The following is a 144,179-nucleotide window of genomic DNA, read 5'->3' as shown; positions in this document are numbered from 1 at the left end:
CAGAGAGATGAGGAAACACTTGCTGTTAAATGTAGGACATTCATTTGGACACAAAATGCTGTTCTGCCAGACAATAAAAGAGGACTGATTGAAGACAGGAAAGAGGAAAATAATGTTTTTTTGTGCATTTTTTTATTTCAAGTACACACACCGTAAAACCGCGCTGACCCTGGTGCTTTCATCCCGGCCTTGTTGCAGTACAAGTTATTAACTAATTGTCTTGTCTTGGTTTGCAATGCAGGATGTGTCAAGCTTATCGTCTGGCCAATGTTGTCTTGAAATTCAATAATGAGCTCATGCATACAAAAACACAGGCGTGTGTTACCGGATATATTATAATGGGCAGTTGCTTGCATTAACTGAAAAAAATCAACCATTTCACCACAGACACAATGAAAAGAGAGAATATCATTGGTTCTGCTGGTCACATTCCATGTATGTTATAATAAAAGAACGTAAACCGGAATACAAACAAATATGAACACGATGAAAAAAGTTAATTTTTTTCTGAAAATTAGTTTTCACAACCAAGAAGTTGATGAATGCAACAGCTGTCTTTAATATCTACAGGTACGAACAAAAAGTTAAATATATTCTCATTTTGAAGCTGATTCCAGTAAACTGTTCCCAAGATGTTGGAGCACTGCAGTGATGTTGCCTTGAAAGTGGGACGTGTAGGAAGGGGCAGGGCGGGGCAGGAATGCGTGTTCTTGTTGTGCATACATATCAATATCTGATGAATGTTTCAATGACATAATGCATTGGAAGTGACAAAAAAAGTATATTCATACTTTTATTTATCATAAGGTTATTCTTATGAACTCAATGTATGATGACTCTTTCAGCACCTGAACATAAACTACAGCCACAAAAATACCACTGTCTGAACTTAAGACCCACAAAACGGTCCTCAGCCGGTAAATATCCTCCACTTAAGTAATTATGCATCCCCTTGTCCTTTCTCTTTCGGGCCATGATCCAGTGGAGGGCATCGCTGAGGACTCTTGACGTGTGTCTCAGAGGAGAGAGGGTGTTTTTACTCAGAGCGAGAAATTAAGGTATTGGTGGAGGGGTTTTTTTTTTTGTTTTTTTTTTAGCAACTGGCATAGCTTCCAGCCTCATAACACTTAGTGAGCTGATAAATCAAAAGAAGGTGCCGGTTGATTTTATAACAACAATGTTGTTACATGTTACAATCATTGCATGTGAAGAATTCTTGAGTTCAGGCTATTTACATGTTGAGAAAGAAAAACAGCATGAAATCAACCAAAAAAGAAAAAAAAATACTTTCTGCTCGTTCTTCTTTAATAGCGCACTGATCCTATAGTCTGCTTCAAGGGAATGTCCTACACAGCTGCAAGGTCGGGGTTTTCTTAGTCCTACAGTATCTGCTCAGGTAGGAGGCGTGATCAAAAAGTTCAAAGACTTTATCTATTTGAAAAAAAAGAAAAAAACAGTGTCATATAAATTTTGCCACTGTTCCTTTCAAACATGTCACCTTGACTTTCAGGGAGCATCTAGGAACACTGGGAGCAGAGAATGGTGACTACTTCAAAAGCTCAAATTTAAATCAGGTGATGGTTATCTTTTTTTTTTTGCAGGCACATTCTGAACTTCTTGATCCTGTACCTTGTATCAGTGTTAACTATCAGGTAAATCCAGTTCCAGCCTCTCAGCAGAAAGTAGACATGAGGTAGAGATGTGAAGCACGATCCTTCACCTCTCCAGTTTTGCTGCTCAGCCCTGCCTGCCCTCTCTTTGCCTGGACTTTGCACACAGCTTCATCTGCTGCATCCTCTGATGGCCAAGGAAAGTTTTGAGAAGAGACTGCCAAACGTTGGATCAAATGCCAGGTCAGGTATCCACCTTTTGCTAATGAGCTCTGGCATGGTTCTATGTTTTAAACAACTTTTCATGTGTGTGCTAACCTTGAACGCCATTCCTATGTGAGGTCCCATATGTCCCATTATGACAATGGGCTTTTGGGGAAAAATAAAAAAGTCCTTAAAGCTTCTTATGTGCAATCAAACTAGTCAAAACCACTGTTCTTATTAAGTAGCTATTTATCTTCATTTCATAATCATTTTCATGCTTCCGGGAAGCATCTGTAACAACACAAAAGTGCCACTATCTCATCCTCCTGTTGTCCAGTCAAGAACTTCACCACTGTGTTTAGCAAACAGATATGACTGAATGGAAAGGTCCCCGAGCATAAAACCGTAGTGCAATCATCGACTGTCAGCTTGAGGAAAAAATAGCACAGCTTATACAACTTTATTCTCCTTTCTGGTGCCTTATCCCGAAATCTGACAGAGACCATGTCCCCCAAATGCTCTCCAAACCACACTGGTCAACAAAACACACACAATAGGTGAGATGTACCACAAGCAAAACATTATTATTTGGAAATGGTTGTAGATGCTTTTTTAAATCTTCATCATCATGATATCAAAGAAAACTGGAGCTCATTGATGAGACTCCAAGCACAAAGAAACCCCTGCATCTGGACCACTAGTTCCTATGAAATTATAACTCAGCCAAACTTCCAGAGGGAGACTACGTACAGTACGCCAACGCCCTTCTTGATTGTATGCATTAATGTTCTGAAGGGCGGGTAAGGGACAACCTGCTACAGCTACAGGATAAGCATTCACTGCTCTGTCAAGGTAATCTTGTACTCAAATGTTCTTTCCTTGTTCAGTATTATTCCATATCACTACATGTGCGTCTCTTAAAGCAGTTAGGAAGCATTGTCTTGCTCATACTATCTCCTGTCCTTACTATTGGCAAAAAAACACAAACAAATAAACAATTTAAAAACCACCAAAGTACCTTAGAATTCCCATCTCAGTCATTTTTGCAACCACTGAGTATCACTTCCCAGCACTATGTCAGTTAAGTGGATATTATGGCAGAGGCAAGTAAGAGACTCAGGAAAGTAATGATGAAAGAGAAAATTAAAGCTTAAAATGTTCAGGCTGCAGTGGAAGCGCTTGTATGACTTTCATGTAAATGTCTTCAGGCCTGGACATTTAGCGGATGACACCACCGACGACTCTCTATACCAAACTATTCAAAAGTTATGGCAGAAAGTAGGAACTATCAAATCTCGACCAATCATATGAAGGAGTGGGGCTAATTTGCACCAATTATGTTCAAGGACTCAAAACTGAGTCCGATGACACCAGCCACAAGTCTTTATGTCAAACCATTCAAAAGTTATGGCAGAAAGTAGGGACTATCAAATATGGACCAATCAGATGAAGGGGGGGGGGGGGCATGCTTTTAGGCGTCTATCGTCGCCACGGTAACGCTTTTGACTGAGAAAAGTAATGCGCATTTATGAGAAATGTCAGAAATGGCATAAATTGCGCCAAAATTACACTATTAATTCAAAATGGCCGACTTCCTGTTCGGTTGCGGCCATGGCGCCAAGAGACTTTTCTTTAAGTTGCGACATGATACAGGTGTGTACCGTATTTTCGCGACCATATGGCGCACTGTGTGGAAAGGCGCACCCTCAGTTTTGTGTGTCATTTTTGGTTTTAAAACACACATACGGCGCACCGACCCAAAAGGCGCCGTCTACGGAGACGGAGCTGCACACACACGCGTTGCAATGACACACGCGCTAAAAATACAGCAGAAGCAAAACTTAGTTTGATATTTTATTTAACTTTTCACATCAATCAAACCCTTCAAAGGTTCATATTCTGTTTCTGCATTAAAGAATTTAAAAAAACCACCGGGTTGCTGCACAAACCTGTCTCAGCCACTGATCATCTCCTCATCCATCCAGCCCTTTTCATTTCACTCTGGCTGGAAAAGTCTCTTTAGGGAACGCTTTTCTTTTAAAAATCCCGACCGCGGCGGTCCCGGGTCCCGCTCCCCGTTTGCCCGTCCGCCAACCCCCCCCCCCGCGCTGGTCCCGCGGCGGACCGGGTCCCGGTCCGCCCCCCCCCGCGCTGGTCCCGCGGCGGTCCCGCGTCCCGCGTCCCGGGACCCTCGCGCTGGACCCGCTCACACACACGCGCTGTCGGGGAGCCGGTACCGGGTTGTATCCGACAGGAGCTCCGTTAATTCAGCTGCGCCAGTCCGAATTTCCAGACCTGTCTCAGCTTCTTGATCATCATCATCCCTTCATCCAGCCACCCCTTTTCATTCACCCTTATAATGACTCCGGCTGGAAACGTCTTATGCAAAGTTTTTCTTTTAAAAATCACCATAAGTTTCTGTCCATCAGCTGCGCCAGTCCAGCACCACATACATGAGAATCTCTGTGTCGCGCCGCGAATACACACACGCGCATGTCGGGATCCGGTACCGGGTTTGTAACCGACAGATTTGGCTGCAAATCTCGGAGAGTGAAGCTGATCTGACCTGAGACAGACCCCAGAAATCTCTGCTCTTAAAGCGGCCGGGAACCAGGTCATCGGACCCGCTTGGGGAACCAGGAAGTCGGCTGCAGCAGCGCGCATCACCGCGCTGCTGCAGCCGCTGCTTTAACCGGGGAATGTGGACGGTTCCGACCGGCCGGGACCGGAGCAGCCCACATGGACTGGTAGCAGGGGCTCCCGGGGAAAGAGCACCGGCATTTCAGCCGGATCTGCCCCAGGGAAAGCGGCGATCGGACCCGCAAACCCACGGCAGGTGCGATCGGTTCCCGACATGCAAAACACACGCGTGCTGCAGAACACTCACACACAAGTGTGCTTATTTAAATAGAGCGGAGCAAAACTTAGTTTGATTGTATTTTATTTCACTTTACACATCAAGCAAATCCTTAAAAGTCTTCATCATCTGTTTCGCATTAAACAGCTCAGTGGATGGTCTCATTCAGCTTCACCCATCCCTTCTCTTTTTACCTTCTCATGGTGGCCGACCTGACATTACCGTAATTCAGGTAATAGACACGGCGCACCGTTTCTTAAGGCGCCCGGCACATTTAAAAAAAAAAAAAAGTTGCGCCTTATGGTCGCGAAAATACGGTACCAATTTTCGTGCATGTACGTCAAACTGTATAGTGGGGCTTGAGGCACGAAGTTTTCTAGGGGGCGCTGTTGAGCCATTGGGCCACGCCCATTAATGCAAACCATTAAATATCAAATCTTTCGCCAGGCCTGGCTTGCGTACAAAATTTGGTGACTTTTGGGGCACTTTTAGGGGGGCAAAAAAGCCCTCATTTCATTTCGGAAGAAGGAGGAAAAAAAAAATTCCTACAGATACAATGGGGCCTTCGCACTGTAAGTGCTCGGGCCCTAATAAGAGGGACAGAGAAAGAGACTAAACCTAACCTACATGCCTACAGGGGGCCTGCTGTGCTAAACAGTGCAAAAGTTGCTTGACTATGTTAATATATTCCAAATTAAACAAAGCAGTTAGTGAATCAAAAGATAAAATAAATGTCGCTCACATTATTAACAGGCAAGTAATCCATAACCCATTACTTACATTGAATAAACACCCTGTAACAAATGGCACTGCGGCTATCGCGAGTCTGAACGCCATCACTTTCCAGATCGGAAGTGACTGGCAGAGTTGGGATGTTGTGGGCAGGGGCTGGAAACTGAGAAATTCAAACTGAGTGTTCAAAGAAAAACAGTAAAAAAGAAAATTAAAGGCAGCATTGCAATCTAAAAAAAAACATGTTTTGTTTTGTTTTATGACTTGCGATCTTTGTCAAACTTGTTAATTGCAGTACTCTTTCAAGATGAATGGCCTTCAAAATAACATAAGATGAGACTTTTAAGGAGCACCTTGAGGTAAGGTGTTTTGTGGAATTGGTCCTGGCAGATTAAAGTTATTACACACCAAACATAGCGTTTGCTTTCATCTCCTAGCTGTCTCGCCGTTCACTGAAGACGTCAGAACTAAAGAATTGAGAAAAGTCAAGTCTCTGAAAAGAAAATAACTGTTTACAAATTCAGTTAGTCATGCTCTGCCTTTGTCTTATTATAGAAGGTATTCCTGTATCAACATTTGTGTTTATATTTTACACTTTATTTAAATTGGCTATATGTAACACACTGGTGAAACTTATTTCTGCAGCGACTGCTTCAATTCGTTTCACTTTAGCTGATTTACGCAGCACTAATTTACAACGAATGTCATCTTTTGTGTCATCAATTCAGAAAAACGAAACAACTTCGACTTTGGGCCTAATTTGCTTCAGTTTATGGTTCATTTGTTTTGAAACTTCTCACCTGCATACATTTGTCAAATTTAGACACTTATCTCACATTTTCTCCACGCTTGATCATCGGAGTCTTATCTTGTCATTGTAAACATTTGAGCAGAACGTTTTGCAGCTGCTTTCTAAACCCAGGTTTCTGTCCTTGAATATAACAGTCCTCAGCAGTCCAACTGAATTTTTCTATGAAGTAACTGCTTAGAAACACTGCTTCTTTCCTCTTCTATACGCCTCTGTTCTTCCCGCATTCCCTTCTCCTTCGTCTGCCAGACTTTTCATGCATAACAATGAGAGGGACCACTTCTCTGTTCCCACCACTAACCCCTTTTTAGAATGTATTCAGACTATTTTTTTCTTCTTCACTGCTTCTCAATCACCAAATCCCCACACTGTAAGGGCATTAAAATATATGTTGCAAGTGGGAGAAGAGAGATAGGGAGGGAGAGCAAGCGACTGAAAGACAGACAGAAGAAGAGGATGACACAAGAGTGCATGCTTATGAGTGTGTGCAAAAAGACAGCGAGGATGTTAGAGCGTGAAAAAGAGGGAGGAAGGAGAGACGGCGAACAGCGTGCTGGAAAGACAGGACGTTGGAGTCGAGGAGGCAGAAGGGGGGAGCAGTAGACTCAACCCGAGCTCAGTCCTCCCTTGCTAGCTTGTTAATCTCTCTGGACTTGACATTTGAAAACCTCCACCCCTCTCTCCTCCTCAACACCCCTCATTCCCTCACACCCCCTATACTCCCAGCGCACTGATGTGTGTAAATCCAGTGCTACCACTGGATAAACTACAATTCTCCTTGGCTCAAAATCCCTCCCGAAACATAGTAGGACAATGATCTCTCAGTGGTAAAATTCACCTTGAACAACTCGGGTTTCACAGAGAGACTATAAATCTTTTACAGTGAAATTATAGACGTTGGGTAATTTTATGTGTCATGTAAACCCTTCTGCCTTCCACCCCCGAGTCCCTAGGAAAGGCTGTCAGTCGAATGACAGTTTCTGCAGGAAGTTGTGTGTTATCTGTGTTGAGGAGGCGCGTGTGCGCGTGGAGGATGGGAATGTACTAGATTCACCTGCCACGCTGAAGATGAAAGGTCTCATCCTCCACAGATCAAAAATCTTTCTTTTCCTTCACTCAGATGTTCGCATACATTTCGAACACCTGAAAGAGTCTTTTTAATGAGTTGAAAACTCCTTTCCGCTGAGCTCCATTCGGCAGCGTGTTCCTTCTCTGTTTGTTTGTTTACACACTCACATGCCACACTTAAGCAACCTACATGTTACGCCACGGGTGAGATTCGGGTATGAAAAACCAAGAGAGTTGAGCAGTGGTGTTTCTGTTGTCTCGTAGGCGTTTTGTGTCAGCGGGAGAACAATGAAGTCCGAGGTCAGTGACCCGCAATGTGTCAGCTAAAAGAGTCAAAGCTTTCGTAAAAACCAACAAAAGGGCTGTTTTATGTGCCGAATACACATGCAGCATCAATGCATGCAAAACGGAAAGTTATCTATAACATTAAGGATAAAGGCGGCAACAAAGAGATGCTGGAAAAAAGCATCTGAACAGCCTCCTTCATACACTTTTGATATGGACTATGCATAATCCATACTAAGTGCACTTAAAAACTGAAAATGGATAGTGTCAAATATAATTCAACATCTAAAACCCGCTCACACAAGGCCACCTTGAGGCGTGAATAACTCCACCCCGCACAGTGGCCCCTTTCACACAACCAGTTTACGCCCCTGTTGCATCTTTATCCATCCTCCGCTCTGTGAAATGTGCCGAGTCGGAATACTGTAACACTTCGTCCCGCCGCTGTATCACACTGTTTTCTGCCTCATGAAGTAGTAACAGTAGCATGACGAGACGAATCGAATGCTGTGCGAAATGGTGATCCAGAAAGGCGTATTAGGGGTACAAGGAAAGCTGCAAACTCTGTGAAAAGAATCAAATCAATCATCATGGGAATGGTGACAGATGACCCATCGTCAGAAAAGCTAGCCAAAAACACTTCAAGAGTATGGCTACGTTCCAAATCACACACTTGTGCTCTTGTACTTACAACTATGAGGGTATCAGTGTGCTGGAACTGTTTTGTTACAGAGTACACAAAGTACCCAGATGACAGACTCAACATTCAGATGAATTGAATGTGGAACGCTGGACTCTTCACACGCTCAATGGTTGCCATCATTAGTGACTTGTTGTTGACTGTAGACCACAAAGATAAGGAAAGGGATTGTCCTTAGGTTGTGGAAGGCCATAATACTTTGTGGAAGACATCCTGGGAAAATAATTTAGACCTTTGTGAGATCATTGTGAATGCACAACTGGAGTGAGAAGGCAGAATAAAGAGGGCCTCATTACGTCTTTAAACCGTGACTTATAAAAGTAGCGAGTGCTATGGCAACAGAGCATTCAATTACTCAGATTTATTTAAGTTCCCTGAAAAATAGCTCTTTTTTTTGTTGTCAAAGTTTACTTATGGCAGTGCTGCATCATCAGACCGCACTCACTTCATCTTCAGCTACATTTGATTTTAACAATAACCGTCTTTCAGTAACAGATGTGTTTTTTTCATGATATGTCATGGAAAATACTGGATGTACCTTTTGATCTTGAAGAACTTGTTTGCTTGTTAGCGACAGCTCTCTAACATGTTTGTGGTGTAACTGGGACATAAAAGCTGTCATGCATCGTCGGGGGGGGAGGGGCTAACAGTCTAACAACAACAACAACTGTTGCTGTTAGACTTAGTTAGTCTGCAGTTTGACTTATCATTTTCCAACCTGTAATGGTGACTTGCACTAAATGAGTGCATGAGAGTTTCTTTAAATTTTGCATCATGCTATTTCTAGATATTTGCTGGATTATTTGCTGGATTATTTTTCTCATTAACCTCTTAATGGCAACATGTTATGAAATATTCCCCTTAGTTTGTACTTGAGATGATTTATTTGGAAAAGTCTGATGTAACACAACCTGTCGCTCTGTTTCAGATGGCCTGGGTCTGAAAAATGTTTTATTGAGTGAGCCATTCATATCTGCGGGGCACTGCAGCATCACAAATTCTGATTGGAGTAGTATTACCCAGCCTCCCCAACAACATATAAACACATCACATCAACATCAACTTGGAATTTGCTGTGTGTTGAACACTGGAAACATAAAGCTTTTAACTCTGCAAAAGAGGGGGGTGAGGTGGACTGAGTGCTTGACTCCACCCCTTAAAAGAAACCACATACAACAGCAAGGCTGAAAAAACATGGTTAAAATAGCTTTTGTACAGAATCTCTCTGGGTTCTTGACCCACAGCTTGCCACAGTTGGTTATTTATGACATCATAAAATAGTATTCACCCTTTATTGATCATAACATGTCTCATTAACATCCATCTCTTTTGGGATTTCAGTTCTTAAGGTTTCATTTAGACTTACCCTTACTTAAAAACATGTCCTAACCCCTTAACCCCAAGGTGCTGTGACGTGTGCTAAGCACACTGGTTTTAAAGGTTTAATGCATGCAGTTTCAAAACTCGTTATACATTCTTTATAGGCTTGGAGGAGGATGTACTTTCTTTTTCATAAGCCTGTGTGCACTGTAGAAACAGAAAATATGAAAGCTCCTTCTCATTTTATTATGAGTATCATTTCGTAAGATTTTAAACTTTCAAACTTTTTTCTAAGGGAATTTCAAACTCACTCGATCAGAATCAGCTGTACTGGCCAGGTTAACAAACCCAAACGAGGGATTTGGAGTCAGTTAACATGCTCTGGTCAAATGTCAGAATTTAAATGAAACAACATGTACACATCTTAATGTAACAAAACTACAAGCTGCTTGATTGAAGAACCAAAATGAACAGTAGGGTAAAAAACAGCAGCGCAAAACTGCAAAAACACAGAAAAGAAAAATCACAATATTTTTTTCAGAATTTTGCACATGTGTGTGTTTGTTTGTGTACAGTGACGGATGTATGTGAGTGGTGTTGTGGTGGCAGAAAATAACTGTAACAGTAGCTACTGCATGGTAACTGTTCCCAATAAAACAAATTGAATTATAGTGCAGAGTTGCATGTAAGTGTGTATGTGTGTGTGTACATGTGTGTGTACAAGAGTGGTTAAAACAGAAGAATGACTCTCACTGTGTCTCTGTGACTGCCAGAGTTCATCAGACCGACAGGCTCAAGGAATAAACTGTTCCAGTATCTGGTTGCATGGCAGCATTTTTCCTTAGATTTAGTTTCCATCATGTCCCAGGCTTTTCTGATTTGGGTTTACATTTATTTGTGGCATCTAAAATCAAATATCTGCAGCTCAGGATGTTGAACAGTAGTTTAATATATCAGGGACTCTAAGAAAAGTAATTTAAGTACAATTATCACACCAGGGGAACTGTTTCTAGTCTATTCTAAGGAAATAGATAAGTAAAGGCTCTGAATTACTAGTATGATGAAGAGACATGATTACTGTAGACATGTAAGTGCACGCTTCAAAGAGAGCCTTTAAAAAAATACAAACATATCCTTCAAGATTGCATAATTCAATATTTGTCGGTTTGGCTATAGTCTTGAGATGATAAAACATTTTTTTAGTCTATGTGGTAAAAAAAATGGCTTTTCTGTGCCAATACAAATGCAATATTGGTATACAAAATTGAGAATGTGAACTTTGTACAGAAGTCTTCTCACACAAAATGCATTTTCAAGATACACTATAAGTCATCTGTGGAGGAGAAGCATGAAGGGCTCGTGTGTGAGTGGAATGTGAAGTATTGCTGATCAGAACCCCGCTGTAGATTCAATCAGCTCAAAGCTGTGATGTGTTATAAGAAGTGGCAAGTCACACTGAATTGATTTCAAAGGTTGTATTTTTATATGCGAGTGCCTGTGAGTGTGCCTCAACTTCAGCTCGCAAAGACCTGGTTACGTAAGCCGGATAATGATGACCATGGATATAGCCGGGACTGATTGAATGTACAATACAAGATGATTGCAATCACGTAACCCCACATTGTGACAGCAGATGCTCCTGTCAGGCTCAAGGCCAGATGGAACAGGTGAAGGATTCTAGGTAGGCCTATTTGGGAGTCAATTATATCTTTTTGGAGTACACAGAAAAAAGGCGAAGAGTAATAATAATATTCCTGATATTGTTTGTGTAAAGGTTTTGGTTATTTATTCATTTATTAGGTTCCCCCCTTTCGCCTGAAGAGAGCTGGGATGGGCTCCAGCAGACCCATGTGACCCCGAACAGGAATGATGGGGTATAGATGATGGACGGATGAACTTCCTCCAGGCCGTAAACTGAAAATATAAGCTAAATAACTTGGACAATATGACAATAGTCTTCCAGTCTTTGTAGTAAAATGACCAACTTTCAATTACGCTTTTGTTTCATCGTCCGAAGAGGGAGAGAGGTCTGGACTTTGGCTGAATATTTCCGATTATTGACTTGCTTGAAGGCAATGCTGGTTAAAACTATTTTTTTTCCACCGAGTCCATCTTCTGTCAATGACCGACAAGGCCATCGTGATGAATCTGAACAATTCTGGTATTGACATTTCAAGGCAAATGAGGCACCAATCAAGACAGACCCTCTTCTTCAGGAAGACAAACGAAACCTTGCTTGGAAAAGGAACAAAGATCTTTGGCGGTCAGATGAGACAAGAATGGAGCTCTCCGAGCGTATTGGTAAAAGGAAAGAGGGATATTCAATTTCATATTCAATTTCAGACAACGGCAGGCTTGTCAAATGAACACCATCACGTAAGAACAGGACTTCATTCTGCAAAGAGAATGAAGAAAAAAAGTGCAATATGAGGGGAGAATAAGAGATGTCACGGAAACCCAACTAACTCAAACTCCATCCCTGTGGCTGAAGCTCTGTGTAGAGCAGTATCCGAACGAGACGGTGAAAGAGTCAACCCATGGATGGTATACTGGAATATTTCAGGTGTACCCATGTATTCTTGGAACACATTAACCTGATCCTGTATAACTGTTTCTGATAACTAACCACATCCAGTTGATAGTGAAAGCCGAGCAGAGAAGTGACCAGAAGGGACAAGGTCACTGCACAATTATGAAGAATGTATTATGAATCTGAGAGCATTTCCACTACACAGTTTTTAACAAGATCTTCTGGAAAAGCGCCACACTCGTGACAACCTGCTCCTGTACCTTTGGTTTTGCTGCGTCTTTTATTGCTTTGTCTAAACATTTTCTACTAAACTTCTTTTTCCATTAGAATGCTGATCTTTTAAACATTTTTCTGCATCGACAGGGATGCTGCTGCTTAATTTTGGCACTTTTCAACACGTTATGATGAGAAATGACCACAGCAGGGAAGTTGTTTACATATGGGAGTAGCTAACTGAGGTTTCCAAAGCCCAACTAATGCGTAGTATATAAGCTCTAATACCCCAAACCCAGAGGCACTGAGGAGAAGGCCCCGGGGAGGTACAGTAGGAGTAAAAAGGAACGGCGGGAGACATATTGTTAGTTGTCACTAATGATGTGCCACATAAAATGCAGGAGCTTGGAGCACTGATGTAGACACATTTTGGAATGTTGGGAAAAGTTCTGTGTGTTTCATGTGGCTACAGGGACATGTATTGGACTTCAGCGCCTCTCTAATCAGCATTTGGACTAAAATTGGAGACAGAGACTGCAGAAAAAGCAGTGAACCTAAAAGGAGGAGCGATTTCCGGGCTTTTGAACAACAAATAGCATAATACTGTAGATGTTTTTGAGTGGGTCCCTGGTATCAAACTGCCAGCTGTGAGTTTCCATCTGTGTTGTCTGCGGAGAGAGTTTGCAGGTGTTTCCATCCAGGGCTGGGATGTCATGAATGTGGTTGTTGCCAGGCTGCAAGCATAACACCCGACATCTCCAACTTTCAAACTGTTTGTCAAGTAATTACAAGGATTTATTTATCTGCCTATTTATTGTCCTTTCACCCGAATACAGTTTGGATACGGTCCAGCAGACCCCCGCGACCCTGAACAGGGCTGGTATAGATGACGCATGAATGGTTTCTCAATTTTACTGCAACAATGTAATTTCCCTTTTTGGGGATGAATACTTTTTTTTCAATTTGAGGTTAATTCAGTGAGATCTGGTGAGACTTTTCCTAACATTTTGAATAAATGAGAGGAAACACAACCACATTTAACACGGCATCTTGCCATTTTTTGTAAATTGCATAAGTTAAAGTCAAATTTTCAATTGTACATATTTTAAATGCACTTCCGTTGGACTTTTAAACCTTTCCACATTCTCAGGATTTCACATATTCCTGAGAAAACCATCTCTGAGATATAGAAGTGTTTACACTGATTGGCAGTCTGTGTGTGTCTGTCTCAGGCTGTGTATGGTTTTTATCTGCAGCAGCTGGATGCCAGCTGTCAGTCATTCAGATAACTGGCCAGGCCACAAGCACACACAGGACCACCCAGGGCCAATCTGTCCGTGTGTGTTGCTCCGTGCATGTGTGTGTACGAGATGGTGAGAGGGAGACAAGCCAGTTGTTTTCCATCCAGCAGAAGTCACTGGCCCTCACCCACAACCATCCATCACTAGAGAGATAAAGATAGAGATCTGGCCAAACATGTAAGGAGGCAGCGAGAGTCAAAGGCTACTAAACGGCTGGACAGAAGGAGACAGTAAAAAGAGTTGGGAGAATATGAGAAAGAAACACAAAGCTTCACAATGATGGAAGTTATTCATTGGTTTAGCAGAAGAAAACAGTAAGAGGAGACTGAGACAGAGAGAACTGTTTGTTTACTCTCTCCTCCTTCAATTTAAGGACGTACATTCCTTTCCACAGAGCGCTGCTAATAAGCGAGCATTAGTTGTTTTACTATGCGGAAGTCAAATGACAAGTCATTTTCAATCCAAGCTGTAAATTGTCTTTAATCTGAAGGCTTCCGTGTTTTGCCTGGTGTCCTCGAAAAAGAAAGTTTAAAAAAAAGAAGAAAAAGAAGTGCTGTGTATGGTCAAAAGCAACTATCAAGGACATCTGTGCGAATGCGAAAGTCTGTAGACCACAAACTCGTATTATTGCTGCTTAATTGTCACGCCTGTAGCCTGAGAAACTGATTATTTGCAAGATTGGTTTCAGCAAAATCCAAACTTACTAAACTGTTGGTGTGGTTTTCAGAATGATGACAAAGATTTCGGTGCTCATTATATTTGCAAAGACTCTCCTGCTGATGGGCTGGCAGATCATTTAGCCAGAGAAAAATAATAAATAGGACAGAAAGAAGTAGATGTCTGAATAACCCTCTTTCTTCTCTCTTCTCTCAGCAGCAATCATTTCATGTAGCGCCCCCAAATGTCACCAAAACAGCAAACGTTATTTTAGGCAGGTCGATGTTCTCCAGCTTCTTTCCTCAGCCTTTGTTTGCCATTTTAACCAGGATAAAAAACAACAAAAAACATGAATATAGTGTTAGTGAAAAATGAACCTCAAACCAAATCAAGTTGTTTCTTTATCTGTAATAACATAACCACATATTTGGCCCTTATTCTCCAAGTATATGATATAAAATATAAGAATCACCTTTTTTTTCCTGATTTGGGGCTTCAGCAACATTCTTCTGATACATGTTCATGTGTGTGCTATTATATACTTTATCAATATTTTTTGTCTGTGTCCTATAATTAAAGAAAGTAAAGTAAACTGTGCAATTTCTTCACTCATCTGTTGACCATGTGTTTGTGAAAATAAGAAAAACCAGTGAAAACTGATTATAAAAGACCCGGTCGAAGCTTAAATCATGCTAGCACAACCTCTATTCTGCCTCATGAAGCTTGAAAAGAATCTCAACTTCCGATTCGATTTTCCGATTGACACCCATGCAGTTCTGGCATTTTTCCTCCGGCAGTATGTCTGACATTTTCTCACAGTCATTGGCTGCAGTGAGAAAGATGAATGCTAATCATGCACGCTGCTGATAGTCAATGTCAAAAGATATAAACACAAAGAGGAATTTTAGTGCTGGAAAAAAGACACAAATGGATGATTCTTCCCCACAAGTGACAGACTGTTGTGTATTTGCAGGTATAGGTTTCTTGAGGCTCTTGAACACACTCTAATGATTTTACATTGTCCTGTCATCTGATCAGTGGCTTGCAGCAAGCTCATGCACCCAACATTGCCATATTTATTTTCAAATATCTGCGCCTGTGTGAGAGTCAGAGAGCAATAAAGTGTTTGACTCCTACGAGCTTCATACCTCAGCCAATTCCACAGTGGGTGGTTGTGTTATGGCATTGTATTACAAACATGATGAATCTCCAACTCACCGCACGCTAATTGTCCCTCGAGCCTGGTGTACACGTCGTTGTTGTGAGCTAATTGTCACCCAAAGGGAACGGGCAAATCCACCAAGGCAGACTGCAATAATGTGCTCACGTGTGCCCTGCACTTGGATATGAATTCATAATAGATTACTGATCACCTGAAACTTTTGAATCCACGAGGGATCTCACAGGTTGTTAAAATCTCTTAACATAAAGTATGTGGTTTGGACGTACTCAACCTCAAAAATGTTTGAAGCTGAGGTCAAACTGAACACTTTTGTCTAATTTGCTCTCTCATTCCAGTCATCTAAAGTGGCAATTAAGTCGTACCTACTGGGATCATCCTCTTGGGAGGCAAGAGCAGTTGACTGAAATACTTAGTCCAAACAAAAGCGTCTTGTCCTCAACATAACCCTCCGCGTGCTGAATGCTTGCATAAATCTCACTGTCCAATTAAGGTTTACTTTGCAAGTACGAACTGCTAATTAAAGCAACACTGTAGAGGAAACTGGTTTTTATTGCTCTTGAGCACCAGTTACAGCTCCAGCCTGGTCCCTGGTCGTAAATGCAAGCCGATACCACTATTGGGGCTTTTCCACTAGTACTCGGCTCGACTCTACTCTGCTTTAAGGGTTTTCCACTAGGTCATCATATTGGTTAGTACCTCATTTTTTGCACTTACTTGGACGAGCTAAAAATGTCACATAGCCATAGCCAGGCTGCAGGCCACTGATTGGCCAAAGAGTAACGTCTCGTCACTCCTTCACACCCTCCATATTCAAAACCCGGCAACACGGGCTGCGATATTTACTTTTCAACTAAACTTTGGTACGACTAATGGCAAGCAAACCTACTCTGTGGTGCCACGAGGAGATCCACAAGTGTTGTGGCAGATGACCACATTCAGGCAACGTGGAATGAGAATGATGCCCCACCCACATTGCGGTGGTTTTGATCCGTGATGGAAAACCACTGAGACCGAGGCGAGTAGAGTTGAGCAGAGTTGAAATGGGTCACTGAGTAAAAAGCATACTACCCATGTGTTCTCACATGGACAAAAGAAAAGTCAAACTGTTACTTGTCTTCATATTCCCGTTCTTGTCATCAGAGATTGTGCACAGATGCATTTTCCTCCCTGTTTTTAATGCATTTATGTGGTAGTATTTAAGCTCTGAATAAAAAATCCCATAAACTCATAAACACATGAAGTCCTTTCTGGCTCTTTGTATGTAGACATTGTCAAAAGGATGTTGGGAAAATTCTGTTTTCATGTAGATATAAACCAGTTCAGCATCCCCAGATGCTACCATAACTGTATCCCATTAAAAACTCTACTCATCTCAATTGGATACATTAAACAAAGTTCAATTTTCATGACATGTTTTCATTCAAGTAAATATATTTCAGTCCTTGTCTTTATTCCTGTGGTTTTATTTCAAAATGTTCTTCATAAATTGTTGCCACAGTCTTATTTTTCTGTAAGTTTAAATGTTTCCATCCTGTTTGCTGTTTGTCGTTGTGGTTAACTTGTGTATCTGCATGCTGCGTGTAAAATGTGACAGTGTCTTGCTGTTAGCAGCTCTAGATGTGAACTGCAGGGTGTCTGTCTGATTCATTACATCATCAAATATTCTTTCGCATCCCACAAAGAAACTTCTTTTGACTCAAGAGCAACTTTTTTGTTCAAGAATAAACAAAACTCAGTCCAAGAGAATCCCAACACTAATAATCAGGTCAAAAACAACTGTACTGTATGTATTTCTTTTTGAAATACAAAAAGTATTTAAAGACAAAAACAAGAAATTGGGTAAATTAAATGTGTTGTTATTTACTGAACTGCAGAATCAGTGTGCCTGATCTTCAGCAGGCGTGACCAGCTCTATAAAAGCAAGATGTTTTGGCAGTTTGTTGGTCTGGAGAACTCAGATAAGTGTTACCACAATACCAAAGCAGGAAGACATCAGCAATTACCTTAGAGGGCTTAGGTTTCAAACTTACAAGATGTGGGGGAAATAACACTTGGAAAAAAGTTACAATAAAAAACAATGTCCTTTGGATAGGTGACATTACATGGATATATATAATACAAGATATCATAATAAAACCAAACATATCAGCACAAACAGCTCAAACCAACTGCCAAGCATGGTGGTGGGGTATTGATGATTTTGCAGTCTAAAGACCCGGGCACTTTGCAGTCAGTGAGTTAACCCTGAACCCCTCTGCTGCAAAACAAAATGTTCTACAGTCAAGCATGAGGTAATCTATCAGAAGGCTAAGTTTGACTGAAATTGACTCATGCAACAAGACAATGATCCCGAACAAAGTTGAAAATCAGAAAAGGAAAAAAAAGAGTCAAGACGCCGTAATGCCTCAAGCAAAGTCCAGCCGTTCCTCTGAAGGAAACGGTCTTGCACAACTTTGAAAGAACTCTGCAAAACATTTATAAGATAAATATTTAAAAAAAGACTAAAATCCATCATCAAACTCGTGACGGACCTATGAAATCATACAAAAAAATATTTTTTTGTAACTGCAGCTACGGATGGTTCTGCAGGCTGTTGTATCACCTGGCGTGTTTAGTTTTTCTCAGTCTACTTCTGGCTCAGTTTTGACAAGAAAAAGTGCACTTAGTTTATGAGGTTTAAAGTCCTGATGCTCGTATGTGAAATGTCCTGATAAATAAACATACAAGGGATTAATTCCTAGCCTTTTTCACACAAACACCAGCTATAGTTTTAGACAATGTACATCCAAAGGTGTTCCAAACGTTCCCCAAAGTGTCTGCTCAAACTGATTCTCACTTCTAATTTGTTACATACATACTGATCCCTGGCCAGAAGCCTGTGCAATTGTTTCTCAACCCCAACTCTAGCGGTCATTAATCACCAACAACCTTATATGTGTTCTACAAACGTGCATTTTTTTTCCATAAAACCCTAAAAGTCTTAAAATAGCAGGGGGGGGATACACCTTTTTATTAATGAATGAATCAATTATTTTTTATCTCATTCAGTGAATGTGGATCTGTGAATATGCTGATTTTACTCCACCACACTTCCAGCAGCCAGCACCCACTCAATCAACTGTGTCTAATCCTAGCAGCTCCCGGCTAACTTCTCCTCATAGCGTCTCATTTAACTCGTTCTTCTAAAATAGTTGTATGTCCCATCTCTCCAAATAGTCACGTTTTGGTTCCTCGACCTCAGGCCGTCTGACTTTCTGAGGCCGTAGGTGATGGTTTGCAGATTAGAAGCAGAAATCCCCACTCACGGCATTAAAGACTTAGACTGCTCATTTATCTTGTGGCAGCTAGAAAAAAACACCTTCATGGAGATGGTAACAAGGTTAAAAATGTGACTTTTAGCAGAGTTTTCCTTTGATAAATGAGTAATGTATAATAACATTTGCTGTCTTGGCTGACACTAAAGGGGTTCCCAGAGCATTAAAACCAGGCAGAGAGGTCTCCTGGCCAGGCTTGCATATGTGACGAGCTGGCAGCGGGAACATATTGGCTGTCCACACATGCACTTCACAGTGGGAAATCCTCCGCTGAGGATGTGCCTTCGCAGCTGGAAATACTACAAAGTGTCGACTGGCGGGAGTACAGAGGATGCAGGACTCAATACAAAAAGTGCAGCGTGGAAATCGCTGCGTTTTGTTTACAAGAAGCTTGCTGGAAGTGTGATTGTTGCAGATGTTTGAGTTCTCACATTCAGCCTCTCTGCAGCACGGCGGGGAAACGTTCAGGAGGATGAGCATGTGTGAAATAAAAAAAATACAAGTGCGTTCTTAACCTTTGGCATAAGCAATCAGTGTTCTGTGGCCTAAAAAATTGGTTATTTTGCCTAAAATTATTTCTCTCTCTTTGACCAATACTAAACAGATTAAAGAACTCTTCTTGTCCATAGATACATGAATCCCTTTTTTTTTGGCAAGAGAAATGTGAGAAGTGAGTGTGAGGAATTAACATTTAAGTACGTTTGAGCAAAGCGGCACGCAGCCGTGATGGCCTGGTGGGCAGTTTGAATAAGCGAGAGCTGCACTGGACAGCTCAAAGGTCAATGATTTACAGCTTTACTCAGCCAGTAAAAGAAAGTGTCTTGTAGAGAACAAAGAAGATAAAAGCGCCATGCAATAAAGTCAGGGCTCACAAGGAAACTGTGTAAGTAGAGCCAGATTACGAGAAAAGCAGACATGGGAAAGAAGAAAGGTGTTGCAGCCCTGATGGCCTTTAATAGGAAGAGTGACCAGAGTGGCTGTGTTTACTTATTATTTGGCTTTATCAGCCTCACACACAAACGCAGCCATCAGTGAGGGATAAGATAATGACAGGAGATGGAGGAAAAGAGGGGTCTTGCTGTGAGGAGGAGACGCAAGAAAAACGCAGGAGTGTCTGCTCCAGTGTGTTGGTGTGTGTGCTATTTGGCTTGCGCTCGGCAGGGGGTTATGGCTGAATAAAAGAGAAGTGTTTTTCACACATTAGCCATCAATTTAAAAAACACACACAAGAAAAATGCAGGAGCTTTCACACGTGAAGAAACCGAGCAGAAAAACCTCTTTTTTTTTAGATATTTGTTAAAAATCAGAGGAAGGTGCAGAGTGTCAAGGAAAAGAAGCAGCACAGTCTTTGCTGTTGTTGAAAAAAATCCAAGTAGTTATAGAAAGATTTAATTCAAATTAATCTCACCCAAAAAGCAAAACTCAAATTAAGTTTAATGATTATAGTTGAACTGCCAAATGAGTATGCAGTTGTGTGTGTGTGTGTGTGTGTGTGTGTGTGTGTGTGTGTGTGTGTGTGTGTGTGTGTGTGTGTGTGTGTGTGTGTGTGTGTGTGTGTGTGTGTGTGTGTGTGTGTGTGTGTGTGTGTGTTTAAGCAAGTGGAAACTGAATACATTTCTAATTACCTTTGCTGTTTTTGTAAAGGATTTGAAATCTCAAGATAAACACAAGGATTCACCGCCCACTGAAAACAAAAACAGACATTTCACACCCTTAAACTAACTGACGAAAGTATGAGCTATGGATAGAAGATCTTGAGGTTTGATGTGACAGCTAAAAGAGAGGTGTGCTGGGATTCAAGCCAGTGCTGGCAATGCCTGTAAAGTTTGAATTTAGAAGCTTTTTATCTATTCATGAAGGATGGAAAAAGGGAAAAAAAACACATCCCGTAAAGGGATGGGTATCTAAAGACAACCCATTTGTCTCCAGGCTATTTGTAATGGTGGGAATCGTAAATACTGGGTCGCATTGTGAGTCTTAGACAATGTCAACTGAAGGCCTAAAAAAGGAAAACCTGCTTACCATCAGATGAAGTGAAGCAAATCTGAAGCAAGCAGAGCATTGGCTCAGTTTGAACAGTATCTGACCTTAACTCATGCACAGTATGAATGCGCTACAGCTAACTTCGATAGTTCACTGCATTATTGCTTCAAACCAAAGATGGGATTTCTGGGGGGGTGTTTTCATTAGTGGAGCTGCAGGGAAGCTTTACAGAGCCTCAACGACTGGCATGTCTCCATTATCAGGAACGACCCTGCAATGAGAGTTTTCCAGAACTCTCCCAGGTCAGCAAAAAGTCCCTGCCTTTGGACTAGCTGCTGCGGCATGACCCTGAACGACTACTGGTTACGTTTTGGGGTTAACGCAGAGCTGATTGGGTATGCTGTAGGGAGGAGATCATGTTGTTCAGCCTTCTCAATTCCTTCTTCCAGTTCGTGTTTTGGAGTTTGCATCCATTGACACTATTGTTGTGTACATAAGCACACAAAACAGAAACTTAGCAACCGTCTCAGCTGAATCTGTGTTGATTTGTCATTTTAGTTTGGTTACTTCTTGTTTAAACTTTCTTTTTTTTCTTTCAATTCGTTGATGACTGGAAAACAGTGAAAGGTGTCAATTTCCAACACCAAGTGGTTAGCAGTGTTAGCTTGCTAAATGTGGTAATCCTACCAGGTCCAACAATCTAAAGCTGGGCATACACTGTGCGATATTTTAAATCGTTTGAGACTGCCCCATCTCACACTGCACGACTAGATCGCGGAGTTCAAAAGTTCAGAGCCCACGATTTATGATCTCACACTGTACGACCCGATGCTTTGATGCGACCCGTCTGCTCACACTATACGATCATAATCCTCCCGTCGGACCTCTGTGTACTGGAACTCGAGACCGGTTTTGGGGCAAGGGTGTCCACCCAAACGTGCGTCCTGCCCACCCGATCAAAGGTTATGGGGATCCTACATTTGTTTCTAATTTTATTTTTTTATATATATAAAAAAAATCTCAAAATATCTGTACCGTTTCTGATTGGGTGGGCACTGCGCATCATTTTAAGACACAACAATGAACGCATACCGCAAAAGTTGTGTCTCGGCGGAGGGACCCGGCGTCCCAGCAAAATGAGAAACAGAGAAGAGAAGTGTTCAGAACAGCGCACACTAAAGGCTGATTTATGGTCCCGCATTACACCAACGCAGAGCCTACGGTATAGGGTACGCCGTAAGGCTGATTTATGGTCCCGCATCGTTACCCCACGTATACTGCACGAGGCACGAGCAATGATTGGGTCAAAATCCGTCCCGATCCAAAAAATAGTCGCACGACTGGAAAATCGGCTCAAAACGAGCCGATAATCACACAGTGTCTGCCCGGCTTAAGGGAGCCAGAACAGCCGGAAGAACCAAAGCCATGTTACAGTTCCAGCCTCTGAGGTTTTTACTCTGGACTTTTACCAACATTGCAACAATCTCTTTCTACCCTGATCGAAAAGGAAAAAGACAAAGTCATACACTAAAGGAAAATATGCAGAGGAAGGTACAAAGCTAAATTTGGCGTAGTCTGTGTTAATCCAATGCCTAACTTTATTTCCGAAGAGATGCATGTCTGGTGCCAGCAGAGGCTACAACATAAAGTTCCCCACTACTGGGGACATAAGCGGTCAGTTCAATATAGACAGAAAAAACATGATTTAAGGAGTGAAATGGTTTGAGTCAATCTCTCAATTGCAGCAGCAGGATGATATCTAAGCGATGATCGTAAATTGTTTTGTTTTGTTTTTTTCCCCCGACACGTCTGAAAATGTCTGCTAACCGCTTCTCCGCTGCGTAGCTGGAGTGTGAAGCATTAGCAAGCTAATGGCATTATTTTGTGATTGGGATAAATTAAGGTAGAAGATGGGAAGGGATGTTTGAGTGTGTGTAGGGCCATGGGAATGGTTGGGAAAAAAGAAGGAAACTACAGTATAGGCATTCAGAAGATAGAGTGCTGTTATGCAGCGAGTGATTCTTAAACTGTGAAATCCAATAGTCAATATTTTGTCAGAAGCTTAATCTCCCACATCTGGTGAAAGTGTGAGAAAACCATTTTCTGTGATGTGTTGTGCTCCTCTTGTTTGTGTGTGAATGTTTAAAAACGGGGTCATTTATTCAACTGTACTCCTCTCTGCCTCAGATGTCAGCTTTTTGTTGCAAGGCAGTCCGTTCTGTTCAGGAACTACATAAAATAAATAAATAAATAATTACATAGAGAATGCCATCAATTTGAATAATCGTCCTTAAAAAAGGGCTCTATAGGATAAATGTTCCCATTGTAAATGATTTTAATCTGTGTTGGAATAGCCCTGTAAATCAAAAGGCTGCTTCCTGCTGTGTGAGTCGGTGAGCAGTGGCTTCGTTCCCATCATTGTGTAACCAGCCATGATGGACTGCTGAGGATGAGAAGACGAGAAGAAGGAGAGAAGCTTGTCAGAGACTGAAATAGGAAGGGTGGAGCAACACCAAGGGAAAGAGAAAACTGGATTTATTGTTGGAGCTTTTTAGTTTCTATCTCAACTCTTGAGTAAATGTGTTTTTTATCTGAATTTTCTCTTTTTTTAATTTATTTTTTTTTCTGTTAGAAATTCTGAAAACTTAGAAAGCCAGAGCAGGCTTTAAGCAAAATAAAGGTCTTTTTTTTCTACCCCCTTTATTACTTTCTAGTTAAATGTTCTTCCCGGTTCTTTTATGGGACTGGTTCTGACAGCAAGGTAAATCTAAATGAACTGCTCGTGAAAGTTATACCAACTCTTTAATGAGGCAGTATAATTCGCAAAAACTGACAAATGTTAGTCACTTTGCACATTTTGTATTTTGATGACGTGAGTTAACTATGTCTGTATTCATCACGAGTCTTACAAATGTGGATTGTATTTATACTGAATATTTCTTTAGCGTTCACGTGGATGGTTAACTCTACAATCATGGTTAAAGTTTACACATTTCACAACAAATTCCTGTCATATCAACAGGAAAACAATTTACAGCTCTGGGGCCTCATCTATAAAGCTTGCTTGCGCAGAAAAAGCGCCTGAAAGTTGCGGAAGCCACCTTCTACGCAAAGTCTCGGATCTAAAAAGAAAAAACTAACCGAAAAATCTGCGTATCTTTACGGCAACTAGGACCCTCCCGTAAGAATTTACTTAAGACACGGGGAACTGGCGACGCAGGCTGTGAGGTGGTGAAATGAAGCCAGATTCATGTCATACTCTTAATAATGTCATCACATATCACAACATATATCACTTATCACTTATAATAAAATAGTGCTGATAACGGAGCAGGCGGCGGAGCAGGCGGCCGAACCCACTACTCCACGCCGAAGAGGAAAAAAGAAAGTGTTCTGATTAAAATAAGGAAAGTTGGACTATATAACAATTGCGTTCATAAGGATAAAGTTTTATAAAAAATAAAAATTAAAGAAATAGTCCCTTCTCCCCGTGTGTGTCTGCCTGTCATGCACGGGTACGTGCGCTCATGTTGTTACAGCCGGAATTATGGTTCTGCGTCACACCAACGCAGAGCCTACGGCGTAGGGTGCGCGTCGCCGCGTACCCTACGCCGTAGGCTCTGCGTTGGTGTGACGCGGAACCATAAATCAGCCCTGAGCAGTTCTGAGGGGAGACGGGAGGGAGGAGGGGGAGCGGGGGCCGCCGGGCCGTCCCGAGTGTCTTGATGATTTGCTGAGCCTACCGTTAGTTTTTAAACTGTAAAAAGTGGGGGGGACAAATACATCATTTTGAAAAGACGGGGGGACATGTCCCCCCTGTTGCGCCGGGGAACTCACGGCGTTTAGCGCAGCAACGGCGTGCTGCCACTCACTCGCTTTATTTTATTGTATAGCCTACTATTTATATACTTATTCTAACTTTTACTGTGACCACCAAATAATTTGGTTTTCCTGTCCTCCACATCATATCTAGGTCTCCGTGAAAGTCAGTGTCACGGTGGCTGCTACTTCTCATTCATTCTGACGCCAAACCATGGATCTGCGCCAAACAGGCTGCAGAAAGCCACTGCGCATGCTCAGCAGGCTCATCCATATGCATTTCTGGGCGTGATAGGAGGCGGATTCAGCTACGCAACCTTCCAGCTGGACTGCGTGGAAGTCTGCGTGCACATGGTTTTATTGATCCGGATTTTTTTTTGCGCACGGCATTTTCGGCTTTTGAGAGTACGTGCACTTTTAGTATGACTCCTACGCACTCCATTTTAAATGAGGCCCCCGGACTGTGACACTACTTTGTTTTGAACAACTGGATAACTGAGCATCTTCTATGTTTTCTTCTGAGACAGACCAATGCCTCATTCACAAAAAGAGGGCGTTACAGTTTAACTGGATAGAAGAATTCAGCTTGAGGGGATTGGAAAGGAAAGCCAGGATTATGAGTAAAGAGACCTGAAATCATCTCCTGTTCAACCTTTCAGTTTACTTATTTATTGCATTTTATTTAATCTGAAACTTTCTTTGTTTTCCCTCCCTGGTGTCATTTGTCTGGGCAATAAAGGTTGGGCAGGAAATCTTTTTCTGCACTATTTTTGCTTTATTACCTGAAATTCTTTTTACACACCGATGGCAGAGAGTTAATTAAATGCTCTCACATCAAAACAGAAAGTATAAATCATCTGTGGACAGGGCTCTAAAAACACCATCCCGTCGTTGTGAGTGAGGCATTGCCCGTTTGTGTGCTTTGGTGTTGTGGCTCCGGAGGCAGGTCTGAAGAAAAGGGGCTGTGCTTTTTAACTGTCTGTTTTCAAAATCTCACTCAGTACGTTTACATGCAGTAACAGAAAATCGAATTGTTGCTTTAATCCAACCAATGTCGAAGTTTTGTATACACCTTAGCCGGGCTGTAGTCAGTACTGGAGTTGAGGGGGGATGAGGGGGGATGGCACCCCCCCCTGAAATAAAAATGGTCCAAATCATCCCCCTGTAAAACTGTCATCCCTCCTTTCAATCCCTTATGTCATTTCATCAATGAATGTGGTTTTACTGCTATTTCAACATTTAGAGTCATCACCAGAAAAATAACTTATTTGACAATTTTCACCTGTTTCAAGTAAATTTTCACTTGAAATAAGTAGAAAAATCTGCCAGATTTATCTTCTGATTACAAGCAAAAAATCTTGTTCCACTGGCAGATTTTTCTACTTATTTTAAGTGAAAATACTTGAAACAGGTGAAAATTGTTGTTTTTTCCAGTGATGAGTCTTGAGATTTTTTTACTAAAATAAGACATTTTAACTAGAAAAAAGACAAATATTGTTGTTAAAATTTTGAGTTTTTGCAGTGATCCATTTTATCCTGTGAAGGACAGAGTCATATTGATAAGTTCAGAAAACTGTTTTTTATTGTTGTGTTTTGATGTTTTTGATGTAAGCCCAGTGGATATTTAAAGCTTACAGAAGGCTGCATTTAACTGCTGCTATGTCATTCCTGCAGTATTTCTGCAGCTGTTTTGGTCACTGCTATTATTTGTAATATATTATATTATTTGTAATCAGCACAAATTATCTGTCCCCATATGAAAAAATCCACCACCCCCCCTGATTTTCTTTTACAACTCTAGTACGGGCTGTAGTTGAACTGAACTGACACTTTTGAGATCGAGCTTTTAGTGCCAGATAATGCTCCTAATCCGAGTTATTCCAGCATGTATACCAACCCACGCTTAGCCGAGCTAGCGACTGCCCCGGAACTTCCCCTTCTGGAAGTGACGACACAGCGAAAGCCAGAATGTCAACACAGTAGGAGAAGAAAAAGAACAACACAGAAGGATTCGGAAGAACGCCAAGTGCGTGTGGCACCACCTAGCATCGAGGAATCGAACGCACCTCACTCAATAATCGATTGTCTTCTCGCGCATGTATACTTGGATTTCTCTGAACCTCCAGTTTATTCCTTAGCTAGATTGTTGCCAATAGCTTGATTTAGATGTGCATGTAACTGCACTGACTGACGCTTACTGGTTTTTCCGAGATCTCTTACCCAAACTTTAGAAAACTGTTTGGTTGGGATTATGAAAAACACTTTGCTTTCCTTAAAATAGACCTTCCAACAATATCTGCTATGTTAGAAACCCCTTTTTTTCTGGCCTAAAAGCTCACAGCCACAGGCTCCTGTCAGGTTCTGCCTGCTCGGTGTCCTAATGATGTTTTGACCAGCAGCAAGCAGCTGTTCTTGGGAAATTAGAAAACTCAAAAAGTCTAACCCTCAAGAATCAATAAGGACCAAAAACAGAGCTAGAGAAAGCGTGAATAATGGACTAAGTGCATTTATCAGGTGCCCAGAAGAGGTTATGAGAGGTTATTTTATGCTTAAATGATTCAAATGTTAATACTAACTGGATGCCAGCCTGAGCCTATTGAGACATTTACTCACTATTTGGAAACCTTTATCATAATTGGCTGGCTTTTTGCTCTACGTCTTCCAAAGAAAATATCTTACTTTTTCAGTTTCACATTTACAATTGCATGTCGTCTGTTTCTGGTGCAGTTTGATTTTATTTAGCATTTTGAATTAAATCTATTTAGTCATTGTCATAATCAATGTTTAATTAGCATTAATATAATTAAGTCAGAACATTATTGTGACATCCCCTCGGTTTATGTAAATGTTTTTCTTTCTCCACTCGGCTCCAGTGTCACGGCCCCCCACCCTTCCCTGCCATGTTTACTGCATCTCCGCTGCAAAAACAAGTTCCCTGTCCTCTCTGTTAACTTCTACCACAATCCTCCACTTTTTTTTTTCTTTTTCTTTTGCTGGTGAACATCTAATAAAGAAAGACAAAAGTCAACAGCCTCTTTGCCTCTGTCACTTTCCTTCTGTGTCACATGTGTCCTTTGAAAGTGTTCTTCCTCCCCGTCCTTCTGCTGTAGACACTAGATATATTTATAAAGAGGAGAGTAATGCAAAGAGTTGGCGCTCTGATTAAATGAGTCTAGAGTGTGGGAGGCGAGCTAATGTTTAGCGTTGTCTGGCTGATTAAAGCATAGCAAACAAGTGATTGCTATGCAGCTCTGCTCCTCACTGCCAACTCATACACAAGGCCGCCCTCTGTTCTTTCCCTCCGCATCCTTCCATCTCTAGATCTCTCAATTTCTCTCTCTTTGCCCATTTCGCCTCAATAATTCTGTCCCCCTGATTGCCGCCGCCTAAGAGTAAAACTTCATTTCCATACCCCAGTCTTAGTTTGTATTCGGTCGGTCTCCCTTTTTTTTCTGATGGGGGTACAGCATTGCAATGACCCCAAGTAGGAACAACAAAAATCAACATATTGATGGAGGCATATTTTGTTTTTTTTATTTTAGTTAGTTTTGTCTCTCTGCAGCTTCTCTCCATCCAACTGTCTGGGATTTCCATGTTTTTCCATCTCTTTTTCATTCTCCAAATTGAACTCCATCCCTCTCCCACCCTCTGCGCCTTTAAGACAGTCCCAGCTCCCTTGATTTCCCCTGCTCAGTTACCGTGCCGACAAGCCAAATTCAATTATTGCCGACTGTGTGAAAATCTCAGGCCACTGATTGGTCACTGCAGGCCACTATTAAGTGAACTCAAGAGGGGGGGAAGAGAACAGAAGTATAATACACAAAAAAAAAGAGTGACTGGTAAAATGTGACACAGTGTGACAGGAGCAGTATGGCACAGAGAAAAAGAACGGGGGGGGTGGGGGGGAAGAAGAGGGGAGGAAACTTGAGACATAGGTTAAGTGAATAAAATGAAACATGTGCCCCACTCTTTTTATCCCCTGAAAGCCCCTGGTATCCTTCAAGCTCAAGTTAAAACAAACAGCTTTGCCCTAAAAAGCCCTGTCCATAATCCCTGTGTAATCATTCCAGCAGCCGCGGCACACATGACCAAAACACGCGAATATTGACGGAGATATGCTCATGTTTTTGTTTAAGATGAATTGGCTGAAATCCACATCAAAGACCGGGGCGCTTGAAGGCGTATATTATCCTGAACATTAGCTCAAAATATTATTTGAAAGCTGAAGTTAATTTCAGTCTGCAGTGCTAACAGGAAAAAAAACAAATCAAAGGGGAACAGATTTGAAAATGATTGCTTAAACTATGAGCTAACAACTTCCATTTACAAGAAAATTTGTGAGTCACGAGGGAGATAATGTGAGCTTGTGTGCTAAGCTGGGAATGCACCGTGAGTCTGTTTCAGGATTGGTCAACTTTATCAAGAAAAAAAAACACTCATGGGCTATTATTATCAATGCAAACTGTGAAAATGACACCTTTGTCTTCTCACTCTGTGGGCTTCGTGTGGAGGTGAGGAGGCGGCGACCCAGGCTGAGAAGAATGATGTTACTATGTTGAAATGGAGGTCTCCCATTGAGCTCCCCATTTGGACAAATGAGGACTAATACACAGTTTCAGTACGGTTGAAGGTAGACGCTTTTTCATTTTTTTCCAATTTGATCCATCACATTATTCTGTGTTGTAGCCCAGAGGTCTTTAAAGTGAGAGGCGGGCCTCTCCAGGGGGGCTCTGAACCGTTTAGGGGCGGCATCAGTGAATGGGTGTAAGGAAATGTAACATTAGTTATCAAAAGATTAACTGAAACGTTCATGCTGTGGTTGAAAAGCTCAGATACATTACTTCTGGGAGAATTAAGCTGTTTCTTTTATGAAATAAGATCAGACTTGTTATGTGTCTAATGTGGATAACATGGATATTTTACAAAGTATTGTGGCATTCAGTAATTTGAAGATGACCCCTTTACTCAGCTCCGGCAGAGGAGGCCTCCTCTCAGAACAAACCCAAACATGAACTTGATTCTGTTTGATTGGAGTGGGACACAGCCATCAGTGCTGGCCTCAGTTCCAGCGTTACTGCAAGTGTTTGCAGTGTTTCTGCTGCTAAGGGGGGGAACTCTGGTCGGCCTCAGCAGATGGAAACTCCTCCGGGTTGCTGAGCAAGACGACTCCATTTGCCGAGTGGCTAGTGCCTCGATTTGAGTGACAAAATATGTAATACACCAGTGGTGGCAGCTCTCTGCCACGGAGAGGTGCAGGGGCCAGCTGGACTTGTAAACACGGTGGTGTTTCTTTTTGTTTTTTTTTCTACCCCACAGCATCATTGATTTACTTGTCATGTGGGTTTTGTCCTTTGGTCAACACGCTTGAATGTTTGTTTTTTTTCTGCCAGGAGTCCTGACATCAGGCTGTGTCATACCATCCTTGTGATGTGCTTGGAGTTTGCAGCCATCCTTTTGCCACTATTAAGCCTTTTCAGATCATCATCTCACACAGATCATCTCATCACACATCTCACACTCCTTGCCCCGTTATGCCTTTGTTACCGCCTGACAAGTCGGAAAAGACGCATAACAGCGCTGCACCTCCCTGTTTTCAAGGAAGCGCAGCGAAGAGGATTATAGATACTACAGTGCCGTAGAAAACATACTTTGCAAACTTATATAAAACATCTCTGCTAAGCCTAATTTATACGTAACATCCGTTTTTGCACGAAGGATTGGTCTCACATTAAAGGTTCAGAAATTTTGAGGTAATATTTTAATTTGCCTGTTCTTATGTCAGTTCCATGCAATAAAATGCAAAGCTGCAGCAATGTATTTATTGATATTTAAGCTTAATCAAGTTTTTATTGCCTAACCATGTATTTTCCTGCCTAGCCTTAACCACCACAAAGACTGTTTCGGTGTACGTACAGTAGTATCGATGTTTCAGGCTTTGATGATAAGCTGTGTTATGGTGCCACCTTCCATCTCATCTTCTTCTTTTTTTTTTTCTCAATATTTTTATGCAGATTTTTTTCCCCATTTTATCACCCAGTGCTCTTATCTAAGTCAGTCCTGGGCATCGCTCCCTCTACCAACCCCGGGAGGCCCTACACTGAGCTCAAGTCAAGGGTGGGGCTTCTCCGGCCGGACGTAGCGGGGGTTTGCAAGCAGCTATGGTTGCAACAACACATCATCAGTAGGGAAAAAACTAACCTGTCTCACCATGGTCTCACGTGCCCCAAAACTTATAAAGATTTTTTATTTTTTTATTTTTTTGTTAAAAATCTAATAAAGATTTTTAACATTTTCTAGTGTGCTAGATCACAAATAGTCATAATATGTAGAAATGTTACCCATGCTCACAGTTTCATGTTACGTAAAAAGCAGATATGCTGTGATTACAACAAGCAGTCCAGAAAACTTAAAGGAGACCTATTATGGCATCTAATACCTATTTTAAACAGGCCCTGAATGTCTGAAAAACAAGCTTTTGATTGTTTTTCCTAAATAAATTAGAAATTCAGCATCTGAGCCATGTCTTTATCACCACTTTCTCTAACCTCATTATCTATGCTGGATTCTGAGTGGGCGGGGCTATGATAATGAGGCTCTGTGCTGATTGGCTGCCTGAATGACGCGATACACCACTACGAAAAAATGGCGGAAGCTCCGGCCGGCGGAGTTAGTTGTGGGCGTGGTTTCACGCATCGGAGGCCAACCGATGTAAATCGCTCCCATCGTTACGTCACGACAGGAGCAGAATCTGAACGGCTCGTAGATCCACATCACACTGGACGGCTAATCCGGGCGGCTGTACAGACACTGCAGAATTTGGTTCCTTTCCTCCTTCTCTGAGTTGGCAGGCTGAGGGGAGACCACTATGTTAAATCAAGAGAAAACATGTTTTTTTATAATAGGTCCCCTTTAATATTCTGCAATTTAATTTGTTGATCAAAAGAAAGCAGGTTCCCATTATTGGGGATTCTGGGTAGTTTTACAGGCTTGCAGCCATTGGTGGGTCTATTTTGGGAATTTCCACCAAACCAAGGATGTCCCTGTGTTGGGATGGGTGCTTCATGGGTATGGTCCTAAAAACCTGCTGGGTGGGGGCATGGTGTGGACCCATCTGTGATTTCTGGTTCCATGTCGACCCAGTGATGAGCTGTACGCCTCCCATTGTGACCTCTGCCACATCCAGGCTTATTTCCCCAGAAATGTAACTTTGTGGATCAGAACACAATCTGATTGGCCCACTTGATAGCTCTATATTTTTATTCAGTGTGTTTTCCACTACCAGTATTTCTCTGCCATTCTTAGGATTGGAAAGAAAGATAGATTGCTGCAATGTCAGTAAAGGATACTACTCAACATTTATCAGCTCTTACTCACATAAGGAATTCCTCATGCGCTCCGGTGCCTGTCTAATCAACATAAAAGAAGTAAACAAAAGGAATGTGAGCAGTGAAAGCTACAGAGCTACAGAGGACCGAGTCTCTCACCTCGCGTTTGGAGGTGTAATTACAGAACAAAACAACAAGGAACAAGTATGAATGCCAACTACAACGCAGCTCCAATCTGTGTGTAGTTGCTACATAGAACCGTAAATCACCCGTCAGTGATGATTAGCTACACTTCAGTGTTGATTAGTTGTGCTGTAGGCAGGAAATGATGTTCAACCCTATTGGGCTCCCATTCACATTCCTCGCTACCGTTGCTGTGTATGCAACCATCTCAGATCCTGCATTACTGCTTTGGTCATTCTAGTTTGCTGTTTTCTTATTCTTTTTATTCAGCCATTGGCAAAAATGGTGCATTACTGCAGCCGTGTGTTATGGAGCGACAGTTTGCTTGGTCAGGGGACACTCACAAGGTCGTACACTGTCGTGAAAACCCAACAGCTGAAAGGATCATGGATGTTGGGCATGTTGCAGTTCCCGCCTCCTACGTTTCACCCCGGACCACAGCTAATCGAAATCCCACCAGGCGTTATTGAACACTGGGCTGGGACTGCACTGATGTGGTTTTCAAATCCCTCACATGCCTTTTGTAAAAACTGTTTGTAATATTGGATTTCAATTAGTGTCTCACGTTTATTTTCCTTCAGATTGATTACGGCATATTAACAACCGTGAACCTGCTCAGTCGTGAGAATGTTTGCCAGTTCAGCTTAAAATTGCAAACATAAACCTTTTTTTGTAAAATAACTGTCCATCCATGTATTGTCTATAACCACCACTTCCTGCGAAATAACTACTCCAGACAAAACATATACATGCCTTTGTGTTTATAAGTCAGATGTGTTTGTTTCACTCTCGTTTAAGAATAAGTTAGATGATGAACCGAGGTGTCAATAACCTTAAAAAGCACTGAAATAGCTTCATGCACACATGCAAAATATGCTTCTCTTTAATCCGTGGTTGTCAAAGGTTCATGAAAATGCACAATAAAATAAAAAAGAGAAAAGAACACACGGACCAAAAACACCAGCCGGCTCTAACAATCTGTCTTCTCTTTTTCTGACACACAAGCGAACACTTAAATGTGTACAATGGTGCAGAGTCTGTGAGCCTGCAGTTACAGGCGTTGATAACACTGAGCAGTGACATCATCGCAGTGAAGAGTGGAAAATAGCCGAGTGTCACGCGTTCACTTCCTCTGCACTCTTTTGTTTTGCTCTCTCACAACATATCGCCATGTTCTATTGATTTTCTAGCTCGTGTGTCCATTACTTTTAGTGAACCATGGCTTGTGCGTATTTGAGTCCACTTCTGTGTGTGTGTGTGCGTGTGTGTGTGTGTGTGTGTGTGTGTGTGTGTGTGTGTGTGTGTGTGTGTGTGTGTGTGTGTGCGTGTGCGTGTGCGTGTGCGTGCACGTGTGCGTGTGTGTGTGTGTGTGTGTGTGCATCATATGGGTGACCCAGCCCAGGGTGAATATTCTCTCCCGGCCTGGGGTTTGTGGGTCAGCATGTACAACAGCAGACTGGTCTTTTGACCCCAGACCTCTTTGAACTGCTGCCTCAGCTCAACGCTTACAACATGGGACTTCAGGCTGTCATTGCGGCCGCCACATGCAGTTTTATCTTTCTCATATGTGCAGGGTTTTATTTATTTAGTTAGTTTTTGCAAATGATCTATATTCCATAGATTTCATATAAAAATTGTGCATGCCTAGTCAGGCAGTGATATTTCATCTTTAAAGTTTGATATAATCTTTGTTTTCTTAAATTGTTGAGTATAATGAATTAAATGGAATTATTGGTGATCATTTCACGGAAGAATAACTAGAGCTTTTGACAAGAGTACAAAACCTCCCCTCAAAACAAATCCGGTATCTATTGTTTAAATTTCAGTTCCTCCCACCTAACTGCCCTGACTTGATACAAAATTTTTGCTCGTTTAAAGGAGCATGAGGCTCCTTTTAAGAAATGAGACTCTCTAGCGCCACCCTTCACCACGACAGTCGTCGGGGGTACTGCAGCCAACAGCGAAGCCGGCACGGGAGAACGGGGAGAACGTGCATGCAGCGTCATGTGACGTCACATCCGCAGGACAGCGCAGGAAACTCGGCCCCAGCACTGCAGCACATTTTGCAGCACACAGCCTGTTCAAGGCAAAGGAGAGATACACTAGAGGGCTCATTCTTTTTGGTTTGGAACGCTTCATCTGACCTTATTACTAGAAAACTTAAAACGTTTACAATTTTTTTTCATAAATCCTGCCTCAATCCTGCATCAAGCTCCTTTAAAGATGGGGTTAATTTTGACAAAGATTAAATAGGTGTATGCTAGGTGTGTGGCGGTGGTTTTGGTCATGTAATATTGCACCCACATTACAAAAACATCCGACATACAGGAATGGTGTTCTTCATTTTCCTGGCAACTAGAAGTATTTGCAGGGGTCCACTCACATGGACATTTACATAATACGGCCTGGGCATGAGATATGATCACAAGCTGGAACCTGAGACAGGTTGGGATTCTTTGTTACACCGCCAGGACACCAACCGGGCTGTCTTTAGTTGCTCCAATTCATTAGTATTTCTTTCTCCAGTAAAGAGTCCAAGCCCAAACTGCTGCTGAAGCCGTTCAGCAGGGAGTAGAACTAAATTATATCACATAAAAGTCCTATGGAATATAGCTTTGCATCCAATCTTTACTTTTGAAGAGAAAAATAAGCTATAAACCTACACTTAGAGACCAAGGTTGAAACTGTTAAGCCCATTTGATTGTCATTAAACCTGAGAGAAGGAGGTGAGCGTGCATATAAGCTTCACCAAACCATCAAACTGTTGTTTCTTTCAAGAGAAGAAATCATCCTTTAGTTCATTGCATTAGAACACTGTCTCTTGTACGTGCACATTCCTTCCATGGAGGAAAGATACAGACTGCAAGTTAGTCTGTATTCAGTGTCTAAATGAAAGGACTGGCTTATCTGTTCAAACTAATTTAGATTTGTCTGCGTACCAGGCAACTTGCGTGGAAGATACCGTGAGCAAAAAGGCTACAGACATCTATGTTTATTCATTATGACCAAAACTACCCTATAATTACTTCTGACAACCCAGTCTTTAGTTTAATCCAATTGTGTCATTTTGTATCCAATGTAATAAAGGCCTGCTGAATGCTACAATGAAAATATGCATTATCGCCTGCTGTTGCCAGCTGAATGAAAGCCTCTGGTGTCCCGCTTACAAATGAACCTCCGAGCTTTTCAGACCTCTGCCATCAATATCCCAAATTGCAGCCACTCACAATTCAATTCAGACTTTGCCTTTTAGGAAACATGTTTCCTTGAATATCTTAATGAGCTGCAGTTTTTTTCACAGCAAGGGCTTTTTCTGTAAACCAACAATACTGCTCAGGATTTGTTCACAAGTCACAAACTGTGCAAAGCCGCTCACTTCAATATACAGGCAGGAACTGTGCCAGTTCTGAGAAAAATCCACTAGTTCCTGCTGCCTATAGGTGCTTTTGAACTTTTTTCATATAGCTACTGGAGGCAGTTCTCCGTTTTTGTCGCCACTCCACAGGAACTATGGCTAATTTAATTCCTTCTGTTGGCTTTCTTTTTTTTTTTTTACTTCAGAAAAGACTCTCTTACCATTTGGGGAACTATTTGTTGTGAAATGTAAATATAATATGAATGTGCAGTGTTCACCTGAGTGCCACACTGGAACCCACAAATGCATAAACCAAAAATGTAAACATTGGTAGAGAATTCAGTCGTGTCAACAAGGACAGGAATGATGGAGCCACAGTATAGCCCAGAACGTGTTGGACCAATATATTTTCACTGATTGGTGACTGGCTGTTGCATTAATTCTACATCTGTGATGCGAATGCAACCCAATAAGATCCCATAAAGAGGGGCTCTCTTTCAGGAAGGTCATTTTTCCTTTGTTAATGACCATAAATACAAGTTTTGAGTAATGAACGGTGATTTAAAAGTGAAGACCAGCTGTTACCCAAGACCAGTAAAATGTAAAACATACAATATATATATATATATATATATATATATATATATATATATATATATATATATATATATATATATATATATATATATATATATATGGTTTGCTGTTTGCTGTTACTGGTATTGGGTCAAGTTGCTTTTGGCTCTGTATTTAGCTGAGGACCAAACTCTGACGTCACACTTAATAAAGAGCCACCCTGAAACTGGAAGTTGTATGCTTCTTCAGCGGGGCTCGAGCCATGTGTAGATGCTCTTTTCATTAAATTTAAAATCATTGTGTTTGCAAGTGCCAGGCCCCGGGTGCCTGGCTCGCCTCAGACTGTTTGGTCCAAACATTCCTTTAATATTTACAGGAGGACACTTTTTGACTCTTCTTCTCCAAACTTATTGTGAACCTATGAACTAATAAATACATGTCAATATTATCAGGTGGCAGATCTGTGTTGAGGTTCGACTGTCATTAGCTAAAAATACCCCAGAAAAACTGGTGATAGTTAAACAAAAAAGTTAAATATGTGGTGAAATGTCTTTAAGGAGACATTTAATGCTACCTTTTTACCATAAAAGGTTGACACAACTTCCCAGGGTATTGATGAAATATCCGTGCCATGTTTTAGTCAAAACACCTCAAAGATACGAATACTTCCTCTTACACCGTGTTATAGCTTTGTTCTACCCATTTGTGACTGACATCCATCAAATGTAGGTGTGAAAACTGACAATTTAATTATCTGTAACTGTATCAACTGTTGCTTCACATCAGATGTGGATGTTCATCCAGACTCACGTTCTTCATCTTTCAGTTAAACTAAGTATGCTATCGATTTCTAAGAGGATGGAGAGAGAGAAAAGATAGAGAGAAAGAGAGAGGGAGCGAGAGAGAGAGAGAGATAGAGAGAGAGAGAGAGAGAGAGAGAGAGAGAGAGAGAGAGAGAGAGAGAGAGAGAGAGAGATTACCATGACTCAACTCTTTACATTATGGCAACATTGCACAATAATACGGCTCGGTGAACTTCTGCGTGTCCACGCTCCTCGGGCAGAGCCTTAATTAATATTATTACCAGTAATAATCCCAGTTCAGTAGCTGTTTACTTTTAATCGTTATGCCTTTTATCTTGTTATCTTGTTATCATATCAGTCACAAGCTGCATGTGGACGTGTCTCTATCTCTCCTTTTGCGCGTTTCCCGGTGCGCGCCCCCGTTGTGCAGCCAGGACGTGCGCACTAAAGCGCCCTATAGGGGGTATTTTCGCCCGTAGCCCCCAAAATGTGTTGCAAGACAACAAAAATGAAAAATTGATAAGAATAAATCAATGCATCAATTAATTATGTGAGGCATCACCACAGTTCTGTAAGTCAATGATGCAGAGAAGGACGAATCATCTGTGAAACCTGACCGAAATTATGACGTCGGATTATTTTTTTTCTTCCCCCGTCACTGCCAGAGAGATACCTCAGATGGGATTTGAAGCCAATGGCTTTTTGGGAATGAGAGTTTTTTGATGATCGACCTCCCTCGCTCTCCCTCCCTGTCCTCCCATTGGCTGCGGGGGGATGCTGCACGGCGGCCGTTGGAAGCTGCTCCCAGCCAATCAGGGAGGAGCAACTGTTGCATGCGTTTGCCTTCCTGCGGGGGCTTCGTGTGCTGCAGCATCTCCGCGTGAATTTGAATCTGAAAACGCAGTCACACATAAAAAAAACTAAACAATAATAATGATGCATGAAGTAGCCTTTTCATCCTGCATTGGGGAATCATTGTCAGCTCTTGTGCCCTTTGGGCACTTCTTATTGTCTTTAAATCTATGAATGGCTTAGCTCCCGCATGGTTGACATGCTCACTGAATACATACCGGACAGATCCCTTAGATCATCAAATAAGAGTCTTCTCATCATACCTAGAATTTACACTAGATCAGCTCATGGTGTTTTCAGTCACTACTACACTCTCTGGAATTCCTCTCTGCAGGAACTAAGGTCTGCTCCAACAGTGCCCTCTTTCAAAAGCAGACTAAAAACTTACCTTTCTGCACAGGCATTTGAGTAAACTCTAAATGGTTGGCTGAGTGATTGCACCTTTGTTAAAATGGAATTATTGTTGTTATTGTTGCTTTTCTCTTGACATACATTTGTCTGTTTATGTATTTGAGCACATTGAGTCCATGCTCGTTGTGTGAAATGTGCTTTATAAATAAATGTGCCTTGCCTTGCCTTTTGTAAGCAAGAAGCAACGTTGTGTCCAACGTGTATCTGATCTACAGGGCAGAGAGTGGTTGTTTCTAAACATTTTTTGCACTTTTGTTATACCGTCCTATTAGAATAAATGTTCAACTACAGAGAGAAAGTGCGAGGAGAGGGTGGGTTATTCTAGTTTCCAACGCCCTCCATCGGCAGCAGCGTCGTTCCTCTCCTCTCCCCCCCTCCCTCCATCCCTCCCTCCCTCCCTCCCTCGCTGCTGCCGCTCCGCACCCGCTCACTTTTCCTCAGAACGCATCTGAGGCTCTTGGTGGGAGGACAGATAGACGGTACCGGATTTCACACCCGAACAGAGGGATGCTACGGTGATCTCCCATCTTTTCTCCCCCTGCACCCGCCTCACCACATCTAACCCCTTCCACGTCAGTTTTGGGACCGTATCAAGTCGCACGGCTGCTGAATCATTTCTTTTCTTTTTTTTTTTTTTTAATCTATTCGTATTTTTTTTCAACTCACCAGAATCCGCTTGGCTGATTGAGTGCGTTTGCTTCTGCGCTCCAACTGGAAAGCAACTTGGTTCCTGCTTTGATTATCATCCATTTATCCCACCCCAACAGAAAGAAAAAGAACACTGGGGGTTTCATTTAGTGGATGTGTTGGACATCTGGCAAAAGAAACAATACAACTTAAGAGAAGTGAGCGTTCTGGACTGGCTTGTATGTATTGGGGAGGATTTCACTGGAGAGACGAGCTGCGCACGGAATCCGCCACTTTCGAGGTAAGAACTACTTAAACTGAAGGATTTAAAATAACAGCCAGGTGATTATCGAAGCTTTTCTCCCCTGGTGATGTGATTTCTGTCTCCTCACTGCCCGCGCATGCAGCTGTGGAAGATTGGAGAGCAAAAAGAGGAAAGACACCAAAGTCAAATGTTTTGGGTTCCCAGGATACTGTGGAGAGATTCTGGAGATTAAACCACATTGTCTCAATAGCACCGCACATACATCTCGTAAAGGTCACAGTGAGAGGATTTCAGACTTCGCTATACGTCTGAGTTAAATGAGGGATCTGGCACCAAAACCCCGCTGCTCGTTTTGCGCAGTAACGGCGGTGACAGTGCGCTGCCGGCTGAACAGAGCAGACTTTCTTCTGTCCTGCTGGCCACGGGGTGACCGTTGGCTCTCTGTGGTTTTAACTGAACACATTTCTTTTTACGGTGTTTTTCTGGCGCAGAGTGCGTGTTTGTGTGTTTGTGTGTTTGCACTTCCCCTACTACCCCCGTATGAATCTGTGCGCCTCGGCCAGCGCATCTGATGCCTGCGTGCATGTGGATGTGTGCGTGTTTGGCCACATACAGAGAACCCTCGCATTCTTGTTGCCTCCCGGCGGCTCCATAACAGGAATATACAACTTTTCCTCAGCTCAGGCCTGGCGTGTTTGAATGCGTCTTGCAGACATAAAAGTCCTACAGCGACTTCGGAGACTGTCACTTTTTTTTCTCATCAACTCATTTCAATAGGTAAAAAAAAACAACGTTATTCCTCCAAGAATAAAACGTTTTTACCCAATTTGTCATCATCCGACCAGTCTATATTATCATCCACTTCTTTAATTCATTAGTTGCTATTCTTTCCCCCTTTTCTCTCTTAGTCTTCACATATCTTTAAAAATTCCATTCTCTTCATGGATTTAAACTGAATAAGCGCCAATCCCTACAGTATTCCGGAAGGATTTTATCTCAATCCATCTGCGTGTTTTCTGTCTCCGCGTGTGCGCATTTCACCTGCCCGGAGCCGCGTCCACTCACTCATTCCGCACTCAATTAGGTGCGCAGGTCTGGACCGCGGTCCCTGCAGGGCCACATTAGCGCTTCCCTTTTTAAACTGCTCTACAGACGTCCGCCGAAACAGACTGGACGTGGATTGTGTACACATTTATTTGGTCTGATGTGAATATCTGAGAGGAAATGTGCGTCTAAAACCCGTGCCTCTGTAATTCCGCTGCGTCTTCAGCGGGGGCGTTGGGGATAAGGCTGCACGGTCTTTGGTATTCATCGCACAGCTGAAGATTTCTGCTCTCCAGCAGGCTATAATCTCAACTCTCTCCCTCTCAAAGCGCTCAGACCTTCTGCTTTCCACACTGTTGCTTTATGAAATGTCTCCCCTATATCCTGCTTACTTTTGCTCCCCCCTTTGAATTTCAGCCACCCCCATCCCCCTCCTCTGGTCCCCCCCTCCACCACCATGGTCTGCTGGGAACCATTGAGAAAATCATTTGCTGCTGTTGTATTTTATTCGACATAGGGGACTTCTCGCCATCCAGGCCCGGCTGGTTAGCAGTTCTTGCAGTGCCTTTGCAAAAAAAAAAAAAAAAAAAGACAAGTCTGCAGCCAGCAGAGCATACACAGATAGGTGGATTTCAGTAGGACTTGCTCCAGTTTGTTTGATTAAAGAAAGGAAAATCTAAATTCTGGAGTTGTATCTTCTATGTGTAGATGAAAGGTTTTTTTGGACCATTGCAGTTGTGACTTTTTCCCCCCACAACATGTCCTTTTTATGTGGTTGCTTCTCAAACAGAGCTCGGTGTATATTTTGCAACTGGCCCACAGATCAGTTAACCTTGCAAAGAAAAGCGGAATTCCCCCGTTTGCTTTTTTTGGTGCTGGTTGACATTGTGGTTCAGTAGCCACTTCACACACATGACAAAAAGAACATCCATTTATTTATTTATTTTTGCATCTGCTTCTGATATTTAAGCTACAGCAAAGCTTTTTTTTCACCCTTGTTTCAACATTTTCAAGCCACAATGTAAACAAGTGCATCAAGAGTAAAACAGAATTCCTCTCTTTTTTCTTGTTCTGGCTGAATTTGTGGTTCACTGGTCATTTTTTACACATTACGAGAAGAGAATATCCCTTTCCAGGCCAAGCGAGTGTATATATCGTACAAGAGGACAGAGAAGGGGAAAGGGAATCAGGGGAGAGGTTGCGGTCTGCAGAGGATAAGAGGTAAAACAACAGGCTAGACAAGCGGAGGAGCGGGCTGAGACGAAAAGAGCGTGACTCCCATCAGGATGTGAGGAGAAGGTAGGGGAGGAGAGGAGGGCAGCGTGACTTCTATCAGGAGTCTACTTTGTCTCATTCTCTTATGAGAGCCGCTGCTGTCTGAGCTAAAAGGAATCCTGCAATGAGAGGCTGCCTGCCTTCACTTAGCTGTCTGAGGAAGGAACAGTTCCAGCAAAAGTGTGGGTTTCACGCCTGTGGAAGTGATTGTGTACTTTAAAGGCAAGGCAGGCGCGCTGGTACCCTTGCACCGGTACATCTCTGTGCTATTTAGGGGTGAGCCGTGCTCTGGAACGTGGCTTGGATAGCAGACGAGAGCGGGGCGGTGGAGGTATCAGATCGTGCACTGATGTTCATCCAAGAAATCACACAGAAACTGACACAGAAATGTCATCAGATTTGTTGGATTTCAAGAGAGCTGCTTCAGGATCTGGCAACGGGAATACTGTGACTCATGCTTGTGTTCCTAACAGGAGACACAGATGCTGTTAAACATGCGAACGTGCACAGTCCTTCAGGAGAAAACAAGGCTGTCCCAGTCAAGTTAGATGCTCTGACGTTTTATAAAGATACAACATGTCTGAATGTCCTCTGATCTGTTTGCCTGGCTTGCATGACTCGCATTAAGACCAGGTTGATGGTTTAAAACCCACATTGCTCTTATAGAGGTCCCCTTTGTTCAATTTTCTTCTTTTTCTTCATGCTTCCATGTTTTCTTTTGATTTTGTCCTCAGATTCTGTAGCATTTCAGCTCTTGGATAGCAAGTTTTAAAGAGCCAAAGCCAAGATTAAATTCATTTTTCAACATTATTGAAATGAGTAATTTTACATTTGGAAAAAAGATGACATGATGTCGAGTTTCAAGGCTGCAAACCCAACTGTTATAACTCAGTAAGATGCATTGTTTTATTGTTCTGTAATCATTACATTTATATTCAGTTATGTAGCAGCTCCTCATTCTTGAAAGTTGGATCTTTGTAGAAAACAGAAAGGGAGGGTAAATGAGATGTTGGAAACAGTTGAAAGGGAAAGGGGGAACAAAAGGAAAGAGTTGAATTAGAAGAGAAGTGTGAGACTAAGAGGCAGCTCGGAGAAGGAAAGCTGGCGTAAAGAGGGGAGTGAATGAAAGCTTTTCCCGGTGACGACAGAGGGAGCTGTTGGGCTGTGCTGCTGCACAGACGGCTCCGCTCTGGTTGTTTTCCTGCTTTCTGACTTTTTTTTTTTCAAAATTCTTTACCAACCTCTCCCTCTCAGAGGGCCAGCGAGAGAGATGGAGAGGTAGTTAGGCTCCCCAGGGACAAGATTCAATCTGCACACCTCAAACTGTCTCTCTCTACCACACACAGACACCATTCTAGCCTGTCCGGATGGGCATGTCCACAGTGACTGCTTTTGTTACCTTCACATTACCTCCCAGTGAGACTGATGGGGTGGCTGTGCCTTAGCAGCTCTTCCTTTCTGTGTTCCTGCTGCCTCTGGGTCTGCAGGTTCGATAGAGAGCAGCGTCACAGCTATAACCATCCGTTTTACTCTCCTCCCCCCCGCATCTTCGCCCCCATCTACTTAAGTTGGCAGCTCTTGAAGCCGTGGAGATGTTCCACTGATTTAAAATTTCCCATGGCACTGCAATTGGATTATAACTCTAATCTTTGGTTTCAACCAGAAGGAATGACAGAGTCGGTAATTAATGTTTTTGACCTCTAATCCTCTAACTTTCATTCCTAGAAGCCAAAATAGAAGGTAGTAGCTTATTTGTCTTCGTTCAGTGAGAGGGAGGAAACACTTTTACCGGATATTCGTTTATTTTTTCACATGCAAGGGAGACCAACAACACAGGTGGTTCAGTGTTGTTGACATAGTCATAGTTCTTTCCCAGTAATAGAGTTAGTTTCCTTGGCCTCAAGCATGGAGTTTGTATGTTTTTTTTTTCTTGCGCTCATGTGGTTTGAATTATTCCTTCAGCGTTCTACACGCCAGCGATTTTAAATTACAGTCCACGAGATGCAGTTCATGCACTCTGGTGCGTCTTTTCTTCTACTTTGTGGCAGGGAATGACTCCAGTTGCTGAACCCACAAAAAGGACAAGCAATAAAAGAAACACTAGGTTTTAGTTAGCTCACTGGAAAATGTCTGTAATTTTGTAGAACATACACAAAAGTAGTCACAGTGTGATTCGTGAACGTGTCTCGCATTTGATAAGTGTTGCTGAAGTTGCACGAGGGCCGGGGAGAGGAGGCAGAACGGTGGCAGAAAACAACGAGGACGTGACTCAGAGCGCTCGAACGAAAGACGCCGAGCACAAAACACAAGTGCGCTGGTCCTCGATGCTAAAGCGTTGTGTGCTGTTTTCCAGAGGGAGCCGACTAGAGCTGGGTATCATCACTGACCTCCCGATACGATACGATTCCGATACACTAGGTCCCAAGACGATACGATTTCCGATACGATACGATTCGATATCGATATTCTGGTTACAATAAGGGAATAACATGATCCTTCCACGCGCCACGTCCGGCCAGAGAAACCCCACCCTGCCTGGTGAAAAGAAGCAGCCTGCTCACTCCTCAAGTAAGGAGGAGACTTGAGCTCAGTGCAGGGCCTCCCGGGGTTGGTAGATGGAGCAATGCCCAGGACTGACTTAGGTAGGAGCACTGGGTGATAAAATTGGGGAAAAAATTGGGATTAAAAAAAAAAAAAAAAAAAAAAAATCTTTTTTTTTTTTTTTTTTTTTTTTAAATCGATACTTGGATTTATGTATCAATAATCGTTCCTACACATGCATATCGATAAAATATCGATATTTTTAACCCACCCCTAGAGCCGACTATTGACCCTCACTTTGGGCGACCCTTTCTCTCCCGCGTGCGGGTTGTGGACAGGACAGGCCGCCCGGATTTACCGCCAGGTGACGAGGCGGGAAAGTTATCGCGATAACAGTGGAGTCTGGATCGATGTTAATTCAGAATTCATGAGTGATCTCATCGATTTTAATATTGATGATCAGAACACAGTGTGGACGGGGACATTGATCCAAGTACAATGAAAACTGATTACCCCAGATAGAGTGATATTGATTTAGATAACGTGTGTGTGTGAGAGAGAGCACCAGAGGTCTTTCATCTAGAAAATGCTGGCCTGTACGTGAAAGCCCATGTATTGCTGAATGTGACTTTGCAAGTGTAATATGCGCTGTGAGTATTCTGCAGATGTGTGTGTTTGTGTGCATGCACGTGTGTGTGTTAGAAAGAGAGAGAGTGGTCAGATCTGTGTGATCCTGTGTAATTTGTTGGCTGTGACAGTCGTTTCATGCCATCAGGTGGTTTCCCATCTCCTGCCATCAGTCACCTGATATAAAGAAAAGAGAGTCTGTTTTATTTCCCTCAGTCATTTGTGTTTCTGCTTTGAATTCATTTATTCATTCGTCATCTTTGTCATGTACTCCACATTTGTGCCAGGAAGAATTCGGGGGTCTCCTTAAATAATAAGTAATAATTCACAGCTGAAAAGGCTTCTGGTTTGTTAAATTGTCTGAAGAACAGAAGACTTAGTGATGAAGAAAGACAGACAGAGGAAGAGAGACAAATTTCTCTGTGTGGGTCAAGGAGAGATTTAATGAGTCGTTTGCGTCTCATTATTCAGTATAATAATTAACTGTGTGTGCGCGTGTGTGTGTGTGTGTGTGTGTTCACGTTCCTTTCACAGACACCAATGAAGCGGTCAGTCATAGTCTCATTTTTCATCCATGAACTTAAAATCCCATCAATGTTCAAAAAGTCATGCAAATCACTAAATTCACAAAATTCATGAATGTAGAAGAAATGGTCCACAATGATCCACAATTTGTGCCCCAGAGAAACTCTCTCATACATTCTCCCAAGCCCTCCCCCAAGCATGGACCTTCACTCTTCCTGTGATTGGCTGGAGAAATGTTTGTTTCGAAATTACGGAGCCAGAGCTGTGTATGAAAAAAAACATTTTCTTTAAATGTGTACTTAGGAGATAAACAGCTAGCTGCTGGTAAGGAGACATTCACTAAATGTGCTGAAAAGTATTATGGGTTAGAAAATGCTTAGAATTGCTTATCTTATCTTTAAAGTGGAAATGAGAAACCATTTCCAGCTGTTTTTTGTTTTATTTATGTTACTTCTACATTGTCTATGCATCATGCCTCTGAACAGTTTGTAATGCGACGAAGTTATCTGAAGTGTTCGCTGACCGGTTGAATGTCTAGAGGTTCTGATTGGTCAAATTTCTGTAAGTTCTCACGAAGGGCAGGGCTGGCTCGTAAATGTGCACAACTCCAGTCAGAGATCAAGCTACGATAAACAAAACTTTGAGACTACTTATCTATGTCTACGATCAAAACTGGATTCAGATATAAAAGTCCCCAACCAGACGAACTGCAACAAATAAGATTACACGCCAACTGCTCCATGTGTGACGACTTTACAAGCAATTCAGCTACACTGGAAAATGTTTGTTGCATCCTAGCAACCAAGTACACGTCTTCCAAGACATTATGGACACAAAAACAAAACCATTTGTATGAAGCAGAAGCCGATCACTGGTTCTTTGGTGGCTGTTGGAGACGTTTGCTTTTAAAATGAACTAAGTGTTCAATGTATTTTAACTCTTTATCATCTATTTTCCATTGGCTGGGCCAATAACGTCATGGTGCTTAGCCAGCTGTCCTTTTCACGAACATGCACGGCACCTTCTATGGTAAAATCTGACCAATCAAGGCATTCCTCACCTCATGATGCAGTTAGTTGAGCTCCTAAAATAAAGTCTTGCACCACAGAACTTGGATACACCGTATTTATTTTGAATAGAAATACAGCACCTCATGCATCTCCTTTATGAGCTTACACTCGACGTCTTGCAAAACCTAAAAAAATATCCACGATGTGGAAAAGCATGTCAGGTCCACTTTAAACAAGCAAATGATTAGCAAAATTTCAACCAGTTTCAAAGGTGAAACAACTTTCTTTCATATTTTACCTTGAACACTCTTTCTCTCTGTTTTATCAGTATTGGGCTTTCCACTAGAGATAAATAGAGCGGCACACACAAACACACATGTGTACACACACAGACACACACACACACACAGATGCTTCAGAATGTATTTGCGGTGTGTTGGATGGATGATTACCATAATTAACATGGTTATGTTAATTGTATCAAGCTGACTTTGCTGATGGAAGACATTTGTAAAGGTGAACTTAACAGACAGCCTGCCAACGCCTCCAACATCGTGTCTGTGGGTGTAAATGCATGTATTCATAATGTGTGAAGACATGAATGCTGCTCGTTGCATTTGACTGGCCGGCAGAATCTGTTCCAAACAGGTGTGTGTCGCTTGTAAACAGAATTCATTTAGCATTGCATGTGCCGAAATGGACACACTGGGCGAAAACCGGACACCGGCCGTCCACACACACAGCCTCGGTGGCCATCTGAAAAAGCAAATGCCGTGTGGTGCTGATTTGATTATGAGCAGGGGTTGAGGTAAAGGACTCTGCATGAGAGGCGTGGGATGACCAGAGGAAAATAAACAGTCGGATAGTATGACTAAAAGGTGGCATCATGTGGCCCGACGGTGTAAAAACCTTGTAACTGTGACCTCTAACTGGCCGAGAACATTTGTTATTTGATCTTCCTCTTATACACTGCTGTTGTTTTGCTGCTGTTTAGACTAACAAGAAAGTGAGAAATGAAATTGGATGACATAGTGTACAGTGGACTGAAATAGCCACATAATGAACACTCTGAACATAAAGCTTCAAGGCAGAATGCACAACAAATTGTTATAAAGTGTGCTGTCTGATGTCATGGTGGGGGTGGGGGCTCTGGAGCATGTTTCTGAAAATAAGAAGCCTAATTATCAGATTATATGCCTCCTTTTGTTCTCTACCTACATTGTTAAAGCTGTATTATCTGCAGCATCATTAGCCTTCCGTTGGGAGACAAGCATTGCGTAACAGTTCAGAGACCAGCGTTTTAAGGCTTAAGAGCGGTTGTTTGTCCTCTCTGCGGGCAAATGAAGCCGGGTTCAGTGGCACTGTTTCGCTTAGTGCTGGGATGGAAGTGAGAGTTGAGTGTTGGTGCTTTCACCTACGATAACCTGTGTTTAAAATAAATGAATGGAGTGAAACTAAACAGGCTCTGCACCTTACTGTGTAGATTAGTATCGCTGGACCCAATGAAATGAAGCTTCTGAGCTTTACATATTCTAACAATTCAAAGTGTGCATGCACATTTCTAGCATTAACCAGGCAGCATGCCGGCAAGACACTCGCTTGATGTCAAAGTAACGCTTTGATCACACTGGGACTTTTCTAGTAGTTTTCAACCACTCCTGTCTCTTCTCTTCTTCTCTCATTTCCTGCATTCCCCTATCCCTCCTTCTTCTCAGCCCTACTGTCCTCTTCTGTTAGTCTCAGTCATATTTTGCTTCTGTCCTCTTCCTCTAATCTGTATTTGTCCCCTGTGGTTTTACAATGAGCGCAAAAATGTTCCAAAAATAAATTTAAGACTAAGAAAGATATATTCAAGAGAGTTTTAGTTTGTATATCCAATGTGATGTAAGCATAGATTGCAGTTTTCTTGAAAGATATTGATATCCACTTCTTTTTTTTGGGGATTTTTGGATTGAGATTTTCTTCCTAAGAACTATAATCAACAGCATGCACAAAAAAACAAACATTTGCAATCTTTATTCAGAGGGTCCCACTATACAGTAAACTTGGAAGGTTCCTCTTGTTCACTCACCTGTTTCCTCTTCTGTCGCTTTTCTTGAGTCTCCATTGGGTGCTTTCACACTACACAACTTTTAGACCCGATTTGTCAGTCGCAGAGCTCGCTGATAGATCTGTTGCAAATTGGCAGGCGGTGGGGAGTCAGCACTTGATCGTTATGTGTGAACAATGCAAAGACTCACCAAAGACCCTTGCCCATGTGTTAGCCACCCATTGCCAATGGCTGACAGATATTAAACAACCCAAATATCTGGATCTTTGGGGGGGATCCCTGTTGGAGCTTTAGCCAGTGAAAAAGCAAAGCATTAAATGAGGTCATTAGGATGAAGGGAATCCCGAAGGGGAAATCCATGAACCAAGGAGAGCTACAGAAGGCTTCGGCCACAATTCTTTATCTTCTTTGTTTTTTTTTTTCTTGTTTGTCTCCTGGTCAAATCACTACTGAGTCTGCACCATTTTTTTCCCCTTTGTTTCAGTTTTTGTTCTTTCCTAACTTAGTTTTGCCTTACAGATTGTACAAATTGCTATCATTCAGTATTCTGCAATCACAGTGAAAAATTTACACATTCAAGATGTGCTTCCCGGTGACTGCATCATGATGCACTTAGTGACTGGAAAGAAATTTACATTTCTCAGTAATCTACTCTGCTACATTTATCGACTCACCTCCTTCCACAAAAAATGTAATTTCTTAGTGCTGACCTAAACAAAAACTGGATTTATCATCTGCAATATTGGCCCATCCCTAGTCAGAACCAGTCAGCCGAAGATTGGCCGACTCTAATCGCCAGGCGATCCATAAGTACATCTCTAACAATAACTGAGTTCACTAATAAGCCACTCTTATAAAACTCTGCATTTATCACAACACACTCCCTTATTTCCCTACATATCAAGGTGTGATCTAAGAGATAACAGTGCTGCAGTCTCATGTGTAACTCCAGACACTCACAGTCTTGGTGTGAAACTACACACCCTCACATATTCTGATGAAAGCACTGCACTGCAAATCATGGCTCAGTTGCATGCACATATGCAGAAAGGCAGGATACAGTGCACACACCACACTGACGCACTGCTCGATATAATTCATGCACATCAAATTATTTTAATTTCTTTCTCCAAGACAGAGCATTACTGCGAGGTTGGCCTCTTTACTGTTATAACCTCTTCATTTGGCTCCGTTTGTCTCATTCTATTTGTTAACACTCACTGAACTCCACTTGCCCTCCGTTTTTCTTCTTGTTTTTTTTTCCTTTTCTCATACTTTTTCTCCCATTTCCTTTCCCTCTCACTGACCAGGCATCGATCATGATACTTACAGTGGTTTAATATAATTGAATATGATTGTTGCTTCTTCATTGGAGAGTATTATTTAACTTTTTTCCCCACACAAACATCTTGAGTACAGTGTATTTCTTTGCCTGCCCTGTGGCTTGAGGCATGAGTCAGAGACTTGTGGAGCTTTATTTGTACAAAACAGTATCCCTTTCTTTTCCATGTCATCTCTCCTCTTAGTTTTGGTTGATATGTATGCTCAGAGTGCCCATTTCCTCTCCTCTTATTATTCACTCCTCTTTAAAGTCGGTTCCATTTCTCATTCTCTCACTCCCTACATCTCTCTTGTCGGCTGCCGCTTTAGGTTTCACTTGCAGCTGCGACTGAAACGACCTTTTTTTTTCAGTTAAAATCCAGATATAGCCTCCCCAGGGGCCGCTTAATTGTTATTTTGTTAGAGTTACATACGGAGAGAGTTGTGCAAGGCCTGATACAAGGCACATTTACTGGCACTAATTCATGCGTGTAATAGAAATTGAAATGCAGGAATCTTGAAAGGAAAGTTGATTCTGTCCATTAAAGCATGGGCCCGTGTTAGTGAGCATTCGGTTTCTCTTAACTTCAACATTACCAAAATATGGTGTGGATATCTGAAGAATGCTTGTTGCAGTTTGAGTCATTTTCGCACCCTTTTTTCACCGTTTCATGGCGGGTATTGAATATCCACCGTTCTGCACATGAATAGTTTTAATGGCCAATTAAAATGCCACTGGCTGTCACTGCAGGTTATGTGAAACGCATACAGATAATCCGGTTGAGTTTATTTTTTTTTACATCGAGCTCCTTGGAGCCATTTTCATACGTTTTGTGCGTTTTCAGTGTTCATGTGGAGTGACATCGAATTTGTCACAGCAGTGTTTATTTTTATTGTGATGTTACGGAGGCAAACTCTACAAGCGTAGTTTATACCCCCGCGGCAAGGTTGAACAAACGAGGTCACTGTGACTGTGCGCACGTGTGTGTGCCTTTCTCTCATATGTTCATGCATGTATTTTCACGTGGGTAACGCTGACCACGCAAGGTCAGCATCACAACAAGGAAAGGTCCTCTGATGCAGTCTGTCTGTCTGCATGTGCGCGTGTAACCCAAAGGTGAGACGTTCAAGGTCACCCCGGGCTCTGTGTGGGTGTGGATGTGTGGACATTTTTCTGACTTTTCCTTGGCTTATCTTTATAAAAACCAAAAGTCTCCATAACCATAGAAGCACCTGGACAATCCAAACAAAGTCGGTTTAAACCCGTGTTAGATGAAGCTTAACGGTGAGTTTACGCTTGCTGCTGAAGGATACACTATGGATTAGTGTTTGGAGTTTGTGAGGTGGATGCATTCTCTGGAAAATCCTCCCAGGTGTGCTGTGTGAAAAGTACAGTGAGATTTTGTGTCTGTAAAGGCAGGCGTGCGGCGGTAAACAGATCGTTGCCAGTCTAGACAGCCTTTTTGACCTTTTAATATTAGAAAACAGCGGTGTTCTTTATTCAACAAGCCAATGCACCAAAACTCTCCGGCTGTTCGGAGCCGGGAGTGCTGAATACCATCGAGTTCAAAGATCGAAAGAAACATTTCAAAGAAAATATATGGCTTTGACATTTTGAGTTGAAAAAGTCTTTTCCTTTGTGAGGATTACCATCTTCCACTTATATATAAGATAAGATATCTCGCCAATGTTTTTATGAAGCGCGACTTGCTTCGAGTGTGAAGAAGCAGGTTCATTTGCTAAAGGAAACCTTCCTGGTGAGGTTTTACGTTTAGAAGTTTAGAAGTCGTAGCAGAGCTCTGCAGGTTTTCACAGAAAGCAGCATCTCCTCTCTGCAAGAAGGGTCGAGTCTCGGCCTGAAGCATTCTTTGTGGCGTCTGAGAGTTGTCTGTTTTCTGTTGCCTGTGTGTGTTGATGCCAGGTACTCTGCAGGAGTGAGAGTGAGGTTGCATTTTAGTTTTAACTCTGACTAGTGACCTGTTCGGGGTTGTATCCCTACATTCGCCCGCTGACAGCTGGGATAGTCCCTGGGATAGACTTGAATAAGATGAAGCAGTTCTGTATATCCTTAAATTAAATATCTGTTTAATCCTTAAGTCTCTGCACTAATGCAAACAAATGGCCATGGGTCAAATCTGGAACCATTCGGGGGGGGTTGGGAGTACTTTATCCACATGGTTGAAAAGGGCAGATTGCAACCTAAATCCAATATTTTGAAGAAATAGAAGTGAAAAAGCAAGTGATGAGATTCAATGTATGTATTTTAGTTGACTCTCCCTAATCCACATATACATATATATGCTATGGTGTAGGTGGTAACTCATGCATAGAGCTATAACAATAATAAAATGGATTTGGGTGAGCTGGCTTTGCTACTGTCACAAATGGTTACGTGGTGCAAATGTTCAAGAAGAAAGAGTGAGAGACGGGCAGGGCTGCTGTGTGCTGCTTTATTTCAGCAGCCACCCATGGACTAGCGTCGTCGTCATCTCCACTGTCCACCATGTCAAAAATATGGGTCAGAACAGAATAAACTGACTCATTTTCACCCTCTGAAAGCATCTCTTCAATCACTCTGGCAGACGTAGAACTGTGTCACATTGCAAATAACATGAACAACTATCCAAACCATTCTTGGGTGACCAGCGCCTGCAGATTGAGACACAACTGTGACAATTCAATTAGAATCACTTTGAAATCACCTTCGTACATGGATTGAAACAGTATTGTCTTTCATGTGTTATTTAAGATGTTCAAAACTGTCAACAAATTTATCTAGATGGGATCTGCATGCTAGAACTGAGATTAAATTTGAGCTGGGACTCTGAGTGAAGCCTAATATACATCAATTGAGCAGACCTTTGACTCGAGGGACATTTGAGTGCAGGTTTACTGAAGTATGAGATTGCAGAACAACAATGGACTCTATGTCAACCTGGAGAATGAAGGGAGTGGACCTGCATGGCTCCACCGTGGGGGTTATGGAGGATGGAGGATGGGGGTTTCATCAAGTATCCTCCACATCCAAGCACTGGCTTGGAAAACAGATAATGGGGAGGGAGCAAGCAGAAGGGATCACTTTCGAGGGGAGGATGCTTGGACATAATGCCTTTTGTGTCTTCCCTTGTCTCCCTAACTCCAGTGTTTGTCACTGGTTTGAAGGTAAAGGACATAATATGAGAATTCTGTGGGTAATTAGGGGTCATTACACTGCATGGTTAAGTGTAATGGGCTGCAACATTGCTGATCAATGTCCTTTACCCCAATGCTATCAACTCACCGGAAATCATTTATCATTAAAATGTGGTTCCTACCCAAGTCATCAATCAAAAATGCTTGTAAAAGCAGTAATTAAAGTGCACTGTTTTTCAAAGCCTATCAATACATTGGAAAAAAAAAGCTTGTATGCATTTCCAAGCCAAACTCTACAAATGCTAATGTCATCATACAAATCAATAGTACATTGAAAAGCTTTTTGGTGGGCTGTAATTGGTCAATTTAAAAAAATGAAAGGAAATATCAATGTAGAATTTGATAACAGCAAACAAATGCTGGCCCCTTGTTTTGAATTATTTTGACTCGAGGCTTAGTTTAAAATTACCTTCAAGAGCCTGCTGGTCTTCTAGAAAAACCCTTTTATTTACCAGGAAATACATAAAACACACTTTAAAGGGTTAAACACTTTACTTTTATCATGAATTACTTATTTCACCTTTGGAAAATGTTGGAATATGTGTGTCGGTCCTGGACTGACATCTAAAAAGACGCATTAAATGCTTAAACCCTTTATGACATCAGGCCCTAATTGGTCAAAGCAAAAAAAAAAAAGCCTTTTTAAAAGTGGATTCTGCCTTCTCACTAGTTTATTCAAGGATACCCAGAGTTAAACTGCACATGTGAGAGGAAAGTGTACTGTAAGTTGTAGCCATCTGGGGGCCTTAATGCTTTTAAGGATATTCATGCAGCTTGAGAAGCGAGCATTATGAATGAAAACTGCTTCAAAGCTTTAAAACTACTAATGGCCTCCAGACGAGCGGATCATGACCTGCCTTTAAGCACAAATGTTCAGCCTGTAAGGTCTCCATGGGCTAATTTGAATGTAAACAGTGAGCATCAGACACTGAATAAATGGGTGGGGGGTGGGCGGGGGGCTATCCCAGGCTGATGGCTGCTCTTTAAAGGCTTAGTGGCATCCACTAAGACCCTGTGTTCTGCCCCTTGCCTCTTCAATAGAGCACAGCTAATCTGGGTCTGCACAGGGCAGCTTTTTCGCCTGTTGGTCGGGTATCCACCTCCCCATTTCACTCATTTCCATCTCAGCGATTTAGCGTCTTGCTCAAGGACACTCTGACAGGACACACAGTTGTTGATGTTCATGCAGCTAAAAAAAAAAAAACACCCACACAAACAAAAAACTGCTGACCTTTAAGCCAGTGTCATCTGTCAGAACACTTGGCAAAAGCCTTCTGTTGGAGGAGAGAGGTCATCGTCCTATTCTGGCATAAATCCGTCTCTTTGTGACCTCCAGGTACTGATGTATACAGGACTGTCTCAGAAAATTATAATATTGTGATAAAGTCCTTTATTTTCTGTAATGCAATTAAAAAAAACTAAAATGTCATACATTCTGGATTCATTACAAATCGACTGAAATATTGCAAGCCTTTTATTATTTTAATATTGCTGATTATGGTTTACAGTTTAAGATTAAGATTCCCAGAATATTCTAATTTTTTGAGATAGGATATTTGAGTTTTCTTAAGCTGTAAGCCATGATCAGCAATATTAAAATAATAAAAGGCTTGCAATATTTCAGTTGATTTGTAATGAATCCAGAATGTATGACATTTTTGCATTACAGAAAATAAAGGACTTTATCACAATATTCTAATTTTCTGAAACAGTCGTGTATATATGAGGTGTGGGGCTGCTATTCTTTTTTTTTGGCTCCAAAGTATGGCACAAAAACAAGTTATTTAATTGAAAAAACATCTTCTTGTAAATGCATCAATCTTTCTCTATCTTACTACATCTTTTCTTTTTACCCCTCGGTGGTTCCCGGGGGTCAAGGTGTCAGCTGTTGCACAATGGGACAGCTGTATCTAGATCAGGCGAAGCACTACAGGCCCCTGGGGGTGGGTTTAAGCCAATTAGGCGCTGTCAATCACCATGACATATCACGGACACCCAGATCAATATTTGAATGAATGGACAGAGGGTTTGGGAGGAGGGCGGGACAGCAGACGGAAGGAGGACGGCACAGCGGGGCTCCGGGTGACTGGAGAGATTGAACATTAAGTGCACTGTAGCAGGATGGAGAGGTGAAGGGGATTAGAAAGCAGAGACAATGGATGATGGAAGTTAAGGATGGTGAGACAGAAAAAAGCATGCAAAGAGAGATGAAAGGTTGATAATAGTTAAGAAACATGAATAGAAGAAGAGACCTAAAAAGGGTAGTCGGAGGTAAAACAGGAAAGGCATCTTGGAGCAAAGAAAGAAAATTAGCATACGGCGAGATAATAAAAAAAGAGAATGTCTTAATGAGGCTTTTGCCTCAACCAGAGATCTCAAGAGATGGTGGAGATGAAAAGGTGCTCAAATCCGCATCCCATTTCTCCATCTATCTTTCTTTACTGATCAACTCCCCCCAATTTCCATCCCCTTTGATTCTGTGTGTCTGTGTGTATGTTTTTATGTATTCCAAAGAAGTGTGCAAGAGGTGCAGCATTTGTTTATCGTGGTTGGGGGACATCAGGAGATCTTATCTCCTCCTGACAGCTGGAAGAAGCGAGAAAGAGAAAAAAGAGGCCCCAGCAGAGAATCAATAGGCTTCAGAGAGGAAGACAAAGCGGGAAGAGGAGGAGGATGTAAGTGGCTGTTGCACGTCCCTTGAAATAAGAGACCACTGGAAGAATAAGAGATGTGGGGCAGAAGGAATGCCGATGCAGATGGTTAATAAAGGAGCATTTAAGAAAGTACGAAATAGTTTTGGGAAAGATGTTGATGCATGAATACAGAAAAGACTTAAAGAATCTAAATGAACGACAGTTTATGGAAGCGGAGTCACAGAGTAGATGAGACAGGAAGGATAACGATGTCAAAACTTTTTTCCTCTTGCACATCTGTCACATCCACAATATCAGGATATAATTCTGGAGCCTCTTTGCAGCTAAAAGCCCCTGTTCCTTTTACATTTTCAGCTGATGGAGCTAAAAGTGAATGGACTGTGGAGCTACACTACAGAGCTGCATTGACAGAAAAGGAGGGATGTGCCTGAACGGAAAAGAGGAGAGGAACTGATGAGAAAATGGATCGGGAAGGGGCATGGGTGGAAAAAGAACTATAGAAAGAGAGGAGAAGATGGTGTGCACACATCCAAACAAATTCAGGATGGAGGAGAAAAAGGGGGAAGAAAAGCAGAGGATGCAAGTGGCACAAAGAGAACAAAAAACAGAAATGCAACAGAAACATGAGCTGCTTTTGGAAACAATGATGATGAATGTAGGGACGTGAGAGGGAAATTACAAGATGAAGAGAGGCTCTGTAAAAGAACACAGACGTGAATAAAAGGCCAGATGAGAGAGAGAAGAATGGGACAGAAGCGCAGATAAAGGAAAGTGAGATGGAAAATGAGAAGGAGAGGATGTTGTTGTATGAATATGAATCTGGGAACATCTGGCACGACTGAAAAAGTTCTTTGGCCTTTTAAATCTCAATGTACGTGTGGGGAGCGGGGGATATTGGGAGGGGTTTTGTTAGTTTAAAGCAGCGATGCACGGCAACGAGACACCAGCCAGGCCTGCCACACTCACTTATGTACGCCTGATTGGATACAGAACGGGAAATCAAAGGTTTGAGAAAGGAGACGGCTGTGGGATACAGAGGAAAACAAAAAGAGGAAAACGTTGGAAGTGGGGGAGATGGCTGGAAAGAGAGGGGGGCAGATGGGAGTGATGGGTGGTAAGGGACTGAGAGTGATACAGGGAGGGAAGCATGCAGAGGACAGATCTGATTTTGATTGATTTACTTTGCTGTCCAAGGCCACCCAATCAAGTCATCGTCAGGGGATTTCTGATCTCTCTCTTTATGGAGGGGATGTGTAATTTCCTCGGGTCGTTCATGTGTCTGCTGGAGATGACACACAGTATATTTTCTGTCAGTGACACGGAAAGACAGTGCTCATCATGACCCACAGCTATATATATATATATATATATATATATATATATATATACACCGTATTTTCTGGACTATAAGCCGCACCTGCATATAAGCCGCATCCTCTCTATTTAAAAAAAAAAAGATATGCAAGCCGCAGATATTTATGTTGTTAGATTAGATATTTAAACATGTACAGAACCATTTTGAACTGTAAATGATGTACATGTTTGTACCTAAATAGATCCTTTCCTAACAGTGTCTTTTAACACGGCAGCAACTTTGCTGATTAAAACGGGACAGAACCAAGAGAAAATAACCCATATTTATTTATCTAAGTATCTGTTTAAAATCTGCTTCTACCTACTTCTATCTGCTAAAGAAGAAGTAGCGTATTCTTCTTTGCATTTATTTTGTCTTAGTTTTTATTCTAATTCCGGTTAAAGCGCCCCGACTGGTGGAAGAAAAATCCACAGAATAGCCACACCTTTGTATAAGCCGCACGGTTCAAAACCTATGAAAAAAGTAGCGGCTTATAGTCCAGAAAATACGATATATATCTATATATACATATATATATATATATATATATATATATATATATATATATATATATATATATATATATATATATATATATATATACATACTATATACAGTATATAAGTATATACAGTGTATGCATGAAAATAGTCTGTCAAACAGTTTTACACCACTCATTTAAAGAGACTGTTAGATGTTTTATCCTTTATGTGTTGTGTTTTTATTATCCTTAAGATTACATATAGGCTAAAAAAAAAATCCAATTTGTCCCGTTTCTCTGTGTTTTGCTGCCATTTTCTTCTGCTTTTCACTTCAAAACCAGAAGTACAATACTCCGTGTTGTGAGAGAAAAACACTCAATTTTCTTTCACTTTCACTTTAAGTATCCGCTGCAATGTTTTACAGATAACATTTTTATTGAATAAAATAGCATGCGCTCCGTCTCGCCCCCCTGCTTCATCATTCTCCTCATCATCTTATGTCTCTAAATGTGTATTCTGTCTGCTCTTTCAGACTATAACAAGGACATTTTCCGCCTCTTTTAACCCTTAAGGAGGCTCTGAATTATTCATAGCGCCAGGCTCCCACGTCTTTCACCGATGGGTCAGTCGCCAAGCCATACATTTGTAAATGAGAGTATTCCACCTTTATGAGTCCCTGCGCATGTGTCCAGGGGTGTGAAATCAGTATCAGTGATGTGGTGCGGACCAACATCTGTGTCCATATGCATCATGGCAATACGTCCTCATAATGGGGACAAAAAAGGCCACATCATGTGAGTGATGAAACTTTATGTTGAAGTAAACAGCAGTTATGTTTAAGAATGGAATAATGTCTAAGAAATGAATCTGTGAGGTGTATGTAATGTCCTCTCCAGGCGTGGATATGCAGCTGTGTGTGTGTGTGTACGTGTGTGTGTTTTTGGATGGGTCAGGCTCTCAGGTTTTTAAGACAAGACGTGTTTTGTCCAGCAGGAATTCTGTGTGCGCATGAGCGTGCGCATGTGTGTGTTTTAGCTGTCGAGTGCTGAGTGCTGCCAGGATTTGTGGCTGTGCTACCACAATGACCCTTTCATCCAGAGAACCATCTGATTGTGTGTGTGTGTGTGTGTGTGTGTGTGTGTGTGTGTGTGTGTGTGTGTGTGTGTGTGTGTGTGTGTGTGTGTGTGTGTGTGTGTGTGTGTGTGTGTGTGTGTGTGTGTGTGTGTGTGTGTGTGTGTGTGTGTCTCTCTGCAGGGCCATGAATGTGTCCATGTGTGTGTGAGTGATTTTGCAGGCTTCTTTTTCTGTGAGCCCCGATCTCTTTATCTGTCCAGAACAATAAAAGATGGAGGCCTGAAGGCACACACACACACACACACACACACACACACACACACACACACACACGGATGACAGACAACAGGCAGATAAGCAGACAGACAGAAACATTACTAAGACAAACAGAGGTGTATAATTCAGGTCATTGGTGCCCCCTAAACGTACACCATCTTTAATCCCAATATGTCAATACCGGCAGGAACTCCTTGTCTTGTCATCAGCGGGGGTCTGTTCCTTCCCCCGGAGGACGGATCTGCTCCTGCAGCTTCTCCATCCACGAGATGAGTCACAAATCTTGTTGAAAAACTGTCACTTTTGCGTACTTGCATTTCTTTTAAATCAAATGAACTGACAAGTGTACATGGACACCAGAATACAGTAATGCAAACATCAGCAGCATCCTCGAGAGAGAGAAAGAGCTGCAGGAGTCAGAGCTGCAGGATAGAAGCAGGGGGCAAAGCAGCGGAGCAGAAAAGCTTTTCAGATAAGAGTATATTAGTGGAAATACAGGTGGGAAAAGATGATGGGGGCGCAACGCTTTATTAGTTAGTGATGAGACACATTTTCGGCAGTGAAGAACAAAACGAGGGACTGGAGTCGTGGGTGGAAAGGTTATTTCCACTACTGGGAGGCTCAAAGGCAGATTAGTCTTAAATTATATCGACTTAAAAAAAAAATAAAACAAAAAAAGCAGGACTATTTCAGCTTAAGCCAGTGGTTCATCTCTAAGGCTGCAGTAGTCAGCATTTTCCAGACATTTCTGGTGCTGCATAGGGAAGGGAAAAAAATGAATATATAAATAAAAAAGAGAAGAGAGAGAGAGAGGGAGCAGAGAAAACCAAAACTGGAGATGAAATGAGGAAGGACATGGTAAAGTTCTGAAAAATAGAGATGGCAACAAATAGAAAGAAGAAATGAGACATAGGATGGAAGTGAGGGTTCAGTTTGCGAGACTATACACTGTCGTCAGGACAACCTTGTGTGTGTGTGTGTGTGTTTCCAAGCTACAAATAGTTCTGTTGATACAAACCAACTCTGACAGCAATCGTACACTCAGACTAGCTACTTTGATGAGGTTCGTTATCCCTCTTGTCCTCTCGTTCTCCCTCTCTTCCTGCTTGGCCTCCTCAGACTCCTGATTTGATGAGTTTTCCATGGCTCAGGCCCCCGGCCCCTCAGCGTGCACGAGCTCGTGTGTGGTTTTGGTGAAGGACCAAGCTATTGTTGGCACACTCGATCAGCTGGGCATGCTAAGCAAAGTCTGGCTTTAGTCCCCCCACCACTGTTTCTTGTCTTTCATTTATTAATTTATTATCTTTTTTTGCTACTTTTCTTACTTTGTCCTATAACTCACTTCAGCACGTCCCTTTTTTCCACATCGTTTCTTCTCTCAGGGTGCTGTTTGTGAGTGGTCTGGGGAAGTAAGTCATCTTTTGTTAAATGACTGTACAAAATCAAATTACATTCTATCTGAGGGGGATTTTTTGTGTCAATTTTTCAAAACAAGGACCTTGAGAACATAGTTTATTTTGTTTTGTTTTCTTTTTTTCTCTGAAACAAGAAAGGCAGAACTGACAGTTGTTTGACAGTGATTAAAGAATATTTATTTCCCTTCTTTGCCACCGTAGGGACTCACTTGCTCACTGTGTGCTATGTGTACAAAGAAATCAGAGGTGTTCTAGTATCAATACCAGTGCTCACAGAGATACACCATCTGATACAGAGTAATTGTCAGAATACAAATTCTTCCTTGTTCTGTAAAAATCAGTCCAACGAGTTGCACAGTTCTGCCTTGAAACTTCCTGTTTGGAGTCGGCGGTGGGAGAAGCAGTGGAACGTGAGTTGTTGGATAGATGGACGGTCTGTCGTTCGCATTATGTTATGCAACGTGGCATCACTTTAGGATGGAAAATCCCACCTGGGAAACTGTGATAACTGTGACCACTGGGACGGGAGTTACTTTGTGAGGGATTTGCCAACAGTAGTGATCGTAGGGAGCAAGCTGGATGACAAGTAATCAAGGATTCCTTCAAATGAAGCAGAAACTGTAATTTATCATGAAAAAGGACAAACTTCCAACTTCCATCTTCACTTCATTATTAGTAACCAGAGGTGTCTTCAGTATTCACATTCATTACTCAGGTAGAAGTATAGATACTAGAGTTTAAAAATACTCCTGCAGAAGTTGAAGTATCAACTCAAGTTTTTTACCACTATATAATATATATATATACAGTATAAAAGTAAAAGTAATGTAAGGGGGAAAAAAGCCATTAAGGACAAAAGCCATTGAAAATGAATGTATCTTAGTATAATGCAAATATGTTAAAGAACCATATATGTGTACTATTGAGCATTAACATGTGTTTCAGAGAGCAGCAGATATGATGACTAGTTGCCTATAAGTATTGTAATGGTGCAAAAAGTCAAACTTCAGAGGCATGTTATCATTTATCCTAACCTTTATTGGAATGTACATCCAAGTTTAGTTGCAGGAATCTGAGGGAACGGATGTAAGAACAAAACTGGACAAGAACATCTGAAACAACCACAACCAAATTCACTCTATCCGGATGGAGCAATTTAACTGGATAGTTTTTTTTAAAGGCTGAAATGAAATAGAGTAACAAGGCTGTTTTTAAAATGTAAGGAGTAAAAAGTACAGATAATTGTGTGAAAATGTAAGGAGTAAAAGTAAAAAGTTGTCTGAAAAATAATTACTCCAGTGAAGTATAGATCACCAAAATTTCTACTTAAGTAAGGTAACAAAGTATTTGTATTTTGTTACTTGACACCTCTGTTAGTAACAACACTGCTGTTCAGAAAGATAACGAATATCAACATTCAGCATCAGGACGATTAAAAAATTAACTTAAAAATGTCACTTTTTGAGATCTTTCTTCACATTTCCATCTCTTAAAAGACATTTGGCTCAACTAATTCTCTTCCAGAGTCTCAAATGCTTTATGGTTGACTCGGTTCATCTGTTAAATTGTGTTAGCGAGCATGCCTGCACATATGGCAAGAACAGGTGCATCATTTTTGATTCTCTCTCCATATTCATGTCAAAACTTTGAATGGAACCTAATTGAAAGGGGCAGTTCCTTCTGACACTAAAAATATATTTAATCAGAGGCTGGGTGGTCCGGTAGGAGGTGGGCCTGTCGTTATGGAAACAGCGGCTATTACAATTGTTGCATACGTTACATATTGGTGGAAGGTGGATGTTAGAGCCGGTGCTGTAAAGCAGGCGAGAGTTCCGCGTGGGAGACAGACAGAGGAAAGGGGGAGGCCCTGAAACAATAACTCATTTGCATAACACTACAATCAACTGCAGTTAAAGGGGGACTCGTTTTAATGATGCATGTGCCGGACCCGCAGGGATCACCGGTAGGAGGTAAGGGAATATAAACCACACACACACTCAGACATCCCAGTAAACGGTTAACAAACGAATCGACTGTGATGCAAATGCTTTTTCTTTTCATGGTCTTTTTATGTCCCATGTTTGTTCCTGCTGAACACTCAGCAGCAGCTTGCAGTGTTCCCTCTGCCTTTCAACCCTTTCACATGCGAACTTTAGCACAACAGAGAGGAGCCCAGGCTCTTTATTCCTTAATAGAATACACTGGAATGTCGAAATAAGAAAAAAGAAAAATCGTCTTCTCTATTTAGATTCTAGCTTTGGCTGCTTGTGTGTCTGTGACAGCAGGAATCAGCTTCTTCCTGCAGCACAGAGATGCCCATTTCAGTGGACAAAGACTTAAGTTTTACCAAATAAATGGAGAAAAAGGGCAACACCTGCTGTCCTGCCCTTTCCCAGACACGCAATTCAGTACGAGTTACTATAATACCTGTTTGAAAAGAATTAGAAAAACCCTCCCCCCTCATCATATTGATTGTAGGTGACACAGCAAGAGAAGTGGAGCTCTGTAACAAAACAAAAAAATCAGATGTGTGTTATGACTCTGTCCTTGGAGGAGCTGTTCAATGGGGGTGTGGCTGCACACAGAGCAGCAGGTTTACCACGACATCCAGATTCTGATCACCGCTGAGCTAGCGGGCTGTAGCGTGAGCTTTAGCAAAATCCTTGCAGGGTTTTTTTGCAGGGTTGTGAAATGATTCTCACAATAACTCTTAAGTTGGTGGTGTAGAAAAAAGAAAGACCAAGTCGGGGTGGGTAAAAAAGTTGGCAAACAGTGTTTTGTAGTAGATAAAACGTCTCTAAGTGTTTATTACTTTGTCTGTTTCTCCACAAATACACTGAAGCCTGAATACCGGGCATGACCTGCAGTTGTTGGTTATTTTAGAGCCTACAAACCGCTCACTCGCTGGATGGATTGAAGTGGAAGAGGGCAGCCCTGAGAACAGCTTTTCAGACCTCGGTGTAAGAGAAGGAGCAACTTGAATGATGACTAACACAGTTCAGAACACACTTACAAGGTTTTCCAGGAAACTGCATAAGATTGGGGAAGATGGAGTGATTTTTCATGGCTTTACAGCCTGATGTCCTCATCGTCAGATGTCCCTCTTCCAGCCGTGAAACAGGTTACAAGGACTTAAAACCACCGGCAGCAATCCTTTCATTCTTCAGTATTAGTATTTCTCAAGGGATGAAGGTTGTTTCATCCATTTTTAGGTATTTCATTAAAAAAGCTCTACAAAACTGATCCTCGATTTTGCATTCATGATCCTATGAAAGGCAAATGATTGTTTATATGGTGTGAACTACTTTTGCCATCACCTCTTTCATGAAGCATAATATGTTCTCGTTAATGTGGAATAAGTGTGATGGATGATCAAAGCATCTCGGCACCTCCTGAGTAGGTTTCGGTGTCCCATTATAGCAGCGTTAATTAACTAGATGAACACAAATAAATCAAGGCCTAATTTCACCCTTTATCTTGAAAATGTCTCAACATTTAGTAATGTGAAAATGTTTTCAGCCTCATTCAAATTGGTTTGACCTCGTGTCGTGCCTGTAATCAACCTCCGACACGGGACCTGAGTGGCTTCGTGGAGCGGCTTCGTTTGAAAAGGTCGCGGCCCCGCGCGGCCGTCGCTGACGTTCAACACCACCGCTAGTTGGCTCATGAATAAAAAACAGCCTTCTCAAGCTAAAATCAAATGGCTTTGAATGTTATTCAGATGTAGCCAGTTAGTGTCACAGCTGGCTGGCAAAAGCACAAACACGCCTTTGAGATTTGTTTTAATAGAAGGCTAAAAATAGATGCGAGTAAGAGAACAGGTTGATCCCCTCCCAGAGAGTTTTGTCCTGGTTTTTTATTTCCATAGCACTAGCTCCGTGCGCTTTTCCACAGCCCAGGACACACCCCCAGCGCCTGTGCCCTCCTCCCGCCTTATTCGTTATCTTTGACTCTGTTTGAGGATCCCCCGAGGCTGTTTAGAGGCGATCGGTGACAGATTCTGCTGTGCACGCGGGGAGCCGCCGGAGCGCTGCGGTAATGACAGGCAGATGGGGTTGTTCATCAGCAGACAAGTTTCTGCAAACAATGCAACTCCCTCTCCCGTTCTGTTTATCTCTCCATCTGAATGATGCGTATAAATGATGATAGAGAAAGGAAAATCCTCCTCTTCAGCCCTCCATCTCGTCATATCTTATAACGTCCTCAGCTGCCAAGGACCTGTTTTCTGTTCTTTCCTTTTTTTTCCCCTCCTTGTTGTTTTTATTTATTTATTTTTCCACTTCTGGGTTTAATAACTCATTAATAAAAAGTATCCCCGTTGTTGTCTCGTGATGAATTCTTAATGGGAATTATTATTTTTTTAATTGGTTGCAAAACTAAGTTAATCACTCCATATGAAATATTCCTGCGAGACACCATTAAAACTAATTACCGCCTCGTTAGCGGGATCACATTTTGCATATGTGGACATCTAAATCACCCGTGCACAGAAACAGGCTGGTCTAGGTAGATGCGGCTTCAGATGAAACAAACATGATATTATATGATGTCATTTATCTTTAAGTACTCTAAACTGAGCTTCACACCCTTAAGCTCACTGTTATTGGTGCCATTGGGATTAAAGAGATGAGTGGCAGCTAGGCACTTCTGTTTAAATGAACTTAATTGGTCATTAGGTGCAAGAAGCTCTACGAAACCTGACATTTTGGCAGTTTCTCAGTCTGGAGAGCTCAGATAGACTTCAGAGGGGGAGAGACGTAGGCAAGTATTATTCTCATCGGTATGGGAGGGGTTACAAAGCTGCTGGGTAATACAATATGTGAGACTCTTCATAGACAGAGAGCATTTAAGAGCGTTGCCACTCTTCTCTGAAGTGGAAATTGCAGCAGGTTCACCTCAAGGTTGGAACATGTAAAGCTCAAATAAACCTCAAGAAAAACAGAACAATTGGGAAAAGAGAACAAAGACCTCCTCAGAGGGTTTGCCGTTTGACCATATTCCACAGCGTCATCTTTCGAGGACACAAAACACATGCACCTCAAATCAATTGTTCAGCACGGAGGGGGAAGAGTGATGATTTTGGCTTGTTTAGTGGCCACAGGACGGAGACACTTGCAGTCATTGAGAAGGTTGTGGCTCAATACCCGCATGACTCCGTGAGGGACAGTCTCTGTCCGCTGTCACACGTGAGGCCGTCTGTCCAACAGCCAACGCTTGGCATGCAAAATTGTGTCATGAAACAGTTCAGTGATCTGAAAGACGGCAACAAATCCAGCCCACACCTGATGGAAAAGCTGGGGGCAATTTATTTATGTAGAAAACAATTAATTAAGTTTACTGCCGATAAAGCTCATTCAACATACAAAACAATCACAAAGTAATTATGTCATGTGTCATCCGAAGTTTCATTTACCACATTTTCAGGGCCAGATAAAAAAAAAAAAACTACGTCTTGATCCATAAAACAATACAATCAGAAAAGGGTAAACATCATTTTCTTTTTCATGTGACCGTACAGGTGCCTCAACAAATGGCTTTTTCTTCCCAAATAGGTCAAATCACCTGGACTGCAGCCATTCAGCAGTCCATAGTCCATTTATGTATTCTGCTCCAAAGACTAGCAGTGCACACTTTCTCTCTCTCTCACACACACACACACACACACACACACACACACACACACACACACACACACACACACCTGTGGGGGAAAAGCTCCTAGAAACACACACAGCAACGTGCACATATATGCTGCAGGGATGCCATGGATCCATTATTTTTCTGAAGTGGCTTTTCAATTCCACGGCTGATGCTCGACGGGGCGCATGTGTTTGCGTGCACGAGATGGTGTGATGTGTATGTGAGTGTGCGTGTGCGTGTGTGTGTTCTGAGGGTGGAGCTTGATCAAGATTGTGACATAAACCATTTATAGTCCTGCTGTAGTGTTTGATTGCAACCGTGCATGTGTGTGTGTGTGTGTGTGTGTTTGTGTGTGATTGCTGTTGACATGTTCAGGTGCAGGGTACATAGGATGATGAGATTTATTTATTTATTTATTCATACATTTATTTTTCAGTTCTATTTTTACTTTTTATTTTATTCTAAAGAGGCGTGTCAAGGAAAAGAGGAGTGGAATCTGTGATTGGAGTCAAAGGGGGAGATTTAGGGCGGCAACTAATTTCCTTCATTTTGCTGTGATTGAGAGAAAAACATTGTGAAGGCTCCATAAAACCATAAACATAAAAGAAATATCAGTGACTCAAAATGACTTCTCACTTTCTCCTGACGGGAAGCAGCTGAACAAAACATTCTTTGTGTACCAAAAAAATGTGAACAAAGTTTTGTGTGAAGAGATGGACCAGGAGGTTTTTGATTTAAAACCTGTTGTGACAAGGTGGCTTCATACCTGCTGTGTCGCCACAGGGAGCACAGCTTCAGGTATCTATTAATACTGCGGTTAGTTAACAGGCAAATAAACATCCAAGCGGCACATGAACAGAAAAAAAGGAACATTGGGAATAAAAAACATTTGACACTTGCAGGGTGTTTGGAGCCTCTTGAGCGCACAAGTCAGAGGGAATGATTAGATGCAGGGCAGGATGAAAACAAAGGATATAAACAGCGGATTCAACTTCGCACACAAAGCCTAAGTCTGAGCTGCACGAGGTAGTGAAAACTTTCAGCTCCGAATTGCCTCGCAGCTGACTTGAGTTTACAGCACGAAACACATCAGTTGGTTATACAAAAGAAAAAGTGGCAAGCAAAAAGAGGCGGAGGCAGTGACTAAAATTCTCCACCAGCTGACGTTTTATCATTCTAGCAGCGGTTCAGAGTCTAATTGATTACGACGACCCCTATTTTCAAACTGCAGTATCTCCATTGATCCAGTTACTGCCGCGGCTCAGCTCTCTCCAAGTGATTCTCCTAGTCATTACTGCCAAGATGAGGACTGCTTCTGAGGGGGCCCTTAAAATGACTTTGATGCAAAACCTCACTCAGCTCCTTTGAGATTCTCAGAAGGAGAAAAACAGGTCGATGGAAACACCTAAACCTGTTGGTGAAGGCCTTTGAATTTAGATAGTTCAGCCAAGCGTTGATTTAACAAAAAAAAAAAAAAAAGAATTGTGAAACACATGCTTGCACATCACTCATCTATAAAAGTTGGCCACTCAAAACTGATTTAGTGATTGCACTCTGGCAGGTTCTTTTCTTGAGAGATTTTGACAACCAGTAAGCCAAGAAGGGGAGATGGTTTGCAGAGAGATACAACACAGCAGATACCAGGTCTTTTAATAATGGGATCTAGGGCTGTTCGATTAATCGATTTTAATATTATATGATTGATGGAAATACCTCTCAATACCTGCGACATGTGCCCCATGGGAGAGGCTCTTTAGTGTAGGAGGGGGCGTTGTAACATGCCACCGGGCATCCCTCAAGCCGGATGCGGTAGACCGGCTCGTGGTCCTTGCAAAAAACTTGCAAATGTGAACAGTAAATGTAATGAGTGACATTACACACCTCTACCTCCTTCATGGGTTGCATTATTATTTAGCATGCAAAGACCCAGTTTAGTTTAATTAAGTAAGTAAGTAAGTAAACTTTATTTGTACAGCGCCCTTCACAGACCATGGTCACAGAGCGCTTCACAGTAAAAATAAAAACACAGTTAAGGGATACATACAAATTTAAGATTAAAAGGCCAAGACAACACATTTACAATCATAACAGCCCCAAGACAATTAGGCAAAAGCCTGCACAAACAAAAAGGTCTTTAGTTGCCCTTTGAAGGAATCAACAGACTCCATGGAACGCAGAGAGAGTGGAAGATCGTTCCAAAGCCTGGGAGCAACGGCCTGGAAGGATCGGTCTCCTCTGGTCCGGAAGCGAGTACGAGGAACCATCAGCAGATTCTGATCCACAGACCTCAGAGCCCGAGCTGGGGTGTAGGGCTGGATCAGATCGCTGATGTAAGGTGGAGCCTGACCATGCAAAGCTCTGAAAGTTAAAACCAGAATTTTAAAATTGACCCTAGAGGAGACTGGCAGCCAATGAAGATCTTTGAGAATAGGGGTTATGTGTGACCTCCTATTAGCGCGGGCCAGAATTCTTGCTGCGGAATTCTGCACTAGCTGCAGGCGAGACAGTTCCTTCTTGTTTAGACAAGAGAACAAACTGTTACAATAGTCCAAACGCGAGGACACAAATGCGTGAATGACCAGCTCCAAATCCTTTTGCGACAACATTTTCCTGAGTTTCGAAATATTCCTCAGATGAAAGAAGCAGTTCCTTGTCAGCTGTTTGCAGTGTTGCACTAATGACATGTCTTTGTCAAACACAACACCCAGGTTTCTTAGGCTCGGTTTAACAGACTGGCCCAAGTCACCCAAATACTGGTTAATCCCAGGAATGGAGGCATCAGGGGCAATAACCAGGGTTTCAGTTTTGTCTACGTTTAGCTGCAAGGTGTTCACACCTAGCCATTGTTTTATCTCCACCAAGCAATGAACTAGGGAATTTAGCCTGTGGAGCTCAGTAGGCTTAAAAGAGCAGTACAGCTGAATATCATCCGCAAACATGTGGTAGGAGACATCAGGGAATTTCTGGATGATTTTTCCCAAGGGGATCAAATACAACAAAAATAATAAAGGACCCAAAACAGAACCTTGGGGGACTCCACACAACAGATCTGCTGACCCAGACCTTATTTGGTTAGCTGTAACACTAAAGCTACGCCCAGAAAGGTATGACGAGAACCACTGTAGAACTGAACCTGACAGTCCTACTTCATCCCTCAGCCTTCTCAACAGGATTAGAAAATGTCTTGTTTTATTTAATTGGAAATATAACTTACTGTATGTTTGCAAGTGCTGATTTGCTGATTTATTTTTCAGAGATAAAACTTTATATTTTATTATATTTTTTAAAACTTTTTTTCAACTTATTTTACAGTTTTGCACTTTATTCATTCATTTTTGGTTTAATAAGAGCAAAGTTTGCACTTAAAGCCCCATGGGGCAAATGTTCAATAAAAAAACTGCATATTTGAAATCATTTCTTTACCTTTTGTCAATTCACAAAATAATCGTAATCGAAAATCGGATTTTGAGAGAAAAAAATCGAGATTTTATTTTTGGGCAAAATCGAACAGCCCTAATGGGATTATCGGGACCACAAAACATTAAAAAATCCCTCCCAAAAAAACAACCCACGCACACACCATAGCAGCCACTCAGTCCACCGCCAGCAGCCTCACATGTTCAGCTATTTTACCATGAAATCAATTTTATGTTAGGTTACAATATGTCTGTGTCCTCTTGTAGGGGTCATAACCTGTGAGTGCTGACTATGTCTCCTTTCCTAAATGAAAAGACTGCATCACATTACATACAGTGCCCTCTCTCCCTTTCTCTTTCTCTCTAACACACACACATTTACACAAACTGCAAACAAAGTGCCGATACCCGCACACATGCAGCACATCGTATTACCTGAATAAGGGCAAAGCTATTGCAGGCAATGCAAGGAAACTCAATAGGCTTTTAAGATTCATTTAGCCTGGACAGCAGGGCTTACTATTGCTATACCAACTTCATCTGATAGCACAACAGAGATGGATCAAGACAGACTCGGCATTACAGTCTTTTGATTGCACTGTGGGAGAGCAATTGCTGGAGAGAAAGGGTGGCAGAGGTTTGCTGAGAGACAAACAGAGGGCACAAGAGGAGGCTGTCTGGGGAAAGAGAAACGGCCAAATATGTGATAACCTGGTTCAGAAAAGAGATCACTTAGAACTGGGGTTGTGTCGGGGTAGGAGATTAATTCAATATCCACTTAAACCACAACCAATAAACGTAAGAACAAACAGGTGGACGTGTTTCCAGCTCTTGCAGATAGTACAACAGTAAATTACCTTGTGTTGCCAGGTTGGCTGACTTTCCCTCAGTCTCCTCTACCACAAACTCATTCATGCTCGTCCACAACAGGGCAAGATTATTTTCTTAGTAATGTGCTTTGGCTGCGCGTCATTTAATCACTTTGAATCTAATATGCTTATTTCTGTCTGGGAAGAGCTGGCACGTCTCGTTAGCTTCCAAGCTGCCTCCCATGGCACAGGCTCCGCCGTATGAAAAGAAGCGGAGAAAGCTCCAGTGAAAGATACAGGCGTTCGCTCGCAGCGCTGTATTCGACGGCAGTTTGAGAACATGCCAAATTCAATTTAGATCGGAGTTTACTGCCCGCCTCAGGTTAGGAGGAAGAGAGGGAAGCGTTGGGGGGGTAGAGGGGGTATGACAGGGTTGAGAGAGGGAGACAGGTAAAGGTAGAGAAGAGATTTAGAGTTATCCTGAGAAATAAATGGTCTATGAAGGACTATAAACATCACTAAACTCAGGAGGGTCTCAGTGATACAAAACAAATCACTATATTTAACAGACCTTTTTCATTTCAGCCCTTCACCTGATTAGACCTGAACATAATGCAAAAATAGAGATGCCTGTGAGTGTACATGACTACTATAGTTGTGTTTGAGTACAGCCTCAGATATCAGCTTGTCTTCTTGTGTAACCTGGTGTATTAGAGGTTAGGAGATAAAAAAAACAAAAACACAACGAGATGAAATGTAAAATGTATTTTTAGGAAACATCCACAGAGGTGACATCAGGAAAAACAGCATTTTTGTGTGACATAAAGTGACAAAACAAAATGTGAAAACTTTCAGCAATAACACATCTGACATTTCTCATCCTCTTATGATCCAACCAACACTATACTTTGTCCTAATACTCATAATTCAAATAGGAATAGCAACTAAACAAGAGCTGCACATCCACATCTGTAGTCATGGCTCCTGTGAATATCACACAATATTGTTATTTATAGCTCAAAGAATGAAAACAGACCCATCCTGCTTGGCATTCGATTGATGATCAGCTCACATTCAACTCATTCCCACTCTCAACTTTACACGTAAGTGAACAGTTCAGTTCAGCCATTGTTACAGCTCAGCAAGGCCATTTAATCGGACTCCTTTCTTCGTCCTAATTTATGGACCAAAGTGTGTCAGACTCTGTCACGATGGGCGACGCTGCGTCTGCTTTCAGCTCTTTAAGCTTTTCAGGTTGACCTATAACGGCACACACCAAAACAACAGATACTGTAAATCTTCATTTTAGCTGGTGGCGGGAAATTGAGACAATTGTGCCTGGTGAAATGGACAGACATCCGCTTGGCACACTTTGTGCTTCTGTGGACTTTTTTTCACCCTCTTCTTATTCAAGTTCCTGGTGGATGATCCCTCATGGCGCCTCTGAGCTCCGTATGCGGACCAAGTTACTTGTTTGGCCTCCGCTGCAAATCTGAAATGAGAGAAACACAGGAAAACACACATCAGGCACACAAGCCTTTGGAATCTGCAAGAGATAAAAACAGACAAACAGAAACGAGAACAGGCAGAGACACAAACAGCAACCATTTCATGTCTCTGAAACTGAATCAAGACTAGGCTACTGCGATTATCTGTCCCCAAAACTGTGGAGTGAGTATGTATGTGAGTGAACAGGTGTGTATGTCTGTGTAACTGTGTGTGTGCAAAGTGAAACAAGGCTCTACGTGAACTGTAACTATAGGAGAAGAGGGAGGGCACAACCACGCTACCCGAGAGACCAGAAGCCGATAAGGAAGAAACCTGAACCCAGGCCACAAGCCGCCCCACGGAGGACCAGAAGAGTGTGGGAGGAAACCCCCTGCCAGCAAGCCCCGCCCCCTCCCAGCAGGCGACAGAGGGAAGCCCCGGGTACCCATGACCACGGGAGGAGGCAGCCACGGTGATGGACCAGGACCCAGCCGAGCACCAACCACCCGACATAGGCCGACCATGCGGCCAGGAGGTCCACACCCTCCAGGCCCACGACCCCCACCCGGCGAAAGGCCAGCTCCCGCCCCGATGAAAGCGGGAACCCCACAGCCAAAGGCGTGCCCAACTGCAAAGGCAGCGGGGGGAAGCAGAGACGGGCACGGAGCGCAAGAACCTCCCAACGAGGAGCCACCCAGACAAGCCCAACAGCAAAGAGTCCCAACCCCAGACACCCATTCACACAGATACACTAACATGCTTGCTTCTTTTCTGACGGTGGAGCCCGTGCGTCTCTCAAAGCTGCAGGATAACTGTCATGATGCAGTAGTTCTCATCTGAAAGCGACGGTACAGGGCTACTCAGATGTGTTAAACAACAACACCTTTCCTCAGGAGCTGTAAAGGGAATTATCAGTGGGGTCCAGCTTTCAGACCAGTAATCTTTGATGGTGTATTTGAATGTTCCTATTACAAGACTGTGTGGCCAAAATTACCCAACCAACACATTAAAATGAGGAAGGGCCGTCTCTCTTGCACAGAAATGACAAAGGGTACAAAAGGCACAAATGCCTTCTTACAGTGGTGAGCATTAAAACTGCTCACAGTTGCTCAGCTTAGCTTTCCATTACTCAGGCATCTGGTGGTTCTTTCTTGCTGATTTATCAATGCCACGGGCTTTCAGAGGCTCTTAAAATAAACAGCTAAGTCGTTGTTAGCCTAAAAAAGCACCAGATGTACAGTAACTTTGATAGCAAGCTACTTATGAAGTCTGCATGCCTTCCACGGACCCAGCTTAGAACGGAAATCCATACAGTTTTTTTCAGCATCCCTCCTCTCTTCCTCTCCATTGCTCTTCTTTTCTCTCCTCTCCCCGGTTGCCTTTTAGAGTTGTCATTGGAGAGTGACCTGCATTATCTATCTCTCACTCGCTCTCCCCAGCTCTGTCTCTTTCTCTGTCTGAATGGAGATTTAGATAAGAGAGTCTGAGCTGAAAGGGAGCGCCCGCTGAATACCAAGAGACGGCCCGAAAGCACGAGAGAAAAGCCGATGCAGGCCAGGGAGCGGGGGCCAGATTTACCAAGCCATTTGCACCTTGTTTCAGACTCATCCTGCAGCTACGCGGGTTATTTATCAGGAGGGTGCGGTGGGCTTGGAGTGCAGGGGGGCTGTCATCTGCCGATCATCGCACTCATCTTCACCTCTCTGCCAAACATTTGCATGCATGGGAGAATTATGCAAAGAACAGGAGGATATAAAATAAATGTGACTGTGCATTCAGTCGGATTTGCTAAAGTCGATGCTCTTTGTTGTGTGTGGAGTTTTATCTGGATCCTTACAGCAGATTTAAACAGTTAAGCTTTCGGATTTAGTACATTTGTAGTCTTATAACATGCAGTTTGCGTGTGCTTGTGTGTCACAGGCGGAAATGTTTAAGTTTTTGCTTGTTCATGTGTTTGCTGTGTGCGTGTAAAGGGGTGTGTTTTCATCTGTCTGATTCTGGATGGGACACACGCAGACACACACACACACACACACACACACACACACACACACACACACACACACACACACACACACACACACACACACACACACACACACACACACACACACAGGCCGCCATTAAAGATGTCCCCAAAGTGATCGATGGGGTGCTGACGGAAATGTCATCCTGTGCTAATACATTTATCATCGCTCATCCAGCTTCATGAATTTCTCCTTTTGGTTTTCAATCATTTTTTTTTTTTGCAGTTTTTGCCATGAGATCATTCCAATAGTGATTCACAGGACGCGCTGTGCTTTCCTCTGAGGTGGCAAACCGAGCGTTCAGGCATCCAGCAATCTGACTAGACTCACTAATTAGTGGGAAAGACAATGATAGCCTGTTTTTACATGAGCCCATGTGATGGGTTATAAGCAAAGGCCTGGGAAAGTCCAGTGCCTCCGAACAGCAATCATCATTTGGTAAACAAATATCCGCAAAAACCACAAATCAATTATATGTTCTGCTCTACAGACACATTTTAGGAGAAATAAAGCGATTGCATCAATGCTTCAAGCTTCATGTGTAAAATAAGGCCGAGCTTCCGTCGTTACGAAAGTATGAACTAGCTTTTTTCATTCTTAAACTGCAACTTTTTTCTTTGTTGCTGCAACAAAGAAATATTATCACTGGATCTGCAAGCAAACATATTTTGTAAGGTAAAGCTGCAAGCTCAAGGTGATTTATTACTTATATTTGAATCATAAAGGAATCTTCAAATATACTATGGAGTACATCAATGCACAGTGGATTACTGCCATCTCCAGCCTTTTTAATGTTCAACATATGCTCCAACTTTCCTGTTACCGACCGGGCACTCGTAAAAATGAAAATCAAGTATTTCCAGATGGCAAGATAACATTTAAACTGAACGACATGATTGATGTTTTGGTGGTTATCTACGTGGGTTTGTGTGTAGGTGTCAGTAGCAGCAACATTCTGCTCGTGTGTTTTTGTTTTTGTTGGATTCAAGGCTGATTGTTGGTGTTAGATGCTAAAACAGACTTTAGAGTAGAATCACACAGCCAAGCCCGTGTGACTGTATAGTTGTGAGGCATCATTTATTTATATTTGTGTGTGTGAGCTGTTGGCTGGCTCAGTTGCTATGCGAGTAGGAGAGCGTGTCATGAAATAACAAGCCAACTAAATGAAAATAATTGACAAGTGAGGGGAGTCGTAACTGAGTGCATGCATTCACACGGAAATGGGGGAGCCATGCAGAACTAAATATGTAAAAAGCATACTTATTGTCTCTTTTGCCTTCTTCTCTTCCCGTAGTGTTGACTTCATCCATCATCTGTCTTCCCTCGCTCTTTATCTCGCCACCCCACCCTGTCATTCCAATGATTGCTGCTCGTTTCTCTCCGTCTCTCTAAGTCAACATGTCAACTGCGATATATGTCTCCCCTCAGTAACACACATCACCATTATCTGTGTGTGTGTGTGTGTGTGTGTGTAAGGAGCTGCTGTTTTTGCATTTGAATGTAGCCTACTGTACAGTCAAGTGAGCGTGTGAATTTTATCTGCGTCGTCACTGCAGCGTTTTTATGTTCGTTTCTGATGAGCCTCGCCGGCTTCTGCTTGATCCACAGCATCACGGCAGACCTTTATCTCATTTCATTTAAGTAGAAAAAATAAGCCGGCACTCTGTACATAGACTGTGCTAACGGTGCGTGTTAGCGGTGCGTGTGTCTGTCTGTGCCCAGATTGTGCCTGGACGCCACATGCGCTAATGTGCTAGCGTTTAGCAGGCGGTGTGGCAAAGTGGCGGTCTGTTATTCTGCCCCTATCCTTCCACTTTAAGATAAGGAAATCTCTCCTGCTGTTTTTTGTAGAGAGTGTGAGTAGCATAAAAGATGGAAACAGGAAGTTCAGTTTTCCACCAATTTGGTGTCCTCCCTTCTTTTATACATCCTCGACTTCCGTTTAGGTGACAGCCTCTCCTCTCTCTCTCTCTGTCTCTCTCTTAGGCAGCTGTCGCACTCTTTTTTAAAGTAAAATGAGAATGAGAAATTGAATTTTGTTGCTTTTCTTTATTTCATTTGAAGAGTAGTTGTGTAGTTGTGCAGCAAAGAAAGTGTGATGCAGTGGTGTGGTGGTTAGCACTCTCGCACTTAAAGCAAAAAGGTTCCTGTTTAAAGTCTCAGCTGTGGCTTTTTCCTGCGTGGAGGTGGGATGTTGTTACCTGGTGAGTGGGAACATGCAAGGTTGTCTTTTTCCGTGTGGGCCCTGTGATTGCCTAATGACTTGCTCACGTAACCTGGCACTTGAACTTATGAGAGCAAAAGGAAATAGATGCCAGAGTAGTAAACAAACAGAGAAATGATCAAAATAGATATGCACAAATCAACGTGTGAAGTATGGGTGGACAGTGGTACAATTTATGTAGCACAAATTAATCTTTGCAGTTTTTTGCTCTGGATCCCTGAAACATGGAAGTTAACTTGCTTTTCTAGGATCTGCTGTTTGGTCGTTAACTGCTGGCATCTTTGCCATTAATGTCCACTGTAGCTCTGTGAGACAGTTTCATCGTTGTCAAGAAAAAAAGCTTGGAAATAGCGTGGAAATGAAAACATCAAGAACAAAAAAATCTACAATACAGAGCCTTCACCATCCTGCTATAGATGTTCAGATCAAACCGCCCTGTAAAAGGCACGCAGCATCATCACGCTTGCCATGACCTCACGGCTGCACCTGCTGTTCTCGCTCCCTGCACATCTTGCAAGAGTACTAAACTGAGCTTTACATTCACCGCGGCTCCTCTGGCGGGTTTAAAAATGTATGTGCACATGCATGTAATTTCTGGAGAAGTGACATGCTGCATATGGCACATCCGATATGCCGCATGCCGCTCCAGTACTTCAAAGTCATTATATTTGCATTTCATAAAAATGAAAATAAAATATGAAGACAATGAAAGCCGTTTATATTGCTCAAGGGAGAGCTGGGACTTACTTCTTGCCAGTGGTGATGGAAGAAGTGTATATTTTTCTCTCCTTGAGCCTTATCTAACAACATAGAGATATTTCAGATCATGTGAGAACGAAACGGGCTACAGCGCTTGCTGTCTAGAACAAGCGGTGTAGGAGTAGCTTTATTGTGGGTGCAGGACGTCTGAGCTTAAGGATAAAAAAAAAGAAAAAAAAAAAGATCAGCCAATCTTGTGGGGTAAAAAAAAAAAAAAGTACAGCTACTTGTACCTGCACCGCTTAGGCAGCATTTTATTTTAGATTCAGCAATGAGTCAGTGAGGGGGCGAGAGGAAGCAGAGGAGGAGGAGGGGGAGGCGAGTCAGAGGAGGATGCTCGCCTGAAGATAAAATATATGAAAGGAACCATCCGCTAAAAATAAGTTAAAAGCCAATATATTAAAAGGGTCACTAGTTAAAGACAGTGGCTGTTTATTTTAAAGACTCGTGCCAAATTTAGACAGGACTCAAAATTCAGGCATAGCTCGGGCTTGAGCCAAAATAACCAGAATGTAAAGAAGAAGAAAAGCAAGCTATGACGTTGAGATAAACACTGATGGACCTGAGGTGGTTGCAGGTTTTGTGTTTGCATTGATGGTCATGGTGGACAGCTGAGGTAGCTAACTCAAAGCAGAGACTTGTGTTGGCCCCATTTTAAATACCTAAACCAGGGGTCTTCAACCCTGGTCCTCGAGGGCCGGTGTCCTGCATGTTTTAGATGTTTCCCTGCTTTAACACACCTGATTCTAATTAATCATCGTCATCAGCTTGTCATCCAGGGCTGCACAATTCTGTTAATGACACAGTCACTTGTGTCATGGTGCAATGAAGCAGGGAAACATCTAAAACCTGCAGGGACACCGGCCCTCGTGGACCAGGATTGGTGACCCCTGACCTAAACTGTCAAGTTGCAGGATTGTTCTTATTTTATGTATTTAAAGGTTTAGTTATCAGGGACAATGCACATTAATAATACATTTAAACAAATGTAAAATATGCCAGAATTAGCCAAAAAAGCTATTTTGCATCTGCTGTCCCTGGGCTGGTGTAAAATAGTCAACCTAAAAGAAAAATGATTAAGACATAATCAATAAAACATTTCCAAATAAGAAGGCTACATCAGAATAAAGATTAAAAGGTAAGAGACTAAGCTAAAATGCATACACACACAGGTTAGCATAAGCTCAACAACAAACAATTGCTACAAACGAAAACAGAAACAACATGAAGCAGCAACAGTAACATCAACATTAATAACTTGGTTATACAGACCATGAAACTAGCCTGTACCCTGATACGGAGGTTACTAGGGTTTGGTAGTGGTGGTTCAAAACGCTTCCCATCACCATTTTGACGTCATTTTACTTTGAAATGTCACTTTTTTTCCTCATCCTGACAAACAACCACATATTATGGAGAATTGCTAATGATAATCCGTCCATAGCGTTCATTGCTCTGCTGGTTATGTTGTGGCTATAGACATTTTGGATGCTATTACAACACCACATCATAATAAAATATTCCATCTATATCGAGGTGGTTCTACCTGTACTGCAAAACACAGCTGTGATGTACCATTATGTGCAGCGATATGGTCCTCTGCAACTAACAATTCATACTGATGCTTGGATGACACAGACACAGCTGGAATCTACCGGTCCCTGCCAGCCAGTGCGTATCTGTGTGTGTGTGTGTGTGTGTGTGTGTACGTGTGTGTCTACCAGCTGCAACCACTATGCTAAGCCTCAAAGCTGCTATCACGTTCTGCTCAATCTGACACCATCAAACTCTCGTTCGGTGAGATGAGACATAATTATTACATATCATGGGTGCTTTAAGCTGTTAGCCAAGAGAGAGAGTTGTCAGCGTCAGTGAGGAAAAACATTAATGTTTTCAGACAACCCTGAAATGACAAGTCCTTCAAAATAATCATTGATTACTCCTCAAGAAAGGCCAACATGCCTTTTAAACCAGCACGGGTTATGTCTTCAGGTTGTTCACACGTAACTATCTCCACGTAAAGGTCATCCGATACGCAGGAGTCAAACTCTGACAATGTAATTGTAACCTGTACTTCTGTCTTTATACGACTATATAAACCTCCTCTGCACAGTTTGAGGTTCCAGTTGGATGCCAACGTAGAATAAATCCTCACATCTTTATTTAGAAACCACATGAAACACCAGATTTTAATCTGAGAGAGTGTAATGTGTTTGGATAGAGCTCAGCTTTAAAGGACTGTAATCGCAATAATTATTCTGGTCTCTCTCCAGCTCCAGTCCTTTTAGCTAATGACAGGCACAACACTAATGGCTACATTTCAAGCTTATTTACATCTGTGCATGACACGTCTGCGCGGACGTTACACGTCAGCACGATTTCATTCCTGCTTTTGATTGTTGAAGGGAGAGAAACTCGTCCTGCAACATATCAGTGCACGAAGTATTAAACGTCTTGCATTGCAAAATGAAAGCTGATTAAAACCGGTGGTGTTCTGCCTCTGGGTAAAGTTTGTGTAATAAAAGGAAGTAGGATAGAGGCATATTATGTGTTGTTTTGAAGGTGTAGATCTATACAATAACAGTCGGATTCACTGACAGTCATATTAGGAAACACGAAGCAGAACATATGTATTCATTACACCCTGAACACACAGTATTAGATTGTAGACATTCATCATACTGTTACAAGTGTATTTTATCTTTCTTTTCATAGTTCTTTATTACTGGAGTGAATTATTACACTAGCAGGTTCTCCTTGTGTTTACTGTCGCAAAAATCCCTCTTCAGAAATGAATTCAATTCATCAAAATAAATCAATAGAAAATATCATCCCTCTTGAAGCGTGTGTGGATGTGGCGGACCGTGCACGCAACAGATTGTTGTGAGGCGGCTTCCCCATCAATTGGAGCTTTTTGTTGTTTTTTTTGTCCATGCATTTCGCATAAGAACCAAATTTAAACTGTAATGATATTGGCAGTATTGTCTCTGACTGCCTGGCAATATGACAAGATGGTAAAATCCATTTTCCTTCGCCTAACGAGCTGTCATTTTCTGGGTGGAGTGAGCTCAATCGTCTGCACATACAAAGCAGGCAGATTCAGCTGCAGAATGATACCAATAACCCAGCTGTGATTGCTGTAACTCGATTGTGCAGAAACAAAAGCCCTTTCTTTTTAAAAACCCTCTCCATCGTAGTGATGAACATCACAACCCCCGGTTGCTATTAATGACAAATGCTGCGTCAGCGTGTGACGTTCAAGATGCTCCGATAAAAAATACAAAAAAATCTATGTTTCAGTGTTTAACGAGATGAAAGGAGCCAGTGTTGTTTGCATATAAAGCAGCTTCATCTGCCACACGATGATGACAATATTAAAGACTGTTTGTCTGTTTGACTTATGTCGGGGGGTCATTGCTTTGACTGAATAATCATTATTTGTTATGACCTGTCAATGAAAATGATGATGTTTCTCATTCTATGGTGTTGCTGCATAAGATGTATAATAGCAGCATTTGTCCAGTTCAAAAAGTTAAAGTTTCATTTAAAAAGCTCAGAAACTGTAGTCGACTGTTGCCATTATTGATTTGGAAGCTCATATGGAGGCGGAGGGGTCAAAGATGTTGCTGTTCAGTGACATCCGTGCCAGGGAACGTGGGATTGACACTTCTCAGTTGTTTTCCGTTTGGTTCTCAATCATTAATGTTTATGTTAACAGTTAACTATACAAACTTACATTTACAGATGCAATCTGGCTCCACTGTGGGGTCTCTTCTGGTGTATGCTTCACTATCAGCTCGCCTTTATTGTAAGACCAAGGGGGAAAAAAAGCACACAAAATACAAAATAAAACCTTGTCAGAAATAATAGATGAAATAATGTGTAGACTCAACATTGTAACATAAAAACCACCATTCTTTTTGTTACAAATTAAAAACCCATTGCTGTTTGGTGTCACAGAACGGACTATACATTAATTACCGATTCCAAATGTGTCAGACTCGGAAATAACATGCAAAATACAGAATAAAACCATGCAGTCATAAGCTCAACATTGTTATTAGTTTATTGTCAGGGCTAATTTGACTCTTATCGTCACTTCATTCAGTACTGATAATTAACTCCGAGTCCACTCTGTGCCTCTGTGAAACAATGCAATGTACTTTTCTAATTAAAAGACATATTGTTTTAAACATCTAATGCGGAGCGCACATCTACAGTACATGCTTTATTGGTGTATTTTGCTTGTTATTTCTAACAGTGAATTTCCGCCCTATTTCCAGCCTCAGGGGGAGATGGTGCTGCAGAAGAGACCCCACAGTGGAGGTCTGCAGCTGTCTCGCAATTAGGCTTTAATTTACTGTAGTAAAATTATACATTAATTACATGGACAAACAAGAGCAGTTCCAAAGGTCTTGTCTCAATATGTCGTGGTATTAAATATCTGGAAAAGTCAACCAGCAGGAATCTTTGTGTCATTCCTGTTGTTGATCTGCAGAAAAGAAAATATAAAAACAGGCACATTTTCTAGAACACTTCTACACTTCTTTCTATAACACACTGCCATCTCTGCTATTCTTAACTAATAGTGCAAAAAAAAAAAAGAACAAGGCAAGAAAAGATTAAATAAAATAAAGAAATAGAGACAGAAAGCTCTTAGAGGAATGGGCAGTCAATGATTGCAGAGTCTTGGTCCTGGGAGTACGGGTGTGTGGATAAAAGAAATGTGGAACTGAAGATAAATGAGATAAAGGCAGCTTTAAGCCTTTTGATATTTAGCCATTACATCATTTTAAAACTCTCACAGTGCTTTAATTTATCTCCCCAGTCAGAAGCCATCACACTCACATAATTACTAGATGGAAACCCGTCTACATTCTACTATTTGTACAAACCGCTATTTTTTTTTTTTATTATTGACATTTTTATCCCCTATTTTCAGTAAACTCCTGCTTCACATGCAGGCCGGTGAGCTCTTGTGAACAAGCACTCAGCATCACCACTGGCCCCGAGCCTCCCCGCTGGGACCGGTATGGGTTAAGTAGCTCGCCCAGGAGCATCTCAGCGGTAGTTACTGATGGGGGCAAGAGCATATCCTGTTCAGTTCCCCGCCCTGATAACACCACAGGCGATCTGGGAATGTAATGGATACAAAAGGGCAGTGGCTTCTATTACAAATGTCCTCAAAAACCAATTTATGACCAGTTCCAACGCTGAATCTTTTTTGGGCCACATCCAAGTTTTAAAGAAACAACTGCAGTTGGCTCTGTTGCTTTCAATGAGGATGAAAACTTTGCCCTTAAAAAAACTTGGACTTGTTGGTGCTGTATTTCAGCGACAGTACCATTTGTGTAACAGTAGCTGGATATTTGAGGAGCAATTTATCTACTTATGATCTGTCGACTGTGTACTTGTCCTTTGTACTTTATGGAAAGCGTTAACAGGCATGAATCAGCTACAGGCTGGCGCATTGTGCACCGAGGTGAAACTAGAACAGCAGTCTGAATAAATGGATCATAAATGCTTTATTGTGTACTGCAGTCATTACAGCCACAGTAAAGTTGTTGTGACTGAAGCAAGTGGAATGCAATGCATTTTTTAAAAACAGCAAGGGTAATTACCTGTGTTTGAAATTCATGATTCTCTACTGTAACTTTGCTGGAATGTTGTCAGATTACTGCTTTGACCATGCACTGATTGTAGGTTTGGAAATATCTGACAGCTTTACTGCATGTGTATTTAGAGGCTACAAAGGCTTTGTTTGTGAAGTTGCAACCATCTAAATTAGCTTAAAAGACTCTTAGGTTATATGCCTTTTGATGAAAGATTGTTCACTTTGCATTCGCTTATCATTAAAGTAAATTACATGCAAGACCACAGTAAAGCTAATTGATATATATTACAGATACATAATGCAATATGTTCCTGATCCCCTTCTAGTCAATTAATAGTGTTATTAAGTGTAATTAATCTGTTTCCACTCTCTCTCTCTCCTGCTTCTTTCAGGCTCCTCTGTGTCACCGTGCAGGAAAGGAAACTTTCATCCTATCAAGCACAGTAATGAGCTGAAAGGTACATTTTGCCATTTTTTTTTATGCTACATGTGTGTGCTTGTGGACTGAGAAGGCTTCCAAGTGGGATTATGGCAATGGACTCGCTAAGCTGTTCACTTTTAACAGGCCTCTGCCACTTTCATTCATTCACCGCCTTTCCAACTTCCTCTCTTTCTTCCTGTCTTTCAAAGAGAGATTTTCCACTTCTTGCCTCAGTCTCTTATTAATGAAGTCTGTCCTTCATGGCTAACAGAAAATTATTTACAATTGTTTTGTTTGTATCTGCCTACAGCAGCTTGTTAAGTGGCACTAAAGATGAATATTTAATATGATACCATCCCTGCAAATGAAGCTTACAATGCATTTGCCTTCTGGCCACATGTTTCCACAGTCATAAAGTGATGCACCTCACGTCCCCCGCATTTAAGCATTTGTCTGTTTTACTGGGAAAAAGTTGAAGAGATTAAAAGGCAGATCTAATCGAGCCTCTGATTGTGCTTATCTGTGCTCACAAGCCGGTTTTCAAAGTTAGGATAGGTCTTATTCTTCAAATGTGTACAGAATCACAAACAGTAAGTCAGACACAGGCCACAAAAAACCCCTCAGCGTGTAAGTTCAAAATGCTTTATGGGTCACACCTACTTGTAGTTTTGTTGATAAAGGGAGTGTTATACTGTAATGTGATTTAGCCTGGCAATACATGTGAATTATGGGCTTGTAAATCATGTTACCTGAGGCAAATGAAGAGCTTTGCCATCTGATAAGACAGTTAATCATCTTTTTATAAACAATAGGTATCCAAGACTGAATAAAACAACTTTGTGTCTGGAACAACATTTATTTGCCTCGACGTTAGACCAAGCCCTCTCTGGATAGCCGTCCTAAGAATTGGTTTGGTTCCCCTGGATTAAACTGGGTTTCCAGGGTAAAGTATTAAAGGATGGAAAAGAAACCACTGGAAAGACATACAAGCAAGTGGGGAGAGGAAAGGTGGCGTGGACAGGGAAGTTCCTGGACCAGTATCAACACAGGACATCCAAAACGGTGTGCAGTAGAGTAGAAATGCCTGTAGTTCAGTAAAAACGTTTGTTTCTGCTAAGTGAATTGGTCTGGCTGGCCAAAGAAATACAATACAAACCTTGTGTATTCTCCTAAAGCAAAGCAAACCAGTCTCTTAATTCTACACAGGTGACTCAAACTAAATTAAAATCCATTCTGAGGGATCCAATTAGAAGTAAACTGAAAGTACAGGTGAAAACAAACCCTGTCCGTTCACTGGGGACCATGTGACTTCTACTTCCACTACTGTGCCAAACTCCACAGGTGGTCTCTTTGGAAGAACTCATGCGAAAAAAGCTTGAAAAAACACCTGCACTACAGAATCAGCACGTGATGAGACATCAATGAAACAAGACAATAAAAAAGGATACAATGACCTACTGATTTGAGAAACTAAGTTTAAAGTTATTACATATACATGGTAATGTTGGTGACAATGGTCAATATTTTGAATACCGCATTTTCTGGACTACAAGCCGCACCTGCATACAAGCTGCATCCACTCTATTTAAAAAAAAAAAAAGATATGCAAGCCGCAGATATTTATGTTGTTAGATTAGATATTTACTACATGTACAGAAGGATTTTGAACTGTAAATGATGTGCATGTTTGTACCTAAATAGATCCTTTCCTAACAGTGTTTTTTAACACAGCAGCAACTTTGCTGATTAAAACGGGACAGAACCAAGAGAAAATAACCGGTATTTATTTATCTATTTATCTGTTTGAAATCTGCTTCTACCTACTTTTATCTGCTAAAGAAGAAGTAGCATATTCTTCTTTGCATTTATTTTGTCTTAGTTTTGATTCTAATTCGGTTAGAGCGCCCTGAACGGTGGAAGAAAAATCCACAGAATAGCTGCACCTTTGTATAAGCCGCATGGTTCAAAACCTATGAAAAAAGTAGCGGTTTATAGTCCAGAAAATACGGTATATATATACAAAACTATGCGTTTGAGAATCTGGTTTAACATTCGTGTCTGGTCATTATGTCTTCACCATCATCTATCTGCACATCTTTTACTGTATTAAGGAGATTAGTCAGTCTCAGGCTTTGCCCCAGCACATGCTTTTTCTTCACTGGGCATGTAACTTCACGCATTTTTATCAATATATACTGCCCCGTCTCCCCAGCTCTACCTGTTCAAGCATGGTGTTTAAAGCTCACAGTACAAGCAGAATAGAAATAGAAATTCGGCCCAATTTTCTTAGTGATTCATAGCGGTTACTGGCAAAAGCACAATATCACACTTTTCCACATCTTTTTCTGTTCGTGGCTTCACTTTGTAGATTTGTTCATCGTTCAGTCAGGCATGAGAAAAGACAGCCGAATAGCTGAGTGACAGGTGGACGAAGAGCTTGGAAATACTGGAAATACTTATTTAAAACATACATTGGATATGCTTAAAAGCCTTGGGTATCAGTTTTGCAAACTGCCAAGTAGATATCAGAGATCTATCTTGTTTTCTGTACAGTTTCTGAAATTCTGCAGTTCAGCTGGTAGTGTAATGTAATTCCTTAACCATGTGGTGTCCTGATTGAATTTTCAGTCCTTTGGCCTCCATAAAGGAATAGAAGATCAAACCTGAGGTGAAACTAGAACAAGAGGCGTTCATCCATTTACCCATCAGTCACTTTGAGAACCAGTAGCAGCCAAACTGACAAGCAATGCTCTGTTTAAGTTTGTCTGTCTTAGCACCAGAAAGAGAAATAAAAAGGGATAAAAAAAGAGCTGATCTGAGTAATTCTCAGGTCACACCATGCCACTCTCTCTTAGATTGATTGTGTATTTACAGTATGCCTCGCTCTCCTTTAGATCAGTCCCTTCCTCTGTAGACCTATTGATAATGAGAACCCAACATATTTATTGTCCCAAGTGTATTTATTTGGTAGTCCCAGGCTAGGCTTCAGTTATTTCATACTGTATTGATCAAATAAATTAAAGGGATATATCAGAGTACTGTATAGCATCAAGTCAATTAAACGTTTGGGATATAACTGCTTAAGTGTTAAGGAAATTAACAACAGGTACACTAGAGGGGCAACAATGAGACGACCCTCCAAAACAGGACTGGTTTTACACTTGGAGGCCACTGACATTTCTTCACCCCTCATCTGTTCTGACTGTTTTTCTTTAGTTTTGCATTTGGCAAGGGTCAATATCACTACCGGTAGCATGAGCTGATACTTGGATCCGACAGAAGTCGCACAGGCAGTCCAACTCCTACAGACTTGCAGGAAGTGCCTTTACCAGATGGTTTGCTGTGTCTCTCAACACAGTCTCCAGTGTAAGGAGAAGATTCCAGGAGAAAAGCACGTACTCTATGAGAGATGAACAGGGCTATAGAAAGTCCTTAACCCATCAGTATTGGAATCTTGTCTGTGCAAGGAACCTGAAATGCGACCTCCACCAGGCCACTGGTTTGAATATCTCTGACCAAACAGTCAGAAGCAGACTTCATGAGGGTGACCTGGTGGACTCTGTGCTCATTCCCCGCACCATGGAGCTCGATTATCATTTCATACTTGAAAGCAGGTTGAGCCTGAGCACACGTGACCGACGTTAAAAGGTCTGGAGAAACCGTGGAGAACGCTATGCTGCCTGTAACATCGTTCAGCAGGACGGGTTTGATGATGGGTCAGGGATGGTCTGGGGAGCCATATCCATGGACAGATGCACAGACCTATAAAGGGTAGACAACGACGCCCTGACTGCCATCAGGTTTCAGGATTAAGTCTTTGGACTCACTGTCAGACTCTACGCTGGTGCAGCCGGTCCTGGGTTCCTCCTGGTGAACGACAAAGCCCGACATCAGGTGGATGTGGAGTATGCAAGCACTAAAGCTGAAGGAACCAAGGACATGGACTAGCTCCCACACTCCCCAGACCTAAATACAACAGAACCCCTTTGAGACATTAGGTTTAGGTCCATCCGATGCAGTCGGACTTTCACCTCATCCTTAGGACGAGCATCCTTCCCCTTCTTTCCACTGTGTTTTCTTTTTTTTTTTTTAGGTTTTGTTTTCTGGGAGGCTTGCTTGTAAGCTGAAATAGATCCTAATTACAAAGTTTTGAGACTCTGTAGAAGTAAATCTGTCAGGGAGTAAAACTGAAAACTTTAGCTACATAAATAACCAAACTCCAGCGTCAGAGTCAAAGAGTTGCAGCAGTGAGTTCATTTTGCATAAGACGTTTCTATATCGCAGTTTTGTTTATGCAGAGCACATAATCTGTAATTTACAGCCTCACATTCATTAACTACATTGAAATACAATGCTAACGACGGCATCGTATCACATGAAATGTATAGCTATAGTTTAATTATAGCAAAGCAGATGTCGAAGTGAGAAATTCGCCTGAGGCTGTTACGCTGTCGCCAAAGGTTTTATAGCAAAAACAGAAGTAAAAGAAGAAAAAAAAAACAGACAAAAACAACTGTTTTCTGATCAAATAGTCTGACCTACTGTGTATAATACACGTGAGTCCAAAGAAGTGAATTAATTGAGTGATGATTGCTCTTTTCAGCATTTGTGGCTCATTACTTGTGCATTTATTACAAGTGCTTTAAACTGCTGTGAGCGTTGAAGGAATGTGATTATTTTTGATTGTGCCACTTAAGACTGACAAAAAGAACCCCAAAAAACAGTATTTCATCATTCACAGAGACAGATGCCTGGAGCCCTTGCTGGTAAAGAGCAATAAGCTAGATATTATACATTTCTGTAACACTTATCATTTAAAAGAAGTTCAATAGCGTGCTAAAATCGAAGCTTTCATCATTGACTTTTTCTGACAAGTTCAACCTTTGTTGTATTGGGTTTTTCAAGCATAACCATCTGACATTTGCAAATCATCCCAAACACAGGTGCAGTAAATACAACAGAGAGAAGCTGCAAAGTGAAGCAGTTTCCTCTATAAACAACCATAACACATAAAAGCGCTGGATTGCGCAACACTCGGCTGATAAACCTTCCTCCCGAGTGTAAGGTGGAGTGGTAAAATACTGGTAAAACTCATTAACTATCAAGCTCATACATCTTTACAAATGTGACACTGATGGGTGTCTGGGAGGGTAGATAAGGAGTAGGAATTAGGAAGGAGATTGCTTTTTTTTTTCCTCCCCCCCAAAGAATTTACGCAAACACACACGGTGAGTTTTAACACCCTCTGTCAGTATTGATTATCAAGCTGTCCGGCTGATTGAGAGCTAGACACATAAAAGCAGACATCAATAAAATACTCCTGAAAACCAGTAGAGGGTTTAAAGACACCATCTCATTTCACCCGCACCACCGATAAACCGCTTGCATATCAACTGAATACTTTTATATTACAACATGGCCACTAAAGCAGCGGCAATGAGGAAAAAAAGTAGCTTGTAGCTTTAAGTGGACATCAGATGGCCATTTTCAGCCATTTTTGTCACATCAAGAGTACTTCTACATTAACTTTGCTCCTGCCACACATGGCCAAATGTCTGAAGGTCCTTGAATAAATCCGTCAGTAAACTCCTAACTTTCCTCCACTAGATTTGTGTTTAATTCGTCTTTCCTCTCCCATCAATTCATATTCGCAACCACGTTTTGACTTGTTTGGTTCTTTTTTTTGCCGTGTTTGTTCTATCAGTGCATTTCATTCCATACTCAGATCAAATGTAAATATCCGGTAGGTACCATCACACAGCTCAGAAACCCGCTGAGCCAGAAGAGGAAAAGAAAGGGGAGGAATCAGCTAATAAATGTGTTTGCAGTGAGATTACTATGCAACATAAACTCATAATTCCTGCAAAAGAATCGGGGAGATGGAGGCAAGAAGCAAGGGATACAGAGCAAAGGAAAAACCCCGGGATTCTGGGACAGAAGGAATTCACCATGAAGAAGATATGGAGGGCATAGAGAACAGATGCAAATCCTGATAATGGCAGGCGGTGGGAAAAACTATAAGTTGAGAATGAGCAAATGCTAAGAGCACTGGAAGCAAAGAAGGCACAGAAATGCTTAAAACTGAGAGATAGTGAGAAAAAAAACCAAACAAACAAATGTAAGCTCCTGAGGATTAAGTCTCTCATTTTTCTTTGGGGATGAATTGAAAAAGAGGATTTCCTCCTCCTATCCTCTGAGCTTCCCTTTGATATCTCTCTCTCTCTTTCTGTCTCATATTTTAATATCTTTAGTCTCCATTCATCATGCTGGAACAGACCCGCTGAGCTCGCTAAAGCATGAACACACATGGCTAACCATAGCTGGACACAAATCCCTCTCCGTTGCTCCTTCTCCCTCTTTTTTCCCCACTGCTTGGCAATTTCAGTTGATCTCTTCATTTCTCTGCTTCCATCATCCATTATCTGCTCCCTCATAATGTCACATGTTTGTCATGGACTTGAAAGCAACATCAATTCTCTTTAGCCTGCCTCTTTGTTCTCCATCTGCGGCAGTTTGGCTGTCTAACTACTGCGCCGGGCCAATAACAGGCAACGGCACTCATGATTGCTGTGGTTGCTTTAACGAGCATTGCTAATAAGATGAATGAGCCTCCCGCTGATCAGTTAATGGCATATTCAATGGTCTTCTGCAGTTTACTGATTTACAGTTCTCACAGTCAGCTCTGAAAACACTGAGCTCAAGGTTTATGTGAACATAAAAGTAATGCCATTGGAAATATATCCGTTCTAAGATGTGCTGCGTTCTGCACTGATGCAACTGACAAAACAGTGAAGAGTTTTCGGGCTACACAAAATTAAAGTATATGGTCTTCAACCGACTTTTTCCGGCATCAGCAGAATAATAAAGTTGGCTGAAAACGCTGTATTAGAAGCAGAGTGAGAAGCAACAGCAAGAGAAACTGGGTTATGTAACGCCGCTAATGCTGTTATGATATGATCAATGAGGGCAAAACTCTGCAGCAAGTGGGAAACAAATCACAAAACAAAACAAAACTGCAGTCAGTGGAAAGTGGGCATTTGAGCACACATCAGGTTTGATCAACTTACATAACCTAGCGGTGGGTGAAACTTGCTACAAGAAGCTGAATAATCTTCTGTAACAAGAGCTGCTAAATTTTTGAAAACATAAAAATGTTTCCACTTGCAGTTTAAAGAATTTAAGGATTTAAGACATAATGCATCATAGATGTTTTCAATTCAATGTAATAAAACTGTATAGAAAAGGTCCCAACTCTAGTTTAAAAATCATATGAGTATGGTTAACTGAGACATAACTGATGAAGGGGATTTCTGCACAAACACGCCGTATGAAACCACATATATGTCACAGACAAGCTGGAGCTCCGAGCTCGGTGGAGACTGTCCGTCTCCACAAGGTTTAGACCAAGTTCAGATGAAACTATCAGCTGTTCCAAAGATTAGCCGACTACCAAATTGATGGTTGGTTGCAGTTCTGTCGTAAACATATAAAATTGCATTTCAATCCTCTGAGCTTTTAAGTTTCCCTTTTCCTAAAAAAATAAAGATTTCATAAAATTATTACCTGTCATGGTTTTAAACAAATATTTTTGGGCACTATTTCAAGTTTTTGATATTAAAAAGTTATTTCTCAGATTCAATTCTGGGAAAGACCTTTCAGTGTGACCATATAGTACAGACATGTTTCTTATTTGTATTTTTTACTAACATCTAACAGTGTTGGTTAGGGGTGTGCAAACAAGGGTACCTCACGATTCGATTCGATTTCGATTATTGGAGCTTCGATTATTGTGATTTTTAATGCTTTTTTCCATACAAGATTGATTTTGTCTTCATCTGTGGCTACATTTGTAAATAAATAGCCAATCAATTAACTCAGTTCCTCTAACAACACTCATTAAGTAAATAACAAGGTTTTTTTGAACATTTGACATGTATTTTTCAAAGACACAAAATAATTTATTTTATGACTATGTAAACATTTGCTCTTTGACTTAATTAACTTTGACCAGGGAAAGCTGCACTTGCATGAGAGCGCCCTCTATTGGCGGAAAACACTGAAAACGGTCAAGCCCTGGATTTAATGAGTTCATTAATTAAAGTAAACAAGATATGTACTTCCATCAAATGTATTTAGTGTAAACATATCTGCCATATTTCAAGTGAATAATAATAAAATGTGCATTCTTGAAAATGAAGTGATTCCGCAGCTTATTCAGTCTGGAATCTGGATAGGATAACTTTAAAAAAAAAAAAAAAAAAATTTTTTTTACTGGACCATAATCGATTACAAATCGTCACGTGACGCATCGCGATGCATCAACACATCGATGAATTGCACCCACCTCTAGTGTTGGTTGATTGTTGTGACCTGTAGGTGCAGCACAGCAGTGGCTGTTCGAAAAGTAGGATACTTACAGTACGCACCGCTGCTGAAATGGGATAGAAAATAAACAGTTTCACAGCTGTAGGGTGAAACAGATTTACAGGGGAATCTCAAGCCACTGCAGAAGTGTCTCATGTTACTCCTGCTCCCTTTTCCCCCTCATCTTCCCTTTACTCCCGTCCTCCACAGCTTTTCTGTGTCCCTTCGTACGTCGTCATTTTCCTCTCATTTAATTCTGCATTTTAGCAAATCTGAAGATTCAAGAATTTGTTCTGTATTCAAAGCAAAGCTCATAGCCTTTTGTGTAGACGCATAAACCCTTCTGAGCCACTCTATTTTGCTGTTTCCCCCCCTGTGATTATGTGACCACTTCCTTTCTCTCTCCTACCTTTCTTCATTTCATTGTGGTCATCGGTCTCTGCGCCTCAAGCCTTTAAGAATCCAAAGTATTCTATTTTTCCTTCTGCCTCTAATCAATTCCAGACGCCACCGTTTCCTGCCTCGTCTCTCTTCTCCACCCCTCCTAAAGGTCCGCAGACCAAAACCGCACATACACACAAAGTCTCAGATTTTGCTTGGTTTTTTTTTTTTTTCCATAGCATAAAGACCTCGGTTTCATTCCCTTCTCAACTCTATTCTGAGAAGTGTAATTTTTTTTTTCTGTGCAATCTTTAAACACAGCTGAATGGTCTTTCTGTGTTTGCCTTGACTGGCCTGCTGTTGTGCTCATCTGCTTTCTTTTCATCTTTTAGATTAAGGAGGATAGTGCTAGTGTCCCGAATCTACTGTGATATATCGAATGTGTGACTGTGAATTGTGAAACTCTTTCCGATATCTTCAATTACTTCCCTTTGACGTGCCTCGTTCATTAGTCTCTTCCACACAAAGAGGGATTCTGGGTGAAGCAGCTGACTGTATTTAAGGACCAATTCTCTTCAAGTGTGAGAAAAATGGTAAAAGAGGATAAAGATGAAGGAAAATGAAGCAAAACCTGTGATGTTCTACTGCACCACATAATTGTCATTTTTCTATTGAAAATATATTTCAAAAGTCCTCTACTGTAATTACAGTGTCAGTCTAAGTCTGTGACACAAAAATAGACTTTTAAAAGATGGATCTGTGACGGAGAAGGAAAGAAAAAAAAGAATTAAACTGAGCACTAATTAAGGACACTGGTTAGAGCTTCATTCATAAGGTTTCTTTTTAATTCCATTTGAACAGTTTTCAGAGCAGGGCCTTCACACGACACTGCCCCTTTTCTACATTTTCACGCTTTTTAATTCTAATGTCGGCTATGTCAGAGATTAGTCTCTATAATTAACTGTGGACATCTCTAATGTGGAGTTCATCATTCCAATTGCGCGGAGTAAATAGTCAAAAAGTTAAAGTCCATGAAGAGGGCAAAGTGACTGCCAATAAACAGCGGTCAGCGGGCTAATTGGAACTGCATTGTCTCGCCTCGAGCTCAACCGTGTCTCCTCTGCTCATCCTTTGTTTCTCTGTCTATTCTGGTTGTTCATTTGGGGGAACACATAGATCTGATTGGTTTGGTCATTAACTTGCAGTCAGTGTGGAGGATTTCCTAATGAATTTTAAGTCCAAAATGGGAACAGCACGGCGATGCACAGTGCAGAAGCCCATCTTTCTTTTTTTATTATTAGGGCCCGAGCACTTACAGTGCGAAGGCCCTATTGTATCTGTAGGAATTTTGCAGAAAATTTGTTTGATTGATACTATGATGAATTAGGACAATATTTAAGTAACGGAGCAAAACCTATACTTTGTCAAAACAAGGGAGGTACTGGTTTTGGGTTGCAACGGATCTGTCTTTGGATGAATTCACGATGCATGAAGTAATGCAGCTGTCACAAGAGATACGAACTCTGGTCACAGCAATTCAAAAGAGAAAATGATACAGTCAGAATCAACACAACACGTTCCCAAATGAGGCTTGAAAGCAACCTCTGTCTCATCAGAAGGAAAAGTGCTCTGAATGAGCATATTTTCTACAAATTGCTTATTTCCATACAAGTTAGCGTTTCCCCATAATTGGGGATTGCAATGAAAATTGTGCAAACCAAAAATATCCTCAAAACGCATGTGCAAATCTAGTTTATGTTTGTGTAATAAAGTTCTCTCGGCTGAATGATGCACCAAATCCGTGAATTGGATTTCTGGGCCCAACAATGGTTAATTAGGTGCCGGCTAGATTAATGTAACAGTCAGAGCTGTGGGTGCTGTCAGCACATTGTTCGCCATCTTTATTATCTGCTTTGTTCATTGAGCAGTGTATAAATTAGCATAAAATGCCACAACTAATTTGTTGTGTCTGTAGCAACGCATGAAAAATTAGTAACATTTTTTTGTTTTTGTCCTCTAAATGAGTCATACATAAATTTTGTGTACCCGCTTCTTTTTTTATGAGTTTACCTAATATACACTTAGGTCCATAAGTATTTTGACATTGACAGAGTTTTGATGGTTTGTCTTTTTACGCCACCACATAGATTGGAAATAAAATAACCAAGATGTGATTGAAGTGCAGCTAACCATCAACTGGATGGATGGATGGATGGATGGATGGATGGATGGATGGATGGATGGATGGATGGATGGATGGATGGATGGATGGATGGATGGATGGATGGATGGATGGATGGATGGATGGATGGATGGATGGATGAAATTTACATTTAGGAATTAGCCATTTTATGGACTCAAAAGTATTTGGGCGACTGACTGAAAAGAAATTACCTGGCCAGGTGTAATCCGTTCTGTCATTATTTCAACACAAATGAAATATAAAAACGGTCTGGAGTTGATCTTAGATACCAAGGTCAGACAAAACAACAGTTTGCTTCATTATTTAAAAGACAAAAACAAAACCAGAAAGCCTGGAAGACCATGGGGTGACAACTTGTGAAGGATTGTACATTCATTTGCTGGGTGAAGGGAAAAAAAACCTTCCAAACACCAACAGCAGTCAAGAATAATTCATAGTTATCAACATTTATAATCAGAGGGTTTTCATCAGGGTGTAAACTGCTGATAAACTTGGAACGTTGGAAAGTCTGGAAAATGACAGGAACAGCTCACGATCCAAAACAGACCACACCAGGTGATGTGACTGCTGGCAGGTGAAGCAAGAGGAATTCTGAGGCATACAAAATGGAAAATGACCCTAGACATACTGAAATAAACTTAAAAGTTCCTGAAGGGAGATAAATGTAACCCTACAGTACGTAGCAGCCTGTTCTCAGGCTCTGCTCTCACATGACATCTTCCCCCTGTACAGGCGGCTCTGGGAGAATTGATATTCTTCAATGGCCAAGTCTGTTGACTTATCTCAACCCAACAGAGAAGTCTACGCTTTTTCACATCTCGATTGATTGTTTTACTTCAGATTGTGTTGGTGTGTAAAGACTACATCATAAAAACAACAGTCTCATCCTTCTTGCATGCTACTGTTCTCTATAGGCACCACATTTACCTCTTCCTAGGTAAAAAAGCAGCCATATATTCATTCACACCTATTCAACGCCGTCCACACAATGCCATACATTTCCTTGTGGGAGATGCTTTTATCTCCCAAGAGGGAAAAGGACCTGTTTCTGACTGTTCCCTCCATCAAACAACCATCAAAGCTCCATGACACTAAGCGCATTACCTTTGTATTGATGGAAAACAGGTGACAGGATTTGGTTGTGACTAATGCACAGCCTCAACAAATCTATTTGCACGGCATTCCTACTTGGCTTGTACCGTGGCACACACCTCTAACCAGAGAATTATCAGAGACGGTGATTTTAGTCTGTGCAGGCACGCCACATGCCTTTGTGCTGGCATGCACTGCTGATACACTTGTCATTCTTGTCAGAGTCTAATGTCTGAAAGATTAGAAAATGCTGAGAAACAAACATTAACTACACGCCAGTTGGTTTGCATGTTAATTCCTTTTTTTTTAAATGCTTATTATGTAGATTCTCACGGTCTGGACATTAAACAGAACTGAAACATTCAGTCCTTGGTTCTTTTTTATGTAAATGGACCCAATGACAGTAAAATGAGGCTGATTAGCCCTAATAGTTCAAGAAGAAACTCCATGTGCGTTAAGAAACATTAGACACGGGGTATTGCAGGTGGTAATTAGTACTTTAATTTTACTAATGCTTTTATAAAAATGAGCAGCTACTACACTCATGCACACATCATGTATTTACACACACACACACACACACACACACACACACACACACAGAGTAACAGAGCAAATAGCCACTTTGCTGCGACTGTGAGCTTATTTCTGAGTGTCAGAGTTGCTAGCCTCTCATTAATACCTATTTTCCTGAATGCTGAGAAAGCACTGCAGTTCTTTTATGGTAACTACTTCACCACACGCGCTCTCAAACACACATCCTTCTATTAGTCCCTCTAATTGAAAGGCAATTAAGCCTCATGTTTCTCGGTGTGAGCTAAATGCTGGGTGTCTATTTTCAGCACCGCTCTGTTTTAAAGCTTTTAACAGACCACAAAGGGTTGACCGCCGAAACAGGACCTCCAAAGAGAACTTTATACACTGGCTCTCTGTCTTTTTGCCTTTCAGATTTCTGTCTTCCCCGCTCTCCTCTGTCCCTCACACTTTCTACAAAGTGCCTTATGAAAAGTTTAATCAGTGATAAACCAAACCTCTTTACCATATTTTCTAGTGGAGTCTTTCCAATGCAGCCTTCCTAACTTACACATTTCCGTGTTAGGAGAGAAAAGAAATCCTTGACACATTTCAGAAGTTAATGTAAAATTCACCTGACATTCGGACTGAAACATGAACCGCTGGTATTACTGTCTCTCATAGTTTCCCTCTGCCTTCCTTCTGTTTCTCGTTCGTTGTTTCATCCCACTCATACCTCAACTTATAAAAACACAAGGGATGGTAACCGTCCAGAGCTTTGCATCTAGTGCAGAGTAGCTCAGGGATTTGTTTCAGAGGAAAGGGATGGATTTTTACAGTTACTGGAAATCTCATTTTAAACCTCCCATGACCCCCTTTTACATCCCTGCATAAACAAAGGGGGGGGAAATATACTACATCTGGTTCAGATAGTTTCGGTAACACACGGGTCCAGTGGTTACATTTTGGTTCTGCAATAGTCAACATCTTGTCATGTCCACTGTAAATCAATCCATCTAAGTACAGTTGCAGATGTGTCATGTCCTGCGTAGGTTAGTCTATTACACAGATATTGCAGCTGCAGGATAGCACAAATCTAAAACCAGTAAATGCTAAAATCAGCTAAACTGAAGAAATCTACTTGAGGTCATATGTGAGCTTCAGATTAAAATAAATACTAGATAAAATAAGCTATAATTCTTGAATGCAGAATCATCCTGGTTCATGAGCCAAAAGAAAGATACAGTGTTCTAGTGGAACGTCACCCTCAACCTTTGTGTGTTTAAAAAATATGTTCGTTTTATGTTTTATGTGTTTCGTCCTTGTTTAGACATGCCATGCCAAATTAAAGTTGTAAAAATGATTAATAATCATATAAAGTTGCTGTTGCCATAATTTGATTTCCCCTGATGTTTGTCATGGCCAAAATCCAGTCTAATGTAAATGAAAATAAAAATCATTTGACATGAAATAATTTAAGCCCTATGCTAGGTGCTCATTTAAAATCTGCCAGCAATTCATTTTGAATTTACAAGTAGTTGATATGAGAACTGGCCTCACAACAAGGTTCGTAGTTCAAGTCTCGGCCCCTGGACACCCTGGACAGGTCGCCAGTCCATCGCAGGGCCACAAACAACCAGACACACTCACACTCACACCTACAGGCAATTTATAATCATCAATGAACCTACTACGCATGTTTTTGGACTGTGGGAGGAAACCGGAGTAACCGGAGGGAACCCACGCAAGCACGGGGAGAACATGCAAACTCCACACAGAAAGACCCTGCTGGACCAGGGAATCGAACCGGGAACCTTCTTGCTGTGAGCCAACAGTGCTAACCACCAAGCCACCTTGCTGCCCGGATTCAATTTCATTCAAATGAATTCAATTTTATTCAAGTTAATTCAGTTGAATTCAACTTTAAATCGCTGAAGGATAATTATATGATGTTGTCATGAAGATATTATTAAGGCAAAAGCTCAAGGACCAATGTAATGTTCCACATTTTTACACTCATAAAACCTTTCTCTAAATACAGTGTTCTCACATGCACTGTGTGCAAACTAGTCCTGCTCCAATAAAAACAACAAAAAACCGCAGTGCTTTTCCCAGAAATCACAAGTGTGAAGTTTCCCTCCTTGGCCACTCCCCCTGAGTTCCCGGATACAACTGATAAAATGGGTTTTAGTACTTCCACATAAAATAAACCCACATTTCCTTGTCATGTCTATGATATTTCCCTGTTTTTCTCCAAAGATAAAGTCACTTACTATACCAAAGACATGACAGATGAGAGTCCCACCGCTCCTGCTGTGTCAACAAGAAAGCAACCGTTGAGGGCGTGAAGTGTCCAGACTCAATTTTCGGACTGTTTTGAATGCGCCATCTGGGATCTTACAATGTAAAGCTCAAAAACAGAACTGTCCGCGTGAAAGCATTATGCACCTCAAAATAGTATGTTCAGGAAACCCAGTACGCAATTTGAAACGTAGCCCAATTCAGCTATTTTCAGTACAGAAAAAACAGACTGAGAGGTGGACGGACAGACAGGACTGACATATCGGGTGGGGCAGGATATCTGGAAACAGAAGACAAGGTGACGAATGGCAGTTTTCCACTAGCACCTACTCAGCCCGGCTCAGCTCGCCTCGCCTCAGTTTGGTGCTTTCCCACTAGGGGTCTAACGTGTCGAGTAGATACTTTTCTGTAACTATTCTGCCGAGGTTCTAAGCGGCTGAGTCAGCTGCATCTGACGTCATCACACTACAGGCCACCGATTGGTCGGGGGGTTGGAGTCAGACGTCTGAGTCAGGAGGCGGAAATCAGCGAAAGAGAGACTCTGACGGCTTCTGGTTCATTTTATTTGACAGGCAATGGAAGCGCAAAAGTGTGTTTGGTGATCCGACTCTGAGGTGCAGATGTTCATAAACTTGGTGGCTGAGGAGAGAATTAAAAAGGGATGTAGACGGGCGATAAGGAACGACCAGATCTACCAGGAGCACTGTCACTTCATAGCTGCTCACGGCTCCAGCTGACTTCAGCAGCGCTGAGACAAACTAAAAAAAATTAAAAAGCGTAGCCGCTTGAAGCTTCTCTCTCTCTCATTTTTTAACTTGATATCGAACACAAGCCACAGACCCAGCAGCACATCTATCATCTCCTCCAGGTTCTACATCTTTAGTGTTGTTTTCTTCTTCCTTTAGATCACACAATCAAATACGTCACAGCAGCTTTGCTCCAACCTCCTACTTCTGCTCCAGGTGCTGAATTGTTATGGAAAAGAAACCAGGCCGAGTTGAGTCGAGCCGAGCTGAGATGAGTAAAGCCAAGTAGATACTAGTGGAAAAGTGCCATAAGACTAATAAAAACTCCAGGAACCCCACCTGGTCACGCGGGGTTGGTTGTTACTGGACTGATGAGCAGAGTTTTTCAGCAGCGTGGAGGAAGATATACGGAATATTTGATCAGAAGATGGAAAGCTGTATGATGGGCTATTGCCAGCCAGTCGGAGACAATCCCCACAGCTCACATCCACACACACGGGGGTAGACAGACAAGCACAAAAGAGGAGGGGGGAAGGAATGGGAAACTAATAAGAGAATAAAAGCTCAGCGAAAGCGTGGGAACATACATTAGCTGGGATGAAATAGCGCTGAGTTCAGAAAAAGACGCTGCACAAGGGAAAATGTTAACAAATGTTAACCTTTCTCTGTCTCTCTCCTTTGTTCCTTATGTATTATTCCTTTTGTAGATATTGTTAACACAAAGTACAGCAGGACCATCATCTTGTTACACCTCCCTGACACGGGCAAAATATGGAGACAGGGAAAGTATACAGCCGTGTACTCGAGTAGACATACATCACATTCACTCATGAATGAACCACCCTCATTACTACTGAACCACAGCAGAGAAGGACAGAGGGGACATTTGGAAAGACAGAGAGAAAAGGAGGGCAGCGCCTGTTTTCTTTCCATATAGTTCTCAAGCATTTCCCAAAGTTATTTTAATGGCTGCTGTTAGAGGATGGGCTCATTCAAGAGCAAGTAATGAAAGTCCAATCCGGAGGGACATCAGCAAGAGTCTCCTGTTGTTGGTAAATGAGAGCAAGCAAAAAACAATCTCCCACTGGTCTAATTCAATATGGGATAATATAACCGCCAGAGGGGAAATGGTTCCTTCTTTTGGTGTATTTTTTTTCCCTTTGCATAAAATGCATGCTGTTTTTTTAACCAACAAAGTATTCACTCTTCAAAAAGTCACTTAAGTAAGGCACTTTTTGTTCAAGTTAACTTTAACACAGGTTTAATCGACTGTCATACGATAGTCAACCCACTACTGACATTTTAACAGATTTGGGTAAAACTCTCGAGAGCTTAAGTCAAGGTCACTGGATTTCTTTTTCTCGGTTCTTGTGGCAGAAGGGTTTGTGAGCTCAAACTGATGAGAAGTGGTCAGTTTATAATATACTTATAATAAATTAATCTGAATCTAAACTCAACAAAACCTTCTGAATAGAAGGGGAAACGTCTTCAAGAACCTAGAAAAGAGCGTTGAGTTGCCTTGACTCAAGTGAAATAGAGAAAGATGTACGGCCTGAAAACATAATGATGCAAACTTATATATATAACATATATTTAGAAACTGTCATATTGGTAGGTCGTTCTTTCTTAACACCATGCCTGACCTTTGGCGAGGTGTGTGTAAAAACCCCACTTCTTTGACCTCCATATGACACTTTTTCACGACATCCAGCAGCCTCCATAATGTAGTCCTCTTGAGCACTTGACTCATGGATTCACGGCATCACTTAGAACCCCAAAGGAGAAGTGTGTGTGCAGAAAACATGCGCGGACATTCCTGCCTGACGCTTGAGTCATGTATTCAGACAGAGGAAGTTGTCTGGCCGAATGGCATGCTTGCCCTGGGGAGTCATTATCACTGTCTGTTTCTGTGTCACAGTTTCCGTCTCTGCCTCGCTCCGTGTCAACCGCTGAAGATGCCTTCAAACATATACACATATGCTGAATACTACAGCTCTTTACAAAAAAATAAGCATCTTATGTTACTGAATAGTGTTGGCGTATCGAACTGCACGGATAAATACTGTGCAGTGGACCACAGTAAGAAGTTGAGGTATTCAGCGGTCTGATGTTTTTCTTGGAAATGCACTCAGCCTTATTCAGCAATATGGTTGCATTTAAGCGGTTGAAAAGAAAAACGGCTGTGTTTCTCTGTTGGGCTGCAGCATTTTTTTTCTTTCTTTTTCCATATAACTCCATTTGTTCCAACGTCACGTCCCGCATGACCCGGAACGCTTCCTTTTACCTTGCCTTTATTGCAACTGATGTTGGCTGTCCTGATTGTCTCTTATAGTTAGTTAAATCTGCATGCAAACCACATCTGTGTGGGTGCAGCTGACGCATACAGGAACACCCTGCATCTTAAAGAGGTGAGCTCTGCTTTAATGTTATGGAAACTTCAGGGAAAGTCCAGAGTACAAGGAAAACTTGGTTGTTTAAAAAAGTCTCAAGTCTTTCTTCTACGGACACATTAAACAACAAAGGAAACTGAATGGACAAAAAATGTCTGTGTCTTTTAGTCCCCAACTTGAGTTCAAGAAAATCTCTACCCCCGGCTGCTTTGTTACAATTTGACAGCAGGGTCATTTCTATGTCACGGAGTCAGCCGCTATCAAACTCACCCTCACACTGAGAACATCTGAGCTGTCACTGTGCACCGCTATCAATCTGTCCTTTTCTTATTCTTCTTTTTATGTGTTTGATTTGACACGTATGACAGTTTTTCAGACAAACAATATGAGACCTAAAGCAGCGGATCAGGTTACGGGAGAAAGCAGTTTATTTTGGACGCTTTATTTCTGCTTGTTAAATAAAGCCTATGTTTGATTTGGAACAAGAATGACAGTTTGAAAGCCTGTTAACAGATTCTGAAGCCCAAATGTCAGCTCTGTGAACAACAAGTACACGCCAGAGTGTGTAATTGCCCTCTGCGCTGCTATTGTTTTTAATACCACTTAGAAGTTCAAACTTTTAACTTCTTTGGAAAAATTGAAAAAAATAATTTGTGTCTGAGATAAATGATGGAAATGATAGACAGCACACACACACACACACACACACACACACACACACACACACACACACACACACACACACACACACACACACACACACACACACACACATCCACAAACACAAACGTGCATTAATCAGGAGAGCGGAGATAAATTGGACAGATGATGAGCCAGTGTGGGATTAACTGTCAACACTTCCTGGGTGACTAGTCATGTGGTCAACAGGAACCAACGAGACCTGAGGGAACATTATCATCTAAGATGATAATCTACTAATCTACTGAGGATTAAAACACCTCTCCAGTCTAGCGAAACGCATGTGATGGATGTGTTTGCTCTTAAAACCAAAATGCAGTGGTGCCAAAAATCCATGGCTTTAAATCGCTGAGATGGCAGAGGAGCTGTTTTTAGGGTAGCGTTCACGTGACATAAGGCAAAAACATAAACATGCACCTCAAATTAAACTCTACCGGTGTGTTGCATCTATCCATGAGTGACAGAAAGGTTGAAAAACGAGGATTTTAGAGGTACACGGATGAAGAAAAGTGGAAAAACTGTGTAAAATGTGCAGGATTGCCTTTGAAGTCAAGATGCCTTGCGAGGAAAATTTGTAGGTGTATTTTTACCATCCCATCCTCCTTCCTCATGATAGTTTGTGGTGAGAAGAATGTTGATATGTGTCATTTAGGGAGAGGTTGCACATGTATTGAGACATATTGGAACTCAGTGTGATGATGTTTTGAGAAATAAGGTGTCACAGCAGAGAACTGAGAGACAAAAAGGGGGATAATTGCACAATTTTAGACTCACTATTAAGACATTGTAAGGTTTTTAGCTGTGGATCAACGTTTGCACAATCTGTCTTGAAAACACGTACACATTCACTCATTTGGTCACGACAAAGACAAGGCAGTAAAATAACAACAGCAGAATGTTGTAGACTGTCACAGCAAATGTAATCATTTGCACGTCGTTTGTTTAGATATTGTGGGGATTGGTGTTGTAGAGGTGAAGTGTGTGTACACAGTCACGTCTCACATGTGCTAACAGCTCCAGTGCAATTATTTCGAAACTGACTAGATACTTATAGCAAACAAGGAATCCACTAAGAGACAACCAGCCAACCAACCAGTTTCTTTCACTCTGGAGGAGAGCACCTTGTTTTCTTCGCTTTTAAATCGATTCCCACCTGTTCTTCATTGGGCCGCTCCAATAACAGCCTTTTATCTAATCTTGACTGTGTTTGAAACTATTAGACCCGAGAGAAAAATAACAGCTGCTGCTCAATGCTACTTTACACATTTTGCAGCTCAGGTTGTAACTCTGTCTGCATCTGTTGATGACAAAAACCCAAACTGAGCTGAAGCTGGTGGAGTAAATAACGTGTGCACTTGTCTGATGACGTCAGGTTAAAGCAGAAAATTTAACATGGAGGAAATTCAGTTTCATAAACGAGCAATATGACCGCTCGATCTGAAAAGTCATTTTGTCACCACTGCACACACACAAACTCACCCACACACTTATATATATAGAGAGAGATTTATTTATTCAGTACAAATTCTAGCTTGTGCTGATTCATTGGCTCCAGAGCAAAAGATGCCTGTATAATCAATAGTAAGGTAAACAGCAGCAGCAGAACCAATCAAAGAATCATAGAAACAGTGTCTGAAGAACATCCAGTATCCGACTTTCATTTTCTTTCTTTTCCATCTGCTTTTTAATAAACGTGGAGGGGCTGTAAACGGACAGCAACCTGCTGCTACCTGAACGATAACTTCTCCAAACGATCTGTTTAATTGAATCAAAGCCAACAAGTTTGCATGTTATGAGGTTTCTTTAAGTGTGACTGTTTGTTGTTGTCTTTGGCATATTCCCTGCACCTAGCCAATATACTTTTTTGTCTGATCTCTTTTAGGCTCTCTGACTGGAAGACAGGAGAAGTAAACAGATTCGGAGGCGCACGAATACACAAGTCAAAAGAAGAAAGGAAGATAATCAACAAGTCGGTGATGAGCATCTGCTGCAGCAGGCCCCGTTTCAGCACATGAACTAGGACATTTTTAAATCAAGCGTTTAGTTAAGTGAAAACCAGGATTTGGCTCAGTGGGAGCAAAGCTCCACTGAGAGGACCCGGAAAGTCGTGGGCGGAGTGAAGTCCAAGGTCACTCAGGTCGAGGGGTAGACAGCGATGCTGATAATGAAGCGGCAGGGCTCCGGGACACTGAGGACCCTCCTGCTTTTACTGGGACTCTCTGTGCTCTGTAGCGTCGCATTAGGAACCAGAAGAGGAGATGCTTCGTTGGATCACAGGAACCACAGACACAGACATCCAGGTATAGCAGAACATAGGGCTGTGCGATATGGACCAAAAGTCATATCTCGATATTTTCTAGCTGAATGGCGATACTCGATATATATCGATATTTTTCCGTGACATAATTTGGATTTCCCCCAAAGCATTATAGCATAGCATCTCTGTTAGCTTCATTTTATTCTGAGGCAAACCCTTAAAAAAACAGTCAGTTTTAATACAAAGCCTCGTGCCAAATGTCACACAGGTTCCTTTATTAACAGAGGTCTGCACAATATCAAAATGTATAAAACAAATGAAACAAAAATAAACTGCCTGCATATATAGAATAAAAATGCTTCTTGAATAAAGTAAAACAAATATCCCTTTCCTGCATAACAATTAAATTAAAGTACACTGTCCAATTAATATAATGTAGACAGTAACAGGCAGACTTTTCCACTGAGGTTGACAGTTGTGCAAATAACAAAACATTTGTGCAAATCTCAAATAAAACATGTAAATAGATATTGCATCTCTTTGATCAAATCTCAAATAATTACAACAAGTCGACTACTGTACATTTTACAGATTTTGTTGAAAACTAACCTGTCAACACTGTCAGGTTTCAGCACACAAAGGTACTTTTTTTGCCTGCGCGAGGGGTCAGCGTTGATCTACAGTCAATTTGTCACAAAATAAGCTATATCGATATAAATGATATTGTCTCGTACCATATTGCGTTTAAAAATATATTGATATATATTAAAATCTTGATATATCGCCCAGCCCTGGCAGAACACAAAGATATCTCTGTCACATGTCAAGAAAAAAAACATTCAAAACCCTAAACTTTAGTGTAACAATTACGCTCGCCCTCAAGTTCTACACTTAGATGGACGTGGCTGCCCACCTGTCTCGAGCAACGTGCACTAACAGATACTCAAACGTGACTGCTGCTCAGTATAAACACAGTGCGCTCGTATTTGCCGGTGAGCAGTCGCACTCCAACAGCAGAGGTTAAGTGCCTTCCTGAGAAACACCTAAAACACAACTCGTTGAAGTGCGCTGCTCATACAATCCACCCACGTTTCCTCAGCCGGGATTTGAACCAGTGACCTACAACTCAAACACGGGCCTTTCTGTTCACAATGTTACCACTTTACACCCACTTTGAGGTTGCATCACCTGAAAAAAAAAAAAAAAACACGTTAAGGATGAAGTGCCGTTGCTTTGATTCGGTCGTTCCACAAAGAGGGGACCTTTTAGAACGTTTATCCTGCAGTAACTGTGATGTGGATGTAAACTGGGTAGCTTTAGAGTCTGCCTGCGTGTATATTAATAGAGGCTGTGTTTTTTATTCATCTATTTATTTACTTTGTTGGTTTTAGGTCATTTATCACTGCATAGACACAGACAGAGGACGGGGAAGGAGGGACAGGTTCTCCACAGGTCCAAACGAGGATGGGTGTGGAATCAGTTCTTCGTCATTGAGGAGTACACGGGACCTGACCCGGTTCTGGTGGGCAGGGTGAGTCTGAGCATCTCGCATGTTCTGTTTTTCTTCTACGATAGATACATGTACGTACACGGCAGCTTAATTGACAGACACAGAGCACTCCGGTAACAGCCACAGTGCATGATGGCCCGCTCTCAACAAGACTTAAATGTGCTTTTCTCATCTGTCGAGGAAAGAAAGAGACGTGGAAAAAGAGATGGGTGGCCCTGACATCAGGGTGGAAATGATTGGTGGTTTTACTCTGCAAGGACGCCATTTTTCAAACTTTGGAGTAACTTTCATCCTTAAGGACAAATGGTGTTTGCAGTGAATCCTTTCTTCATTGTCAAAGGGCTGCAAGGAAATGCTGAATGTTGAACAACCTCCATTTTTCACGACTCTGAGCTAAATCTCTTAGTTATTGGTGAATTATTGGCTGGCCCATGAGTCTCAATCTTTTGACTCTTTACTTTGTAGACTTGAGAAATTGAGGCTCCATGTGACATCTGCCTACACAGCAGATTAACTGTGTGCCTTCTAGTTTTCATGCTCATGCAAACTCTTCCTCTCTTGTCCCTCTTTGCATCCACACAACCTGAAACGTGGGTATTAGCCTTGTTTATTATGGACTTAAACTAACTGGATGTTGACCTGCTTTTTTTTTTTTTTTTACCCCATTCCTTTCCAGCTCCACTCAGATGTAGACTCAGGTAATGGAAACATCAAGTACATCCTCTCCGGCGAAGGTGCCGGGACAATCTTTGTTATTGATGACAAGACGGGCAACATCCACGCCACAAAGACCCTGGACCGCGAGGAACAGGCCCAGTACACGTTAACAGCCCAGGCCGTGGCCAGAGACACCAACAAGCCCCTGGAGCCTCCGTCAGAGTTCATAGTGAAGGTTCAGGACATCAACGACAACCCTCCCGAGTTCCTGCACGGGCCGTACTACGCCAGGGTACCGGAGATGTCCAACGTTGGTGAGTAGCGGAAGAAAGGCTTTGGAAACAAGAGAAAAGACTGCTGATGAAAAACAAGCAGAATTGTGGTTAAACTGGCTCCAAATGGTGCAAATACACATTGGTGGGAGCTGATATTTTGACTGAATCAGTAAGTTCTTACCGGTTGTGCGTGGACCAGCTCGTAAAGCGACTCTAAATGTAAAAAACATGAATTTATGTTGATGAATATTTGCTAAAAATTGCTTGTACATTAGCTTTAATATCGAAAAGTTAGCCAGTAAAACGAGTGGAATATGTTTGTTTAATGGGAATTAGCACAACCAGCATCAAACGGAGATAGCAGACTAATAAAATACTAGACCAGATAAATAAAACGTTAATAATAAGTATTTTAAACACAATGCATTGTATCTCACATTTAACTACATTAAACACACAATAACAAAAGACATTACGTCATAACTTAGGTAAGAAAAGGTTGTTTTGGGCGGTTTAAATGAGCGGGATGTTCGGTAACTAAAGTAGATGCCAACGTTTGTCACCTGCCTTACAAGTACCGGTAATCATTGGGAGAACACTTCAGGTGTACTGAATCTTATTTAAAAAAGCCACATACCATTTCTCTGTATTGACTTGTAAAGAACATAAATACAGATAAGATTGTGTCAGATATCCGTGGAGTTTTTCGGTTGGGGATAGCACTGGCTCGGATAGTGAAGAGCCAAATCCAGCAGGTTGCACATTTTTGTAATCTTCTCTGGAAATGTCCTGTTTTAGCTCCTCATTAAAGGATAAACAGATTGATTTTCTTTTCACGTAATTCAGTAACAGTAAAACAGAAAAGCCTATCAAATTCCATGTATAGCAGAGAAAAGCTCTCCATTTCATGGTGAGTGACATCCGTTAATGAATACACTGATGGAGTTCATCGCTAGTGTTGTTTGTCTGAAAAACAGCCTTGTTCATACATTATTGATAGTCAGTGAAATGTGCACACAGGAAATGTGACAAATAATATCAGAAATCAGTAATCACTGCAATTATTTAAAGCTTCTGGTTCCAAAGATTTCCTTCCCAAATGTGTGGTTCTGGAGCGTTTTCCAGTCCGGAAGGCTGACCTGTAATGAACAGGACCGGTGATTCCTCTCTGAATGAGCTGAACTACCAAACAAAAGAATGTGTTTAAATGAGCTTAGTTTATTTATGTATCTATATATTTGTTTTCTTTCCCTGTAAGGGATGGCTGGACCTTGCTGTCAACCACAACCAGTGAAATGAAACAGCAAGAAAAGCTGTGAGTCGACTAACTAGGTCCATGTTCCTTTTACTGAACCGAGACCTACAACTCTCTTTAAACCAACAAACCCGATAACTGCAGCCACATTTCACATAGCCAGTACTCGAGTTGAGGGGGGATGAGGGGGGATGGCATCCCCCCTGAAATAAAAACCGTCAAAATCATCCCCCCTGTAAAACTGCCATCCCCCCTTTCCATCCCTTATGTTATTTCATCAATGAATGTGGTTTTACTGCTATTTCAACATTTAGAGTCATCACCAGAAAAATAACACCAGAAAAATAACTTATTTGACAATTTTCACCTGTTTCAAGTAAATTTTCACTTGAAATAAGTAGGAAAATCTGCCAGTGGAACAATATTTATCTTCTCATTACAAGCAAAAAAATCTTGTTCCACTGGCAGATTTTCCTACTACTTATTTCAAGTGAAAATCTACTTGAAACAGGTGAAAATTGTTGTTTTTTTCCAGTGATGAGTCTTGTTTTAAGTGTAATGAGATTATTTTTTTTTTACTAAAATGAGACATTTTAACTAGAAATAAGACAAATATTCTTGTTAAGATTTAGAGTTTTTGCAGTGATCCATTTTACTTATCCTGTGAAGGACAGAGTCATATTGATAAGTTCAGAAAACTGTTTTTTATTATTGTGTTTTGATGTATTTGATGTAAGCCCAGTGGATATTTAAAGCTTACAGAAGGCTGCATTTAACTGCTGCTATGTCATTCCTGCAGTATTTCTGCAGGTGTTTTAGTCAGTCCTATTATTTGTAATATATTATATTATTTGCAATCAGCACAAATTATCTGTCCCCATATGATAAAATCCACCATCCCCCCTGATTTTCTTTTACAACTCGAGTACTGCACATAGCTGCCATGTCGAGGAAAGCAGGTGGATTATGTATCTAAGAAACTACTGGTGCTGACATGGCTGCAGCAAGAGCTGCAACTATCCAAACACGTGTAACCCAAAATGAGATCGTCCAAAACAAATTAAAAACTCAGGTCTTTGAATATGTCCCATAGGGCACCAACTTGCTGTTGTTTTAATTTCTTCTAAATTAAAAAACAAAAAAAGAAGGGCCTGAGTGTAATAGCAGCAAGTTGCCCGTGGGTCCCAAGAGACAAGGTAGCGCCGTGCAGCAGCAGCTGCGTCAAATCGGCCGCTGTCGTCCCGCTCCATGAGGAAAATCCCTCCACAAGCATCTTGGCGCAGTTTAGATGCATTCCAGAAGCGAATGTCCACTCTACAGATACATGCCAGATCTAGCTTGACACCAGACTGCAGGCAAGCACCTTCAATTTACGTGCAATAGATCGAGCTGGCAGGAAGTCAGATGCAAGAATTGATCTCAGGATCCGGTTAGTTTTCACAGTAAAACACCACATACCGGCTCCGACTTGGACATTGAAATGAAGGGTTTTAGGAGATGTTTGAGCAACATATCAGAAGAAATGTACTTTCGAAGTCAAAAGTTCACATTTTATTCCTTCTGATATGTATAATTACAGAATGGATAAGAAAGAAATACATCCGCAGACGAGCAGTTTGCCGTACGTGATCTTAAAAACTGTGGGTGAGCTGGTAATCGCACAAATCCAGCCAAGCAAGCATGCAGAAGCTCTCTGTTTCTGAACATCTTCCCACTGGACCTGAAGCCACGTTGGGGACGGAGCTAAATCAGTCTGAGACCAGACCACGCTGGAACCCAGGCTTTAGACTGACCCAACAAGTTTGAGTAAATTTCCCCCAAATGACAAAGTCTTTACAAGTTAGGATGGGGAAAATAAAGACCTAAAGGGCAGCTATAAATGTTTTTAAATAGGGGATGATAAAATAAGTCCAAATCAAATTTGTTCTGATTTCAGTTTTAGAGAGTATCTCTCAAGAACCACGGAGCAAAGAAAGTAATTCAGTGAATTATGGGGGGAATTAGTTTTATGAGTCGTGTCACATCTGAAAAAAAAAGTTTCAAGTTATTATACATAGTTAATGGAATTTATTTCACACTTCTGTAGTTTTAATTCACTTGTCCTGTTTGCTCACTTTAACCGCATCAAGTTGATAAACAGGGGGAGGGGAGGAGGCTGCTGTTGGGTGAGAAGTGCACTTTACTAAAAAATGTCACACTCTTGGGGCCACTAACACAAAGTGCTGTTCTGATCTTAAAATCCATGTTTTAATTGGTTTGTGAAGGTTTTCTTGAAGCACATGGATGAAATATTGTATTTTCTTATATTTTTTTTTAAATAAAAATCACTAAAATTGGAGGATGAATATTTCTGCCAAACAGTGATGAAATGTAGAGAAATATAGTGAAGGGAACGGAGAGCAGTCACGTAGCATCAGTTCAGCTGCGCTGGAAGAGCGAGGGCAGAGTGCTTTTCATTTCCATCCAGCTGGTGCAGGCGGGTGATCAGCAAATGCTCTGGTAAACTGTTCTCCATCCAAATCACTGAGACCCGCCTGTCTTTTCTGCACGTGCGTCCTTCAGGTACGTCGGTGATGCAGGTGACGGCTACGGATGCGGATGACCCCACCTACGGCAACAGCGCCAGGCTGGTGTACAGCATTCTGCAGGGACAGCCCTACTTTTCTGTGGAGCCACAGACAGGTGAGTTTTACTCTGTGATCATTTATATCACAACCAGACACAAGAACATACGTCTCGTCTACGATGGATTCATGGAGTTTCAGACGAAGACTCGCAGCTCTGCAAGATTAACAACTTCTGATCCGTCCTTATGCACCCTGGGAAAGCTGATAGGATCTCAAAAGAAAAACAGGATACATGCTCAAGCTCACACCTGGAGCTACTTTATGGTCACCAAACACACATGATTTGGAGTTTATGTAACCCCTTTTTCCCTTGGTGTTCAGAATCTACACCGTGGTTACACTAAATAAAATAAAACAAAACAGGTCCTAGGTTCTCAGCTAAAGATGGTGAATTCGCTGGGGTCTCATTTAAACAAGGGACTTGATATTAGATTGGGAAAAAGGAAATGACTAGAGCGGTGCCTCCACTGAACGCTTACTATGCTATGTGAACACCAGCATAATTTATGTAAGCCCTCAGAAATATAAATGACTTTCAAAAGAATGTTAAACCACAATATGCAAAAGGTAAGACAAACATTTATTTTCACTTTACCCCTTTTTAAACCAACAGACCAATAATCAAAAATAATCAAAAACAATCAAGAGTGTTTTAACCCTTTAGATTACCTCAGCTCAATGAAATGAAAAGTTTTTAATCTGTAGCTCAACCTCAATGTTGTTAAGGAAACAATAAACCTATGAAATGGTCTTTATTTAGCTTAGTCTAAACCAAATCAAATTTCTGTTATCTTTTTAATAACCATTCACATTAAAGAAATACCTTGATGGGTTTATAATATTTTAACTGTATTCACACTCTTTAACTGTTCCGTATTATTATTGCAATAACCAAAGTGTAAAGAAATATAAACCAAACCTCTGGTACTCTCAAAATGCAGTACCAATACCCATTCTTGTACCAAAATAAAAAGTCTAAACCCAAGCGCTTGGATAATTTAACCGTTGGGGCCCATTTGAAGAGTTGGTGCACATGAAGTTTTATCCAGTAAGGAACGGAAAAGTTAACTTTGAAACCAGGCCAGTCACAGCCTGTTCTAACACAGTCCCGTGCCTGTGTTCTGCACTCGGTCTCGTTCCAACGTCAAGTACTCACGCAACCCCTCTGTGTGGAAGCATCATGGCGGTGTAGCCAGCCTGGCTGCAAAGCGATATCCCGACAGCTCCCCGCCGCCTCGTAACTCCAGCTACCTGCGTCCTGCAACACGTCCTCGTCTCCTGCCGCCGACACGTCTCCTGCCGCCGACTCGTCTGCTCGTCCCGTTCGTCCAGGCCGTCCCCCAAACGCTCACGAATGTCCCGTGGAAACTTCCTCCATCCCTGTCCGTGTGGTGCAGCTGTCTGGTTTCTCTGCCGAGGAGCTAATGGCGGAGCTAATGGCGGAGCTAATGGCGGAGACCACGTTGTGCGCCCCCCCCAGAGAAAAGTACTTTCGCACCCTTGCAAAGTAAACACACTCGCCTGAGACACGTGAGAAGAGTGTTCTGGTTGGTTAAAGTCCCTCTGGGCAGTGCAATATCTGGGCCAACCTTCAGTCGAGTCTCCAAACATTTAATTTCCTCTGTTCACCCCGAAAAACGCAGCCAGCTCCTTCCTGTCCCGGGATCTCTCTGATACTTCCAGCCGGAAAATGTTCTAGTCTCTTTTTAACCAGGAAAAGTTCACCTTTTATATTTTCTTAAGAACCATAGAATATTTTTAAACAGCGTAATACATGAATTACAGCATCAATAAATGTACAATATTTATTTTAATGACTATTGCAAAAAATAAAAACCTAAGGATTCTGGGAAATGAAGTCCTATTCTGTTTTGTCTTCTAACAGCAATATAAAAAAAAGATAATCTACATATTCTTAACATCCCTGAGATTATAAAAACCCAGTAAAACAAAGAATGAATATGTAGACATTTTTAGGGATTTTTAGAGAACCCTACATTTAGATCACTGTGAAAGCAGGGGACGTACATGCAACAGGACATGCCGCAAGGCCCCAGATGGAAGATGATTTTACTTTACGTTTACTCTTCTTCTGCTCTACATAAGCAACCCTAAACCCAGTATTCGAGTTGTAAAAAAAAATCAGGGGGGATGGTGGATTTTATCATATGGGGACAGATAATTTGTGCTGATTACAAATAATATAATATATTACAAATAATAGCACTGACCAAAACACCTGCAGAAATACTGCAGGAATGACATAGCAGCAGTTAAATGCAGCCTTCTGTAAGCTTTAAATATCCACTGGGCTTACATCAAATACATCAAAACACAACAATAAAAAACACTTTTCTGAACTTATCAATATGACTCTGTCCTTCACAGGATAAGTAACATGGATCACTGCAAAAACTCAAAATCTTAACAAGAATATTTGTCTTATTTCTAGTTAAAATGTCTCATTTTAGTAAAAAAAAATCTCATTACACTTAAAACAAGACTCATCACTGGAAAAAACAACAATTTTCACCTGTTTCAAGTAGATTTTCACTTGAAATAAGTAGAAAAATCTGCCAGTGGAACAAGATTTTTTTACTTGTAATAAGAAGATAAATCTTGTCCCACTGGCAGATTTTTCTAATTATTTCAAGTGAAAATTTACTTGAAACAGGTGAAAATTGTCAAATAAGTTATTTTTCTGGTGTTATTTTTCTGGTGATGACTCTAAATGTTGAAATAATAGCAGTAAAACCACATTCATTGATGAAATGACATAAGGGATGGAAAGGGGGGATGGCAGTTTTACAGGGGGGATGATTTGGACCGTTTTTATGTCAGGGGGGGATGCCATCCCCCATCATCCCCCCTCAACTCCAGTACTGCCTAAACCCTATGGCTCGATGCATTATTTCCATCTTCTGTCACTTTTAATGTAAAGTAAAATCGGTGAATAGAAGATGGCACAGATGTTCTCTCTCTATATACGTATATATAAATATTATATATAAAAAAACTGGTTCCCGACAGCCAGCTGGGTCCCTGCAGATTAATGTTTGAATTTGCATTTTAAGGAAGAAATTGGACGTAAGCAGAGGTGTCAGGGCAGACACACAGCTATGTTAGGTCCGAGGGAGTGGAAAAATAACTTCAGGCAAGAGGTTAGTGGGGAAAAGGGAGGAGAGAAACTGGTTTGGAGAGAGTGAGTTCATGGAAAGAGAGTGGTTAGGGCACAGAGGGGCAGAGAGATTTGAGCAGAGTAAATCTGGCTAATCAAACCGGTGTTGGGTATTGGACTGGCTCAAATCCATAGCTCACATTTCTAATTGGTTTGGAGATTATCAGCTTTTCATGCTGTCACACAGATACACGCACTTGGCATAACATGGCAGCAGAGAGTCTGCAACACTGCAGCGAGATGTGGAGAAAGACACGGAGATGGAGAGAGAGTGGCGGGTGATGACGCTCGCAGACAGAGCAGATTACAAGCAGTTGGCTTGAAGAACAGATTAGAAATAAGACTTCAGAGACGTGACACCAGGGTTCTTATTTGCACTCCACTTACAGGAAAGTACATTTTGAGTTTTGGAGTACTACTAATTTTTAAAAATTCGGCACTTATTAAAATATTACTTTATGAATTTCTGTGAAAATAACTTAAAATACCGTGAATAAGATATAAATAACAACTAGCACACAACTTTACACTGCAAAAACTCAAAATCTTACCAGGAATATTTGTCTTATTTCTAGTTAAAATGTCTCATTTTTAGTCAAAAAATCTCATTACACTTAAAACAAGAGTCATCACCAGAAAAATAACTTGTTATTTGACAATTTTCACCTGTTTCAAGTAAATTTTCACTTGAAATAAGTAGAAAAATCTGCCAGTGGGACAAGATTTATCTTCTCATTACAAGCAAAACAATCTTGTTCCACTGGCAGATTTTTCTACTTATTTTAAGTGAAAATCTACTTGAAACAGGTGAAAATTTTAGTTTTTTGAGTTTTTGAGTCTTGTCTTAAGTGTAATGAGATTTATTTGACCAAAAATTAGACATTTTAACTAGAAATAAGACAAATATTCTTGTTAAGATTTTGAGTTTTTGCAGTGGAGACGTGTCTTCTTGTCACAGCTTCTTTAGATATTAGCATTGAAATTGCTCCTTAATAAATATACTAGACTGACTGGTCGTCGGTACATGTGAGGATCTTCTACCTCCAAAAGAGCATACTTCCTTATCAAAACTTTAAATGTATAATAGATGGAACTTGAACTGATATTTTCCAGAAAAGAAAAAAGCCCCCCAGTCCAAAGCTTTCATCTGAACTCTAACTTCATTTAACAAATCTGTCTTTTCAGGTATAATCCGTACTGCCTTGCCGAACATGGACCGCGAGGCCCGGCAGGAGTACGACGTCGTCATCCAGGCCAAAGACATGGGGGGTCACATGGGTGGTCTATCTGGGACCACTGAGGTCAAAATCACCCTCACGGACGTCAACGACAACCCTCCAAAATTCCCACAGAGTGAGTCACTACCAAACTCTTGCCACTTTACTTTATTTGTTTAACTCCAGTTCACAAAAAAAAAAAAAAAAAAAAGTTGTCCTGCACCACTTTACACAGATGGCTAATAAGTCAAATGAATTCAGTCCAATTATATGCCATTTCAATCCAAATCATCCGGATTTAGTTCATCCAAACTATTCCAATAGTGTCCTGATTTTAAACCGATTCATAAAAACCAGCCTGGCTAGGTAAGGACCAGCAGGTCAGCAGCATCGGATCTTCACTTTGCTGCAGTGTCTCATCCTGAGCAAGAATGCAACAGGGGCTTTAACACAAGGAAAATCATCCAGCAGACCCGTTAGGGGTCTGAGTCGAGACCAGTTAGTCCAGGGATATCTGCCATGAGACACAAAACTGTAATAATATTAACATCACGGGAGGTCCCAGCAGCCCTAGCCCCCAGGAGCATAACTACACTGCAAGAAAGTCTTAAAAAAAGCCTTGTGTCAAGAAAATGTGGCCGTTTTAAAATAATTTGCTCATTTTAAGAATCCTACTTGGGGTGATGTTTCCATAAGAAAAGAGACTTTTAAATAAATCACACTTTAGGTGTGGTATAATTGGTCTCAACTTAAAGCCTGCGACTCCCTGTGCTTTACTGTTGCACCGTTAGTTTTGTGGATCGATGACAACACATACCATATGCATCATCTTAGGATGGAAACTTAAAAATGCTTTTTGTTTTTTAAATTTCCCGAACTCCACTTGATATCCCGCCAGGCACCTCCTGTGACTCGTTAAGTGTATTTTTCCATTTCTTTTTTCGCTTTTTTTCCTGCCTATACTGGTCTGTTTCTCCGTTTTATTTTCTCTTTCCCTTCCTTGTTCTCCTCTCCCTCCCGTAGCCCTGAGCTGGGGGACTCCTGGCAGAGATTCAGCGTAGTAGCTGCAGGAATGTATGCAGAGACGATGCAGGGAGAAAAGTGGTGATGAGAAGCTGAATAGGCGAGAAAAAAGGGAGCAGAGAGGGAGAGAGAGCCGAAGCCAGGGAGATGCAGAGAAAGAGCCTGTCAGAACCATCAGTGGCGTTCCTCGACGTTCCAACAAGCTGACACTGTTTCACTGTCTTGCCGTGCAAAGTTAAAATCTGACTTTGCGTGGCCGCAACGATTTCTTTCAGCAGAATTGAAGTCCGTTTGAAGTTTCTGCAAACAAAATTGATTTTCTCTTTTTTGGTGCCATGTTTTGTAAAAGACTGATGGATAGCAGCTTGAAACACATGTTAAAAGCATTGGAGTGGCTGAGAGATGAAAGCGCGCGTCGAAGAATTCAGTGGCACAGCTCAAAACAAAAAGGAGCTATCTGCAGGTTTTTTTTTCATGTTACTTCATTACCCCAGATAACCCTCTGACCACTTAAGCCGATTCTGACCTCACCAGCGGCAAACGCTTTTTATCAACGATGATAAATGTTGCTTATCGGAGCTTACCAGGCCCGGCTCCTCTTCTGCACTGGGTACAAATGATGAGAGCCAGACGAGGTTCAGGAGGAGAGGTCAAATCACAGACAAAAGTCCAAAGTAAAAGACGTGCTTGTCTTTGTTGTAGAGAGTTGTAGAGAGCCCCCCCCATTAAATCTGCATCTGCATCCTGCCCTCACTGGCAGTTTACACGTGTGATGCAAAGCAATAACCGGAATAGCAGTATGTTGTAGAAGTGGGTACCTGTGTTGGAAAGTAAGCCGAAGCCGTGCAACCACCTGCAAAGAAAGATCTTCCAGATGGTGTGAATGAGGACACTGATTACTTATTTAGTAGCTTGGCAAAGTGAGATAGGACGGAGACGGAAAGAACTGAAAATTGAGAAGCAAGTCAAGACAAGAAAAACAAAGAAAAACAAAAACACATTACAGTGAGCGTGCTCCAACATGCACGCAGCTTCTACTGCAGTGTTCAACAGATCAGTAGGAATAGATTACTCTCATGCCCCATTCGCATGGGTTTGAAATTGTCTGGGGACCTGTGGTCATTTGTGATGATCACGGAGGACGCCGGTGATTTTAATCCCGTCCAAATGGGCCATGTCTGTGATTTGGAAAGTAAAAATGCCACCCCTGAATTACCCAGCCCATTTCAGCGAACACTGTGGTCACGAGATGATTTCAATCCCGCCTGAATGCACATATTACTGATTTGGTGAAGTGCTGGCTAGCATCTTGCAACCATGGCAACTGAATACATGGGCCAATACGGCATTTTCCGATTTTGTCACTCGTCAGAAGGTGACGTGTGTGGTGACTTAAATCTGACTCCGGAATTTCTGATCAGATGGTTTTAACTAAATATTCAAATTTAATGTTGAATAAAAAGTAATAAAACTTAGGCTGTGATGTCTGTAAATAACGGCAAAATACAGACTTTGCTTCTCCAGCGTGAATGCGCGGAACTAAATAACAATGTCGGGGCGTCATTTCAAAAATACTGCATCACTAAAGGAAATTTTAATTTAGACAGACAAACTGAAACATCAAACTCCTCTGATTGCGGTCGCCAGCGCTAAAGCTTCTCAGAACAGAAGCAAACACAGGACATTCTTGCATTTATGTCCCAAGTTTGTGTTTTTTCTCTTCAATTTCAGCTCATTTGTCATCACTTTCAGGCATGAGCTGTTAAATAAGAGTGCATTTCTTTCAAATAGACTGTCTTCTAATGACGTCTGTATGAAGCGTATTTATTGTTCCTTCGAAAAACATCAAAAAAGTGTAAAAACTAATGCAGCATTTTTTTCAACATAGACATAATTGATTTAAGTTTTCAACTGAGGGGGGGAAATCATTTAAATGGTAATATTGTTCAGTAGAACACATTGAATGGATGTGGTATGGCTCCCTGATGTCCACTGACGTACCATAAACCATCCAGGGCCGTGCACATGCTGGAAAATGGCTTTTGAGTAAGTGTCCACTGTAGTGACCGCCATGCATGAGGGCGTTGCTGCAGGGTCATTTTTACAATTCAGGCCTCAAACACATCAAAAAGGTGGCAGCTGGGTAATTAAGTGGCGGCAAGAAGGTGAAAGAAAAAAAAGATAACGACATTATTTCAAACTGTCGACGTCAGCAGGTGATTTTCAGAATGAGGTGACACAAAAGGAGGACGAAGGTGTTTGTTCTTGGTCTCCAATGTCTCAGGTGATTCCTGCATCAAGAATCATCCTTCACAAAAAGCTACACATAAACCACATATAACCGTGTTTACATACTCAAAACCTTACTTATAAAAAAACCTTACTGATATCCATCGATCTGAGGAATCAATATTGCAGGTATTTGTTTGTTAGTTATCAGTAATCATTTATTTTGGAAGACTGCGTTCACAGATCAACATCTTAGCCAGTGGCCTGTAGTCCATTTTTTTTAAAGAGACAATGCTTAAAAAGCCTTTTCATGCATGAGTGGCTTATCTGCAGCCCTAATCTGCCCTTGCCACAGATGTGTGACGTAAGACTCATTTTGAAGCAAAAGAAAGAGAACAACCTGACAACAAGGACAATTCCTTACTGTTGCGTGGCTTAAGACACGTTTAAAGGAGGAACGGGACAAAATCACAAGTGAAACCTTTTATCACTTGACTTCCTGAATGCTACAATAAGCTCAGTTATTATTAATGATTAATCAACTTCATTTTTATTAAGTTTATTAGGTCTTGGTGAGAAGAAATGCCTGGGAAACTGTGAAAAGCTCTCTTTCTGACACCTGTTAAAGGCCTGAAATGTAGAAACGGTTAAACGAATTAAATAAAGTTGAAGGGAAACAGTAAAAGTTTTGTGTTTGTGCGGTCTGCAAAGAATGCAACCAAATAACGGTAAAAGTACTTAATCAGTTTCCCTTCCTCTTGTTTTATACACACACACACACACACACACACACACACACACACACACACACACACACACCCCTCGCGCTGTGAGGTGTCATCATCAGCTCCGTTTCTCACAGCCGTTGTGTTCTTGTAATTCTCTCCATGTCACCTCATTATCAAGCATCTCTCATTTGTCACTGCAAGAATCCATTTCAGCACACGCAGGTGAATATTAATTAGGAAAGAGAAAAAAGAAAAGTACAGTAACTCCCTGACTTCAGTCTTTATTAGGCTTACATGATATAGACTGTTTTGTTAAATACTGTTAATATAAGTCAGCCACGGAGCTTCAAAGCTAACGCTCCCTCACATTCTTCCTAAAGTGTTAGAAGTGAAGAACAAAGAGATCATAAAGAGCATTTCTTTCTTTTGATTGAAATCTACAGACTTCCATAAAGAAAAACCAAAATGAATCAATTAATAAAAGTTGACATCACTTCAATGTGCAATATAGCATTAGAACTTTAATTTAAAGTTTGACTCTTAGTTTAGTTTTTTTATTGTGTGACAGAAAAAAGGGAAAAATGAAAGCAGCTGTAAGTATAATAGATGCTAATTGTGATGGCTGTTGGCTTGGTCAACGTAAAAAAAATATATTATGTAAGCCACATCAATAACACAAATATCAGTATAAAATCACACAGTGAAACAAAGCAGTACTGTTGAAAAAAATACTGTAATCACATAAAATTACTCCTAAGTGACATGCCATTTCCTGAGCTGCATTCATGAAGCTTTATTTATGTTTATATCTAAACAACGGCAGCTTTACGAGCTCTCCTTCCACCTCTGCCCTTCCTGTGCAGATTTCAATAACACAAACGGTGTGGTCATTTACGCAGGAGTAATAAAAGCAGCTAATGATTTTCTGCAACGTTCAATTCATCACGCCAAACAGAGACTTTCTGCAGGGATGACCCCCTCGATGAAACCAAGAAACTACTTCCGCCGCCGCGTCTTTGTCAGTTGGTGCACATTTGCCCGATGCGGTGCGCTTAATTACTGCCCGCAGCCAGGTACGCCGAGCCGCCCGTGTATTCTGTCAAAGGACGTTTAACTCAGCCGCCAGAAGCCACTGAAGTTAAGCTACTTAGGAAAAGCAAGAATATGACAGGAGAGGAGCGGGAGGAAAAGGGCAAAGGGGGATGTGTGTGTGTGTGTGTGGGGGGCATGAAATGAGCTTTCACCCAGTATGGGACAGAGAAGAAGAAAGACAGGCATGAGAGAAATAGGGCAATCGGGGGGAGGAGAGGTGAGGATGACTGGGGAGATTTGGGAGGGCTGAGAGGGGAGAAGCAAATGAAAGATGAAAAGGGAGGGAGAGGTGTTTGCGAGTGGGGAGTCGGACAGCGTGAGGGGGGAGTTTCAAAGGGAGGTGAGGAGATGGAGATGAAAGAAGGATGGGAGGGATTTGGTGAGGACTGGTGGTGGTTGTAATGAAGTAAACGTAAAGACCTAAAGAGGTAGCCGGGGAGATTTCCTCGGATGCTCCCGTTCCTTCCAGCCGTCCGTCCTCCACGTCCACCCGGATCTGCTCAGACGAATTTTATGATTCAGGGTGAGGCTACACCTGGGTGAGCTGGAAAAACATGTCAACGGCGTACAAGGATGACTTGACTGTGCCCTGCACTCAGATCCTGAAGTAAGAGGAGTTGAGAGGAGGAGGAGGAGGAGGAGGAGGAGGAGGAGGAGGAGGACTGGAAGGGAAAATAAAGCAGCAGCCAGGACACCTGTGCAAACCCTTCAGACTTAACTGCTTTTGTGGATTTATTTCCCATTTAATGTGTTGTAAACTTCATTTGAGCCGCAATAATAGACAAACACAACGTGCTTACATTGTTGAGTGTTGACGCTTTTAAGAAACAGCTATATACACTTTTATTTAAAGGGGACCTATTATGAAAACACGTTTTTTTCTTGCTTTACCATATATAAAGTGGTCTCCCCTCAGCCTGCCAACTCAGAGAAGGAGGAAAGCAAACAAATTCTGCAGTGTCTGTACAGCCGCCCGGATGATCCATCCAGTGTGATGTGGATCTACGAGCCGTTCAGATTCTGCTCCTGTCGTGACGTCATGACAGGAGCGATGCGTGAAACCACAACTACTACAGCCCACAACTAACTTACAACTAACTCCGCCGGCCGGAGCTTCCGCCATTTTTTGTAGCGGTGTATCGTGTCATTCAGGCAGCCAATCAGCACAGAACCTCATTATCATAGCCCCGCCCACTCAGAATCCTGCATAGATAATGAGGTTAGAAACTGGGAAGATAAAGACATGGCTCAGAGGCTGAATTTCTAATTTATTTAGCAAAAACAATCAAAAGCTTGTTTTTAAGACATTCAAGGCCTGTTTAAAATAGGTATTAGATGCCAGAATACGTCCCCTTTAAACAATCTTTTAGTAGCTTGGGCAACTTGACAATGTTATTTCATCTGGTTTTTGTTGTATATTTATTTCATTATCTACCTTTTTTCCTCAGCATTTTAAAGCACTTTATCTGCAAAATATAGAAATAGAAATTATAGAATAATAGAAATAAAGGTCATTGGTTGAAAATGTAGACATTATAATTTCTCACATCTTTATTAAACATTTGCAAAACTGGGAAGAACAACTAAATGAACCCTTAGAAGTGTCAACTGATCAAATCTCCTTCGGTAGCAGTGATTTCATCGACATCCTCCTGATCAGGAGGGCAAATTGTAGGCTGTTTTCTGTGAACAGCTTCATGGGGATCGTTCCACAGCGTCTCTGTAGGGTTAAGATCTGAGCCCTGACAGGGTCACTGCAAATTTTCTTTTCCTTAAATGGTTCATTGGTGGATTTAGTTTGATGATTAACGTCCCTGTCCTGCTACATGAGCCAACACGCTGATGGACAACCACCACGAAATGATCCTGTTGGAGACTTTGGTAAAGTTTTCCCCTAAATCGTGTCCCGGTTGCGTTATCCGATGGACACTGATGTACACTGATGTTTGGCATCTAATGTGACGCCTTCAAGCCTTTAACTGTTAATGGGCTCTTCTTCACATCATTGAGGATTCTGCATCGCGCCTTTGGAGCCACTGTGGCTCGGTGCCCACTTTCAGGAAGAGTAGCCACAATACTGATCTGTCTCCATTTACAGACAGTTTGTCTAAATGTGGACTGATGGATGAAACACTACATTTTTCTTTAGCCTCATGCACATCAGCTACTCTCTTTCAGAGATAGCCTTACTTTGAGGCATTATTTACATCAACAGATGTTTCTTATGAACATCATTATCCTACTTTTTCCACCAGTACTATAAATATTTAATGGCTGTTATCCATAGAGACGGAATAGATCATAAATGTGTTTATTGTTGTGACTACATTGATGATCAGATCACATTTTGTGGCAAATTAAGACACAAAACCAGTTAAAACCAAAAAGAATAACAAACCTTTTCGTTCCAATGTTTCAAAAATGAAAAAATGGATGAAGCTGAAAGAAAATGTTTGATGGTAAAATGAGGTGGAAGAGTTTCTTAGGGGTGAGGGAAAAGGCAAAAGAGTGCAGAACTGACAGACGAAGAAGCAGAAGAAGAAAAGAGAGAGCAAGTAGACATATGGTGGAACTGCTCCAACTCTGAAAACCAGGTGTCTACGGCTTCGCCCTCTCACACACCAACACCTGACATTTTAGGAGGTATTAGTATCCTTTAGGCCATGTGAAACAGATGGCGTAGTTAATCCCTCGCTGCCCTCCAAAACTGACCCTGCCTCAGACAGTAAACACGCTGGCAGCCAGCCAGGAATTCTCTTTTTTCATCTCTAAAGACTTTAAAAGGGAGATGAAAACCAAAGGAGGCTTGGACTGGAAGTTGACACTTAACGTTACCAACCGCTCAAGCGAATCCAAGCCAACGCTCTGCTCCCTCTGCTCCCAGGTGTGTACTCCATGTCCGTGTCGGAGGACAAGGTGCCGGGAGAGGAGGTGGGCCGTCTGAAGGCCAAAGACCCGGATCTCGGCGACAACGGGATGGTGAACTATCGGATAATAGAGGGCGATGGAATCGGTCTGTTTGAATTGACAACCGATTCTGAGACCCGGGAGGCCGTCATTAAACTGAAGAAGGTAAGAAATGATGGCGATAAACGAGATAATCTTCTGGTGGAGTTCCTGTTAGGGATGCAAATTATCGATTATTTCATTAATTGACAGTTGATAACCTTATCGATCGATCATCGATTAGTTGATAAGCGGCGTTTTTCCCCCATCTGAGATACAAACATAATTTTTTTTGCTTATATAAAATACCAAGGACATTTTAATGTATTCCTTAATCAAATATTTATTTGATACAAAAGTAACAAAAAGACATTTTTGTACCACAAGGAATATAATATAAAGTGCACTTCAAGGCTATTAGTAGTAGCAGCAGCCATAATAGTGTCATTTGTGTCAAGCAAATTTTAAGTTCTAGTTACGTTTTAAGTTAGAGTTTTGGCAGTGTTCAAAATAAAATTATGAGACCTGCTGTATTGGAGCACATTTTCTTTTAGTTAAAACTGTAGCGGGGACAGATGTTTAGAGAAACCTATGTATGTACCGGGTGAAGGCTGATTTATGGTTCCGCGTTACAACAACGCAGAGCCTACGCCGTAGGCTACGGCGGCGGCTCTGCGTCGATTTAAGGCGGAACCTTCAGGCTTTAGGGGAGGATATCGGAGAACAACCAGAAGAATATAAAGTGGATTAAAAATAAAAGTTAAGTACTGAGCTACATGTGTCTCCCGTCTGGGCCATTGCAGACTCATTGCCTGAGCATGATGTTACTAAAACCAAACATATCCACCTCTTTCTTCTAACTTTATGTGCGCGACGCAGCGCGTTGTGTCGCATTAAATGTGGTCCGGGCGTAATACCAGCTGGTGAAATTAAACGAAAAAAATAAATAAATAAATAGATTAATTGTAATCGTTAATTTTAATCGGGTAATTTCATAACGGCAATTAATCGAAAATCGATTAATTTTTAACATCCCTAGTTCCTGTCCAACTACTTTCTATATTTTACAAAGCACTGTAATTTATTCCCACTCTGTTAAGCCAACTTGACATTTTCAACTGTTTTTAACTAGCTTTATTCAGAAAATGACCCGCATTGAGATGTGGCTCTGGATTCTGCAAGTTCATCAATACAAGCAACCATTTTTCACATTATGCATTCATTTGTCACTTACACTCTTACAGGGAAATGACTGAATACAGCTGAGCCACTGAAAAGGCAACATTTACTGATTAATTTATACCTGACATTTTAAGATAAAGGAAAGCACAGCTCAGACGCAAACCTGGTGGAGAGAAGTTGGTTTTTCGCTCTGTTGGAAACAATACAGTGTGCCAGGATGCAAGTCAGGATGCAAACCGTTCAGACTGCAGCGGGACTTTCTGACGTGGCCCGACGTTTAGCGATCCCATAGCTGCTTCCAATGGAAACTATGTGCCTGTCAGCACCCACTTTTACAATTTGCAAGATCAGAAATGTAATTGAGACAGCATTTTTTTTTTTTCCCCCTCCAGACAAAGCAGCGTAGTGTTGATCTCAGCCAGCTGCAATTTAAGCCAGCAGCCATACTTGTGTGTTAATGTAATTAGTTACGGAGGAATGGGACATATAAGGGCAAAAAGGAAAATGTGAAGCAGGAATGAGGGTGGTAAAGTAGGAAAATGCTGCTCTGTTCCCTGGTGACCATCAAAGTTTCTAATTCTGTTTAATATGACCAGCCATGACTGAGAAAAGTATAAACATGTGAGTTGAAGTAAACTCTTTTACATTATTTCTGAGGCCAGGATTCATTCTCTGCACGGTGACTGTAACCGATGCATGCACACGTGCCATTAATGCATTTTTCCAGTGATTAAGTACCGGGCACACCGTTTTTATTTCCTTTTTTTTTTTGTTATTCATACTTTTAACACACAACCAGTTATCAGCTCCTTTTTGCACATGCAGTGGGTCTCAAATACACACACACACGCACACACACGTGACTTCAGGCCAGGATTACCAGCTGAATCCTCCAATGAGCTGCGATAGCCTGATTTCCATCCCGACCTCTGGGTCTCTCAGCTGGAAAGTACAAACTTTCATATTTGCATTATTAAAGTGTTTTGGAAATGAAAGGAAAATTTGCATCAGAATCTGTCTTTTGGAATTATTGTTTTATTTTTATTTTCTTCAGAAATGAGACCTTTCCTACACTCTTTTGAAGATCCTTTTCTTTAGCCAAATCCATAATTAGTGAAATGCTTGGCACTCGTAATTACACGCTTCCAATGATGTACGATGGTATTTGCGGTGGGTTGTTTTTCCTGTCCAGACGGGGTAAAAGCGCAGCCATCCTCAACGCACAGTTTGTTTTTCTGCAGTGCTGTGGGAAAGAGTCGAGCTGAAATAAGTGATACAAGTCAGCTGCTTTCAAAAAAAAAAGATGTATTTTCTCGATTGCTAGAATGAGCTTTTCTTTTGTCTCTGAACCGTGAAGGAAAACACGCGTGAAGAAGTGGTACATGACACACCCTGGCGACTGGACGCCAGATCAGGGCGGTCCAGTCGGAGAAATGGGAGCAGTTATGCTGAAATGAAGCATTAGTAACTTTAAGATATATTTAGATCCTCGGCATCCGAGCCAAAGGTGGAGAACTGTTGTTCAGAAATGCAAAATCTCTGCAAGCATCTTATTGAAAACTCAATATCAGTGTGGCTCTCAGCACCAGAGACCCCCACGGTTGTGTGCTCAAACCCCTTCTGTTCACACTGTAAACTCCTGAGAGCATCACCATCTGCCAGAGTATCCACGGCTGTAACGCAGGACTTAGGAGCACTCCCTTTACCCCAGGCTGAGCCTTCCTGACGGAGGACTCTGGCTGTTGCCTAGGGCTGGGGATCGATTCAAATATCAAGAATCGATTCGATTCCGATTTCTAAGATTCAGAATCGATTATCACGATCCGATTCGATCCGATATTGATTTGGGTTACTGTTAATAAAACTGTTTTTTCAGCTGTTGCATGAATTATATGACTGTCTAGTTCTGCAACATATTAATACTAGTATTATATTGAGATTCAACGGCAAGTATTGCAGCTAATGATGCTGTAAGGACCAATCAGCTCCCAGAATGCTGATAGAACTGCTTTCAGAAACATCACGTGGGTCAGAATTACCAAACAGATCCAGGGCAGCAAACAGAGGACGAAAGAAATCGCTTTTATTTTTTCCCCATTTATGAGAATTTGGTTTTTAACATTTATGCAAATGTAACCCCAACACAGTATAATAAAGCAAAGAAATATAGACAATTTATGCAATTATAACTGAAAACTTTAATGTTTTCATACCTTTAAACATATTTAAAGGCAAAAAGATGGCACCAGTTATTCTCGTGTCCAACAAAATATTCCTTTTTTGGGCATAAACAAAAAAGTACCAAAAGTTGTAATGTAATGATGAAAAAAAAAACATTTTTTTTTTTTTTTTTTAAATCGATCTTTAAACATATGAATCGATTTTTAGGAATTAATATGAGAATCGATTTAAAATCGGAGAATCGATCTTTTCAACACAGGCCTACTCTTGCCATTACATTGTGTGGGTTCTGGTTTGATATGAATTATAAATATACCTGAAACTGAAAGAAGTGTATAAAATCAGTGACTTCAGAGTGAAAACATACGTATACGCATGACGCAAATGCTCCACTTTTGTTTTGTTTTTTTTCAAGCAGTGGCAGTTGAAACACTGTGAGTCTTTGAATATAGAAATACACATTTGATTTTATATCAGCAGATCAAATGAATTGAGTTCAAACTTCTTGGGGGTATTATCATAATTTGATCAGTGGAATTTTAAACTCAATTTAAAGATGATATCTGTATGGATATATATGTGTATATGTGGCTACTTAAAGGCCTGCAGAGCTGTCACACACCAGTCTTTTGCCCCAGATCTTATTTCTTAGAGGGGCTCAATGGCCTGACACTGATTGAAAGTGTGTGCGTCTACAGAATGAGATTCTCACACACGGCACTACCCACTTCTTCTCCCCCTCCATCTGATGACAGCATCTTGACTTGTATGTATACGTGTTTTTTCACAAGTAAAAAGTGTGTTTGTGTGTGTGTGTGTGTGTGTGTGTGTGGCTTTTTGTGGGTGAGATAGACGCAGAGAGAGAGAGAGAGAGAGAGAGATTATTGGGTCTTGATGCCTCTCGAGGGAAATCAAAACCTTTTGCACCCCGAAGGCAGTGCCATGCGAAATTAAAAGCCAAGTGCATACGCTTGCGCACACACGAGCGCACGCACACACTCCCACCTATACACACTTTCAAATCAGCATCAAGAGTAGCCTTCACTAATCCCTATTCTCTCACTCTCCTCCTCACAAACACACACACGGGGATGAGCTTTAATCAGCTATTCTCTTTCAACTGTGTCCTGACGAAAGCAGTCCACAGAATATTAAGGAGCTACATGTGTGCGTGTGTGCGCGCGTTTTTTTGTGTTAGCGAGACCATTGGGGAGAAGGAGGGGCATTATTTTGAATATTATTATCATCATCTCGCACTGATTATACAAAGGGAGAGAGAGTGAAGAGTGTGGCGATGAGAGGAGAGGGCGGACGGGACAAAGAGAGGGACAAAAAAAAAGAGAAAATGAAAGAACTGGGTCAGATCTAACCTACTGCGATTGTATCTGTCATCCCATTTAACATGTTTACCTGCAACTGAATGAGTTTGGAGCAATCCATTGAGAAGAGGGGTTACCTTCTGGCCTCCTCGTTGAATCAGACGCGGCGCCCTGAGCTTCATCTGTCTAGAGCTGCTGTATAATCTTGATTGGATTCAGAAACTCGTATGAATAATAAACAGGACTGTCAGCCACCGGTGTATGTAGTAATACCATCACTACAGAGTTACTGGTCATCAAAGTTACCAAACAAGCTAATCTTTAGCGGCTGCACTCTGCCTTTGTCATTTCACACTCTCATCCCACTGGAATTTTATAAACGATGGGAACCCTATAACCTCATAACAAAACAGCGATACCCAAAAGAGTGTCACTTATTGTGATTATAGCTACGACTGAGCTGCAGATGAAGTTGCTGCCAAGCGCTGCTGCTGGCAAAGCACGTTTGCTCATTACCATGGCAGAGAGCGCCTTTTGAGTATTACACCTTCACATAATGCCTGCCAGAACACTTAAAAGTTTTCCCCGCAGTGGCGTAGACTCAGCCCATAAAAGAGGGATTTGGTAGAAAAAGAGAGATTAGTTTAATGTACTCAGCCAAGTATACTGTTTACCTGGGGTTATCGCTGCAAAATCGTTTGGTTACTTTCTTTTTTTTTTTTTATTAAATTGAATTGTGTTCTGAAGAAAATGTATGTGTTTGGCATTGAAAAGGAAATTTCAAAGCACATGCTTGACTAAACTCAGAATCAAGGCTGCTACAAGTGATTAGCTTTTCTCCTGCCAAAGACTAAGCGAACTGATAACACTGAGTCCATGCTTTTTATTTTGAATAAAAACATGTATCTCGAATTTACTAGATTCCATGATTAAGGCATAAGTTCTATATCTGCTTTACTAGCCAGCTGTTCCTGTCGTGTCTCTTCGTCTTCATATTATGACCGGAGGCATTTTATATTCCCTCTCATCAGCTGCTGTCCCAAAACTTCCAAACCTAATCCTGGTTGGTTAGAAACACACTCATGTTGTTTTCATCTGATGATAAAAGTATCCAGATCCAGAAGAAAAAAGAAATAATTTATATCCCAAAATAATCATATCATACTGTATCAATGAACACAGAACATTTGAAATTGAAGTCCTTATTTGGGTCACTCCTGATTTTGCTGGTGTGCAACAGCAGTGGCTGAGTACAACAGATGAGTGGCCTCTGAACATCCGTGTAGCCACAGCTCCCCCTAGCAGAGGATGATGGTACTGCACCGGTCATTCCTGCAGTTCACAGAGCTGCTGCATCTTCTTCACAATTAACATATTTTCCACAGCACATCCCGGTTTACAGTTTCACACTGATAAAACAGCATCTCTTTGTGTGGATATTAACTCATTTAATTATTTGTCTGCACTTTTTTCTCTGTCTCAGAAAGTGGACTATGAGACTAAGAGGGCATATACTTTGAGGGTGGAGGGATCCAACCCCCATATCGATCCGCAATTCATCGCTTGGGGCCCTTATAAAGATGAAGCCACAATTAAGGTATAACCCTCGTACCTTCCTGTCAACATAAGGCATGCATGGATTGTGTCAAGAGGAGCTCTTCAGCGGTTCTGCATGTTTACGTGTCTATGTTTGTGTGTAGATATCAGTGGAGGATGCAGACGAGCCTCCTGTTTTTCTAGCTTCCAGTTACACGTTTGAGGTTGAGGAGAATGCGCCTCAAGGCACCATGGTGGGACGAGTTCACGCTAAGGACACTGATGTTGCCAACAGCCCCGTCAGGTAACTTACGCCTGACACAATCACACAATAAGACAGACCTACAGTACAGTTGTAGGAGAACTGTACGTGCATCACTAGTGCATGTTCCTATTGAAATCTACCAAAAAAGAAAAACTCAAACGTAAACCCCCTTAAGGAGTCGTATTGTGCCCGTCTTGAACCATCTCATCTTAATCTCTGGTGTTTCTATAATAGTTCTGCATCCATCGTATACAGGTAACTCCAAAAGGTGTCATTATTTCAGATTGACATAGACAGAAGAGACACTTTGGGAAAACAAAGCTATTGAAAAGGACAGTGCTTAGTTTGTGCAATCTCAGTTAAGTGTCTTGTAGTTGTTTGAATTCATCTAGGAACATGTAGTGCCTGGAGACCACGATCTTATAAGGAAATGTCACTCTTTTTCCATGGAAGACAGAACTAGCACTCTTCAGCTCATAATTCCTCACTACGAAACTGTAGAGATGTCAGAAAACACAAAAAGTCATAATACGGCTCCCATCGACAGTGTTTTTGTTTATTCGCTGACAAGTGTGGTCAAAATTGAGTGAAAAGTAGAAAATATAAAAGCATAGAAGAAACAAGGTTTATTTTGGGAGGCTAAACTAGATATTTCCAATTTTTCACATATGTATATATATATATATATATATATATATATATATACCCTGGTAAACCCTATATTACACCAGTTCACAGAGCTTAGCAGCAATACGTTTTAAATGTTAAGGTATTGTTTCTCTAACCCTCTTGAATCATTTGTGATAATAACACCAGCCTTGTGTGTGTTTTGATCCTCTGTAGCTACATGATTCCTCTGTACACCGACATAGAAAAGTTCTTCAGCGTTGCAGAAGACGGCATGATCACCACGACAAGACCGCTGGACAGAGAGACGCAGCCTTGGCATAACATATCTGTGTCGGCCATAGAGATCGGTACGTACCCACCATTGTAGGGTTTATGGGTCTCTTGGCATTGCACTTTTGGGAAAGCAGCCACACCGGCATGTTTTCTTGTGCACGTCAAAGGTAGCGGGAAGCCTTATGTAGCTCTGTCTGCTTATCTTTTTGCACAATTTGTCTTTTGTTGTATAAATCAGATAAGTAATGACAGTTAAAAACCATCCTGTTGCTAAGTGCAGCAATGCTTCACACGGCCACGATAGAACAAAAGAGACCATTTAAATATAAACGTGTAGAGCCGTGCAGTGTGTTCTCAACATGCCCGTTTGTCTCGTTGACTCGAAGCCTTCATACATAAGAATGTTATTTGTAGACTGGCACAGTGTTTTACTGCTTTTATTTGTGCACTAATGTTTCTTAATCCTTTTGCAAATATTTTTTATTAATATAAAAATAAGTATGCACATGAAGGTGTTTGGTGGTACTTGCTGTGTTGAAGGTGCGTAAGTCGTGAACCCATGTGTTGGTTATTGACACACGAGCCTCGACAGATCTGTAACTCCTGAACTGCTCCACCTCATATTCACTCGCCACAGACTAGTTAAGAAAACACATCGGGTGTCTTAGAATTAGATCAGGATCACTGGTCTGCTCTGCGTGGGGCCTCATATTGATTCAAACCATCCAAAAGCTTCATCTTTTTTTTTAAATAACACTTTCTTTCCTCCACTGACAACTTTTCCTTGTCCACTCTTTTACGATTCACCTTTTTGCTCTATAGCTTTTTGATTCTGTGTTTTTTCAAATGTTTTTTTTTTGACTTTCTATCTTCTTCCGTGGCTACCAACATGACCACTACTACTCACAATGCAACATGTCCTCAAGAGCAACTACAAGCCCTGTAGGCAAATCATACAATATATTCATCATCAATAAAAATTAAGTCCACACAGAAACCTACAAACACACATGATTATCATCATTATGTTTAAAAAAAAAGTATTTCTCCCATTACTCTTTTACATCAGCAGTCATGTTTGCTGCATCTGAATGTAAAGTGAAAAAATGCCTGCAGCTGTCATGGCTAATTATATTTTCCAACTAAGCTATAAGTTAAAACGCTGCGTTTTGCATGGCTTTGAATTTACCTGTTGTGTGATTAGCGTTGCTGAGACATTATACAGCATGTGATGATGAAGGAGAGGCAAAGTCAAACATGAACTAACAGATGGAAAAATCCCAGACATCCACCAGGTGGTACATTTACTGGTATCCAAAGCCAAAACTGTCGTTCGCCGGCGTTGGATACCCTCCATGACGCCCTATGTAAAGACTGCAAGTCGATTCAAGCTGCCAGCTTTAATTTAATCTTTCTGGGTAGGAGTGAAATTAACACTTTTGATAAGAAGATATGATTGGATCAACCAAGGAGCGAATGTTTTTATGCAGGGAACTTCAGTCAGCATACGTATATATATATACACCGACGACTTGCTTTAAGCAATCAGGAGTGGAAAAAAACAAGTAAATCCTGCTAATCGCATGAAAAAGAGGGGCCCCGGAGAGAAACGGTGGGGGAACAGGAGTCAGCTCGCAGGCCGTCCAGAGCTTTCTGTCCCTGGCTTTAAACCCGGAGAGCCTTCACAACCCACACTGGCCCCACCCTGGTATGCTGTGGTGGAGGTTCAAGCTATCCGAGTGCCGCGTGGTTTCCCTGTGGTGTGATAGACGCCAGACGGACAGATGGAAACGGGCTTGCCGCCCACAAAGCTCGGACCATTGCAGGCTATGCTAACCACTTACAGATGCTGGGAAGCTAAATAAATGACTGGTAATGACAGGGTAGAGGAAAAATGACACTGATTAGGACTGCAAATATGCAAAGCACTACAGCATAGAAGTGCATGGCTTTTATTTTTAAAAAGAATGAAAAGATGGAAGTGCTCAATCTTGCATTTTCTGGATGTGTCTATTCTAGTCATTTAGACATCGTTTATGCCATTTTTTTTTCTTCGCTTTAATCTTGAGCAGGCGTAACATTTGTCAATTTTGTCATATCAGAGTAGTAATAATAGAAATTGCTAGGACTGAGAGGCAGACTGACTTTTCTTTTTCTTATGTCTCAGAAACCTTAATCTACATATCAAATAGCTGGTTGAGTGGCTGACTGATTGAGACACAAGCTTGCTGGAATATATAGTTAGCTTTTTGTTCACTCAATGCCAAATATGGATTTGAATGCATAGGCAATCACAGACCCATTCAAAAAAGGAAATGCCATTCTGACTTGGGTGAGCTTGACACAACCTTAAATGCTTCTCAGCAGCAGAAGGCTGATGATTTTGCCCTCTGCTCTTTGCACACGCAGGGGGCCATCACCAAGACACCAAAGTGCGCGTCAACATCAAAGTGAAAGACGTGAACGACAACCCCCCGGAGTTCGCCACCAACAACGAAGTTTTCATGTGTGAAACCGTAGCACCGGGGAAGGTACGGCTGTCTGCCAGCGGCGGTGTTGAGGAAGCACGTCAGCACATATAAACCAGAGATGTGCGGCTCTCTAACCTGTCTTCCTTTGTGTGTGTGTGTGTGATTTAGGTCATTGAGACTGTGAGTGCAGTGGACAAAGATGTGATGGCTCACAGACAATACTTCACGTACAAACTTGCTGCGGAGGTCGCACACAACATCAACTTCACCGTCAAAGACAACAGAGGTACAGGACCTTTAAAATATATTATTCATCGCTGTTTATTTTGTTTCTTTGACTTCTTCTTTCCATCTTTCTCTGCAGCCAGTCTGCCTAATTTTTCTTTTTCGGGCGGGGTGGGGGGGGGTTATTCATCTGCAGTCTCATACTCACCTCCCCCTCTCACTCAGATTAGATCAAAGCACAAGCAGATGGAGGCTTACAGTACCTTGTAGAAATCAGCAGGTGCTCTGAATCTCTCTCACACACTCATGAATGCACACATGTCCTGCGGGCTGTATTAATTGCAGTGGGATCTCTGTCCGTCTGTACATATATCTTTTCGTTTTTTTGTTGTTTTTTGTGGTGGTGGTGTTGGGGTGGGCATAGCTGATTGAATCAAGTTTTGTGAGTACTGGGAGACAGAAAATGAAGAAGATGATGGAGTAGGAGGAAACACAAGCTGAAAATAGATAGAGAACCCAAAAAAATGTAATTTTGATTAGTGGTAAGGTGAGGGAGGGAAGCATGGAAACCTACGCACATACTGAACATAAAACAAGGTCAGGCGGTCCCAAATTATAATTATATCCCCAAAACATCATCCCCCATAGAGAAGCAAAGCTAAACTGCACAAACGTTTACCAAAATATAATAAACAGAGAGATCAAATTAACTAATTCTCTTTGGTCAAGACTCACACACAGGTTTTTACTATTGCTATCGAAAGTTGAACGAATACTTGACAGTAATGTACACACACAAAACCACACACGTATACAGTATATTGTTGGGAAGTATGTGCAGTTTGCTGTTACCTTCATTCTGCACATTACTATTACAGATGGTGTTCACATTTAACATTTAATATCATTTCCTGTTATCAAACAATTCTAAAATTTGATCTGTTTTTATGTTAAGGGACAAAATGTTTTTGAAATGCCTCAATTAGCCTTGTTGCAAATGAGGTTTATGTTACATTAAAGATAAAGTGTTTTGGTTGTGAGGAATAGAGACACAGTCAGAAGGGAGCTGCAGAAGTACAACAGAGGCCGATAGTACTGTGTAAACAGGAATAACAGCGGCTTTTGATTATAGTTCCGTTTGAACTGATGAATGCACCTGCTATTAATTCAACACCAAAGTCACACCTCATTGGCTTTTGTTGTTTAGAGTGTAATAAAAAAAAGAAGAGAAATGTGTATAAGCAGATCGCCATATGTTAAATTGCATAAACAAGAGTGTGTGTAATGACATCAAAGCTATGATAAAAGCCTGCAAATTCTTCCACATTTGGTTGTTTAATGTGATTATCTTTCCATTATCTTACCTGCATATTTCTCACTCTCTCCACAGACGGCACAGCCAGTATCTATGTGCTGCGTAAAGGATTCAGTCGTCTAACCCAGGATGTTTACTACCTTCCCGTTGAGATAAATGACAACGGTTTCCCCCCTTTGACTAGCACCAACACCTTGACCATCAGAGTCTGCTCCTGCAACAAGGACACCATCCTCTCCTGTAACGTGGAGCCGTATGTCCTCCCTGCTGGTCTGAGCACTGGTGCTCTCATAGCTATACTGGCCTGCATTGTCATTCTACTCGGTATGGAACAAAAAAGCATGCTTATGATTACACGTTCCTAATTGATTTACTGATTTACCTGCCTGAATATATTCATCTATAAGTGTGTTTATAAAACAAGTGTTTCAGATGCCTGACATGAGGTCAAACTCTGGGCATTTATTTAGGCTGTTGATCTAGTTTAAAGTCAGTTCAATATGTGTATTCCCACTTACCAACAAAAGTAATCTCAAGGTACTTGAAATGATACAGAAAGCAAATTAAGTACAGTCCAAATCATGGAGAGGTAAAGCTGAGTATCATCTGCATAGCAATGAAAGTTTTTGTCATGCTTTGAATATAATAATAGTACCTAATTATTATTACCAAAGATTATTACCAAAGAAGCATGTATCGAGTAAAAAGTAATGGCCCGAATACAGGTCCTTGTGGAACACCATGATCAATTGGTATATAGGCAATACAAAAATGTATCTAACAGATAAATGTGAGTTAAACAAAGCTGAATGGGCTAACTTAATCCCAATACCAGGTTCAAGCGTTTGTGAGAGAATCTTGTGATCAAAAATATATATAACGCAGCCATGAGATGTAACAAAATGTGTGTAGTCAAGGTCATGAGGAGATTGTAAGTCCTAACCAGAACTGCAGTTGAGCAAGTAATGTTAAATCTGTGTAGAATTTGTTCAGAAGTAAAGAAAAGTCAGCCTTAGTTTACACCACCTTTAAACACATTAAAATGGTACACATAGTACAGTGATATAAATCATGCTATCCAATAGGGAATTACACTTCCAAGTCTACTAATTATACTAACATACTAATTATATAATACTCTGTGAAGAGGTTGCAAAATGATTGTGAAGTATTTGAAAAAATACTCAGCAAATTAAAAACGTTGTTTCTCTTTGGCAGCAATTGTGGTGTTGTTTGTTGCACTGAGGCGTCAGAAGAAGGAGCCATTGATAGTGTTTGAGGAGGAGGACATCAGGGAGAATATTATCACTTATGATGATGAGGGAGGAGGCGAGGAGGACACTGAGGCATTTGACATTGCTACCCTGCAGGTAAGGAAGATGAGCAACATCGTAAAACACATCTTTAGTCTTAAAGGTCAAATGATGAGAGGGGAGTTGACTCATTATCACATACAAGTTGTCAATACTGATTATCTTTGTGTGTGTGGGTGGGTGTGTATTATTGTATTCTTCTGTCAAATTCAACTAAAATTCTGCATGATTACATTTTGTGTACTTATTTAAAGTGTTTCTGATTATGCTTCTCATCTGCCAGTAAATCAAATTTTGATCTGCTATCATTTTCAACAGTTTAACAGCTTTTTACAGCCTTTATTGATTGCTGTCTCTCTCTCTGCCCAGAACCCTGACGGTGCCAACGGTTTCCTGCCAAGAAAGGATATCAAACCAGAACTTCAGTTTCCCATTAGGCCAGGCATTGGCCGCTCTGCAGCCAACAGTGTTGATGTTGATGACTTCATCAAGACGAGAATTGGAGAAGCCGACAGTGACCCGACTGCACCTCCCTATGACTCCATTCAGATCTATGGATACGAAGGCAGAGGATCATTGGCTGGCTCACTGAGTTCACTCGAATCCGTCACAACCGAGTCTGACTTGGATTATGACTATCTGCAAAGTTGGGGGCCCAGGTTTAGGAAGCTGGCAGATTTGTACGGGACCAAAGACTGCTCCATTAATGATGGTGATGATGGTGACGACTCTTAACAATGGTCTTCCTCAGTGGACGCCCCTGATTTCTGATTTATTGATTCCAAGAGGATTTGTCAACTGAGGAGTTAAGACTCCCCAGTATCCAGTTGTAACCATCTTCCAAATGATTAGTTCATGCCAATTTGTCGACGAACGTTAACAGCTCTCCATCCCTGTGGCACCTTCCGGGTCCTCTAAGACCATTTCTTAATGGACACACAATAAATGCTTGGATTTGAACTGCTCCCATCTTTTCCAAATCTCGCCTGTCCCTCCTATGGCTCTATCCCTCTGTCTCTTTCTACAGACTTGAGCATTGCAGGGCTGGTAGATTTGTTATATCACCAGTTTTTCTGTTTGGGAGCAATATGATGGAAATATTGTTGCTGTATCATCAGAATGACTTGCCTTTAGCAAATTGTTGAGCGTATAAGAGGTTCTATACACTTATGGACTGGAATCACATGTTTCCTCAATAGTTCCTGAGAGAGAGATTGTATTCCCTTAACAAGTTCCTGAGTGGGGTATATTTCCCTTCATTGCTCTCTCAAAGGAAAAGAGGAAGAGAAGATGAAAGTAAATTAAAAGAAAAGTTTGTATGAAATCCAGTTACTGCCTGCTAAGAGATATGAAACCTGAAGACGTGTGAGTAAGGTCAAAATGGTTGTTTTGTCTGCTGAATTCAGCAGGTATTGCGGTAAAGAAGGTGTGACCGACTCTGAGTTGTTGATACTTTGAAGACGCTTACGGCATCTTCACAGTATGGTGGCCTTATAATAATTAAACAACTCCAGGGGTAAACATGAGACTGAAGATAGAGACCACTAGCTTCAGTAGCTACACGCAGAAAAGACACATATGGACTAAAGGAGTAGCTGTGAAATCGCTACGCAAATACCATTTTTTCTACTCCAAAAGAGAGACAAATTCAACATGGATTGAATTTTAAAATTGTGGCTGATTCTTTGTTTTCATTCTTCACTGCAAAGAAAATGTTAAAAGAGAGGTCCTCCCATCAGCAATCATCTCCCATACTTAGACCACACGTGAATGATCACCTCCACATCTGGAGTCCACCAATGATGACAATGAGTAAAAACCTGTGAGCTCTAAAATCGCCTTAAACTTAACGGACACTCTTGCAACGCAGTGCTTTGTCTTATCTTTTTTTTTTTCCTTTTGTTTCTTTTTGTAACTTGAAACATATATTCAGAAAGCAAAATATTCTCCATGTTAGGTGTGTACTGAGCAATGTGCAGACATGTGATATATCACTCTGAGGATCCAAACTGCGCCTCATGCCCTCTTACAAAAAGGATGTGCATGGTAAATGTAGACTGGTAAAATGCGTTGTGTTTTTTTCTGATACCTGGTTGTTGGCAGCAACATCTGTTGCATCAACACATATCGCCATTTAAAGATGCGCACATAAGAAAACAACACAACGTGATTCAGATAAACCAGAGCATCCTTTTTAAGCGTGTAGGTTTTCATTCTCTTTTTAATGTTATTATATTATTATGATTATTAATGTTGTTTTCTATTAATATTGTTATCATTATTATGACAGTAATTGTTATTTCATTGGCTGCACAGGAACAAAGTGATGTTTAACTCTTTGCAGCTGATTTATCACATTCGTCTAAACATGAACAGATTCAGACAGGTTTGTTATTCATTTCTGGTCAGCTGAAAGAAATTCACTGCTAAAAGAAAAATATCAGCTTTGGGTTATGCCTGTGTGTGCACCACTTTTCTCCTCGCTTTTGATTTTGATTCCTTTCTCATTATTTGGCGTTCCTTCCTTCTTTCTCCCTATTCAAGAGGAAAATTAGCAATCTGTGTTTGTTGCAGTGAGAGAACGCCTTGTTTTTATTCTCTGTCAAGTTTTATGGTACCAATTTGTACAATTTTAAAAGTTCTTATTTTAGTATACATGCAGAATATTCCAGTATTACAACAAAAACATGTTAAGAAGATAAAAAAAAGTTACAGCATCACACTTATATTTTCTGAACATTGTACTCTTGCTTTACTATGTGCTTCAATCTCCGAAGCGAAAAAAAGACAAAAAAACAAAGAAACTTTGAAATAAATGCTCTTTTTATAAAATTATATTGAACCGTGTGTGGGAGTAAACTTTGTGCTAAATTTCAGAAGGGCACTTATTTTCTTTACTTATTTATTTTACATAAAAGGATACATGTTGATTTACTAGAGGTAGTGAAGTGACCTCCACTGATTGATGTCAAATGTGAATAAACACAAAATGTGTTGTGCATGCTTCCAATCAATAATGCTTGGGTTCAGTATTACTTTTAATTGATATGAAATATACAGTAAGCTGCAGAAGAAACCATTTAAATCTTACACTTTAATCATGTTCCAAGCATTGCTACAAATATTGTAATAGAACTGATATATATATTTAAAGTGCCTTTAAAACATTATATTAATGTATTTACGATATATGTTGCAGTTAAATTTGCATTCTTTACATGTGAATCCAAACTGTAAACAGTTTATAAATGAGGATGTTAATTCCCAAACATTCCCCCTACACCCTCACTCCCTGACACCATGAGTGTAGGTCAGAGGGATTGATGATGATCCTTATTTTATCTCAGATAATTAAAACTCTGGTTCTTAAGATTGGTCGGTTTGTAAGGCAGGAAAAAATGTGCTGAGCAAACTTGATTCAGGAAAACTGTATCCTCCGCAACATTGGCTTCAAGCTGCGGACCGATAATGAGCCAGGTTTCCTAGTAACCCATTAGTTTCCTTAATGCGTTACTCTAAAAACTCTACTACTCTAAAGAGCAGGGAAAGCCGTACTTTACAGACACTGTGTCTCGTCAGGTTGCTGACCTAGGCTGACGGTGTCATAAGGTGATGGACGAATACTTTGAGAACCTTCTCTCAGAGTCCGTGGATTCTAAGGTGGGCTCGCCTTTTACCAGGGCTGGCATTGCTGACAGAGTTGAATGACAATCGATCGAGGCTCTGGACATTGTGAGGCTGTCTTGGTTGATACCACTCTGCAACATCCCATTTTTCCGAAAGGGAACCAGAGAGTGTTTTCCAATTATAGGGGAGCCTCCCTGGTAAGGTTAGTGAAAGGGTGCTGGACAAAGAAACTCAATTGACAGTTTCCATCTCTCGCCATAGAATCCTTGATCGGCTCCTTACCGTCACTGAAATCCTGACGGGGCGTGGGAGTCTGCCCAACCAGGCCATGTACTTTGTGTACATTTGACTGTGTCCCTCTGAATACTATGTAAGAGTGTGTATTGGTATAGGCTAGTCAGTCCATGTTTCCGTTAGTAAGTCAGAGTTGTTCCATGTAAGACTGGACTCTGGGATTGCTGTTTGTTACAGATTTTGTTCTTAACTTTCGTGGATAGAATTTCTCAGCAACACCAAGGGGTAAAGAGGGTTTGATTTTGGTGACCTTGTTGTTTCTTGTACTTGTAGATGATGTGGTCCTGCTGGCATGATCAAGCTGTGATCTTTAGCTGTCAGTGGAGGGGTTGGCAGCCAAGTGGGAAGTGATGAAGATGAGAATCACAAGCGGTGAGAGGGAGCAAGAGGGAGCAAGAGATTGGCAGGTAGATCGGTACCTTGCCCTCAGTAAAGCAGACAACTGTGGTGAGGAAAGAGAAAAGATAAGGATCTTTGTTTACCAGTTGCTCCATGCTCCTACCCTCACCTATGGCCAAGGACCGTAGTAAGTGACTAAAAGAACAAGATTATAGACACACTCAGTTTCCTCTACACAGTCGCTGGTTTATCCGGATGTCCATTGCACATGACAAATCGCTGGCGTTGCATGCATTCCATTAATTTTCTACGGAACACATCAAGGCGTGTTTGTTGCCTGTGCATGTTGGGAAAGCAGGGCAATCCAGGCAATGAAAAAAAAAATTAGCATTGCTCAACAGTGTATAACAGTACGACAGCAACAATCCTCTTCTGCTTACTCAACATCCACAAAATCTGAATCAGGCAGCTGCATTTTATTCGCGAGTTGTCCCTAAATAACTCAAAATCCAATTGGGAATATCCGTTGTTGGTTAGAGTAGGCTATGGTACACGTAACATTTAGCAGACTATTTTGTCCACTAAGGGTTTTTTTGATTGATCCCAGGCCTCTCTGGATATCTGGTAGATTGTTATTTTTTTATTCATTAATTACATAGAAACAGTAAAAATAGTCAAGTTAAATCTGGATCTGGTTGGAACATGTAAGTGCAAGTGCACGCCTCCATGCGACCAAATCGGGAGAACGCTGCGACTGCAAGCAAAATCAGACTCTGATGAGAGTTGCTGCTCCTTCACATCAAGAGAAGTCAGTTGATGTGGTCTGAGCATCTGGTTACCTCCTGAATGACTCCCTGGGGACGTGTTTGGGCACACAAAATGCAATGAGGCGCTGCAGCAGACTCAGGAAATGCTGTAAAGATTCGATCTTTCAAACAGCCTGGGAATACGTTTATATTCCTATGGACGTTTAATGTGTATGGACTGGGGCCAGTATTTTACAGTCATATGAAGTGAACTGCTTCTTATCATTAACCTCTGCCCTGATAATTGATGGTATATATTTGTTTCAATGTTTTGAAGATTCAAAGTTTTTATTGCCAATTTCTGCAGTATGTGAGTACATACACAGGAATGGAAAAGGACGTTTCTCTCTAGCCCAGAGTGCAAAAATACTGAGAATAGTTTAAAAGAAATATACAAAAATGTGCATTAAAGAAGAGTATAATACACAAGGGGAGGGGTATGTGTATGTCCACATCATTGCTGTACATATTTTCATATAACCTAAAGTGCAATTGGTGGTTGTGATCTGCAGTTGTGATCAATGTGTAATCAGTAAGCATTCATGTAAAAGCGGAGTTATACTGCAAGAAAAAGATTGTACACTGCAAAATACAGAACCAGGGGCCTCATGTTCGAAACGTGCAGCGGACAAAAAATGTGCCTACGCCACTTTCTACGCTCACGGTCGAATGTTCGAAAATTGATTTGAACGTAGAAAGTTGCGGTCTTTCACACACACACTGTGTCTGGTGTACGCACTTTTCTGAGGTTTTGTCCGTTGGCGACACTCACTGATGATGCAATGAAGTGCAGAATATGAGGAAATGTAACGTCAGCAATAAGTTCACGACCACGTGAAGGACACGACAGTCCCCACATCACCAGATAAATTACACAAGAGTGGAACTGCAACAATCTCACAATCAACCACATGATCTGAACAAACAACTAAAGGCAGGAGCTCAACGATGGAACCCGATGGCAGCCTTGGCTCCGTTAGAGGAACCTGCTGATGCATCAGATCAGACTGATCTGCTGGTCGATGTTTTTTTCATTTGTTTTACCTGTTTTTGCAAGTTTCTGGTTAAGATGAGTGGTTTTTAATGGATAATTATCCACATTATCATATTCAAATGTATGTATTTGAGGGAGGAGACAGGGCGGAGTGTTGTGCTCCTGCATGTGTGCTCAAATCCATGCTGATTGTGACATTCAAAGAAACCTGCATGGATTTGGGCGTACGCACAGTTTTGAACATCTGAATTTTTTTTTGCGTACACAAAGATTCCACGCACAGATTCACGTTGAAATCCACGCATGTTTCGAACATGAGGTCCCTGGTGTTTCTTTAGCAACAGCAGCATCAGAGTTTTTTACAGTGCAAATAGTGTGTCTGGTCAGGGCTGAGGGGGATGCACACATCCCTGCGGGGCTCACCGGCCACTTTATTAGATACAACAGGTTTACTTGATTAAGGTGAGTGTACATGTAATCCAAAAAGCTAAATAAAAATAATGAACAGTAACCTTAGTTACACTTTGACAAAGATGTTCGATTATGCACCCAGCACAGATTTTATGACTGAGGGACATGAGCATTTGGTAGGCTTAGAAATGTAATCCCATACTGCACAAACTCTATGGTTTAGGATAATTTCTTAATGTCTGAAAATGGCTCTGAAAGATCAAGTGCTGGGTAGTACCAGTTAAAAACATGCACTATTAAATTACCTAAAAACTCAAAGTAGCAGTTTGATCAGATTAAAACAGCAACCTGTCTGCTAAAAATGTACAAAACTAGGTTACCAACAAAGTTTTTGATGTACAGTAATTGCAGCTGCATCAATCATCGGTCTCTGCCCCACGGAGATTCAAATATCTGTAGGGTTTAAAATAAACCTTAAAGCCACAAACAAGGTATTCCAGACAACCCTAGTTACAACACTGTTACACCAGATTTATCTGGTAATGAAAGAACATGAAAGAAGAGTGGAAAAAAAGCATGGCCTTGTTGATTTAAACCCTTGAAATAGTACAGAATTACTCCATGGGACCAAAAACACACTCGTGTTCGTGCCACAACCCAGCGCAACATTATCCTGCAAAAATATACTTTGACCAATGTAAATGCAATGTTTATAAACCACTACGCTGTCATTTCACGTCTGATCAGCAGACTGTTACCCAGCCTGGACTTCTTGGATCATGTCTCATCAACACATAAACCACCACACTACCAGCATATAAGGGTTCTTACAATGTTTTAACATACGGATTGAGGAGTTCCCAGACGGTAGAAACTGTAATCCTGGCTGCACTTGGAGCTCAAGGCTGTTTAGCTGGTGTAACATTTGTCATGTTCACATTCCCATTTTGCTGTGCCAACATTGCCATTTAAGAAAATGTATAGCTCAGAATACAAATTATGAGTTTAAGTCATGTGTAATGTTTTCAGACGAATCAGATGTTATACTTGGTTATGGTTAAATTTAAAATACAATGCCTTGTACATGTGAAAACATATGAACACAAAGTTTATAAACAGACTTTTATTCACTGGTTCTGAAGCAACACTAGGAGAGGTCCAACTGTGCTTTATATGAACAATGCAAGAGATGATGTACTGTGGAAAAAAAAGGCATAGAGAGGACAAAAAAGACTGTAAGAAGAAAAGTGGGAAAATAGATCACAATATGGAGACAATGAGAGACAACAGGGAATCAGAAATCTTGTACAACAGGTACACCAGTGCTTTTATTACACTTAGGTATGAAGAAGCTGAATAACTGACACGTGTAATGTGTACATACCTTTTAGTCCCCATTCTGGTGTGTATAAATGTAAGTCTTACATGAAAAAACGCTTACATTTTTGATTAATTTACTGTTCTTCATTGTTCATCACTGAGTCACCCAAAATATTGAAACATTTTTCCAAAATAACACAATTTACATAAATACGTTGCCTCTTTGGTTGGGTTGGAGGGTTGTTTTTCAGGGAGTACAAGAACAAATATGAAAATTGAAAAACTAGAACCAGATTTGAATATTGCTCTAAAATGAAAAATGATCAAGCTTTACAAAGAAAAAAATGCATGTTTGTTTCTTAAAGATGGAAATACTGGATGAGATACTGAATATCTCCAAAGATTTTCTGAGGAAACAGCGGGCACAATTAAAAGGCACATGCTTGCCTTTGTTGCAGTTTAGCATTTTACTGTGGAAGACACAAAATACATGACAATGAACTGTAAACACAAGGACGATAAAGTGGTTCATGGCCAATCATGATTTTCTTTTAGATCAAGTAATCCAGGGCACTCCTAAGAGCACCAAAATAGAGTCCAAAGCACTTCTTAAATTGCTTTTAACAGCACTTGAAGGTGAAGTTAAGTGAAATGAGGTGGATAACTGACTGAGGGGGAAAGAAAAAACAAAAACAAAGTGTCCTGTTTAATTTATGGATTACCAAAAATAATCTACAACATTCCCTTATTATTAACACTGCCCTTTGAAACAAACAGCAGGGTTGTTTGTCAGTTGGCAGAATTGTTCCTGTATTGCAAAAATACATTCATCAGTTAGGCAGATGAGGCCCATCCATCCATCCATCCATCCATCCATCCATCTTCTTACACTTCATCCAAGGTCAGGTCATAGCGGTAGTAGCCTGAGCAAGGAAGAGCAAACTTCTCTCCCCCCAGGTCACTAGTCTAGCTCATCTGGGGCGGTTGCAGAGACATTCAGGCCAGCTGAGAGACATACTCCCTGCAGTCTTACACTCCTGCTTCAAATCTGCCGTATTTGTTTAGTAATGTTTCTAAGTAGCCAGAAGAATCCCAACACGAAAGTGCGTGTAACGCCACCTAGCATCGCGGAGTCGAACGCACCTCACTCAATAAATTTATTCTCTTCCCGTGCATGTATACTGGGATTTCTCAGATACTCCAGTTAAATCCTTAGCTCGATTGTTGCCAATAGCTCGATTTAGATGTGCCTGTAACCGTAGTGACTGTCACCTCTGATAAGCCGAACACACAATGTGTAAAATCCGAGCTAAATTCAGTTGATCCACATTTTTCAAACTATTTAATTTGTCCTGGGATGATGGTCAGTAGAGATGGCTAAATCAAGTCTTTGAAAAGACTCAGCTCGTAAATGATTAACTGGGCTTTGGCGGCTAAGTCTCCACCAAGAGTCAAACTCTTATCAAAAAGATAGAGATATTTCTATTACATTATTATAGTAACCCCCTGGTTACACATACTTAAAAACTATCTCTCAATCATACCCTCAAGTTTTGAGCTAAGCAGTCTTCCTCAGGAGGGGGCCGGAGAAATGATCTTCATAGTTTGATCATTTAGAATCTCTTTTTTAAGGGAGGCACTAGTGGTTTTTATCAGTTTATGAACACTAAGTTTGACAAGTCATCTGTTAGAGATCCCAATCCCTGGATCCATCATCATTTTGTTCTTTGGGTCAGTCAGTACATCTACGAACATCTCATCACTTCATTCACTGTCA

The 144,179-nt window shown here is 41.3% G+C and overlaps 1 protein-coding gene across 1 annotated transcript; it reads left to right on the top strand.

The window, feature by feature from the left end:
• The first annotated feature begins 38,547 nt into the window (after positions 1-38,547).
• On the top strand, positions 38,548-137,446 carry cdh11 (cadherin 11, type 2, OB-cadherin (osteoblast)). Its single transcript, XM_061746167.1, has 17 exons — positions 38,548-38,661; positions 38,759-39,017; positions 82,190-82,255; positions 102,790-103,207; positions 104,556-104,695; positions 105,351-105,645; positions 109,424-109,543; positions 113,852-114,019; positions 121,840-122,027; positions 128,067-128,180; positions 128,284-128,423; positions 129,228-129,361; positions 131,697-131,818; positions 131,927-132,044; positions 133,374-133,622; positions 134,517-134,668; positions 134,981-137,446. Exons 4-17 carry the CDS (start codon positions 103,063-103,065, stop codon positions 135,344-135,346), a joined length of 2,451 nt encoding a protein of 816 aa, XP_061602151.1. The 5' UTR covers positions 38,548-38,661; positions 38,759-39,017; positions 82,190-82,255; positions 102,790-103,062; the 3' UTR covers positions 135,347-137,446.
• Positions 137,447-144,179: the final 6,733 nt, after the last annotated feature.

The sequence above is a fragment of the Cololabis saira genome, chromosome 17 (assembly GCF_033807715.1).
Source record: "Cololabis saira isolate AMF1-May2022 chromosome 17, fColSai1.1, whole genome shotgun sequence".
Lineage (NCBI taxonomy): Eukaryota > Metazoa > Chordata > Actinopteri > Beloniformes > Belonidae > Cololabis > Cololabis saira.
Note: the sequence above shows the minus strand (reverse complement) of the source record. Positions and strands in the feature narration are given on the sequence as shown.

Bases quoted from the DNA above. Each gene is read 5' to 3' on its own strand.
- cdh11 (XM_061746167.1), top strand. From the start codon at position 103,063: ATGCTGATAATGAAGCGGCAGGGCTCCGGGACACTGAGGACCCTCCTG. The intron at 103,208-104,555 runs GTATAGCAGAAC...TGTTGGTTTTAG, and splicing joins CCACAGACACAGACATCCAG to GTCATTTATCACTGCATAGA. The intron at 105,646-109,423 runs GTGAGTAGCGGA...TGCGTCCTTCAG, and splicing joins ACCGGAGATGTCCAACGTTG to GTACGTCGGTGATGCAGGTG.